The 120,082-nt window shown below is 35.2% G+C and overlaps 9 protein-coding genes across 18 annotated transcripts; 6 read left to right on the top strand and 3 right to left on the bottom strand.

Annotated features, from left to right (window-relative positions):
* On the top strand, window positions 1,281-8,952 carry LOC109707159 (GTP-binding protein At2g22870). 2 transcript variants are annotated; one of them, XR_002215448.1, is made up of 6 exons: window positions 1,281-1,846; window positions 2,635-2,704; window positions 5,924-6,086; window positions 6,188-6,437; window positions 7,891-8,081; window positions 8,818-8,952. XR_002215448.1 is itself a non-coding variant. In XM_020228302.1 (5 exons), the coding sequence occupies exons 1-4, from the start codon at window positions 1,333-1,335 to the stop codon at window positions 6,404-6,406; spliced, it is 966 nt and encodes a 321-aa protein (XP_020083891.1). In that variant the 5' UTR covers window positions 1,281-1,332; the 3' UTR covers window positions 6,407-6,437; window positions 7,891-8,372. The 2 variants fall into 2 exon arrangements, 1 of the variants encoding a protein (XP_020083891.1); XM_020228302.1 differs by lacking the exon at window positions 8,818-8,952 and having other exon boundaries at window positions 7,891-8,372.
* LOC109707077 (lecithin-cholesterol acyltransferase-like 1) lies at window positions 8,591-11,347 on the bottom strand. The gene is made up of 2 exons (XM_020228188.1): window positions 10,898-11,347; window positions 8,591-9,656 (listed from the first exon to the last, which is right to left on the bottom strand). The coding sequence occupies exons 1-2, from the start codon at window positions 11,329-11,331 to the stop codon at window positions 8,750-8,752; spliced, it is 1,341 nt and encodes a 446-aa protein (XP_020083777.1). The 5' UTR covers window positions 11,332-11,347; the 3' UTR covers window positions 8,591-8,749.
* Window positions 14,037-14,486, top strand: LOC109713105. Its single transcript, XM_020237105.1, has one exon. It carries the CDS (start codon window positions 14,070-14,072, stop codon window positions 14,484-14,486), a length of 417 nt encoding a protein of 138 aa, XP_020092694.1. The 5' UTR covers window positions 14,037-14,069.
* Window positions 15,312-22,674, top strand: LOC109706892 (peptidyl-prolyl cis-trans isomerase FKBP62-like). Of its 3 annotated transcripts, none has more exons than XM_020227941.1 (14): window positions 15,312-15,626; window positions 15,696-15,782; window positions 17,276-17,530; window positions 17,647-17,727; window positions 18,098-18,178; window positions 18,954-19,148; window positions 19,558-19,644; window positions 20,046-20,221; window positions 20,296-20,421; window positions 20,501-20,647; window positions 20,732-20,859; window positions 20,968-21,088; window positions 21,938-22,018; window positions 22,415-22,674. In XM_020227941.1, exons 1-14 carry the CDS (start codon window positions 15,380-15,382, stop codon window positions 22,511-22,513), a joined length of 1,911 nt encoding a protein of 636 aa, XP_020083530.1. In that variant the 5' UTR covers window positions 15,312-15,379; the 3' UTR covers window positions 22,514-22,674. The 3 variants fall into 3 exon arrangements, with proteins under 3 accessions (XP_020083530.1, XP_020083595.1, XP_020083658.1); XM_020228006.1 differs by having other exon boundaries at window positions 15,314-15,626; window positions 20,299-20,421; window positions 22,415-22,658; XM_020228069.1 differs by lacking the exons at window positions 15,312-15,626; window positions 15,696-15,782; window positions 17,276-17,530 and having other exon boundaries at window positions 17,712-17,727; window positions 18,090-18,178; window positions 22,415-22,658.
* Window positions 33,561-41,737, top strand: LOC109707307 (serine carboxypeptidase-like 2). 2 transcript variants are annotated; one of them, XM_020228479.1, is made up of 14 exons: window positions 33,561-33,793; window positions 33,955-34,100; window positions 34,958-35,034; window positions 36,420-36,542; window positions 38,839-38,941; window positions 39,199-39,236; window positions 39,386-39,490; window positions 39,653-39,733; window positions 39,842-39,997; window positions 40,104-40,175; window positions 40,342-40,460; window positions 40,558-40,671; window positions 41,200-41,245; window positions 41,336-41,737. In XM_020228479.1, exons 1-14 carry the CDS (start codon window positions 33,648-33,650, stop codon window positions 41,417-41,419), a joined length of 1,410 nt encoding a protein of 469 aa, XP_020084068.1. In that variant the 5' UTR covers window positions 33,561-33,647; the 3' UTR covers window positions 41,420-41,737. The 2 variants fall into 2 exon arrangements, with proteins under 2 accessions (XP_020084068.1, XP_020084076.1); XM_020228487.1 differs by lacking the exons at window positions 41,200-41,245; window positions 41,336-41,737 and adding an exon at window positions 40,780-41,016.
* Window positions 42,264-66,701, bottom strand: LOC109711087 (calcium-transporting ATPase 3, endoplasmic reticulum-type). Its single transcript, XM_020233989.1, has 34 exons — window positions 66,533-66,701; window positions 66,343-66,393; window positions 66,169-66,202; window positions 65,872-65,889; window positions 64,289-64,425; window positions 61,545-61,619; window positions 60,328-60,373; window positions 60,119-60,178; window positions 59,942-60,022; window positions 59,437-59,522; window positions 57,284-57,385; window positions 57,002-57,055; window positions 56,511-56,612; window positions 55,611-55,669; window positions 54,597-54,741; window positions 52,970-53,077; window positions 52,570-52,722; window positions 52,366-52,470; window positions 51,687-51,883; window positions 50,197-50,308; window positions 49,909-50,007; window positions 49,676-49,821; window positions 48,498-48,555; window positions 47,616-47,708; window positions 46,957-47,007; window positions 46,697-46,828; window positions 45,962-46,063; window positions 45,053-45,107; window positions 44,876-44,961; window positions 44,425-44,573; window positions 43,870-43,975; window positions 43,300-43,353; window positions 42,844-42,892; window positions 42,264-42,582 (listed from the first exon to the last, which is right to left on the bottom strand). Exons 1-34 carry the CDS (start codon window positions 66,563-66,565, stop codon window positions 42,515-42,517), a joined length of 3,006 nt encoding a protein of 1,001 aa, XP_020089578.1. The 5' UTR covers window positions 66,566-66,701; the 3' UTR covers window positions 42,264-42,514.
* Window positions 68,611-74,142, top strand: LOC109717235. Its single transcript, XM_020242911.1, has 2 exons — window positions 68,611-69,649; window positions 73,279-74,142. Exons 1-2 carry the CDS (start codon window positions 69,140-69,142, stop codon window positions 73,918-73,920), a joined length of 1,152 nt encoding a protein of 383 aa, XP_020098500.1. The 5' UTR covers window positions 68,611-69,139; the 3' UTR covers window positions 73,921-74,142.
* Window positions 84,544-93,288, top strand: LOC109716634. Its single transcript, XM_020242173.1, has 17 exons — window positions 84,544-84,936; window positions 85,513-85,863; window positions 85,950-86,090; window positions 86,220-86,352; window positions 86,465-86,578; window positions 86,675-86,748; window positions 86,822-86,896; window positions 87,879-87,971; window positions 88,162-88,222; window positions 88,523-88,855; window positions 89,152-89,278; window positions 89,361-89,460; window positions 90,081-90,150; window positions 90,247-90,399; window positions 91,119-91,214; window positions 91,738-92,054; window positions 92,671-93,288. Exons 1-17 carry the CDS (start codon window positions 84,850-84,852, stop codon window positions 92,881-92,883), a joined length of 2,538 nt encoding a protein of 845 aa, XP_020097762.1. The 5' UTR covers window positions 84,544-84,849; the 3' UTR covers window positions 92,884-93,288.
* LOC109715330 (putative pentatricopeptide repeat-containing protein At1g19290) lies at window positions 93,735-101,170 on the bottom strand. Of its 6 annotated transcripts, XM_020240298.1 has the most exons (5): window positions 98,068-101,170; window positions 97,769-97,994; window positions 97,591-97,689; window positions 97,303-97,501; window positions 93,735-94,386 (listed from the first exon to the last, which is right to left on the bottom strand). In XM_020240298.1, exon 1 carries the CDS (start codon window positions 101,013-101,015, stop codon window positions 98,166-98,168), a length of 2,850 nt encoding a protein of 949 aa, XP_020095887.1. In that variant the 5' UTR covers window positions 101,016-101,170; the 3' UTR covers window positions 93,735-94,386; window positions 97,303-97,501; window positions 97,591-97,689; window positions 97,769-97,994; window positions 98,068-98,165. The 6 variants fall into 6 exon arrangements, with proteins under 6 accessions (XP_020095887.1, XP_020095911.1, XP_020095920.1 ...); XM_020240322.1 differs by having other exon boundaries at window positions 97,825-101,170; XM_020240331.1 differs by having other exon boundaries at window positions 97,591-97,694; window positions 97,825-101,170.

Genomic DNA, 120,082 nt, shown 5'->3' on the forward strand with positions numbered 1-120,082 from the left:
TAACGGTTCTCTAACGATAATAAATCATATGGACATATTTGAAAACATTAGAACTTTTGCGGAGACAACATATAAAAGTTGAAGTTTGTAGGAATAAATTTGTCATTCACTATATTTGTAGGAATCTTTATGAAATTAACCCCCAAAAAAAAAGAATGGGGAAGCACAAGAAGGTCGTGGCTTTATATTTGTCATTTACTATATTTGTAGAAATCTTTATGAAATTAATCAAAAAAAAAAAGAATGGGAGAAGCACAAGAAGGTAGAGAAAGCCACATGACTAAATACCACAAATTATGGTCCTCTTTCTATCATAAACTGTGATATCATTTTTCTCAAACCAAAATACCCACCATAAGATCATTAACTTAACACAATTCCTATTTTCCCTTTAAAAGTTTGAGTATCTTCTATAAGGCCCTACTAATTTTATTGTTCGGAGTGAATTATGAATTACTCATTATAAAAAAAAGGATTGCTGTATTGCACGCGTAATTTGAGAATAAATGAATTGTTTTATCTATCTCTACTTCTCATATAAATAAAATTTATTGCTGATCTGCAAATTATTATCTTTTCAACATGTTACTGATTATACAGACTATTTTTTCCAGCAATCGAACAAAAATCTTTATCTTAATTGAAATTTTTAATTTTTAGATTTGTGGTACGATAATATCTCTAAGACTTCCTGCAACCAAAAACTCGTAACTTTAGACCATCCCATTTAATTATGTCCTAAGTCGAAATGATTCGAATTTAAAATTTTATAAAATTTAAATTTTATAGTTCCGATTATATTTAAAAGTTACAATCATTGGTTTGAAAATTTCAACGTCTGAAACATCGCGCAGATATAAATACGTCTGGTTACTTCGATGTATTATAGCACCTTGTCAATTGGTTACATTTTGGGAAAACTTTAAATACCACCCGTGTGATTTCACATTTTCTCACTTTAGTACTCTATAATTTAAAGTGTATTAATTTAGTGCTTTGTGTTTTCATTTTTTATTTTTTTATTATCAATTCCACTAATTTTTTTCGTTAAATCAGTGATAAAGTTAAAACTAAAAGGTACTAAAGTGAATATTCGATAAATCTAGATTGATATCTGAAGTTTTTTATATATAATTTAATAAAATATTAACGAAAAAGCTGACGAAAGGATAAAAATAAAATAACATGATACTAATTTGATACAGTTTAAATCATAAAATATTAAAGTTAGAAAATGCAAATTTTTTTCTCACCCAACCTTAAATCCCCCTTTGTTTCTTTCTCTCTCTCTCTCTCTCTCTCTCTCCCCTTCTCTCTCTCACCACAGCCACTATGCTAATGCTTCGTTCTCGCTTCAATCTCCAAACCCTAGCACCACTCCTCACCTCTCCCCGACCCTCCCCCTCCTCCTCTCTCCCCTTCCTCCTCCACCGCCGCCGCCGCCGCAACCTCTCCTTCTCCGCCCTCCGCCCCGACCCTTCCGCCCCCTACGCAGCAGCAGCAGCAGCAGCAGCAGCAACAGCAGCAGCGCCACCCAAATCGAAGGGGCCGCCGCCGCCGGCGGGGGTGGTGAGGACGGCGCTCTTCGTGCCCCCGGGGGTGCCGCGCGACGCGGGCGCGGCGGAGATGGTGGTGCTCCCGGGGTCGAACATCGTGGTGGGGCCGTACGCGGGCGACGCGCGGATCCGCGAGGTGGAGTTCGCGAAGAGCAGTCCCCGCGCCCGCGACTGCCCGAGGGACGATCGCCCCGAGTTCGCCGTCATCGGCCGCTCCAACGTCGGCAAATCCTCTCTCATCAACGCCCTCGTCCGCAAGAAGGACGTCGCCCTCACCTCCAAGAAGCCCGGTTGATCTCTCTCTCTCTCTCTCTCTCTCTCTCTCTCTCTCTCTCGAAACTCTAATCTCTACCCTCTTTCAGAATTGTTGCAGTATTAGCTAAATTATGAGTTAAAAAAAGGTATTGAGAGACCCTATCAACTGTAGGCTATTTTGACCCTGCAAAATGAATTCTTTCTTAATTCGAGTCATTTTAATAAGTAAAGTTCAATTTGACATTCAGTCAGAAAGGGCGTCAGAACAGTTGAATTTGACAGAATAATCGTCGTGTTTAACCAAATCTCCAATGTTATTGATGGAAATAACTTAATTTGAGAGATTCAGAAATCGAGAGGGGGTCAAGCAAACGAAAAGGAGATGAAGGGTTTGTGAGTTCCTATACATTTTTACCTAAGTTTTGCGATGTTGTCTTACTGAGCTTGGTTTTTTGTACGATATCTCTGATTGTTCGGTTAGGCACGTGTATGTTCATAAGCAATCAAGATTATGATTCTAGCATAATTTGTTAATTTAATGCACAATTTTGGTTCATCATTCACAACGGTTAACTTTTTTCATATATCTTTTGAAATTTGACTGAAATCAAATGCAGGGTGATATTGCAAAAGCTTAAGTACTATTAGGACTATCAAATGTAAATAAAAATTTAGGGACCAAAATCACAATAAGTCAAATGTTTACTTTAGGGACTTCTTAGTTCTTATTACACACTAGAAACAATGTCTGCAAATATTACTGAAGTTTATTCTACTTTTGCTACCTTCAATTACATTTTCTTCTATGCTATTTTGGAAACAGGGAAAACACAACTTATAAATCATTTTTTGATCAACAAAAGTTGGTACATTGTGGATCTGCCGGGTTACGGGTACGTTTTACTCTCAAACATCTTACATGCATATCAACTGTTTGTTAAATGGTTTCTTGAACGTTTATTTCTTAAGCTTATACTTGTTGATAATAGCTGATTATGAAATTCAAGGGCTACAGAAACTTACACAGTTACACTTAAATTGAAGAGGAACAGTTGGTGGAGCTATATCTGGTTATAAGGATTTCAACAGTAATAACTCTTTTGTTTTGATGTTTATTTGGAAAGGAACATAGGAGAGTTATGTGTAAGTTTAGGTTGGTTAACTGTCATGTTTGAACACTTCATACAGTTAGGGTAGTGAAAATTATGTGGATGACTGGTGGTGAAATCCAAGCATATTGAATTATTGGTTGACCTTAAGCATTCAAACATAGAGTCAAAAATAATGATGTAAATAATTGATATTAGATTTAAATAAATCTGCGTACTTGAAATTGATCTCATATGAAGGAAAATTAAGGACTATAATAAGCTAGCTATAGATTTAGATAATGTAGGTTCTTGTATTAATAGTGTATTTTGCGCAACATTCTTGTTCAAGATGACTATCACTTAGGCTATGTTCTATTCGGGGATTAGCTTTTTGGGTTTTTTTTTAAAATTCTTTATTTTATTTTGTTATTTTATTTTATTTTTTGCTTCTGGGATATTCCACTATTCTGGAGTAAGCAAGAGTAAGGACGACATATGCTCGGTTGTTATTTGCTTATTCTTGGGGAATATGCATATAAGCATTTGGATGCTTTTGCCTGGAGTAATGAGAAAGTCGGTGAATGAAAATATATAGTGTCAAAACTAATTCTCTATGAAAATCTGTTTAAACTGCTGCAGCAATCGGCATTCACAAATTCTTCGGGGTTAGTGATAACTTAATAAAAAACAAAGGTTGATAAAAGGAACTTTCGAACTATTGGCCATTTTGGAAATTGGTCCCTCAACTTTATTTTTTTAGGCTAAATTACAATTATAAAATCATTTGCACTTTAGCTCCCTCGATATTAGTAACCTAATAGAAAACTCTCCTTAATAGTTGCGCAGTTATGGCTTAACCTTCTTCCATTAGTTTTATTATCCAAAAAACATAATAAAGTCTTAAGACATAAGTTCAAATACCAATATTTGACACACCCTTCAACTTTTGATTTATTTAATTTGAGTTATTTTAGTTCAGAATTTTATTTGATTATGATGGTTTTATTGGCTGTATATTGTTAATATTGTTGATTATTAACATAACTATTGTTTTTTGCAAAAAAGTGATCAAAATCGTTAATTTAAACATAATCACACTTCAATTTAACAAAATATTTAATTTAACCAACTAAAAACCCTCAAATTTTAAAAAAAATTCAAAATTTGTGGAAATGCCAAATGAGGAATCATTTCAAATTAGTGTATAATTGANGAGATTTTTTTTTTACCTTTTGCTAATCTTTAGTTGTTAAATCCGTATTTAGCAATTGAGAACTAATCAGTTTATGGTATTAATAATGTGTGGAAATGCCAAATGAGGAATCATTTCAAATTAGTGTATAATTGAGGGTGTCTTTGTATATATTTCACCGGCAGCTCACAAACATAAATACTTCATTTCCACACATTATTAATACCATAAACTGATTAGTTCTCAATTGCTAAATACGGATTTAACAACTAAAGATTAGCAAAAGGTAAAAAAAAAATCTCGTACATTACTATCCATGAAGCATTGACAACTACGAACTCAGTGAGGAAGGGAGGAGGGGAAGAATATGGTTCTCACAATGTGCTTGTTTTTTTTAATAGTACAAGCTCTGCTATTGTTATAAAATCTGGTACAAAGCCTGGGATAATGTTGTTCCAGTGGGGAGATGGAACAAGCCATCCCCAGTTATCCTCGGATAGGAGATTTTGATCAGAACAAATTATTTTTGATGAAAAATTTAGGGATAATTTGGGGATACTTTTGTTATTTTTGATGGAATAATGGGGATAATTTTTGTTATCCCCCATTTATACCTCAATTAAACAATACCTTGTGTTATTTTGGAGTTTACTGTACATATAAGTTCAACAAATGGATTTCTTAATTTGCGTAAATATTATACTATAGATTTTGTAAGGCATGTTCTTAAAAGTTTTGAGTTGCTTTGCTGTTTTTACCCGAAACTCCTAGCTTGTAGGTATAGAATATGCATGAGTTCTTCTTCTAGATTTTGCACAAGAACTCTGATTCATGCGAGACAATCATAGCTTATCAAGACCAAGTTTAATATACATATAAATCTAATTAACGGGCTTTATTATATCTAATTATTATACAGCATAATTTCAAAGATTGATGTTGCTCTACTATCTTTACTGGATTGCACAACATTATATATGTTAAATGAGATAAGTACTTGCTTGTAAATGTTGGGTAGAGCTTCAGCATTTGATAATATCAATCATGTAGCGTACTCAATGTGCTTGTTTGTAGAGCTTGGGTTCTAATTGGTGGACACTAAATCTTTTTTGAAAAACTTATGCAGCAAAGCCTAGATACCATGTTGTTGGCAAGTTTGTTGAAAAATTATTAAGCAATTGTGGGTTATTACGTTCAACTGTTGATATTGTTTGGCCTTGAGATTAGATATAAAACGATAAAATGATGGTACTAACGGTTGAGCATGGATTCAATCCTTTAGCTGATTTACTAATTGGTACTTTAATACTTAGGAGACAAGATATTGAATTTGAAAAGTGGCAAATTTGTAGGATTTTAAGGTGAAGAAAAACTGCTAAGAAGAACTTCATGCCGACACAGAATGGCATGAAATATTCTGCCACTTCCGTTTTTTCTAACTCTTACTGTAAGTCTCAAGTCCTGTTGCCTGATAATACATGACTGTTTTGAGAAAAGCTTCTCTTCTAAAGCAAAGGTTCATGGCCTTGATTCGGAGTTCAGTAGCTGTGGTGATTCTTTTCCTTCAAAAGTTCTTATGTTTGTTTCATATCTCTACTGACATGATAGGAGGGACATCAGCTCAAAATTGTTAGTTGTCCTTTTAGACAAATTGTTGATGATGTACTTCTCAGCAGGCTTGGCATTTGTTATTAATAATCAGAGAAACACAACATAGATGTCCTTTGAAATGGTTTCACAAAAAAATTCTCTGGGCGTTGCAACCTTTTCCAATCATGTATCATATTCTATCCTCGTAATAAACTGTTAGCTTTATTCCCTGAATATAGGTTTGCAAATGCTCCTGAATCGGCTCGAATGGACTGGTCTTCATTTACAAAGGGTTACTTTCTAAACCGCAACACTCTAGTTGGTGTTCTCCTTCTCGTTGACGCCAGTGTTCCACCCCAGCAAATCGACCTCGATTGTGCTAATTGGCTTGGTCGTAACAACGTACGACCTAAAATTCTACTTCTCTACCTTCTACCTGCTGCAATTAACATTTAATTATTTACTAATTTCCCCTTATCTTCTCTTGAATTGAGTGGTTTTAGATTGGGTTGACTTTTGTTTTCACGAAGTGTGACAAAGTCAAGAGTGCCAAAGGCAGACGACCGGACGAGAACATCAAACATTTCCAGGATTTGATAAGTAAATATTATAAGGATCCTCCCCCGTGGATTATGACCAGTAGTGTCACGGGATTAGGGCGAGATGAGTTACTTCTCCATATGTCGCAGTTAAGGAACTACTGGGATAACGAAGCAGCTTAAAAAGCTACATATATCGCCAAAGTTTTGTTAGGTTTGTATCTCTAGACTATCATCTTTGTTGTATATAAAGTTTTCCAGGTATGAAGTTGCATAAAATATTTGTTTCTTCTATTGAGATGCATTATTATACTAGTCGACAACTCATTGAACGTCATACTTGATATGTATTTCTCAACATTTGGTCTTACATTTGTATATTTGCTTTGTGAAATGGCAGTAAAAGGTGCATAATTACGAGCTTTCAGGAAAATTTGAGATTACATATAAGGACACTAAGGAAGCAGAAAAAACATAGAGCTCAGAGGCTTACACCCCCAGTTACACAACCGCCTCGAGAAACATTTTATGTGTGACACACTTGAACCAATCTAAGCAACCAAGTTCCACCCACTAACATAGCAACCCATTGTTTGGCACCATTGAGCAAATTAATTGGATTTCTGAAATAGAGCCAAATCTCGTGATTTAAGATTGGATTTAGTGGGAATAATTTTTGACTCAAAATATCCCTTCTTCAAATAGATATCTTTACTTTTTAACTCTTATAATAATGTTTGATTTGAAAATAGGTGTTTTGAAATGATTTTTTATCTGTCTAAACAATTTTCTGTCAAGTCTCTGTCAAAACAATAAAAATAAATGAAATTCACTTCAAACCCTGATTTATTCTGATAACATATATTTATTTGAGAAAAATTAATTATGTAGATATTTATTTCAGCAAAGTTAATTAAATTATGTGTGTTTTTGACTCCAAACAGAGTGTAAAGTGTAAACTAATATCTTGATCGCCTCTTTTTGTTTCTTTTTTGCACAAGATAAAATATGCCCCTTTTACTCTTTCTCTTGGTGCAAAACTGTCCTTCACCTGCCTATGGCTGTGAAAATTATTAAGGAAATTAGTTTCAAATTACTAGAATTGTTACTATTTTATGTTCTTTTAATTATGTAATTATCTGCGGTTCCCTATGGTAATTGCCGATTACATATGTTCCCTGAAAACAACTTGCTAGAAATAAATTAAGTATTAGATAGTTGTCACTTTCAGCGAACCCATCGAAGAACTCATAGCAGGAAGAAATAGTTTAAAATTTCTAGGTTACATACACCATCTTCCTGGTGTTCTCTACAGAAGCAAACCCAATAGCTAGAAAATCTTCCTATCTTTACATCTTTTCCTTGTAGATTAATGTTATCTACCTTTTGATTCTCTTCTTCACCGTTTTATCCGCCATTAACTGATGCCTGAATCTTATACTCCAATTAGTTCGATATTTGAAAACGATGGAAAGCTCTTTTGGATATATAACAACTGCTGGGCTGGTATGGACAACTTGAGCATGTTGGGGTGGTGATTTAAACATATGATCATACCCCTCATCTATACTGAATTCTACGAGCTGAATATGTCCTTCCAATTTCCAGCTACACATTGATTGCTCTTCACTACATCTTCTCTCCTTAAAACTATCTGCTGTTCACAGGTTGTTTGAGCCTCGTGGAGATCTAAAATCTCTCCTTCTACCGAGAAAAATCCATCGATGAACATGACCGAGAAAAATCCATCGATGAAACGGGCCTTATCTAATCCAACTAATACGCGATGTGAATCGCACGTCATCGATATGTCGCTTCCGAGTGCAATTGAGATCCTCTTTGGTTTCAATTTGTAGAGGTGAGCATGGGTTTGATGGTGTCTGTTTACTAGGCCTAGCAATATCCATGTTCAAGGAAGAAATGTGTATGCTGATGGTTTAGCCATTGTTCAATCTGTTTTCAATTCAGGGAAGAATCCTTCTATGTTTGTATCTGATAAATTATATTATGTACGAAATAACCGTTGTTCTCTAAATGCTAAAGTCGGTAGTTGTGAGCAAATGATGTCCTTTAATAGGATATGTAAACTTCTTCAGGTGCTCCAGCGTTGTTCAGTATAGTTTTCGCTTTACAATTCTGTTGTTTAAAAGCTTGCACTTTCGCTTTATTTTTATTTTACTACGAAAATTTGTCGGTAAAAAAACCGTAGTAAAGCAAATTGGAGCAGTAATGTGTAAACTATAGTATTGTAAGGTGATTACCACAACAATAAAGGTGGCTCTTCATTCTGATTCGGAATTTGTAACCGTAATATCGATATCATTTGATTTTTCTTAATTTTTCTTATTTGACTTTGCTACTACTTTCTTATGCAAGTAAATTTGTCGCACGGTGGATTATCGACTAATTCGTGTAGTACATAATCTTTTTTGGGTCTGTATTACAAATATTAACTACATAAACAACAAAAATTAAATGCTAAGTAGGTTTTTGTGTGTGTGTGTGTGTGTGTGTGTGTGTGTGTGTTTATCTTACAAGCTGTTTTCTCTCTGAGTTTATGCCATTAATAACCCCTATAATCTCCTTAATTGCAGCGCCATTTTTCAAAATCCCCGTGTGCGAGATCCCCCGGAGCCTGATCACATTCAGGGACTGGTTCGCCGAGCCCGACCACTCCGACTCGAGCGCCAGCAGGCTCACGGCATTCACCGTCCCGTCGCCGTCCCCGTACGCCACCTCCGGCCGCTCGTCGAACCCCCCGGTCCTGTAGAACAGCTTCTCCGGCGTGTCGACTCCGGTCCCGACAACGCACGTGACCGGCACGCCCGGCTCCTCCAGTTTCTCCGTGAGCGGCTTGACCCGGTTCGTGTACGGCCCTACCCCCTCCCGAAACCCGATGTCCTCCAAGAAACTCGGCATTTCGAATGCCGAGTAGCTCTTATTGATATGCGCGGCATGCACGATCGGCTCGGCCCCGAAGTGCTTCGGAGCCGGCAGGAGCCAGAGGTTGCTCTCGGAGCTCCGCTGCTCGGCGCGGACGAGCAGCGGGTCGACGAGCGGCAAGCCGAGGGCGTTCCCCGAGGCGAAGGTGAGCATCTGCTCCGCCGTGCCGGCCCACGGCGTGGAGAGCGACACGAGGTGCGCGACGAACCGCCGGCGCCACGACGGCGGGCTGCGGATGAGGAGCTGGAGCGCGAAGAGGCCGCCGAGGCTGTGCGCGACGAGGATCGCGGGGCGGCCGCCGTTCGCGGCCGCGGCAGACTCGATCAGCTCCTTGAGGTCGGAGAGGTACTGCGCGCCAACCTGCGAGGGGTGGCCGGCGGCGGCGAGGCCGTAGCGGAAGTCGTAGGGTGCGCCGAAGAGGCTGTTGCTCTCCTTGTAGCCGATCTGCTCCAGGGAGCTCACCAGAGTGGCCATGTACTCAGTCAGGTGCCTGAACAAACAACAAGCTCAGTGTTTGTGCTGAGTTAATTTCGCAGAACATGCACAGAACTTATCTGAATTACAGACCATTTGATTTGAGTCGGCGATACTATAATCTCAAAACTTGAATATGCCGCTTACCTTTATAAACTTAATAAATATATTTTATATAAGGCTAAATTATAGAAATTTTTTTTATAAATATTTCATTTGTTTACTTTTCTTTTCTGACTTTTAAAAACTTATATTTTACTCTTTTAATATTTTAAGTTGTTGTATTAGTATTCCTCCATCAGAATTTCATCACTACGTTGTCTATTATTTATAATTTATACTTAAATTATTTTTTAAAATGAAAGAAATATATTAAAATTTTATTTTTTTATAGAAGAATTAAGAGTAATTTGATTATTTTGTTTTCTTCGTTAACGTTAAAATATAGATCTTTGATAATTAGGAAATTAAAGTGAAAAAAAAAAGAATATATAAAAAGTTTTTCTATATTTTAGCCATTTATTAAAATAATTAATTAGTTTAGATTTTGGATTTGGATATGTCAAAGAGGATTAAATTAAGGAAAGATAAAACCGCACAATAATGTGAATCAATTTTGAAATGATTAATTTAACTTTTCATAATTATTTTAATTTTACAATCCAATCTTTCAACTTCTTTAGTTTTCATTAATCAGCCATATTTTAACTTCAAAAATTTAAACTAATTATTTATTTTAATAAATTTATAATTGCGAGAATTATATAAAATATACTTCACTAAATCTATAAAATTCAATCGATGTATTCAAATATTAAAGTCAAAAATTTAGATAGTAATAAAATTAAAATTTTAAAATATTGAGTATTTGTCTTATCAAAATGTTCTGCCGTTCAGATAAATTAGTGTACACTTTTACGAGCGACCTAGAAGACTACATTAATAATAGGCCAATTTGTATAAAAAATTTACAAATTTTGAGTTTTTATAAAACTGGCCGTCTTTTTCGATTTTACTGATTCGGTCCGAATTTTTAATAAATTGACTAAAATATCTCTTATACCTTACAGGACCACAATTAAATTCTAGAAAGCCATTATCATCCTAACTTTATAATAATAAAAACTCAATATTAAAAAAAATAAAAAACTAAAAAACTATTAATAATATTTCAGCCCAATTCTATTTATAGTACAGCAGCTTTAACTCGGCGCTGCCGCAGAAATTAAATTAGGAAAGAGAGGTTTGTTTAATTACTTGAGGTGGGGGTCGAGGTATCGGATCCCTCGAGCGGATCCGAAGTAGGGGACGCGGGTGTCCACCCCGGGCGCGTTGCGGTAGTCGTCGATCTGCGGGTCGTAGCGGAGCGTCATCCGCTCCGCGAAGCACCGCGTCAGCCCCCGCAGCACCACCGCCGCGGGGTCGAACCACAGCCGAAACCACCACCCCCCATTCTTATTCAGCCGGCAGACGAGGCTCGACGGCTCGTACTCGCTCGTCAGCCGCGCCTCCAGCTGGTTCCCGCCGTTCCCCGGTATCAGCACCACCGGATGGAGGACGAGCCGCCGCTGCCCCCGCCGCCCCTCCTCTGCGCCGGCGGCGGAGGAGAGGGGCGGGTGGAGAGGAAGCGCCATCATGAGTATGAGTAGGAGTAGGAGGAGGTGATAGAATAATGGATATTGGGGCTTCATTTTTCAATTATTTTATTCTTATTTTACCTTAGTTTCCTATGATATATATATATATATATATATATATATATATAATCCAGCTGGAATACTTTTAGAAGCATCAATCCCTTGCTGCTTCTAAATTTCTAGTCCTTAGATATACTCCTTAAATACTAACAGACTTTGGATGATGAAACACTATTTCACCTACCACCATCTATCACCGTCATCTCAACTCTACATCTCTCCATCCAATGACTAAAAACTCAAAAGCACCACTCATTTGGTGCTTTTGAGAGCATTCTAGCTCAACTCGATATATATATATATATATATATATATATATATATATATAGAGGTTAATTGCATATAGGCTTCTGCAAATATAGTGAATTACAAATATATTTCTATAAAGTTCAGCTTTTAATATACTGTTTCTGTAAAAGTCCTGATATTTTCAAATATGTTCCTATCATTAAAATTCATTAGAAAATTTTAGTTAATCATTGGTTAAATGCTGAATTTTGGTTAGTTTTTTATTTTTGATATTTTTATCCCTCTTTGTGGCTTTTGGAGGAGCATATTTATGATGACAAAATTGAAAATATAAATAGTTATCTAACGGTAACAAATCAGAATAATATATTTGAAAAGGTAAACTTCAAATATCACCCATGTGGTTTCACACTTTTTCACTTTAGTACCTTGTTGTTTAAAGTGTATCAAGTTAGTATCTTGTAGTTTCATTTTTTTTCTTTTCGTCAGCTCTTCGTTAATATTTCGTTAAATTATATACAAAAAACTTCAGATACTCAATCTAGGTTTATCGAATATTCACTTTAATATCTTTAGTTTTAACTTTATAACTAATTTAACAAAAAAAAAATTAGTGAAATATATAATAAAAAAAATAAAATAAAATCACATAGTACTAAATTGATACACTTTAAACCATAAGGCACTAAAGTGAGAAAGTATGAAACCATAAAAATGATATTTAAAGTTTTTTCTATTTGAAAATATTAGAATTTTTGTAAGGACAATATGTGAAAGAAGACGAGTCGAGTTTTGCTCTGTATCAAACAACTCATCACGTGGATTGAATTTTATAGAAATATATTTATAATTTACTATATTTGCAGGAATTTATATGAATTTTATTTTTTTCTTCTCTCATTAGACTATATCTCTCTATCTATCCCATCCAATTTATTTATTTATTTATTTAAAGAATGGGAAATATTCTTGGTTTGGATTAATGGGGAAGTGGGGGATTAGGTGGATTGTGTGGCGGATAAGGTTGATGACTTGGATCATTTGTGGCCGTGATTGCTGTAGAAATAGTGGAATAATACAAACTGAAAGTGAAAAATTGGGTAAATTTTAAATAATTTATGAAAATTAATAAATACATGTAGAATCAGGGCATGTTTGTTCTGATGGAAGTCGGAGTCGAAGCGTTCAGACCGAAACCAGTCAAATTCGCTAGGCTGTAGTTCTTTTCTAACTAAACACATCCTCACCGACCATTTTGCACTTCTGGATAGCATTGGATCCAATTCACTGGTCTAAAATATTTAAGGCTAATATTTTAATATTAGAGTGCTTGGTCTTTATATATCCAATCTCAATATTTAAGGATAATTTTGTTCCAATTAATTTTTAAATGCATAATAATTGCTATGTAAATGCATTTTAATGAATCTTGTGACTCAGCTATAGTACTAATCTCCACTCAATGAACACGTAGTTTTATATATTGGCCTTTTCTACGTACGAATATTAGTAGACCAGTTCTAAATTCGACTATTAAATTAAATGCGAAAATTAAAGCACAGGAGTTTGAATTGGCCCAGTCTAAAAGGGGCAAATATTATTGTTTGCGCCTGGTGTGTAACTACAGCTCATATAAATATCATATTATTTGCAAAGCCTATGAAAATATACTTATAAAAAATATATATTTTTAGACTTTTAAGATGCAGTAGATCATAGTTATATGGTTACATTTTAAATTTATGATATTTTACATTGAATATTAGTTGTGGTGTACGTTGCATATGAATACACCGGGTGCGCGCAAATAGGCCACTACCTAACGCATCCACCCTTATTGGGAGGGGTAAATTGCAACTTGGTCCCTATACTTTTTTAATTTTAGTTCCTACGTTTTAACATGCAAAATAACTCTTTAAATCCTACTCGTGGAACAGAACGATTATTTCATAACAAAAGCCAAAAAGTTAAAAGTGCAATACGTGTCGGAATTTAGGGGTTAAATGTAAAAATACGGAGACCAATTTGCGATATCAGAATAGTGCATGGACTATAAGCAAATGTTCAACTCTATTAGAAATAGTCCACTCTGACTAAGTACTCCTCACATGATCCCACGCTTGAAAATTCACGCACACACACACACTATATATATATATATATACACATGCATCATCTCTAATACAAATCCCAAACCCCTCTCCACAACCCTCTATAAAGCTCTATTCTCCATAGAGTTTCTCCTAATTTCTCTTTGCTTTAAATATCGTGCAAAGATATATACCCATATATATATATATATATATATATTGGGGGTCTTTTGCTTCTATACCCTTCTAAATCCGGAATCTCATTTATAAACCCTAGAGTTTTTGAAATATTTGGAGGAATTTTTAAGAATCTGTGAGAATATATTAGATATTTTTGAAGTTTTGAAGAATATATCGGATATTATTCCTACTATTTCTATTACGAGTAAGAGTATGAGGGCAATTGACATTCTTAGGCAATGTATAAGGGCCCCAATTAGGGCCTTGGGCCGGGCTTGCGACTTCTACGTAAGGAGCATGACCGGGTGCGCGGGTCGGGTGCCACACGGGCCGATCTTCGGCATGTCGGGCGTGGTTTTCTCGCCGATGCCCGGCGGCCGCAACCACGGGTTCTACCGGTCGGTGGTGGTCGACGACGACGACGACGGCGACTATTACTACAAGCAACTTATTTGGGCCGCATCGAACCGGAGTTTGGGCCCCGGCCCGGCCCAACCCATCGGCCGGGGCACGGCGCCGATGGAGAGGATCGACGAGGATGAGGCTTGTGAGTTCGCGGGCGACGCAGATTCAGGTTTGGGTCCGCAGAGTCGGCATCGCCCCGTTGTGGCCCTAAGAGGCCCAAGTTGATTCATTTGTGCTTGGATTTGTTACATTTTTTTTTTATTATTATTTTTCTTTGGGATTTTGCTAAAAATGAAGTTGTAAAGCAAATTTGTGAAGGTTGATTTTATTTATTTATTTTTTTTGTTCTTTATTTTGTGCTTAAATAATTATAATTTTTTGTGCCCTATATTTTGAAATGTATGGATCCACGTGTCACTCTCATAATGCATCTATGGTGGTTAAAATAAGTATTTTGCTATAATGTAGTAGGTATTAATGACTAGTTACTCAAATTATGAAATGTATTATATTATATTCCCCATAATCATAAGAAGATTATACATTTAGAAAATAAAAATAAAAAATAAAAATTATACATAATACCTACTACATTTATTGACCTAGTTATATTTACAAAAAAATAATTAATGTTATTAAATTTAATAAAATCACTAAAAAATTGATAAAGACACATAAACTAATTTAATTGACTAAATATTAACATATTGCTAAATATAAAAATGATGAGATATTTTAATTATTAGCGTATCATCAATTACAACACTGTTACACTATTTTTTACTTTGGCTAATTAATTGAGTTGAGTTGTACGATTTGATGATAATAATTTTAAAAATTCGAGACGAATACTAGAGGAAATAAATTACAATTTGAGGACCACATATCACCCGCGTCATAGTTTAAGGACCAAACAAGCAATTTACCCATTCCAAAAGAAGTAAGAAGGAAATTTTTAATCAAAAAAAAATTGAGGGGCACTAATTTCAAAAGAAGTATAGTTTAGGGGGGCTATTTACATTTTCCCCTTCTACAGTTGAAGGGAAAAAGAGTAGCGCTTCTCCGCGAAGCTAAAATCCGATCGGAGCAGAGCCCCCACCGCTCCGCCGCGTCCCCGCATGGCGCGCTCGTCGCGGCTCCTCTTCTCCTCCGCCTCCGCGGCGCGCGCCGCCGCCGCCGCCGACGATGACGACGACGGCTCCGGCGACGGAGCGTCCGACGACGAGGAGCCGGGCGAGGTGATCGAGTCGGCGCCGCCGCTCCGCGTGGGGGAGGAGAGATCGCTCGGCGTCGGCGGCCTCAGGAAGAAGCTCCTCAGGCGCGGCCGCGGTTGGGAGACCCCCGTCCTCGGCGACGAGGTCACAGGTTGGTTTTAATCCCCGTTTCCATCTTAAATTTGAGGTTTTGTGATGTGGGTTCGTGGCAAAATCGCAGTTCACTACGTGGGCATGTTGCTCGATGGGACAAAGTTCGATTCCACCAGGGATCGGGGGGAGCCTCTCACTTTTAAGCTCGGCCACGGTGAGAATCTCATCTCTCCTGTTGGTTTTGATGTGGCTATTTGTCGTGTAATCCTCTTTGAGACACTTATACAAACAGTTTGACGGCATGGTGAGTTACACGATTGAAGTGTGTGTGTGTGTGTCTATTTGTAATATAATCCTCTTTGCGGCATTTATACAAACAGTTTGATGGCATGGTGCATTATGTGATTGAAGCTGAGTGTGCACTTTGGTTTTGACTGAAAACTAGATAGTGATTGTAGGATTGAGTATGAGAGCATGCTACAATTGAAGCATGGGATTTTTGTGGTGTTAAAATCTGAGCTGAATTTAGCAATGCCGGTGAATGTCTCTATTTAAAACTTGGATATGATCTTCGTCTTTTTGTTATTATTATGTATTGCTCTAATATCTTATATAGATTTTTTTGTTCCAAGTTAGTTTGTTTAGTGACTTAGTTTATTATAGCTAGCTTATATGGTTACAGACATGGGAAATAGGATACCACTTGACTTGGACATGGTGCCTCGCCAATTTAAGAAAATGGTTAAGGCATGGACACGTAAAGGACACAGCCAATAAGTATCATAAATTTGAGAAAGCATTATTATTACTGATCCCTCACTGATGGCCATGTGAGGAATGAGTAACAGGATAATGGCACGCGATGGATGCATGATGGACACGTTTGTGAAGTGTCCGTCTGGTCAACACAGGAACAGCTCAGACACTATAACATTTGTGAAGAGTTCGTGTTTCTTACATTTATGAGTTCCTTTCCTTGTAGAAGAACTATTTCCCAAACGAGAAACTATTATCTTTCTCTACATGGTGTTTTCTTCCTTCTACTCATCTAGGCCTTTGTTAGGGTTCCTCTCTGTGCTCCTTTTCTTCAAGCAAATTATGTAAGTTAAGACCTTTGTCAGGGTTTCTTCCGTATCTCCTCTTTTTTCCTTTGTTCCATTGTGTTATTTTAAGCCTTTATTGAATGAGATGCCAATGGGCTTTCTCACAGCAAAGCAAGGAAATAAAAGAGAAATAACTATCAAATTTATGTCCTTACTTTCTTTTACAACTAAAGTTTATTTTGTTAACTAAACTCGGGTTAGGTGACTATTAAAGGTGCAAACCTGTGTAGTTGTTCTTGCATTTACTTTTTTAGTTTTTCTACTTACCCTCAAAGGTTCTGCTCATGCATCGACTCTCGTGATAGCAAAGACTCTATTGGGCTTCTGTTATAAACAGAATGAAAGTAAATTCAAGTAGAAAGTAAATTTATGAAAACTTGGCTACAAGTAATAGTAAATTCAAGCAGAAAGCAATTGACATTTTTGAACCAGGCAAAGTTACTAAAAGAAACCAGTAATCTAACAGACCTCCTGTTTTGTTTTACGCAAATGTATTTCTGTTAGTCTTTTAAATTATCAATTCATTTTATTTATTCTTAGGCTTTGATCATGGCAATTTAGATAAGTTAATATACATATTTTTGTGTCACTGGTGAATAATCAGGAGGGTTGGTTTCTGGGTTGGAACAAGGGATAACTACAATGAACAAACGGGAACTAGCACTGTTCACATTGCCTTCTTCTTTGGGTTATGGAGAGAGTGGAGCTCAAGGCGTTCCTCCTGGTGCTGATATTCAATTTGAGGTGGAACTTATATCTTGGATTGCAGTGGTGGATATCTGTAAGGATGGTGGAATAGTCAAGAAAATTCTCTCAAGTGGGGATGATACGCAAACAAGGGATCTCGACGAAGTTACAGGTGTCGAATAGTTCATTGACTGTTTATTATATTTCCCTTTTTCTTTTTTCTACATGATGGTATTTATAAATTTGTTGCTATTGGATTGGTTATTATGGTTCGTATTGGTAATGCAGTCAAGTACCGAGTTATGCTACAGGATGGTTCAGTTGTTGCAAAATCACCGGAAGTAGGATTAGAGCTTTACATTAATGAAGGTATACTTATTCAGGCCTTTCTTTTTGTTCCTCAAAGGCTTATTGCTTGTTTGTCTTGGCTAAAGCTTCTGCATAAGTACTGTATATGTAAAGCGCTTCGAACAAACACTAACTGCTTCTCATTGGTATTCTCCTAAGAGCTTCATGCTGCAGTAGAACCAGAAGCTTCTTTTTGGGGCTCAATAGCTCATTTCAGCTTCCCTCAAATAGCAAAAACGACCCAAAATTCATTTGCCAAACCCTTAGCTACCACTTATCACAGAAGAGAAGTTTTTTGAGAAGCTAGGCTAACAGGAAGTTATTAAGATAAAATGAAAAGCTCTGAGTGCTTCTGCTATATTGAGCTGAGACTTTGCTTTTAGCTTTGCAGGGCTTTTGTGTCCAGCATTGCCAAAGGTCCTAAAGACAATGAGAAGAGGAGAGAGGGCCGTTGTAACTGTTCAACCACAATGTAAGACTCATTATGGAACCAACTTCTAATACTTTTGACTTTCTGGCTTTTTTATTCGTTATTATCCATGCCAACCTAAGAGTTTGTTCTGTATGTTAATTCAAATTATTACCCAATTTTGTAGTTTGCACTTGATTTTTTTTTTTTTTTTACTTAGCTCAACTAGCCAGCAACTTAGATTAGATTTTGGCTCTTGCACATGTGATATACTTTTGAGGCTTTACGGTCAGAATCTTCAGAATTCATATGTTCATGTTGGTTTGCTCACATACTTTTAAAGCATTGTCATCTTATTTATCAACAAAAAGTGCATTCACAAATCGCAACATAAAATTTTTAAACAAGAATAACAAAATTGTCTTCCTCTGGTCAATGTCTACCAGTAGGAAGGAAGAAATAAGAAGATCACATCAATAAACAGACTAATGGTCAGAATGGTATAAGCTCCAATCTTTAGCATCTCTCGATATCTAGACCAAAGCTTGCAGTAAAATTGAATGTCAATATTTATCTGGAAAATGAAACATCTCTCCATGTTCTAAATTTAGCAGATATAATTATAATGAGGTTGTTAGATTTAATAGGAGGTTTCTTATCAATTTCAAGTGCTAAAGTGATTGTAGAAAGCCACTTTGATGGGCATTTACTTATGAATTTTCATTTTTGAGTTATGAAATGTTTCTTCAAATTATTTACTCTAATGCATTTTGCCGTAATTGCTCTTCAGAAATTTTGAAATTCTGGATAATTACTTTTGCTCCATGTCATAGTGCAGATGCATTTGGAGAGCAGGGTAGAGATGCTGAAGATGGATTTCCATCTATTCCTCCAAACGCCATACTGAATATTGATATAGAACTAGTTTCTTTAAAGCCTGTAGTTGATGTTACTGGTGACATGAAGGTCATTAAAAAGATACTGAGGGCAGGTGAAGGGACTCGTAGACCACGTGATGGGGAGACTGTTCAAAGTAAGTATAACCATATTCTTCTTAGGTAAAAAAAAAGTAAAGAACAAGTAGTGCAGATCCCTGTAAGTCGATGTAGGTTCATTAAATTCTTGTTTTTTGATCAAACCCTCATAAATATACTCCTATTTTCTTTTGATTTGTGTTCCAAAATGGATTTGCCATGAGGATCATGGCACGTCGGCAATTAGAACACGTTCCATTAACCTTGTTGCACTAAAATTACCCACTATTTTACTAGCAAATCCACTGTAGTAGTTGGTAAGTCTTCAAATTTAGAAATAGAGTTAAGAGCTTTGATATAAAAACTTTTTAGGAACTAATAGAAGCACTTTTATATATTTCAAGTAATCTTTTTAACAACAAGTACTCATCTAAACTCCTTAACCCAAATATCAAAAATTTTCTGCAGTTAGATGCATTGGCATGCTGGAGGATGGCACTGTCTTTGAGAAGCTTGGCTTCGACGGAGGACTTTTTGAATTCATTCTAGATGAAGGTCAGCTTCTGATATCTACGCACATTAGATCCTTATTAGAAATCTTATTATTTGTCAATATTTTATTTTAGATATATGTAGGGATATGCTATTGCAAAATTATCTATTAACGCATGTGACACGTCCCTGTGAAATCTTATTTTCTTGCACACATACCCTAGTACTTATAAAAATTCCCTCCTTGACGACTTTTTTGAGTTTTTCTAATTCAGACCTAGCTTGATAGTAAACACTATTCATATAATATTACTAGCTCAACTCTCTCTCTCTCTCTCTCTCTCTCTCTCTCTATATATATATATATATATTTATTGGGAGGGATGTATGTAAATAGATGATTTAATGGGGATGTATAAGTAAAAGCAATTTTTAAATTACCGGCAAATGTGTATGTTAAACAGAACAGGTAACAGCCGGATTAGATAGAGCTGTGGCTACAATGTTGAAGGGCGAACTTTCTCAAGTAACTGTGGAGCCAGAGTATGCATTTGGAAACAATGAAATTAAGCGCGATAATATAACTATTCCTGGTTGCACGACATTAATGTATGAAGTGGAGCTTGTAGACTTTACAAAGGTCACACCTCAATCCACTGTTTATGCATTTACTTATCCAATATTTGTTCAATTAGTGACTATTGGATTAAACAACAGGAGAAAGAATTACAGGAGATGAGTGCCAGTGAAAAGATAGAAGCTGCGGAGAAAACAAAGAATTCAGGGAATGAACTGTATAAAAGCGGCAAGTTTCATCGAGCTGCAAAAAAGTACGATAAGGTACTAAGTTTAAGTAAGAGTAACATAGTGGATCAATATTCTTTCTTGAAAGCGATGAAAGTGATGCCATTATTCTCAGGCCATTAACTATATTAATGATGACGAGCCCTTTGAACATGGTGAGGAAAAGGTAGTTAAAACCCTGAGAACTTCGTGCTGGTTGAACCATGCAGCATGCTGCCTTAAATTACGAGAATTTCAGGAGACAATCGGGTTATGCTCAAAGGTAAGCTAGCGGTGGAGCCCAATGGTTATATTTCTAACGAAAAATGGAAAAAATCAATAGTGGAAACAATTTATATACATGCAGGTACTATATATTGAGTCGTGCAATGTGAAGGCCTTATATAGACGAGCACAAGCGTATATTGAATATTCGGATTTGGACTTAGCTAAGCTGGATATTCAGAAAGCGCTTGAAATTGACCCGCACAATAGGTGAGGAGAAGAGAGATGAGAATCATTCTTGCCATGTGCCTTTTTTTTCTTTTTTTTTTGGGTATTAATGCTTCAGCTTAGATTAGTTATTTAATGCCCAATTTTCAGGGAGGTGAAAGCATTACAGAGTACTCTGAGAAAGCTTCAGGTTGAGAGCAATAAGAGAGATGCTAAGCTCTATGCAAACATGTTTGAGCGAATGAGTAAGGATGCGGATGTTGCTCTGAAGGTACTAGATTGTACGAAGGTTTTTAATGATCATGCTCAAATTCCAAAAAGTGTAAAAACTTACAGACAACTATAACACTTTTCGAAATGGCAGCCCAAACTTCAAAAACTTTGATTTCAGTACCTAACATTTCATTGTCTTTTATTAAAGTACCTCTCCATCAAAACTTACTGGTGGTTGTAACTGTTTGGACAAAATATTCAACTACTTGCTGATGTTCGTAACTGTTTTGGCAGAACACTCAGTTACTTGATGAGTATATATGACTTTTTTCTGAGAAACTATTTAGTTTTGATACCACCCGACGGAGAGTTACTGAAATATAAAATAATGAAATTTTAGGTAATAAAATTGAAATGAAATGCACAATAGCTCAGGAAATGTTTATAATTATAGGGTGTTGCATACGCATGCGTAAGTGCTACATATGACCTTAGTATTGCATGATGTTCCAATCTGCCTCCTATGGTGTAATTTACACACAAGTAAATTTAGGCATGACCTGTCTATGATAGCATCAACATGGTATATGTTAGCTTTGAAGAGAAATGTTCATTTTCCTTATTTTGTAATTCAAATATTTTTCTTTAACTAAGATTACTTGTAACGTCGACATGATCTCAAGACCTACTGATATATTTGAATAGCTCTTTAGAAGTTCTACATCTCTTCTTTTTCTTCTTGATTCTTATCCATTTCCTTCTTATTTTGCATGTTATGCTACATTTTCCTTCAATAAAATTGCAAATTGGCTCAAGCATATTGATCAAATTGAAAATATGCTGACTAACAAACTTGAAGCTGCTTCAGTTCATTTGCTAAGGCTTTGCTACATTTTACCTCTTGCAGAAACTCAAGGTCGAAAAGGCACACAGCGACGACGAAAGCGATGATGCTTCAGTTCACGCAATGATCATAGAGCACCCAAAAGTAACTTTATATTGCATTTTATTCCTTTTTGTTAAGAATCAACTATACAGTTATACTACTATGTGACTTGTTAAATTAAGTGAAACAGTCGTTTATCTCTAAAAGCTTTTAAGTTACTTGAGATATGTGTTTTTAATATTTATATTCAACACTCCCTATCACGTCTAGGCTCAAGTCTCTTTTATAGGCCAAAAACACGAGCTCGAATTAAATGAAATGAAATTAATAACACTAAGAGTCTGGTGGAACTCAAACTCAGAATTTTCTGCTCTAATACTATATTAAATTAAGTGAAACAACAGTTTATCTCTAAAATCTTAAGAAATTAGAGAACAATGTTTTTATTATTTGTATTCAACGCGACTAACAAAAGGCTTCTCAAATGCATCTTTGTAGAGAAATGAGGCCGAGAAAGCACAAGAAGAGGTTAGAGGAGACACAGAGCATCAAGCAATGGAAGCAGAGCCTTCTTTGGCTAATGCAACTGTTACCTGAATCAGGATTGTAGTATATAAAATTATATGTGAAATTTGGATGCAAAGTATGCTTTGGATATATATTTTTTTCTTTTTCTTTTTTTTTCAGTTTGTCCAAGTTAATAGCGAAAAAACTCAACATATGCATCATAAACTAATCTAAATTATTCCATTTTATTCTGATGTTTTTTTTTTTTTTAATGGCCTTTCCCAACATTTACTTTTGAGAAGCTGGGTGACTACTCTAATAAGAGGTTCCAGATGAGGAGAAAAATGATTGAGACTGAAAACTTCTGCGTGCAGAAAACATCTAGGGCTTTTGTTAATGGCTTACATTAATATGCAGGTCATAATCATGGAATCAGTGTTTTCTCAAATTCCTCAGGAAGATCTCTCTTTTCAGTCTCCATTGTCCTCTTTTGAAAGCTCTGCTGTTGCCTTCCTGATTCATAAGCCGCTCTTTGCCGATTCATTTACGTAATTGGCTAAGGGCTTGCTTGTTGGTACTTGATATCTTCCATATTTTTATCTATGCTCGTCTCTAAAGAAATGAAAGTATCTATTATTCGTTGTGCGAGAAAAAGTTTCTTCGGCTTCTTTGTGAAACAACCGTTATACTCTAAGGCCCCGTTTGGATCGCGGGATAAGCGGGGATAACGAAAGTTATCCCCGCTATTCCGCCAAACGGGGTGAAATTTGGCCGGGATATTTTATCCCGGTCAAACCTTGCTATTCTCGGTTATCCCGGAATAGCAAGGGATTTGCTATTCCACCATTTTGGTGGAATAGTGCTATTCCAATGCTTAATTTCAAACTTAATTAAACTTATAAATTGAATTAAACTAAATTATATAAATATAATATGTTATATATTATAATACATTATTTTTATTATAAAATTATTAATTGTACTATATTAATACATATTATTTATATTTAAATATTATAATAAATTCTTTTTATTAAATTTAAATTTAAGTAGAATTTTTAAAAAATTTATAAATTTATTATAATAAATTATTTTTATTAATTGTTCCCACCACTATTCTTATTTTAAAATTTTAAAAATTAAAAATTTAAATTTTTAAAATTTATAATTTATAATCTCAAAATTAAAGTTTAAAATTTAAATTTTAAATTTTAAATTTTAAATTTAAATTTTGATATTTTAAATTTTTGAAATTTAAAATTTGATATTTTATATTTTTTTAAATTTAAATATGATCTTAAATTTAAAGTTTGAAATTTAAAATTTAAAATTTTGAATTTTAAATTTGAGATTTTAAATTTCAAAGTTAAAATTTTAAATTTAGAAATATAAATTTAAAAATTTAAAAATTCAAATTCAAATATAATAAGTGGATAATATCATTATTTTTTATTTACAAAACCTATTATCTTTCTTATTCCATCTTACCTAACCAAACGCTATTTTTTTTATTCCAGGAATAACTCAATTTTCATCCAAACGCAAAATTGATCTAATCCTCGCTTATACCTCAATTTATACCTATCCCTGGAATAGCCACTTTTTTCTTATCCCCGAACCAAACGATACCTAATAGCTTTAAGTTCTTTGAGAACGGTGTTTATACAATTTTATATTTAAGTTTAGTTTGGTATTGAGCTCTATCAGACGCTGTTAGATAAAATGTAGTTATGAAAAAAATATATAGGGATATGTTTCTGCGTTCTCAAGTAGGACAGTAAAAAATATATCATAACCGACTCATCGCAATATGCGGAACACAATATTACGTACGGAAACAAATAGGGTATTTTTCCATCATACTTTCTCACCGCACTTGAAGCCTTAACATTCTCCCTCACGTTTAGGTTCGAGATTTTTTGTAAGGTCCATAATGTGAACTTGAATTAAACGGGAGGAAATTAATTTTGCTAGAGGTCTAGCATGACTTAAAACACAGGACCTCATATTCTGAGACCATGTGAAACAATCACTGCACTCTAAAGTTTAAGCCGTTAAAGAATGGTGTTTATATAATTTTATATTTAACATTCTTCGAATTCTTTGTTTCGCCTTTACGGTTACACGATTACGGTGTATAATATTTTGAAAGCTTTTATATTTTCCATAGAAGATATTTCTATAATTAATCGTCATGCAACTCAAGTTGAGAAATTGTAAGAAGTGTCGTCGGTACAATCGAGGGATTTTTTTTTTTTTTTTTAACCGGGTAAAACAATTAATATACAACTGCACAAGCACACACAACACGACAAGAGTGATGGATGACGTCATCACAGACGCCTCCGCTGGAGAGAGACTCTTCCTTTTATTTCGTCGCAGCACAGCTTAATTTTGTCGCACCCTCTCTCGCCCTCGCGAGAAGGGAAGGAAAAACTACTATCATTGCTTACGTAGTTCACAACAATTAATAACCCTTTCATGACTAGAGATGCAAACGGATCCGGATTGGTGGAGCTCCCGTCCGGATCCGTCCCGACAGGAGCAGTAAATGGGAAAAAATAAGCGAATTCGGAGCAGAAAACGGGGCAAGTTTTACGATCCGAGACTGATTCGGGGCAGGAAACGAAAAAAATTTTGACTTGCTCCGAATATCATTTGTATTTTTAAAAAATATTTCTAAAAAATATTATATTTACAAAAAAAGTTCAAAGTACAAATAAGTTATTACTCTCATTTCTAATATATTTGAAACATTTGAATTTTGTTTTGAATTGTGATTCATATTTTTAATTTTTACAATTAATATTATTAAATTATATATATAATATTATTAAAAATTATTTAATTTATATTTTACAAAATATTAATAATATTTTAATTTTATAAAAAATATTAGTTGGCGGGGCGGATTCGAGGCGCCGGCGGGAGGCGGGTTATGAGGCGGGGCGGGNGTTTGCATCCCTAATCATGACGTGCTTGTTTTTTTTTTTTTCGAAAAAAAATATTTATTTATTGCTAATTTGTTGTTTACATGTGTTGTTGGCATCATAATTTACAGCAAATTAGATACAACTAGCAATGTATCTGTGCTTTGCAGCGGATGCGATTTTTAAATTCATAATTATTATATTATATATCATACGTTGTGTAAAGTCACTTAATAAGAGTCAAATTGATAAAAGTACTAATTTTTATATATATCTCTTATTTGGACAGAGAGAAGAGAACAATATTTAAGTAAAAGTTAAAATCAGAGAGAGAGAGAGCGCACTTTCAAACTTTTAAATATAGTATATTTTACTCATAATTTAAAAAAATAAAAACTAAAGATCTTTAAAAATGTGTAATTACTAAATTAAAGTTTAAAATTATTTTAACTATTCATAACTTTTGTTTGGAGAAAGAAAGAAAAGAGAGCATTAAATTAAAAATTAAATTGAGAGAGAGGGAGAAAAGCAGCATGTACATTTCTTTGCGAGAGAGAAAAGAGAAGAAAAAAATATAAATATTAAATCAAATAAAAATTAAGTACGAGAGAGTGCACACTCTGTAAAAGAGATAAAGTATATATATGAGGAAAACACTGTATCACATTAAAAAATTATATCCTTAATAGACCCAATCAAAATAGAACAAATTCATCTCCATTGCCAATTCATGATGTATTAGATTCGGTTTACAATATTATGCATGATACTTCTAAAAGTCAATTATAAACAATTTAAAAATTAAGATTTAATTTATTGATTATATATAGTAATATATAGATATTTTTTTTTGGAAAAAACTTCAAATACTACTTTTTTATTTTAGTAGTCTATGGTTTAAAGTATATCAATTTAGTATCCGTGGTTTTATTTTTCTCTTTTTATTACCTACTTCACTAATTTTTTTCATTAAATCAGTGACAAAGTCAAAACTAAAATGTATTAAAGTGAACATTCGATAAACTTAGGTGGGGTATCTGAAATTTTTTATATATAATTTAATAAAATTTTAACGGAGGAGCTAACGAAAAGAGAAAAATAAAATCATAGGGTATTAAATTGATACATTTTAAACCACATGATACTAAAATAAGAAAGTGCGAAACCACAGGAGTCATATTTAAAGTTTATCCTTTTTTTGAGAGAAAGTAGCATGATTTTACTTTTTTAGAAATAAATTTGTGTATACTAAAAATAAATTTGTTAAAAAAAAATTTAAAAAAAAGTTATATTACTTGGCTTGAAAATGAATTTTATTTGAACTAAAGTTCAGATAAAAATTTTGATTTTGCCGTTGTTGGCTCGATAGAAATTCGATAGGTTTGAAACTGTAATTATCTTACAATTTATTTTACTACAAATTTTGACACTAATACATAAGCCGATGAAAAAAATTACAGCAGTTAATTTTTTTTTTTTATTTCCTTTCTCCTTTTCTTCGGCACTACTCAGAGCAAAATCAATTATAACGTTTTAGAAAAGCACGGATATGAGCGAATATAATTTACTGCAAACCAAATAACGATAACGGACATTAACGACCGAAAACAATTTTAAACTCCCTCCACTTTCGATGAAATAAACATGTTTCTGAATTTATCAAATAGTTCAATAGGCGCTCTTTCAAGGGGTTTTTTTTTTTAAAAAAAAATGTAAAATCTTAAACAACTATATATGTATACAGCATCCAATCAAAATCCGCCGCGTAGCTTGGGCGCATGAAGTTCCTACATCCGGGATTGCATAGGATGCATATATAAACTACACGCCTGTTTCTTGTCGTTTAATTGCATGCATGGTCGTAGATTTCTCCGAAAGATAGCGATGGAAACTTTTTTTTTTTCCTTTTTTTTTTTTTTAAGTAGCTTCGTGATTATCATAACCTTAAACCAATGAAAGAAGATAATATATTATATATAGAGAGAGAGAGAGCGAGAGAGGGGCTAAAATACAAAAAAAAAAAAAATACTTTTTCTCCTGATTTTTAAAAATTTATATCTTACCCTTTAAAATATCAACTTAATGCATTAATTTATTCCCCTCAGTCACAAGTTATATTATTAATTATTTCGTTCATTATTTATAATTTATACCAAAAATACCCTATGACAAAAATATATTACAATTTTTTTTTTTATAAAATAAGTAAGAATAATTTGGTCATTTCGTCTTTCCATTAACACTGTAATCTCCTGAAATTATTTCTGAAATTAATGTAAAGGAGCAAAAATATATATAGATTTTTGAAAGTGAGGGAAAAAATGTAAAGTGCATATTTATAGAAAAATTTTCTGTACTTTAGTCATAGCAGGCCATAGGATGTTGTTTGTCCATGCATGCAATTTATAATTTAGAAGTAATTAATTCCATCAGTATGCATAAAAAGTAGAATAAAGATATTAGAATTGATAAATAACTTTATATGTATAATTAAAAAGATATTTATCCAAGGCTTATATAATAATGTATTGCTCAAAGAGTTGATCTAATGATAGAAAACTTGATAGCATTAGGTGTTAATTTGGTGCTATCGATAGCATTGTAGCCAGACTTTATATATAGAACTAGGCTAGAATACTATTAATAGCAAGTCATTGGTGCTATTAAATTTTCGGCCCTTTAATAAAACAATGTGCGGTTAGGATGATAGTGATTCCCTATGGTTTAGTAGGTGGTTGGTTGAATAGTATGATCTAATGGGTAAAAATAGTCAAAGGGTTGATCTAACGGCAGAAAATTTGATAGCACCAAGTGCTTGGTGCTATCGATAGTATTGTAGCCGGATTCTATATATAGAAATAGACTAGAATACTATTAATAGCACCAAAGTCATTGGTATATTAAATTTTCAGTCCTTTAATAAAGCGATGTGTGGTTAGGATGATAGTGGTCCCCTAGGGTTGAGTGGGTGATTGGTTGAATAGTAGGATCTAACGGATAAAAATGGTCAAATGGTTGATTTAATGGCAGAAAATTTGATAACACCAAATGTTTGGTGCTATCAATAGCATTGTATAGCGGGACTCTATGCATATATATATATATTAGAATTCTTTAGTTTAAACTTTTATTTCGGTTCCAGATATGAGCAGTATTTGAGGAAAAAAATTGAAAATTTAGTTACAACTGGTGCTATATTAGAGAGATAGGTAGCACGCTACCCACTTCGTTTATTTTATTTAAAAATAAACTTAGCTGGAAATATGAATCAACTAGGATTCGAACTTTGTGTTTTAATTTCAAGACTTAAAATTAAAACACGAAGTTTTCATTAAATAAAATAAACTTAGCTGGAAATGTGAATCAACTAGGATTCGAACTTTGTGTTTTAATTTCGAGACTTAAAATTAAAACACAAAGTTTTCATTTAAGTCTTTGTGCTTCTGCTACAAAGAGGACTCGTTTAGAAGTTTTTTTTTATCAATAAGTGCTTTTTATAATAGTTTTGTTCAAACAATACTTCATCAAATAGCACTATATAATCTAAAACCTAAAGCTAGGCGAAACAGATAATTAGTACCTACCAAAAGATTCAAACTTACATACCTATAATAGGAGAAATAGTTATTAGGAAAAATTTCTTCAATACCCTTCCAAGTAGTTCTAATTTCATGAATACCCTTCAAAATTTTAAAATTTCATATTTGCCCTCCAAAAGTATGGAAAAATTTCAAAAATACCCTCACTGCTAGCAATATGTTATATTAGCTTCAAATACCAATTTTACCCTCTATTTTAATTTAATCACCACTCTCACAATTTTTTTTTTGAATATATGGAGACCCCCTCAATTACTACCCATTGTGAAATACCCTCCTAAATTTAACTTTTTAATTAAAGTCTTCTTAAATTTTATTTTCTTAAATTGAATGATTTTTTATTAATAAATTAGAGATTTTATCTAATCCATTAATGATTCAAACAAATTTAATAATTTTAATAACCTCGTAGTATATAAAATTAAATAAGTTTCTGTTCAAAAAAGAAAATTAATAAAAACTTCAAGGATTCACTTAAATGACCTATAGTTGATAGTTTTAGTATAAATATCAAAAATAAGTGAAAAAACTTTGATTTTTAAACAAAAAATAAGGGTAAAATGGTCATTTCATATTTTGAAATAAAATAAAAAAATGCTATGTTGACGAAAGTTAGCAAAAAATTATCGGTGAGGGTATTTATGAAAGAAATATTGTATGTAGATCTAGGGGTATTTGTGAAATTTTAAAAATTCAAAGGGTATTTATGATATTTCATAACTTTGTGAGGGTACAAATGAAATTAACCCTACCAAAAGATTCAAACTTACATACCTATAGTAGGAGAAATAGTTATTTTATGTAAAGCATTTGTTAAACAAAAAAAATTGAAAAGTCTACTACTGCAGAATAAAGCAGAAATAATCTTGTTTTGATGCTCAAAAACAAAGTTTTAATTTGATCCTTCTACTCTCTTTTCTTATATAATACCTCTTATAATTCGATTCAATCAGCACTTTCTTAAATAGTATACTAAAAAATATGAAATAATCGTTATACTTTAAAAACTTAAAACTAGTAGATAATGGTGTTTTTATATTTTTATATTTAACACTCTCCATTATGTCAGTTCAAAATATGGATTTGAATTAAATATGAGAAAATTACTTATGTTAGAAATCTGACGTGACTCGAACTCAAAACATTCTATGCTGATACCATATTAAAGAATATGAAACGATTTATTATACTCTAAAGCCTTAAACCAGTAAAAAAAAAAAAGATACTTTTATATTTTTATATTAATCAGAGTTGAGACACAGATGTTAGCACATCTTGTCAAAAGTTTGGCAGCAGTACTAGTGCAGTGTCCCCACCCTAACTAGATAGGTTAATTTATCATCCAAACATATATAGATAACAAATAAATTGAGTTTCTATCTATATATATTCTAGAATGTTGTGTTTGTTTACTAATTACTTGACATGTCCAAATTGACTAGCTAGCAAAAGTGACATGTCCAATTTGACTAAAGCCATCTTTTGCTCTTAATTTGTTCAAATCTCTTATGCTCCGTTTGGATTATGAAAATATTATATTACATGCAGTAAAAAAAAACAATAAAAAAATATTGTATATATATATGATATTACGTTGCGTATATTGTAATAAGTCAGTTACAGTATATTTTTTTCGATCCCATAAAAAAATAAAATATATATATATTTTATATGCTTTTGTCTTAATTCTATTTTGACTAATCACATTAGATAGTCCATGATATAAAACATACCCTTAAATTTTTTTTTTCTTCATTGTTATGTGTGAGAAGGGTCAAGAGAAAGGTGACAAATTTTTCCAATGGGCTCTTTGAATTTTTATGAGGAGTTGATTTCTTTTCATCTCATTATCACTTTGCCCCAATTTTCTTACTATTTTCTCTAGAATACTACTGTTGGTTTGAACTAGTTATCATTGATAAATATTATTTTATTATCATACAACAAATATATGTTATATATAAGTAAAAACAGTTGGTTTCTGATTTTCTTTTTTTTTTATTTTTTTGACCTTTCAATGATGTTAAATTTAAAACGACAAATATAGGCCTCATTTGGTATTGTTGCTATTTTTTTTTTTTTATTTAGTAGCAAATTTTATATGAGTGAAGGAACCAAAAAATTGACTCTAGCTGTATATACGAAATTAAGCTAGAATACTATTAACAGCACCAAGTCATTAGTGCTATTAAATTTTGGCTTTTGGATGAAGCGATGTGCGATTAGGATGACAGTGACCTCTTAGGGTTGAGTAGTTGGTTGGTTGAATAGTATGATTTAACGGATGAAAATGGTCAAAGGGATAGCTCTAACGATTGAAAACTCATAAGTACAAAAGAATTTATACTCATAAAAGTATAGTAGCCGGACTCTATATATACACTACAACGGAATTAGGTTATAGGGACACATGTTTGGAACACTTTTATGTAAGTGTCTCATTTATGCCAAAACTTTAAAAAAAAAAATCTGCTAATGCCTAAGTATAAAGCCCAATCCAACTAAAAATAAAAGATTACTCTACTCAATCAACCCCACCCAGCTCATTCGGCCCGATTACAAACAGAAAAGAAAAAAAAAATCGATCATCATCTCCCATTCTCCTCTCTCACTCAATCCACTGAAATTCTAGACGAAGAGCCCTTCCCTCTCCTTATCCTCCGCCACCGCAGCCAACGAGGTAGAGTTTCGGCAGTTGTTAAATACTTAAATAAGTATTAGTAAATTAGCAGCACTCTTTTTAGGTTATACCGACACTCTTTAACTGTCATTATATACCTAGTGACCCCACATATAGCAACACTTTTTTAAAATGTCGGTAATTTAGCCAGCAGCACTTTTTTTGACATGTACTGACATTTAAAAGTGTCGTTATAGACCGTTTTTGTTGTAGTGATAGATTAAGACTTTTATACTCTTATGAGTATAGACCCTTTTGTACTATTAGATTTTTGTACTTATATGTAGTGAGAGAAACCATAGTACTATTGATAGTTAAAAAAAAAAAATAGTATTTACTATCTACCATTTACTCCTTGCATTCATAATATTACTACTACCAGATAGTTAAATCTAATTCAAAATATAAAAAATAGATAGCTAACATTATTTCGCTGCAATCAATAGAATTCTTTTCACGTATACTGGCTATATATATATATATAGAGAGAGAGAGAGAGAGTAAAGCTATTATACTATTGAAAGTATAAAGGATATGGTGCTTTCAACTTTTTGACCTTTAGATCAACCCTTTTAATTATTTTTAAACTTTGGATTAATACTTACCCTGTAGGGACCACTCAATCCTAAGGGTACTACGTACTCAATCTTAAAGGGGACTGCAATCATCTCAACCGTACAATTCTTAATCCAGAGATCAAAAAGTTGAAAGCACCGTATTCTCTATACTTCTTATAGCACAGTAACTCTACACTAATATTATATATATTAATACATATATATATTATATAATATATACTATACTATATATGATTATATTGATATATGAGCCGAGAATACTTTTAAAGTGACTCAAAGTGAGGTGGTATGCCGTTGCGAGGTGGTGCTTTTGAGTTTTAACATTGGATGGGGAGTTTAGGTTGAGATAATGTGGTAGGTGGTGAATAGTGGATATGTATTTGATCTAAGGGATATTAATAATTAAGGAGTAGATCTAAGGCTAGAACTGGAAGATCTTAAGGCGGTTCGGGTGCTTCTAAAAGTATTCTAGCTCAATTATCATATATTATATATATATATATATATATATATATATATATATATATATATATATATATATATAGAGCTACTATACTCTTATGAGTATAGAGCCCTTCGTCCTTAAAAGTTATTTTTTATGATGGAACTTCCGAATCGACGATTGCGTTAAATATGATCTAAAGTATTTAAAATTTCTAAAAAGTAAATTTCATAATTTTGCGAAACTATAATAAAGTCAATCAAGCGGGCATAAAATGAACGGTCAAAATCCAACGACATTCTAAAAATAGATGATCGGAATCTTCAATTTAAGATTGGAATTATTTATCTTTATATAGATAGTGAAAAGAATTTTCTATCAAAAATTTCACTGATTCTTTTACACCGTTAAACTAACAAGTATTCAATACCGGCCGTTAAAAATTGTCAATTTTGAAATCTTTTTATTGTAATGTAAATGATGTCGAAAAATTATAAAATTTAATTTCTAAAAATTTTAAATATTTTAGATAACGTTTAACAGTATAAATCGTCGATTCGGAAATCCTATCATCAAAAATAATTTATGAATATGAAAGCGATCGTGCCGATAAGAACATATATGCTTGTCATAATATGCGAAATGAATCCTACAAGAGGGCCGGAACTGGACAAATAAATGCTTAATATAAATTAATTGGATTTTTGTTTCCTCTTTCTTGTTCTTTCTTTTTTTTTTTTGTCTTTTTGATGTTTCCTTTTTAGTTTATATCCCCCACTATAAACCACATATTAATTGGTGACCACATATTATTATTACTCTTTCTCTCTCTCTCTCTCCCTCTCTCCATTAACACTTCTCCTACATATATATACATGTATACATGCTTCATCTCTTTCATTAAGAAAAAAAAAAAAAAACATACTCTTTTGTTTATTAAGAACCCAAAAGAGAGAGAGAGAGAGAGAGAGAGAGAGAGGGGTTCATCATCGATCATGGCACAATCCAAAGAAGCCAAAAACCATCCTCTTCTCCTTCTCTCTCTACTCTTCATATTTAATATCTCTCCATGTTTCTCTCTCAACAACATCACAAACCTCCCTGGCTTTGATGGGCCTCTCCCCTTCTACTTTGAAACTGGGTATATATATATCTAATGAACTACTTAGTTGCATGCATGCATGCATGCATGCGTGCGTGCGTGCGTGCGTGGGTGCATGGTTTGTATAAATATGTATAGTAATGATAATAAAAATTATTACTGTTATGATTAATTGTGTGTTAATTGCATGTGTTATGTAGGTACGTGGAGGTGGATGAGGTGAAGGGGGTGGAGCTGTTCTACTATTTCATAAAGTCCGAGGGGTTTCCCGCAAAAGATCCACTCCTCCTTTGGCTCACTGGTGGGCCGGGGTGCTCTGCTTTCTCCGGCTTGGTCTTTGAGATTGGTGAGATTTATCATCTTTTTATTTTTTTATTCTTATTATTATTACTATTTTTTTTAACTATTTTTTAAGTTTTTCAAATTTTTTTTCTCCTTTTTTTGTGTGTGGATGGACCTGGAACTTAATTTGAATGCGATCGCTAATAAACGCATACGCTTGGGCTTGAACTTTTCGACCTTATATATATATATATATATATATGGAACGTATAATAAGGAATTAGATGTTAATTATTGCCTTTTTTTAATAGAGAATTAAGTAATTTTCAAAGTTTTTTTTTTGTGGGGAAAAATTTAGAAAACTCATTAATTTTTTTTCTTATAATTTGAGTTTTTTAAAAAAATTATAAAATTCGGGGTATGTCGGACCGTGTCAGGCAAAATCGATCCAGCTATAAAAAAAAAAAGAAAGACCCAGCACGGCACAGCCTAGGCCGAAATTGTTCAGCATGCGAAGTTAATCCGACAGGAAAAGGGGGCCCAGCCCGGCTCGGTTCGTGCTTCGCTGAAATCAACTACTACTTGATTAATAAAGATAAAAAAAGAAACAAAAGTTTATAAACCAAATAAAAAGCACATTGAAATTAGACTTAGTTTGGTATTGAGATCCTGACACTATTAGATAAAATAGAGTTTAGATAAAAATATATAAGGGTATGCTTTTGGGTTCTCCAGTGGGACCACAGAAAAAAATATGGTAACCGACTCATCGTCATATACATAACGCAATATTATATACGAAAACAAACATGATATTTTTTCATCATACTTTTTTATCATATATAACGTAATCTCTTCGCAATCCCAAACAAAGCCTAAGTAACAAGTATATTTATGGAGCTAATCAATTTGTGATTGCAGGTCCTTTGCAATTTGATGTTGCAGGCTACACAGAGGGCCTTCCATCTTTGGTCTACAACCCACTCTCTTGGACTAAGGCACTTCAACTCTCTCTCTCTCTCTCTCTCTCTCTCTCTCTCTCTCTCTCTCTCATTTAAAATTGGTTTGCAAATTTTAGCGCGTGTTAACGTGGTGCTATAGAAATCTTTATATTATTACGTATCAGGGCGTGGGCAATCGACCTCGCCTGTTCGCGGCGTGCAGCTCGTGTCGGCTCGACAGGTCGGCCCTCAAGTCGATAATGGTTCGTTAAATAAATAAGCGAACACGAGGTGAATTTTCAGCTAGCTTTTAATAATGCCGGCTGGGTCAGCTCACTCGTATTCGACTTGTTAACAGCCTTGAAATGATAGGGTACTACTATAATATGATATATATAGAGGAGGTATAGTATAGAGTAGTATATATATACAGGTATATGTAGGGTATCGTATATAAATAATTGGTTTTTAGCTTAATCTAAATATAAAGCCTAACTCAATTATAAAAAAAAGTCATTTATATATAAAATTTCAACTATTAGATCAAAGTCAAATAGATAAGATTTCATAAATTTATTTTCTATACTTATCCTTCATAATTTTTTTAACTTGTTGTCACGAGCCAGCTCGTATTTGCCTTGTATTCGGCTCGTTAATAAATGAGCCGAACACGAGCTGAATTTTTCAGCTTGATATTTTAATGAGCTAGCTCGTTTTTATGAAATGAGTCGAACACTAATGTGCCAGCAAATTTTAGTGGCATGTTTGAATTGTTTGCACAAACCAATTAAAAGCTTTTGCACCATATATATATATATATATACATAGAGTCCTGCTAAGATACTATCGATAGCACCAAGCATTTGATACTATCAAGTTTTCCGCCGTTAGATTTAACTATTTGACTATTTTTATCCATTAAATTATACTATTAAATCAATAACTCACTTAACCCTATGAGGTCCATATTATTCTAACCGTATATTTTTTTTCATTCAAGGGCCAAAAATCTGAAAGCATCAATAGCTTTGTACTATTGATAGTATTTCAACTTAGTTCTCTCTCTCTCTCTCTCTATATATATATATATCAACAATTTATAAAGGAAATATTCTGAGAGAGATCTACATGCAGCAGTTTAAAGTCTATTTGATTTTAAGGCACAAAATTAATGTTGTATCATATATTTGGTGTATGACAAATCAATCATATGCATTTAGATTAGGCCAGATATATATTTAGAACAGCTCTTTGTTTCAACCAAAAACGTGTGACGGAAAAAAGTATCAACTAATAAATATTCAAAGAAAGATGCTTGCAGAGAAAACTCTCTCATACAAATGCGAACTAACTTTAGTGTGTGCATAAAATATTAAAAGATTATTGGTTGATCGGCTTAAGCTTTTAGAGTAATCGGTTGTTTCGCATTGCATGTCTTGCAGGTCAGCAGCATCATCTTCCTTGATTCCCCAGTAGATGCAGGCTTCTCATACGCAAAAAAGCAGGCAGGCTACGTAGCAGGAGACCTCATAACTGCGCGCCAAATCCTCGTCTTTCTTAAAAAAGTAAAAAAAAAAAAAAAAAAAAAAAAAAGAGTTGAGCTAGAATACTATCGATAGCAAATAGGCTCTATTGTCATCTATTTGTTTTTTATGATAGAGCCTCCAAATCGACGATCTGCACCGTTGAACATGATCTATATCACTTGAAGTGTTTAGAAATCAAATTTCAAATCTTTTCGACATTATTTGCCTAATGATCAAAGGTTTCAAAATTTGTAATTTTAATGGTCGATATGAATCGTTTTCTCGTTTAACGGCGTAAGGATATCCAAAATTAATTACATTTTTGTTAGAAATTTATTTAAACTATTTAAAACAAGATCTATACTCTTGATCTTGATTACAAGACTCCTATCATCATTTTTTAAAGAATATTTATTTTCAGCCATTCATTTTTGTGTCCACTCGATGGATAAGAGAACAATATTGAAAATGTATGAAAGTTGATTTCTAAACACTTCAAGTAGTATAGATCATGTTTAACGGTACCGATCGTCGATTCGGAGGATCCATCATCGAAAACAAATGGGTGGCAACGGAGCCCATTTGCTATCAATGGTATTCTAGCTCAACTCTCTCTCTCTCTCTCTCTCTCTATATATATATATAGAGCAGGGCTGCTGTGCTCTCAGGAGCATGGGGGCCTCCGTGCTCCTGAGCCATTTTCGATGATGAAATATTCGAATCGACGATCGACTCCGTTAGACTTGATCTAGCGCATTTGAAGTTTCTTGAAAATAATTTTTGCGATTTTTTGATATTATTTACCTAGCGATTGAAAGGATTCAAAATCCATAATTTTTAATGGTTGATATTTGCCGTTTTCAAGTTTAACGGTGTAGAAGTATTCAAATCAGATGAAATTTTGATAGAAAATTTTTTATACTATCTACGACAAGATCAATATTTCTGATCGAAAATTTTAGTATTATATCACCACTTTTTATAGGATTTTTATTTTCAGCCGTTAAAAATTATTGATTTTGAATCCTTTCGATTGCTAGGTAAATAATATCAAAAAATCACAAAAATTATTTTCTAGAAACTTCAAATATGCTAGATCAAGTTTAACGGAGCCGATCGTTGATTCGAAAATTCCATCATCGAAAATGGCTCACAACAGCCTTGCTCTCTCTCTCTCTCTCTCTCTCTCTCTCNAATTAGTTTTGACGTTATAATAGGAGATACCACATTTGGAAAAATGTTATATATGAGAGATCTGCGTGAAAAAAATGTATGCAGAGCAGATGGATGGAACATAATATGCTAATTTAATTATGATTGTCGCTAATTTTCATTACTTTTTTTATTGTCTCCCTTATTTTTGGTGGGAAAAAGAAAAAAAAAATTTCTTTTTGCATATCTAAAAATTTAGTATAAATCTTATATCTTACTGTCCAAGAATTTAAACAACATATTCTGAGTCTTTAGTTAAAAAAAATTAAAAAAAAAGTGAAAAGACTAAGTACAGAGTAAAAAAAATGTAAGATTTATACCTATACTTTTGGCAAGTTCCTACGCCAAAATCAGTTAAACATCGCTACCAAAGCTTTTGGCTTTATTTGGTATTACAAGCTAGCATTTTTTTTATAGTTTATTTATAGTTTGATAGAATTTGTGATATTTTTTGGCAATAAATGAAAATTATGAACTATCCTTTTTTTCCCTTTTAAGGAATGCTTTTTTCTTTTTTTTTTGACATTAAGTCAGATTGCATTATAAATTAGTCACGACTATGAGTAGATTTTTTATTTCCCAGCATATCTAACCATGTAGAATTTTTTCATTACAAAAAAAAAAAAAAACAATCCTAATGTTTTTGCATCCTAATGTTTTGATATATCAAATTTCTCCCCAATTTTTATTTTCTCTCTTATTCTAACTACCCATCAAAATTAACAAGAGCCGCTATACTCTTATATATATATTTATCTTTTTCTCTCTATATCTCTATCTATATATATATATATATATATATAGTTGAGCTAGAATACTCTCAAAAGCACCAAGTGAGGGGTACTTTTGAGTTTTTAGCCATTGGATGGAGAGATATAATAATATTATACTAATCATAATATTATACTGATCTGATGTCACTGTCGCTGATTCATTAAGTAATCGAACCACTGGTCGAATCAGTAACACCTTAAACCTGCAGTTTGCTACATAATTCCACCTTTAAAATACATTGAAAGAGCTATGTAACTCTTCATTACTACACATTTATATTGAATCAAACAAAATTACTACAATGGCTATATTGAAAAACTTTTTTCCTTTTTTTTTTTTGGTCCTGCAGTGGTTGAGTGATCACCCGGAGTTCATCTCCAATCCCCTCTACATCGGCGGCGATTCGTATTCCGGCATCACCGTGCCCGTGGCTTCGTCGGAAATCGTTAAAAGTAATTTCTTGTTACCCTTCAATTATTAGCCTATATGTACGTATTTTATGTATGTTACATTTGTTTAAGTAGAACATGTCAAAATTTTATAGCGTGTTATTTCTTAGAAAGGAAAAAAAGAAAACCATGGTAGCTACAATATGTTATGTGGTTTCTCCTAGATATTGTTTTATTTTACTATTCGCTGAATCATTTTGTTGCTAAATTGAACATATTTTGTTAATAAATTTAATTATATATTATATACCTTTTTACAGGTAATCATGCTAGTGATGGGCTGAAGCTTAATCTCAAGGTTAATGACTAATTAATCTCACAAAAAAAAAACAAATATTTGGGGCAAAATTCATAGTAAAACTTTTCAAATCTTGTTCTGGTATATATATATATATTGGGGACATAAGAGTTTATAGATTTTTGGATTTTTTTTTGACATTTTTTCAGGGTTATCTAGTCGGCAACGGAGCGACCGATTATCTCAATTTCGATGGTAACTCAAAGGTTCCATTTGCTCATGGCATGGGGCTTATATCAGATGAAATGTATGAGGTAAAACAATATCAAATACTTAAAAAAGTTTTTGTAGTGCCAAGTTAAATGTTTATGTATTAGCCAAGTGCTTAGTTGGAACATTAATTACTTATTCTTAATCTAATCAATCTTATTCTTTGAGTTGTTTTATAAACTTTGTTCTCTTGTTCCGAATTTTAGGCCGCGAAGAACACTTGTGGAGGGCAATACTTACTTCCACCTAATCCCGAATGCGCGAAAAATGTTGAAACTATCAATGAGGTGAGAGAGAAGTTTCAACATCAATTGTTAGCTATCCTCAATTTGTAGCTAAAACAAATTCTCTTTGTGTGTGTGTGTGTGTGTATGTATTTATGTTTGAATCTGCAGTGTTTGCAAGGCATAAATGTAGTCCACATTTTGGAGCCACTTTGCGGTTTCGCGAGCCCGAAGCGCGATGTAATTTCCGCAGATAGAAAGAAGCCAATAGGGTACAATGAGGAAGAGTTCTCACTACTGAAACTGGGCCTTCCGGTGGAGTGTAGAGTAATGCTGCTTCTGCAAACTGATCATTTCTGTACCAGTTATCACATAAAATATCATTTTTATGACGGAAAAGACAATGAAATTTCGATCCGAATTCCTCTCGCAGGATTCTGGATACCGACTCTCGTATGTGTGGGCGGACGACGGTGCTGTAAGAGAGGCTCTCGGCATTCGTAAGGTACACAACAAGCACTAAAATTTGATAACAAAAATGATGAATGTGAGTTGTTGTTGTTGTTGTTGTTGTTTTTGTTGTATTCAGTGCAGATTCTTTGTTTCTTTAGTTCAGAAAATGATTGTTTCAGCATTATCTGATGCAAAAGTTTGAATGGTGTGCTATGCAGGGATCAATAGGTTCCTGGATGAGATGTAACTATTCCCAAAACTACGCGAACGATTTCACGAGTGTTATCGAACTCCATCGGAATCTTACTGCTCAAGGATACCAAGCTCTCATATACAGGTTCGATCATTTTCGCTGTCGGTACAAATCTTCATTCATGTCATCTTATGCTGGCTTTTTCTCTGTTTCTTTGACATGAGACATTGCGTTGACGCAGCGGTGATCACGACATGGATATGCCGTTCGTGGGCACAGAAGCGTGGGTAAGATCTCTCGGTTTCCCCATTGTTGATGACTGGCGGTCTTGGTGGGTTGATGGACAAGTTGCGGGGTAAAGCTCCAAACTGAATTTAATCTTCTCCCGTGTAAATCAGGCTTTATTGGTAGAATTAGAGCTTCTGCAAAAATGTTGTTTTGAGTTAGAGCTTTTTTGGCCAAGGTTATGCAAAATCACTTGCTTTCTAAGGCCAAATCCCATCAAAGAATCCAATCAAGAGCAGCTACATGCCCGGCAAATTTACACGGCAAATACTAACTTCGCCCTCAAAAGTGTAAACAAAACCTAAAATAAGGGCTGTAATTTAGAATACCCTCTACAACTTTCTGCTTAAGCAAAAGTAAGAGCTTTATATTGGAGCTTCTGATCCTGGATTCTAGAAGCTTGTTTTTGCTTCTCGCCTTCTCTGACTGTAAAAACTCAAGATTTTTATCTACAGACACCAATCTACTATTTCTCGAAATACAGAAGTTGTTCCGAAAGCCAAGCTGGACAAACGCTTAGGTTTCAACCTAGGAAAACAAGAAAATATTAGGATTACACTTTTCACTCTGATGACATTTTACTTCTGGTTTCTCTCAGGTACACAAGGACTTACTCCAACAACTTCACATTTGCCACTGTAAAAGTAAGTACTAGTGATAATCAAAATAGAAGGAAGATAATAACACCAAGCAAAGAGTGATTTTTTTGTTTTCTGTGTTCATCTTTGATACAGGGTGCAGGACACACAGCTCCAGAATACAAGCCAAAGGAGTGCCTAGCAATGGTCCAAAGGTGGTTTTCCAGTCTCCCTCTCTGATGTCGGCGGAGACGATGGCCGCAGAAGCGCCATTTACAAACCTGGATGTAGAAACTTATACACAGCCTGGATGTACACAGCTAGAAATGAGAATATGATACCACTAAATTTTACATTTGAGTTGGGTGTGAGCACCAACCAATTGAATGCTACACTTTTGCAGGTTCAGATAGAAATAAGTTCCTGTATCTATACAGTTTCAGGAAGCAGAAAAGAAAAATAACCATTACGGCAGCAGTTGGATAACTTATGCTTTTTACTTTATCAAAAAGTTAAAAAAGTTGGCTGATGAGTTCAGAAACTTGAGATCAGCATTGAGTTTAGATATTGTTTGGTATTGTTAACAACAAAACTTTTTTTTTTTCCAACAGATATTGTTTCAGATGAAAGGATGGTGCATTGCTCACAACCTCTGCATCTCCTTTGGTTCATTTGGCAACAAAATCAAAATGAAAAATTAGTTACTTATTGTTACCAGTTTTTAAGATGGCATTGCACATCCCATCGCAAACTATCTAACAATGACATCACAAATAACCGACCGTCCCTAGAGCAAGGGGCAAAGGACTCGATGGTTGGTACCCGAGGCCCCAAATTCGAATTCTAGTTGATTCACATTTCCAGCTAAGTTTATTTCTAAATAAAATAAACGAAGCGGGTAGCGTGCTACCTATCTCTCAAAAAAACAAAAAAAAAAAATGACACCACAAATAAATCTATATGTTGGCACATCCTATTGACACAAGGTTTGTGTTCAGAAACAGATAAAACAAAGGCAACAATAATGAATGAAAAGAACATTTTTTTTAAATAGGGGCCAAATATTTCAAATGAAAATTTTTCGAAAGAGAGAAATAATTATCAATAGTTAACAACTTACAAATAAATATATTTTTTCTTGCAGTCAAAGGACACAAAAAAAAAGGCCTAAAGTATAATAATGAGCAACCAAAAAACACCTTCAGTGCAGTATAATTGACTATACAGTATATATGCTACAACAGACGCTGTGTGAAGCAGGGTATGAGAAAGCACTTTTATCATTCTCATTCTCTACAACTGCAAAGGAAACAACAGTTTAAACCCCGCGATAATCTACTTGTCATGAGCTTCATTCTTAGGAAGTATGTCGTGCCTCCTTAATCTGAAATGAAGCCTTCTACCTGCAGAAAGAAAGGAAAAAAAAAAAAAAAAAGACTGATTCAATCAGCATTCTGTAATGAAAAGCTCCAGTAATTATATTTTTGTTTGATTGATTATAGAAAGTTGTATGTTGAGTTGAAGATGAAATTTTTGAAAAAAATAAGTTTTTAGTTTGGGACGAAAAAGAACCGATAGGAGAGCTTACAATGTAAAAGAATGTGCATTTATTGAGCGAAGACTATCAAGGAACTTATGAAAGTAAATTTTCAGAAAGAACATACCTCGAGAATTTCTTGAGAAGAATTTCAATATCTCATCGATTATTATTACCTACAATATGTCCGCATTATGATAAACAAGTGGTTATGAACAACAAAATTGAAAGGAAAAGTACACACGTTATCTTTGACGAGCTTTTAGAAGAATGCAAGAAAACTAAGACCTAAACTAAAATCATTTCCATATCAGCTAACTATCATATCTGTGACAGCATTTTTCGTGTCTGCCAGGATAGAAAAGTTAGCTTTTTCGAAATTGACTAGTAAGTATAGTTTGGTCAGGTCTAGACCAGTGGGTTAACATCTTTTGCATTTTCATGTGTTAATTTTAGAATTTAATAATAAATTTAATATCCACCATTGTGCAGTAATAGCTATTAATATTGCCGCCAGGATTGCTCCTGATATAACTTACGAGTAGGGCATTAAATCAAAGTCTAATGAGAGAGAAATACTAACCGGAAAAGAGAGATAGAGAACAATCCTCCATTCAGCCCAGGTTAATGGTGTCACCTACAAGACAATGATTATTACTTCGGATTGGAATATTCTATAAATATCTCTTAACGCCAAATAGTTGTCTAAAGGACAGCTGCAGAAAAAGACGGAGGGTAACTTAACACTTTTGGTTCTCAACTACAAGATGGATGACACCTTGGCCCTCAAACTCTAATTTGTAGATATTTCTAGCTTGGACTTACTAGATTGTTGCAATCGAGTCCGACAATCCAATTTAGTTGGTTGGATACTAATGTGCCGCTAATGTGGCAGTAATGTGGCATTTTAGCCATTGTCACGTCATAGGCCACAACACAGCAACATCATAGCTACATAAGTAACACATCACCATTTAGTACACCAACTTGTATTGTGGGACTTATTGCATCATCAAGTTAAAAATTGCAACAAATTAAAGCCTAAGGTCCAAATTGTCACGTGACTCAATAGTTTGATGATCAAAAGTGTAATTTAGCCAAATAAAAAATGTTAATATAACTCATGAACTAACACAGTTTGAAGGGTACTTACTGAGAAAAGAATTGATAAAGGTTCAATATACAAGATCAATACATGGAGAAGCATGGTGAGAATTATTGATCCAACAAGCCATAGGTTACTCCATGGAGGAATTACACTGAAAATTAAATCATATAGCAAATTGTCACTTACAGTTCATGGATTTAGTGCATATATGGATGAGATTAGGATATTTGCATGAATTTACTGTAATCAAAACAGAATAGTTAGTTCAGGAAGGTTGATGCTTTCTATGAAACCATGGAAGCATGAGATCAATTCAAGAAATGTATAATGGAGGATGTACGAACCAATCATATAGTGCTTACATGATCATTCTTTAAGAAATTAAACTGGAAAAAGCCAAAAGAGTTTTTCTAAACAGTAGCAATCCACCGCACAAACAGAAAAAGCATAAAGAGTTTTTTTTTTCCTCAATAGCTGCACCCACTGATCAATTGATAGTAGAAAGAACTATGATAAAAGCACTCACTGCGTCCAAATTTATTCATAAGAGTGTATTTGAAATGCAAGCAAGTGCAAGGGAGATATAGATTGATTACTTACAGGAGAGATTGATTCTCACTCAGGTTATTTAAAGCATTAAACATCTCAACAACAACAAGCACGGTCATCGACACAGTTGAGGGATGACGATCATCAAATATACTGCATGGATATGGAGTTTGTCTTGTTGAACAGGAATCAAAGTTTACCTGACATTCCATAAAATTCAAAAAAAGGGTAAAATTTTCCTACAAGATCAGTTAAAACTAAAAATTATACAAGAAGCCAACATTAAATTGAAAATTAAACAAAGATTTCAGTGAATCTGCCAAAACAAAAAAAAAAAAAGAAAAAAAAAAAAAAGAAGGTTAAGCCATAAAAGTTGAAACCAAGCAGTAAATGAGCTAAATGGCATTGTTACTCAACTATCAGACAGAGTTGTCCTAATTACAAATTTGTCGTTGTCTTTGTTATTGACAGCATGTGAATAAACCAGAGGGGCACAATTTACCAGTTCATTATACGGCAATTTGGGACCATCATCAGAATAAACAAACCACCAAACAAACCCCGCAATAGTAGCAAGGCCAACATAAGCTGTACAATTGTACAAATCAGTGACTAAGTGATATTTAAGAGGAAATGAAATAACTACTAACATCTAAAAGTACACAACACGAGAACGTACCTCCTATAACCAAATACCGGAAAAAAAGCCATCCAGTAACTACAGCTTCATTAACCTGCATAAGTAGTTAGAACACTTAAGAGCAACAAATGAAGTAGTTTCTCCAGAACTAAATGTCAATGTTATATCTCCTCAAAGATATTGATCCCAAGTTCACGAATATGGAGAACATTTTATAAGCATACAACCTTTTGAATGAAGCCTATAGACTAGACCACTGGGAAGATACTCGAGTACTAAAAATTTAATATAAGCCAGCGCAGCTTTTTATGACATAATAATCTTCGAGGAAAAGAGGCTTAAGGTCAAGTGATAAATGATTGCTTGATTTGGATTTGCCAAATTTCTCTTTGACATCATGCTTCTCCAATTTCAAAGTCAAACACTCGATTATTTTGCTTGGATAACTTGTAGTCACTCAACAATATCAAGTCCATGCTATTCAGTACTTTTATTTTCATTCTTTCATTCCGCTCCTTTACAATTTATATTATGAAGTTCATGCCAGTGCTTAGCTAAGAACAAAGGGTCACCACCTGAAAAAAAACCATAATACTACATTGCAAACTCTGATATGGCATCAGGGTCCACAGAATCATAAACATAAAACTAGGCCATTCAGGGATTTAACAGACTCTTCTTGTGTTTGAAATGTTTTAACGTTCGAACTATCACAATAATCTATCAGTTAATCACGTTGAGAAACGAGCAAGAGGTGAGAAGTTTGTTAATTCACACAACTGCTTGGATTTTGGACTTTAAATAGTAACTCGGCAAATCAAAAGTCATCATGCACCAGACTGATGCAGTTCAGCTTCAAAGTAATTGGCAACTGAAAACACTAAAGAAGGTTTTCATATGCTCAATGTAGAAACATTACATTTTTTGTTCAAATCCATTAATCAATACCTTACGAGGCTTAGCTGCCATCACATTGCAATCAGGCTTGTTAAAACCAATAGCAGTTGCAGGCAAACCATCAGTAACTAAATTCACCCAGAGGAGCTGGACCTGCAATTACATCAAATATAAGTAAAAGTGATTCTCGCACAATGCTAAGAACTAATCTGTCTAACTAAACTAATTATACTCAGATGCTTTAGACAGGAAGATGAGAAGATGTCTCAGAGACCATTTTTCATTAGAGATGATAAGGATGTAACATTCCATAACACTTCTAAGAGAATAAAGAATTTCTTTTTTATAGCAAGGGCCAAGTTTGCCCTGGCTGGAGCTTTGGTGTTCAGTGGAGCTTCTCAAAGAAGCACTAACAGCTTGTTCATTAAAATGTATCCCAAGAGTTTTCTGTTGCAGCAGAAGAAGAAGGCTCAACTTGGAGATCCTCTTTGGAGGTCCAGATGCTCATTTCAGCTTCAGGCCATAGAAAACAGCTAAACACACGAGAACTTCTTTAGAAATACTACAGGATGAAATAATTGGATATAAGGGTTTTTCCTTGGTGATGAAGCTAGCGATAGGGACATAAATGAAACTGTTGGCTAGCGATAGGGGCATAAATGAAACTGTTGCTGAAGAAAGAGAGCAGTAAAGAGAAAATTATGCAAGTTGCTCAGACATATGATTACAGCTAGAAAAGAGAAACTAGAAATTGAAAAAGAAAATTAGAAATGTTTAAGAGCTTACAGGTATTAGCGTGTCAGGCATCCCAAGCACTGCTGCCACAAAAATACAAACTACTTCTCCAATATTCGACGATATCATATAGCGGATAAACTGCTTAGTATTATTATATATAGCTCTTCCCTCGGCAACAGCCTATAGTCAAATGGTAGCCAGTCGCCACAAAAAAGTTCAGAAGAGACATATTTCACAAGATCAAATGGTAGCTAGTATCTAAGTTTGATAAAAGGCAGCCATTCAGAGATCGGAAAAAAGCAGCTTACAGCAACAATTGAAGCGAAGTTGTCGTCAGCCAAAACCATATCCGAAGCACTCTAGAAATTTAGAAGAAAACTGATTATTATGTTCAATAGGAGGCATTGTCTATTACATCCTCACAAACCCAAGACCCAATTGAAAGCATACACCAAAGGTAAAGGACTAAATGCAGAAAACACCCCTGGCAATAGCCCCCTCAATATTTGGACAATTACTAGTGAAGACTTAAAAATGATATTTCCACCATAATGGGGTGCAATGGGCATTTCAGATCCTATTTTAAAAGTACCTAACAGTTCCTAAACAAAACATGTAAGAGAGGGTAAGTGCTAAAGGCTAAACACTTAAGAGGCCTAATTATAGATTTTTGCATTTCATGAAGGAAAAAGTACAAATGGCACTATTTTCAGGGCAGTTTTCTGCAATTTAACCTATAAAATAGAGAATGAATTAAGTGGAACCAGAATCTAAAATAAAAATAGTTTCCATAACATGAAATCACATTCACATTTGAGATGTATAACGAGACTAATGATCTACTTAATATTACTACAAAGTAATGCCAAATAACAAGATAAAGTTTATCAATCTACATTGTCTATAGGTGAGTACTGAACAAGAAGCAACAAACTGAACTAGACATGCTAATATGAAGCATACATACCTTAGCAACTGCAGTTCCAGATCCCATTGCTATTCCTATGTCTGCTTTCTTCAGTGCAGGTGCATCATTGACACCATCACCAGTCATTGCAACCTTTTACATGAAGAGCATATACGTCATTATCTAACAACCAGTCTCATAGAAAGCACTAAGAGCTCAACGGCTGCATAACTTTTTTAAAAATAGTAGAAACATTGGCAGCGCAGAGAAATAGTAAAAATTGCATTGATAGCCCCTATTCTCTTGGCTTTATTTAATTGCATCGATACTTCCTAAACTCTTTGCTAATTTCCGCTTGTCCTAAGCCTTTTAATTAACCAGTCCCCAAACCTATGTGTTTCATTAGAATCCTCCCAATCAACTTCTATTAGTGGGACTGACTGGAAAACCAACGCTGCAACCAATCCTGTGACAATGCGAAATTGAGAGTCCTCTTTCAACATTGAAGAGTAAAACTAGAAGCAAAATAGTCTGTTTGAGGCTCATTCTCAAATTTCGAGAAAGGTCTAAAGGATACAAGTGGCAAGCAGTCAGTCACACTAGAGAAGAGTTGACAAGATGGACAATAACGAAACATTTACGTAAGTTGGGGGAATATAATGCATAAATAAAGATCAAGAACTAAAGTGAGACTTCACAATGAGTTCAGACACCAGTATGTTATTTAACCATGGAAACAGATTGGTTATTCAGAGTTAAAGAAATCCAAATTTTGAGATCTGAAGTTCAAAGTACGTCTAATTATTCATTCTAAACAGGCAACTAACAAAAAAAGCTCTCATCCCAAAATATTCCAATCAGCTTAATGAAAATATTTCTAGAGAACCAATTAGTCTGCAGATGCATCAATGCAAGCGATAAACCCAACTCAAAGAGGCTTACCACTTCATTTTGATTTTGCAAAGCTTCGACCAGCATCTTCTTGTGGGAAGGTTCAACCCTGTCATCCAATTATATCATCTTGAGCAAGAACAATTTTATGTGAAGGTTTCTGAAGTTACCCAAAAAAAATTTAAAAAAAAACATGTAATTGATTCCACTTGATAAACTATGCAGCTGAAGATAAACCATATATGACGACTGAACTCGCAGAACAAAAAAATAACCCACTAGCAAAGGATAGAAAATGCTTGGCAGATCATTTCTATGATCATTTCTATGTACAGTTCTGATATTTTTAGAAACAACATTACAAGGTGAAGGTCCAATATCAAGCAGTTCTTATGAAAGCCAAAAAAACAAGAGGAAAGCACATGAATGAACAAAAAATAGAGGAAGTCTTTGGTATAAGAATGTACATTTGATAGATTCCATACTGCTGTGTAGGGAAAACAGGACTGAACTGAAATTTTCAGCTTTCAAATATTTGGAACTGAATAAACAGAATAACACTCAAAAACAATCCAATGCAAACTGAAATATTTAGATTCCATTCGATCAGTTCAACCAATTTGGACCTATTCATTGTAAGGCTTGCTGCCAAAAATTCTGATGGATTTTAACAGTTAAATTTTCATACTTATGGCCATATTTGAGTATAATATTCATTAGATTGGTATTCAACAGCTATTATTATGGCTAATAGTTTTATATATAGCAACACTATTGTTCACGATATTGGTAAAGCTTAGAATCTAGTAAAAATGAAAACACGGATTCACTTTATTCCATTTATTTTTATTCACTATGGTGCTTTCCCAAACCTAATAGTTGAATCTTACTTTTGACTTTCCTCGCAAGAAAAAATGCTTCAACTTTACCAAACCAATTCTCACTGGTTCATTTTAGCAATTAGGTTGATTAAATAATGATTACTTCATCCCAAATCAATTTCAGTAATTGCTTATGAGGTTATTTGAAAAGCACAACAACCTGAACAAAGAAGAGAACTTAATTACTGATTCCAAGAATAACCATAAACTTAAGATATGATAGACAATTAGTGAACTTTTCAGAAAAGAAAGAACAAATGATATTTTGGAGGTTACGATGGTATAAAGACATCGTATTTCGAAAAAAGATGAAGAGTTTGGCACATATGCATGAAATGTTTATGCTACCTGGTAAACAGTTCCATCCTTTGCAATGCAATTGTCCGTTGCATAGGTGGAAGTTGTTCAAACTCAGAAGCTGTGTAAGAATACCCAGTAAAATCATCTAAGTGCTCGAAAGCACCAATCTGTCGACATAGAGATTCTGCAGTAGACTACTATAACACTAAATTAGTATTTTCCAGTAGAAAATTAGTATTACAATGCTAATAAATAATAAGGAAGATTAAGGAGTCAGTAACCTTGTTATCCCCAGTGACAACAATAACACGTATTCCAGCAGCCATACATGACAGCATAGCATTCCGCACTTCCTCCCTCGGAGGATCAAGCATACCAACCTACAGAAATTTATTTATCACAAAAGAAAAAAAAAATGTTGGAGAACTTCATCAATAGAACTTAATCAATCATAATGAAAGAAAGTTATTAAAAGATAAAAAGATGTCAAGGAAAATTAAAGTGGGGGGCAAAAACTATTCAAAGGGTGAGCACAGATACACGTGAGTGGCATAAGATAGGAAGCATACCAATCCAATGAACGTAAGATTTGATTCATCTTCATAGGAAAGAGTTTGCTGACCCGTTGGCATCCGCTTTAGTGCTAATGCCAAACATCTTAGGGTGTCTTTTCCAGCAAAACTGGACATAAAATGGCATTTATCAAATTACAAAATAAGAAAATTTAACATATGATTGTGACACGTGTAGACAGCTATGAAAAGTAGAAAAATAAGCAATATACTCAAGAGAACAAATTAAAATTTCACTTCAAGATGACTTTAGCTCAATTTAAATCTTTGCATCCTCTTATTTTTCCGGATCTTGTGCTTTTGCTTCCCAGGTGATATTTTCTAGGGTATAGTCATTCACAATTCAAACTGGCAAGGAAGAGGTGAATATACGAACTTGTTAGTGATGACTTCTTAAACCTTCATGGTTTTAGCTTTAGAGCTCTGCCAACACCTTTGAAACCACAAGCATCTTACTATAAGTAACTATCTACGTAAAATAAGAGTTCTACACGAATCCTCACAAGAGGAATTTAACCGTAGAGAACACATGATTTTAGGTCTTTCCCAGACATTTGCTAAAACTAGAACATAAGAGTCGATATTGTGCATATATTGATTGTTTACACATTTCAAACTCTTTTAAGTGTCAAGATGCAGACTCGTCATGAAAGTGATGAAAGCATGACCTTAGGAAAGAGAGAGTGTATGACACCTTATCCAGAAGCCCATTTTGTACAGGTCAATAGGTGGGAATTATGTATATACTATATAACCACAAGGTAGGTCTTGAAGCTTTTATAAGAACCAATGCCAAATCTCAGAAGTTTTGATATTTTAGCATTATGAATCAAGAAAAGATGATAATAGAAACAGCCCAACAGAAGATGTCTTCAGAGCAAAAACCATAAATAACCAAGCTAAGCTCTAAAATTTTGCATTAAGGTAAAATGTTACTTATGATATTGAGACCTTATTCACACTAACTAGTTAAAATTAGAAATGAGAGATTTCCACCACAAGTCCATTAAACTGAACCTTTCAATTAAAGAATTCTGTATCCAGGTTACATCAGAAAAATTAATGGATTTCAAGTCAACGACCCTCAATAATATAACGTGGGGCACAACCAGCATATTTACAAAAAAATAAAGAGATTCCAGAAAGTACAAGATACAAAGAATACCAACAATGGATAGTAATACTAGTCTCATGGGACCCGTAGCAAACCAGTGCACTAAGATACAGGAGAGAAAATACAGAAATTTTATAAAAAAAGTCTATAAAAAGTGTTAGGGACAAAAATGAACTACAGGACCATAAAAAACCTAACCTAAAATCAGAATAACAGAAAAAATAAGATCCAACTAAAAGCAACATAAAACAAGGCAATCTACTGTCAAACTAAACTAACAAAGCATAAACAGAAATGTCTAAGGTCTTCGAAAAGGAAATTACAGAATTTAAAATGCTATATTTGTGTATGAAAAAGCAGATGATAAGCATACCTTTGGAATCTAGCTTCTAACTCATTACGGATATCGGTAGTTAATGGTACAGAAGAACCATCATCATTGCACAGGATATGCGAGCACCTTATTATTATGCTTTCTGGAGCACCTTTTGAGAACATAATTTCTTGCTGCTTTCTACTACAAAGGACACTCATCATTTTGCGGTCACGGGAAAACTCCAAAACAGAAATCTGTTGAAAAAATATAAAAAAAGATAACAGATGAGTGATTTTTGTTAAAAGAAAATTACGTTCCACAAAAAGTAATGAGAAAAACAACATATTTAGAAGAACTTGTCAGCAACATGTACAAGGATGACCACTAATGACTTGCAACTTGCAAGTTTGCAGCTAATATATTTCATCTCATGTTTATCTAAAAGACGGCCAGTTTTGAGAAACCTCGGTTAAAACAAAAACGACAAAAGGCAGCTGTGAAGCTATTTATCACAATAACTACAAGAGATTTAACCGACAGAGATTAATGAACTAATTTTAAGATAGTTCGGCCTCTTTGTGAAACCTTTAACTAGACAAAATAATAATAGTTTAAAGCATATGTGTAACTTAGCAGCTAAAAAACAGCGCCATGCAAGATGCTCAAAGAATAAGTTAAATATGATAACTAAGCGCTAAATATATTTTGGAATCCAATGTCACGATATAAAAATAACCTTTTTGAACTGATGCTCCCAATAATGGTTGCAATATGCCGCGCGTTCATGCTTACTTAACATGTTTAGAGCCGAAGGCATAGAATCAAAACCAGGAAGCCCAACCTGATAAAAAAAAAGATTATTGAAATATCTGAGCTCAATAATTCTAAGTGAAATGGTACAGATTGCAATAAGAGTTGATCATCTCGTTTGTCAACTTACCTTTTCCACCAGAACACGTAAAGCAACTTCAGTAGACTCCCCAATCTTTTCATAAGCTTTCTTATCAGGATTGTATTGTAGTGTGGACTCATTACAAAGAGCTGAACACATTGCTATGTGAAGAAGGCACGGAAATTGGGCAGGAAATTCGAGCTGCGAAATGCCAAAATATTTTTTTAAATAAAATTAAAAATAGCATAGCTTAGGAAAACACAGCTTCACATTCTTGAACGGAATTGGTCAGAAATAACAGGGTAATAACTATTTAACGACTTACGACTCATCAGTGTTTCAAAGCAAACAGGACAACATCTTACCCCAAAGAAAAAAAGCTAACATGATGGAAAAAACTGCATTTACATCCGGATTATTTAAAAAAGCAACATTATTAATTGATTACCTGCATTCCTGTAGCATCAAATATAAGTCCCTCGGGAGAAAACGTAGTTCCAGTAACAGAGTACTCATCAGTGATTGGACTTCGATGCACAGATCGGACGACACAGACCTAGAAAATCTAAGAAAGTTATTTGTCACAAGCCACGAATGGGATCAGACACTTTATAAAAGTATTCGATATTGTAATTACCAATTAACTTGTAATGTTAACCAGATAACAGCAATTATATAAACTTATTGTAAGAGGACATAACACAGACCAGACAAGGTTTAAAAATTCAATGGACACAGAGCAGCTAAGGTTCAACATTTCAACAAGGCTTTAAATATAATAAGACTAATACATCAAGAGAGATTCAAAAATTTCTTGAAACATTAAGTACCTCACACTGCATGAACATGCATTTAATGCGTACGGCTATTGGAATGAAATACCTTTGCCTCACAGTTCCTCATATTCATATTATCAAAACATAACTATACTTTCAAAGCACGTGACCCAAAAGAAAAAGGGAACAAACCATGGTTGAGAAGACTTTGAATGACTTCTCATGAACCTATTACATTTTGGATCAAGAATATTTTGACAAAGAGTAATGCTATACTTACAAAAAAATTGTACAACGTTTTACAAATTTGCTTATGTGGCCCTATTTAATTGGTAAAAGAATATCATTCACGAGGTGATTGTTGTAATTCACAAGGCAAAGAATAAAATCTAACCACTAAATCTTAAATTTTGTAAATTGTTGTAGAAGTTGTTTGTAAGAATAGTATTTTCCTTTGACAAAGCACATCAATGATAACTTTTAAGACCACTGATTTTGAATCTTCATAGGGTATTAGCTTATAGCCTTTTGTTGATTAATGATGCTTCCATGTTAGTTAATCACCTGGGTCAATTGATTCTTCGATTTTGCTCCACACTTTTATGACTTCACAAGAACCTGCTAATCTTGGACCAAGAAAATTTTGACGATGCACGGCAATGCTTAATCTTAAGATCACTTGATTTTGAATCTTCATACTCTTTATAGCTTTATGTTGCTTAATGAACCTTCTATATTAATTAATCTTCGGTGAGATTTTCTTTTTATATCAATAACTCCCTCGAATTTTCATTAGAGTATTCTGGTTGAACTTTTAATGCTTCCTATGAAAAATAATCACACATTGATACTTTTTTCCTGCTACATTAATAATCTGTTTCACAAATGATGTGACACAGACTAGGTAAAAAGGGTCCTCCACTACATGCCAACTTATGAATGTATCAACCACATAGAACTAAGATAACAGAGTATAATAAATTAGTAAATTTAACAAATTTTCATCTACAATAATGTCATTATGGAAATCTCACAATAGGTGGGAAGAAACAAAAATTGCTAACACAGGATGAAGTGACTGCATTGCAAGGAAAAGAAAGAAAGTAAACAATCAAAATTTCAAAATTGAAAACACATATTTTGGAGCTACAGGAATATATTTAAAATTCACAAAAGATGATAATGAAGTTTCAAACGGAATTAAATTTCATGCTACAGAATCTGCTTTGGCACGATAAGGATAAAAGAAAATATATCAGCAAAACTTAACCTATACAACATCCAAAATAAAGTATTCACCTTTGACACGGACATCATGTTTGTTGTAAGAGTACCGGTCTTGTCGCTACAAATAACCGTTGTGCATCCTAAAGTCTCGACTGAAGGTAAAGACCTTACAATAGCATTTAGGCGAGCCATTCTCTTCGTACCCAGTGCCAGGCACCTAATCAAAAACCAAATAAATCATAGTTAGGTAAAGTAAAATGTATGTGTAATGAAACTGTCATACAAGCATAATGAGATCAAAAGAGTACAATTAGCTTAATAAACCTACTCCCAAACTGTTAATCTCTTGATTTAGTATAATGTAATCTTGAAGTTTGCTGGCCTAGAGAAAACACAAAGAATTTGAAATAATTGCTATAAATGTTTTAAACATTCATTCTAGGGTGAAAAATGAGGTTTTGGCACCTCAGTATCAAACTCTCACATGATCCCTTCAGGACATCAAAAAGAAATAACAGGTAGAACTCCCCCAGGAAGAATCTAGGTTCCCATAGCAGTTGTTAAAAGATCAAAATCTAACTGGTTTTCGGCCATCAGTCATTATGAAGTGAATTATTGCCGCTACATTACAAGGAATAACACTACTAGATGCCCTTGATGTGTGGATTCAACTTGAAAGAATCCTAAGAGGTGATTCTGGCTTACATGAATGCTTTTATATACACATTCAATGAGAATCGCCAAATCAATAATTATCTATAATGAAGCTCCAGTTTTATCATTGAAAGATAAGAAAGAACAAAGTTGATGCCGAGATTCCTCACCTGCATATAAGAGACCAAATTACTAATTTCCTATTTCATCAGCTTTCAAACAGAAAGGGTTTTTGGTTGCATAATAAGAGAAAGAACCCTATATAAACAGGAGGTTCTACCTTAAATTAAATGAAATGATTTGTACATTATGTGTTAGATAAATAATCATCACAATTATACTCATTACAATTACCAACATCTATCCCCAAAATTCACTTAAATTATTTTTTCTTGAAACTTCAGTACAGCATGTTTTGACAAGAGGACTCACGTAGTCACAACAGCCGGAAGCCCTTCAGGAATGGCAGCAACTGCAAGAGCAACGGCTATCTAAAAGACAGGAAACAGTTTAAGTAACTAACAGGCACAAACACAGTCAGAAGAAGGGAAAGGGGGAAGAAAGGTGCATTATTCGAAAGAAATTAGCAAACAGTTTGTAAAAGAGAAAAACCCAAAATTCACAAATGAACAAAACAAGAAGCATCAAATAATTACAAAATAATGCACAATCAACTATGCAGATTATATAACTAAAAAACAAAAAAATCCAACACTTGAAATTTTCCCTTTCTCATAGAATCTACTATCGCCACAGCATAAACATCCTACGAGGCATTATTAAATAACAGAATATGTAGACAATATAGGTTACTGAATAAGTAGCTTGCAATGAAGTTTTTCCTTTGTCGCCGGTTAGCTACATTACAACAATAATTACTATCTATTAACTTCCGAGGCTGAGAGAAGGGAAACAGAAAACAAAGAAAGTTTCCATGTCAGGACCATCAAAGGACCAAGTACTGCACAGCATATTCTGTGCACAACAACATTAGGCTGTACTCTTTTATCCAAAGTGTTACAACGTTAATACTAGTATAAATCCACATGAAATGCACTACAACTAATTGTATGATATTCCAGTTGACAACCCAATATGACAGATCAGCTATTCAGAATGTAGCACAACCTAACAACAATAAAGAGCTTCTTGAAAAAGGAATTTTTCATACTTGCATTCTTATGTACTGCATCAATAAAAAAAAAGCCTAAGATGAAGTTACATATTTATCGAATTAAACATAATACATGATAGTTCCAAGGAAATGTACATCACTCTCATTAGTATAACAATAGTAGTATGGAAATGGTAGCAAAAACGATGAAAAAACACCTTGAAGTAATGAATAGCACCCCTCAAATATCCACCATGAGAAGGATCGTGGAAATGGCCAATATTTACAACCCAAACAAGAATACAAATCCCTGCAATGATCTGACAAAGCGTATGTCAGCTTTTCATTAGCCTTCAATGACAATTAGGATTATGACACATTAATATTAAGAAATATTCACACTACTTCGGTATAAACACCTGCAATTTGAATGGGCACATTTAAACACCCATGTCCAAAGAGCAATTTATATAAAAACATGAAATATAGCACTTTGATTTCCCAGATTACTATCCAGAGGTGCATGATAACAAACTAGAGGCAGTTGAGTTCTCATGTAAGGTGGTCTTGACTCTTGAACAATTATTCAGTTCCTCGGTGCACTTTTGGCAACTGTGATTTTTCACATACTAGCACTTAAATGATAAAAAAACGTAGTATAGTAGTTTAAGTGATAATTGATAAATGACAAAGAATCATAGGAAGCTACCTTCGCCAAAAAAGTACCAAATTCATCAAGTTTCTTCTTTAAAGGTGTTGCCTCCTGCATAATCGTAAGAATATTATCAGCAGAAAGAATCGTTACTATCAAGTATCAACATATATAACAATGCTGTGAGCATGCATACTGCAGAACCTTTAAAATTAAATGACAAGATGATACTCGAAAATATACAAGAATAGAACTAGAAAAGAAATACCAAGCAACAAAAATCACAAAATCTGACAATTAAAACAAAGAGGCAAACTTAAGAGAACAGACGGTTCTTACATCTTCCGTTCTTAACATTGCATCTCGAATGCTTCCCATTGCAGTATTCGAGCCCACACCAACAACAATGGCTCTAGCCCGACCAGCTACAACCACAGTACCCTGGATAATAAAAGTTTCATATCGTCACCGTATAAGATGAAACAATCCAAAAGAAATGATTTGGGAGCTAAAGCACAAATGCATCTGAAAACTAGATAATAATTTTTTTTATGTGAAAGTAATGAATAGATAATTTGTGTTTCAGATAAAAGATAAAATGCACTTTTTTCTGCCAAGTGAACCATAAGTTGTATTTTCTGATATAGCAACTTGACAAAGAGTAGGAAAGGAAAAAGAAACATGTATCACAGTGTCCTATAAATTCTCCTCTAATTTTTTTTTGCTTATTTCCCACCAACTTAAAAGGACTAAAAGCATGTTAAAAATGAACGAAGCTCTTTGCAGCAAAAATAAGGTTCGTTCATTGCCAAACCTTACTTCTTTCCAGTCCTACATAGGAGAATTCATGAATTGAAGAAAACCTGTATCTTTCTCACTAACTTGTATCCCAGCCATTAAATGTGCTTTCTCTGAGTCATATGAACTTTTGCTTGTGAACAATCATTTCTGTAAAGAAGTTAGGCTAAATCCCACAGATCATTAAAATAATAACTAGACTTCTCACAAACAATAGTCTTTCTACTTTACTGTAAATTTTTATTGGCTTCAGGTTTTCCTTTTCAACTGGCTTGCCTCTATGTTATTTTACTTAAAAAGTAATATCCATAAAATCCATAAAACAAAAGATAATGCAAATAAAATATTTCTATAAGCAATCATGAAAACCAACAAAACAGAGAAGAACATAAAAGTACAAGTTTAAGAGTCTTCTAAGCATTCAGAGTGAACAGGAAATAATAGGTTATGATTTTAGTAAACAATGCTCACAGTTCATGTCTTGTCCCTAGGGGTGGAAACGAGCCGAGCTCGAGCGAGCTTATGTCGGCTCAAATTCGGCTTGAAATTAATTTCGAGCCTAAATCTAGGCTCAAGCTCGGCTTGAAATTAATTCGAGCCGAGCTCGAGCGAGCCTAATTTTGGTCGAGCGAGCTCGAGCTCTAAACGAGCCGATTGAAATTCTCGACATTATATAATCAATAGTTTAATTTTTTATAGAACATTACGTACCAATTTGATGCAACATGTCCAATAGTTCAAAATACAAAATAATTGCAAGAAATATGAGCTAGGGTGACTGCCTGACCGGTGAGGGTCAAAGAGAGAGAGAGAAGAGAGAGGAGAAAAAAATAGGAATTGTAAAATTTGAATGTTATCATGTTTAGGTTATGTACAAAAGTGAAAGTCTGAAAGAGAGAGTGTGTTATGTAAATTTAGAATTGGGTTCAATTGCACCGGTTGTACTTGTTGGGTTTATTTTATGGCCAACAATAATAGCCAATTAATTAAAGCCTATATATAATTAAAATACATTATATATATATATATATATATAGTATATATATATAGTAGGGCTACTGTGCTATTAGGAGCACAGCAGTCCTTGTGCTCTAAGTTCTTAACCGCCCATCAAATTTGATGGGTGGTTAGAGTGAAAGAGAGAAGAGAAATTGAGAGAAATTGAGTTTCTCAATTTCTCTTCTCTTTGAATTTCCTTCAATTTCTCTTCGCTCTTTCACCCCTAACCATCAATCAAATTTTGATGGACGGTTAAGAACTTAGGAGCACAAGGTTTGCTGTGCTCCTAATAGCACAATAGCCCTACTATATATATATATATATATATATATACTAATTATGTATATACTATATAGTACTATATATATATATATATATTCGAGCTTTTCGAGCTTTTCGAGCCTAATTCGAACGAGCCGAGTAATACTCAAGCTCGGCTTGAAATGAATTTCGAGCCTTTTATTTTGTTCAAGCTCGGCTCATTTAATTTCGAGTCGAGCTCGAGCGAGCCGAATATCGAGCCGAACACGAGTCGAACGCGAGCCGGCTCGCTCGTTTGCCAGCCCTACTTGTCCCTTTAAGAGATAAATTTCCAATGTAACATATTTTCATAATTGCACTGTATGTAATAGATGAACAAGTGAAAACGATCACTAAGAATCCTAAAATAAAAGATGTCAAAGTAATAATCTTACTGAAAAAAGAATATTCGTCTTATCCTGATAGACCGCATTGGTTGCTGAAGTTGATTTGAGCTCTTTTGCTACAGAGCAGCTCTCACCTAATTAAGAAAAGGTCAAAACTCTTAAGAATAAGCAACTTCATAGAACTCATCAGATAAGTTAGAAAAAACATTGAATAATGAGAAAAAGAGCTGTGAAAGCCAGAAACAGCTGATCCTCTGCATGATCCTTTTCACTAAGTCTGGTTGCATAGAACCATCAACATCTCTGAAAAAGTAGGATGAAAACTGGTGGAAACCAAAGGGACTCACATGGTATACAGGTTTTTCAACAAATATTAATATTTATATATCGATTTACTACCCTTTTAGATAGGAAGTACATTAAAAAGTGAATGGAGACTAGATTGGCAGTTCAGCTATTTATGGAACTAGGACAACTTTTCTATAAATAAAAGCAGTTATGGATGAGGACACAAAATTCAGTAGCACAAAAGTTAAAGGAAAACACCGCATACCAGTAAGAATTGCCTGGTCAACACGTAGTTGGTTACTTAGCATTTCGACCATTCTCATGTCAGCTGGGACCTTGCAACCAACTAATCAAAAGAAAAAAGAAGAATTTATAAGTACAGGACAGACTCTTACTATCCATCCCTAAAATTTGTCATCTCTCTTTGTGCAGTGTATCATACCCCCAACTTCTACAATATCTCCAGGGACAAGCTCCGTGGCAGGAAGTATAGAAAAGCAACCTGCAAAGATTATTAGATCTAAAGTCAAACATTATTCAATGATTTTCCTAGAAAATAGGTATGTTGAAAACTTCATATAAAGGAACATGTGCATAATAATCGACAGCATGATTAAATTATGAAGATTCGACCACTGCAACTTATATTACCATTTCGTAGCACAGTTGCAACATCAGCTTGGTATGCCCGCAACTCCTAGAAAAGTTATTAATCCAAAAAACATGATATATAGCCAGTAAAGATTGAGAAAATTAGTAATGAGAACTAGGAAGGAAAAAAAAAAAAAGAAACTTAAAGTCCGCGAGATTGATGCACTTAGCACACGCTAACAGTAGCAGATAGCGCATAAGCCTGTGAGCAAAAACATGATATATCCAATTTAACAGATCTATATTGAGAAGGAGAAGATTCAAATGTGTGCACATAAGCGATGAACTCAATATAAGTAAAACAACAAGATATTTCAAGTATCAGATACAAAGAATTAGAAAAAGAGAGAAAAATGTTGAGATGGTAATGATTATAGACAAGCTTTTAAACAGGCCAAAAGAAGTCTATAAGCAAGGTGGCATCTGTGCGAAAATGTTCATTTAACATTACATTACACATAATTATTCAGCATCTGACCCTCCAATATGCATAGTATAGGCACAATTGATAAGGACTAGTAGATGCCAAAGACCTTGAATCTCTTTCAGAATCTGCAGTACTGAAAGGACAATATTTGTGTTTTATCACTTCTTCAAGCAAAATTGTTCATGTCTTCTCCTCCACCCTATTGCCATCACGAATTCCCTCCCATATTGAGCACCACACTTTTGAACTCCCTGTTTAGATATTGTGAGACAAGGGTTCATTTGGCTCTTTTGTTAACATTTGCCTCATCGATGAAATCAACTCCTCTTAAAAAGTAATCTGTAGTTTTTGCGATTCTTTCATCTGAAGAAACTTTCAGGGGGATGCCCGTGTTTGCATGAGCTGGTGAGCTAAAACTTCGATCAATGCCCATCAGCCTACTTGCCTTATGTTAATGTTAAGCATCCTCTCTCATGAGATTTTCCCTTCTTTCACGATATGTCAAGCCTCTCTTCACCATCAATGTAACGTCCTTTCATGATACTACTCCTAAATTGTTGACAAATTTTGCAGCGTCTTCTACCTCCTAAGACAGTGTATTTCCAATTTTGACGCCAGAAACATCTCTACATCTATACTACAAGGAGGAATCACACCCAAGGACATACTTCAAAAGTTGCATATGCGGTATTTGAAAAAAAATTAATGCCCGATACAGGAAACAAGATATACATTGACAGAATAAAATGTAGAGCATTATATAATGAACTAATAATGGTACTTCAGTTACCTGAAGTGCTTTTTCAGCATTTGTTTCAGTTATTACACCTACTGCTGCATTGGCTGCCAGTATCAAAAAGATGACCTGAAATGTTTCAGAGCTTTTTGAAAACATGATACAGTAGAAACATGTAGTCATTAGCAGTAGAGAAGATAAACTAGATAACAAGCAAATCAATAACTAATGACAATCTACAACTAATAACTATACACTAAAGTACGTGGATTTCAGGGTTTCTGAGCGAGCCACGTCTACAACTAAGTTGTGAGCCGATGGGAGCTTGCAACATGTCCAATGAAATTTTGCACGCACCCTGTGCACTGTAGACCTACTCTTTAATATGCATAAAAGATAAATTTCAGTAGTACAATAAAGTATTTAAATATTATATATTACATGTATTAATATTAGGCTAAATTACAGAAAACTACCCTGTAAATACTTGCATTTTCACTTTCCCTCCATGACATTCAAAAACCTACATTTTGCCCCCGTAAAATTTTAGAAATATTTTCAGGGGGGTACAGCATTAATGGAGAGGGCAAAATAACCAAATTACACTTCTTCTATAAGAAAAAAAAATAATTTTTTAATATATTTCTATCATTTTGAAGGGCATTTTCGATATAAATTATAAAAAATGGACGGAATAGTTTTGGAACCCTGACGGAGGGGGGCTAAATACGACAACTTAAAATGTTGAGTGGGTAAAATATAGGTTTTTGAAAATTACGGAGGGAAAGTGAAAAAACGGGTATTTAAGGGGATTTTCCATAATTTAGCCTTAATATTATATATTTTAAATTACTAATTACTAGATATTCCTTCCTTTGCAAGCAAATTGCTTGGACGGTCCACGAATGATATGATGGACTAAGTTCAACCAATAATCACCCTCATCCCAACAAAGGGTAGTGGAGGTAAGAGAGAACATGTTGTTTGGGCCTAATGCACCACCTCATCTTAGACCATTTTAACCTTCTTTACTTTATTGATTTCAATTTCGAATCTTAACCATCCATTTATCTGAAGCATTTAACGATTACATTTTTAAACAGGTGAATATTAAAAAAAATAAAATGACTAGAGATAAGGTCTATGTTCTACAAGTGATGTCGTGGACCGGGTCCAGATAATTGTAATATCGAGATTCTCAAGTTATAAAAAGTGAAGACCCCCTCAACTATTCCACAGTTTGAACTAGATCCCTCAACTTTAACTTATTTTAATTTAAAATTTTAATATATTTCTAGCAAATAAAACTCGAACAAATATGATAGAGAAATTAAATTTAATTTTTAATGAAAATAGCTAAAAAACTTCGGTTTTAAAAAATTAAAAATTAAGAAGGTGTTAATCAAAGAGTTCAAGTTGAGGGGTAATTTCAAAGTTACCTATAGTTTAGTTGGTTTCCATATATTTTTATTTTTAAAAATAAAAAGCTATTTTGATAGCTGTAATTTATAGTATTTAAATAATTATACATTATTAGTTCACTCCGCAAAATCTAAAAATTAATAATATACAAAGAACGCATGATTTATAAATTTTCTTTTATAAAAAAAGTCTAAAATTATAATTTTTGATAAGTAGTTTTTCTATTATAAGAAACAGGGAGGTAGGGCGGATGAAAGAAGGATAGTTTACAAATCGGATGCTAATTTAATAAAATACCGTAATCATGTATGGTGGGATAATAAAATACTGTAATCATGTGTGGTAGAATAGAAGAAAGTAGAAGAGTATTTTGATCGTTTAGTACTCCTGAATTGTACATGTAAAATTTACATTTTTTTTCATAGACTAAAAATCGTTAGATGCAATCTTGAGTAAATAATACTTTATATTAATTTGTTTAAATAGATTTTCAATTATTTGCCTTTATCTATTCTTATTTTCTTTTACTTTTCCACTTGAAGATGAATCAAGGTCAAACAAGTAGAGAAAATAGACTAAAAAGAAAACAGATTATTGAGGAAAAGCAGTGCAGACAAGAATTAAATAAAAGATATGCATTACTCAAAAGGTAAAAAAGGATTATAACTGATATTTGATCAATTAATAATTTTAAAATTATAACAAAATAATATATTTTTACATGATTAAGCAAAGGAATTTTAAATCTTCAAACTATCCATCTCGACAAAACTTGAAAAAACAAAAATTGGACCATAAGAACCAAGTTGTAAAAGGGACAAACAACATAAGTTACCCAACTCGAGGTGAAAACAGTATCTCATGTACTGAGAAAATTATATGTACAGTGCAACAAGGTATAATTTAATACTAGAAAGTTAAATTATTCTACGATAGTTTCAAACTATTTATTAAAGAATGTATTTTCCTTTCTTCTTAGAAAATGGCGACGAAATTAAAGATAATTACTTACAACATAATGAACGTTCCCAACCTGTTAATACTGTGCAGAGCTATGCTTCAGGTGTGTACTAAATTAATCTTATAAAAATTACATGTTTGTTTATACATTCGTTTTGTACTATTATAAGTTTATTCATGAATTTTATTAAATTTGTTTAGGTCATAAAGATGAAGTACTTGATTTAGGCACACCAGCATATGCGTGTGAATATTGTGGTGCTTACTTCTGGTATAGATAAATATAGCAGAATCAGTTCTTCAAAATTTGTTACTTTTAGCGGAACGAAGAAGATGATCCATGCATGCAAATCAAGCACTAGCAAAAACCATTAAAATACGGTCATTAAGCAATTAGATGGAGATAAGTAACTTACAGATGGTTCCAAAAATGCTGTTAAGCCTGTTTCGCCATTTATAAGAGCCAAAAGAAATGAAACAACGGCAGCTGCAATTAATATTTTGACAAGCAAATCATCAAACTGCTTCAGAATTAGCTTCCAAAAAGGGGTACCTGCAAAAATAAATGTCAACAATAACTACTATTAAGATCTTTGTCGTATAAAGATCAACAGCATAAAAGTGTTAGCTCGAAGATTAAGTGTTAAGACACCCTAAAACAAAATGATGCCACAACTTTGACAAGAAAAGGTTGCCAAACATATAAAACTTCAATAATGAATGAACAAGGCATAGTGTTACATAAGAACGACGTACTAATTGACAATTTCCTTAGGAAGACACTGTGTTTAGATCGGTAGAACATTCCATTAAGTAACACAAAAATGCTTTCCGGCAGCAAATAAACAAGAAAAAAAACATGCAAGAGCAGGGCTCTATGTCTCAATTTCATTGTGATCAGCTCCCTGAATCCTTTTCTACTATGCAATTCTATTTCGCACATTTCTTCAAGCTAAAGGCACGGTGATCTTTTCATGTCTGTTCCTTCTCTTCATTTGATGGGATCTTTCATTCAACCAAATATCCAATGATGTTCTCCTTAAGTGCTTGACAGACATATCAAAACCTTTTGAACAATTTCCAGTAATTTAATCTTCAAGCCGTAACTTCCATCTAAATATTCTGAAGTCAAGAGCCCTTGCTCTGTATGCACGTTTTTTTTGTAATAATCAAAGTTCTAAAAATAAAGCACATATAATCAATAGATGTCCTTAAAAATTCTCTATGCTTTATAAGAAGCATAATACAGCCAAGTTATGTACTTCTACTTTTCTTTTAGTAATAACAAAATTATTAATCAAAGCACTTTATTACTTTTCTCTCATTTTATTCTGATAACTATTTACAGTGTACATCTATTCTAATCTAGTATATATATTTTACATAATTAAAAACAGAAGCTAGCAACCAACACATGGCCTAACTTTGAGCACATATTAAGTTCATAACAGCTACGCGAAGAAGAGAAAGAAAAAAAATTATTGGTACTTCTAATAAGCCAATCGTAAATCAAAGATAATATTGTCAGAAAACAAATCTAAAGAAGCAGGGAATAATGGTTACTGGTTCATCTCAAGCATTAGCTCCATAAAACCTACATAATGATTAAACCAGATTAAAAAAAAAGTATCATCTGATTGCATAGGCAGCATGCCAGTTTCACAGGAGAACCATATGCGAATTCAAATTGTGATGCCCTGCTGAAAATTTTGCAAAAGGTGTCGGCACTATATTCTACGGAAAATGCATTAGGTTTACAAAAGTGGCAGTTTATCATGGCAGTGACTCAAAGAAAAAAAAATTAAATAAGAAAAAACAGAGATGTTATGACTTGCTATATTTAGAGAGACTAAAACATAGTCAGTCATACACGCAGTAAACTACTTGAAACTCTCAGGCAACAAAACATACAGCAATATTTGATGAGTTTTTATGATACTATATACTTTTTCACATTAGAGAAAAGAAAAAAAAAATCAAGAATAAGAATAGAACTTACTTCCTTCTTGGGGTAGCACTGCAGATCGTGCAACACATGCAAAAATGAAACAATCAAGAGTCATCAATATCAAATATCAGAATATAAATAATAAACTGAAAAGGAAAAGGCTAAGTTCAGCAATTGAAATTTCAGTAATAACATAGAAGCAAAAAGTCAACCACATTATATTCCTTACGGCCATCAATTTTTTATCATAATAACAAAATATAAACACATTATCCCTTACGGCCATCAATATTTTATCATAATAACAAAATTAATTCGCTAAAAAAGTAGTAATAATAAGACGCATACCATTCCTTCCATACATCCTTGCATTTTCGGCCACCTACGCATCACAAAAAAAAAAAAACAAAAAACAAAATTAAAACCAAAATTTGAAAACAACCCCAGTTCATATAGAATCAAATCATGCACTGCAAAAAAGAAAAAAGGAAAAATTGAAAACCACCCCCACGCGATCGATACCTGCGTATCCGAGAGGCCCTTGGTCGGATCTACACCGAATGCTTCAAGCACCTAATCACAAGATCAAACAAAAGAAGCGTTTTTTAGACACGATAGCTCTCTCGATCCAATTGATCAAGCACAGAAGCGTTCTTTTAAACCCCCGCACTGCACGGATCACGAAGGCGAGTCGGAGGAGATTAGGGTTTACCTCGGCGACGGATTTGGCGTAGGCGTTCTCCATGGGCGAACAACCGAAGAGCTCGATCTCGCGCCCTTGACGCGAGATCTAGAGAGAGAGAGAGAGAGAGAGAGAGAGAGAGAGATGGGTGGGGTTGTCGTGTGGAGGCGAAGTGAGTGCAGGGGCTCGCCAGATCGAATCGGATCGTAGGGTTTTGAGGGGTACAAAAAAAAAAGGTGGGGGACGAGCGAGTAACGGTAACGGTAACGGTAACGGTCGTGAAATGTAACGGTGGAAAGCAGGCTCATTTAACGGAATGGAAACGTGATGTGATGTTAATTGAATTTTTGGAAAAAACTTCAAATTCCACCGCGTAATTTCGCACTTTCTCACTTTAGTATTCTACAGTTTAAAATGTATCAATCTAATACCTATAGTTTTTTTTTATTTTTTATTATCTCCTATATTAATTTTTTTTGATAAATCAGTGATAAAATTAAAACTAAAATGTACTAAAATAAATATTTGATAAACTTAGGTAGGATATCTTAAGTTTTTTGTATATAATTTAACAAAATGTTAACGAAGGAGCTGACGAAAAAAAAAAAAAAATACCACAGGACTAAACTAATACATTTTAAATTACATAATACTAAAATAACAGAGTGTAAAACAATAGGGTGGTATTTGAAATTTATCCTTGATTTTTATATTCTCTCTATTTTTTTAACCATCAGTTCAACATGTTAACGAAATGTTAACGAAGGAGCTGACGAAAAAAAAAAAAAAAAAAAAAACCACCGGACTAAACTAATACATTTTAAATTACATAATACTAAAATAACAGAGTGTAAACCTATAGGGTGGTATTTGAAATTTATCCTTGATTTTTTATATTCTCTCTATTTTTTTAACCATCAGTTCAACATGGTCCAGAGATTTCTCAGTCTCATGGAATCTTTGCTCATTCTATTTTCACCCCCCATGAGAAAAAAAAAATTCCTAAACCCGGACCACCACATCAGCCAAATATTAGCTCATACTTCTCACTCCACGGAGTCCTACAAAATTTTCAAAAAAATAAAAAGATCCAGAACACAACTCCTGTAATTTCGAAATTACGAAAGTTTTCGTATTTATAAGTTATTTTCAATAATAGGATATCCGATGCAACGATCGACACTACTGTTAGGCATAATCTAAGCAAGTGAAATTATCTAAAAAGCAAATTTCATAATTTTTCGACATCATTTATCAAGTGATCAAAAGATCTCGAAATGACTATTTTTAACGGTCGATGTGGCATGTTTTAAGTTCAACGGCGTAAATTAATCCAAATTACATGAAACTTTAATAGAAAATTCTACTTAACATCAATAGCAACACCAATACTTCTAATTTGAAATTTGAGTATTTTATCACTATTATTTATTAAATTTTTATTTTTAGCCGTTCATATTGAGGCAGCTCGTTCACTAGGCGAATGGAGTTAAAAAAAAAATTATGAGATTTGATTTCTAGGTAGTTTCAATAGTGTAGATTATGTTTAACAGAACTGATCGCTGAATCAGATGTTTGGTCTCCGTATTCTTGAAAGCATAGGAGGCTCAAAGACTCCGTATTCTATTTCCAAATATGTGAGGATATAAAAAGAAGGAAAAATTTTAAATACCACCCATGTGGTTTCATACTTTCTCACTTTAGTACTCTCTGGTTTAAAATGTATCAATTTAGTGTCTTGTAATTTTATTTTTATCTTTTTATTATCAATTTCACTAATTTTTTTCGTTAAATCAGTGTCAAAGTTAAAACTAAAAGGTACTGAAGTGAATATTCAATAAATTTAAGTAGGGTATATGAAGTATTTTGCATATAATTTAATAAAATATTAACGGAAAATCTAATGAAAAGATAAAAATAAAATCACATGACACTAACTTGGTACATTTTAAATCACATGATATTAAAATGAGAAAATGTGAAACCAAAGTGGCGGTATTCGAAGTTTACCCCAAAAAAAATTACTGGTTCACAGTGGACCACGGTCCACGGAATCCTCACCCGAGATCGATCTCTCTCTCTCTCTCTCTCTCTCTCTCTGTATCCGCTTCCCCTTCGCGTGATTCCATTCTCCAGCACCTCTCAATCTCTCTCTCTCTCTCTCTCTCTCTTCATAGATCTCAGCCTCCCACGAGGCCAAAACGCCCGATTCGATCGAAAAAGCACCTTAATTTGATCCTGTATAAGGTAAATTTCACTTCCCACTATGCGATTTTGGACTAGGAGAAGCGAATCGGCTCTGAATCGACCGTGCTCTGTGTTTTCCGATTAAAATGAGTGGATTCTCCCACTGGGTTCGCTTAGAATCCCACTAAAAGATGATATCTAGGATTTAATCGGCGTTGTGCGGTGCCAAATGAGTGAATTGTAGTACCCGGATGATCAATTCTCTTTTAAAGATGCGATTTTGGACCGGAATGATCGAGTTTGTTGAGTGATTTCTCCGAATTCGAAGTGCCCATAAGGCGAAACCCTTGATTGTAGGCCGTTTTATGTGTTTTTGATGGAGAGATAGCTTCGAATCGAAGTGCCCATAAGGAAACATTGGGTTTTTGGGCGATTTTTTGTGTTGTAAAGATGAATTCTAGGGTTTCTTCTATGGAGGATGTGAAGGATTCGATTCAGAGGTCGCAGCCGAGGGTGTTCAAGTTGGTGCTTTTGAAGTTTTTCCTTGTATTCCTTGTTCTGGGTGTTGGTTTCTCCCTCTTTAGCATGTACATGGCCCGGCATATCGGGGTGCGAGACATAGTATTGCAAGCTCAATCCACATTCAAGCCGTGCTTCGAGGAGCAGGGTAGCCTCGACCGGTGGATCAGGCCGCCGTCGACCTTGATGCACTCGATGAGCGACGAGGAGCTCTTGTGGCGGGCGTCGTTCGTGCCGCTCGTGAAAAAGTATCCTTTCGAGAGGATTCCTAAGATTGCCTTCATGTTCTTGACGAGAGGGCCGTTGCCGCTCTCGCCGTTGTGGGAGAAGTTCTTCAAAGGGCATGAAGGGCTTTACTCGATTTATATCCACGCTCTTCCTTCTTACGAGGCCAACTTCACTTCCGATTCGGTTTTCTACAAAAGGCAGATTCCCAGTAAGGTATCTTTTTTGGCTTTTTTTTAAAGTTTGCATTTAGGCTGTTTTGATTCTTTGAATAAGTATGATGTGCATAGCTGATCTTAGTTCGATGCGTAATATTTTGTTTAGCATCAGTACCATAGGATATTGAAGCATCTTTTTGGAGCATGCTACTTTTTTTTTCTCTCTTAGCGCGATGTTAAGTGGAGCCGTTTTAATTGTAACAATAAACCTTTCATCTTTTCACATCTTAATCATTGCAACAGGCCACCAGGTTAGTGTCTTTTCATATCTATATATCCTACCTAGATGCCATACATTGTTATCATTAGGAAATATTTGCTGCCGTAGGCTTTGTTTTTGCAAATAGATGGCCACATTCTTCCATAATTCTGTTGCGTCTCTTTTTTGTGACAGTCAGCTTGGTTGTTTCAAGATGTGAGCTTAAAAATTATGTGCCTGCAAGTGGTATTATTGATGTTCTAGGTTGCTCCTTTCTAGATTTATACGATGCTCATAGGTTTTCCATTTCGTTTATAGGATGCTCATAGGTTTTCTACTTCAACTTCGCATTTCATGCATCTTCTTGGTCTTGCAGATAATGACACTTCTTTTAATTCACTGCTCGCCTCTTCTCCAAAGATGCAAAGGAAACTTTAGCCCTCGACCTCATTTAGACCCTGTTTGTTTGCATAAATATCTTGTTTGATATATCCATACGATTTACTTAAGAAGCATATAGTATTTGACATGTGAGGAGTGTGATCAAATATCTAGAATGAACATCATATTTGGCCTTGAAAGTCATTTTTTAGTAATAGGATAAATCACCTTTTAGGTAAAATATACTATCCTACCAAATCATGAATGTCATGATCTTTCAATGAGCAAAAATCATAATAAAAGCTTCCAATCAGGCAAGAAAATTTTCATTAGTAAGGTTCAAGACACTAAAGAATGATAGGGACACTAAAGAATGATAGGATATTTCGTCATTAAATTATATCAGGGAGCCCAAATAGGGTCTGATAATTAGCTTTACATGAGATGGAAATCATATGAGATTTTGTTGTTTTTGGCTAGGGCATGCCAGGTAGATCAGAAATAAGATTAAAAGTCACTACAGCACACTCAGTTTTACAAAGAACATTGGATCGCTTATTTTTTAAGTTTGCATCGGGTCATGGGTCGAGCAACCTCTGGTGGTTGAAGAGGTCTTTTCATCTCTAATGGTGATTCCACCGTAGTAGCTTATAATAATGCTTCATATGATGCGGATACACTTCATAGTTTTTAAATTTGTAGTATATCAAGGATTGGGGGGACTGTGGCAGCTTATTCAAGAAATCATCGTCTCCCCAAGGAATAATTTTAGGGATATTATCTGAGTTGTGCTTTGTGGAATAGGCAATGCTCGTCGGCTTGTTAGGATGGTATATTGTGTACAAATTATATCTGTATAAAGTGTTCACCATGACATCATCTTAAACAGTTTATGAGTGTTTCTAAAGGTGCTTGTGTCCTTCTTAGCTTGCAAGGCGAGCATGTAAGGTTTGTTAGGCTCTATCACTAAAATAGTTTAGCGCTATTTTTGTGCTTTAAGGAAGAAGAGTTGGGAGAGGTGAAATAGATAGAAGAGAAGTTGGATATTCTATAATCTCAACAAAATTGATTATGCCAAACATGGATGAGTTCGGAGGATGACGTCTTGAAAAAAGACAATCAAATATATTTTTACTGGATTCTCATTATGTGCTATTCATCTAAGAATCTAGACTAAAAGCTTTCCATGTTTGTCACATTTTTTAAAGTGCTATTTCATCTTGTTAGAGTCAAAATATTCAGTAGAATATGCTCTTGGATTTTCCCTTAAACAATCTTGTTGTGCTGTGTCATCTTGTTCCAGTCAGAACATTCATCATAATATGCTCTTTTGGATGCCCCAAAGACAAGTGCTTAAAGAAGGCCAACAAGTATACAAATTAATCCTCTAGTCCACTCTTCCCTCATTAGCCATTTTCCATGTAGGCCCCATCATAAGCACTCATAAATCAACTGCTAAACAACAAGCACAATTAAGCATCTCTTCCTTTTGAAATAACAGCTTGAATTTGGATAATCTGGCTTATTTTCAAAGCAGAAGCAGCTTGTCTTGAGCTAACTATGACAACTGTGCCACAACCCCAAAAGTGGAGTAATAGGTCAATTTATTAATGTTTTAAAACATGCTTATAATATTCATCACAGAGCAGATAATTGGCACATAGATTCTTCTATTGGCTTTTCTATTAGAATTCTGAAGGCTGTATTGTTTCCAAATGTGTATCTCTTGAAGTTTGATTGGATTTATGGAGTTCGGAGATCGGATCAACAAATTTGGATGAGATTGTGCGGAAAAGCTGTTAAAATGTAAAGACAATGAGGCAGTTTATTTAGCAATCGTAGGATCTAGCAGACAGTGACTTTCCGACCTCAGTTTTTATAGTAGTAATGCATTGGAATTTCGGCATTTTGGCTTATAATTACTTTTCAGCCGAAGCTGATCCTGGTGTTGGGACAAAAATGAGCTATATTTTCAACTTAACCTGACAAGACCTTAAGATAGTGCAGACCTGTAGCGAGCTTAATCACGTTCCTATGTCAGAATTGATTTGACCCTGTCGGATTTGGTTGGAGGATTTCCCCTGAGCGCGAATCTACTTCATGAATTGCACATACTGCTGAAACTTTCCGTGTTATGTAAAGAACATTGATTCTCATTTTATCTGATTTCCGTCTGTTAAAGTACAACAGATCCTCACTCTGCATTCGATGCCTGCGCTATCTTTGATCTCTTTATTCGAGATTGACAGCCGTTCTTTCTGCTCTGTACTCCTTTCTAATATAGTTAAATTCCTAACAAACTATGGCCAGCCCATTTTCTATGAAAACCCATATCTAACTTTTATTGCACGATTGTTAGCGACCCTTGGATTGGTTGAATCATGTAGTGCTTTAAGTATTTGACATTTCTGTTGTTGTAATTCGGTTTGCGTGCGCAAACATGAAATGGTCCAACTGAACAGATTTTGCCGCCGTCGTATCATTTGATATTTTCTAAATACTCGACTATTTAGAGATAAGAGTTTTATACGAGTAATATTCTTCACTGCGGGATTAAAGGAAACGAGAAAAAAATGTAGCAAGTTGAAAAGGATTAAATAGTCATCAAGGGATTGGGGTTCGTCAAAGAAGAGTTCATAGTACTGACACAGCAGGAGCGAGCTTTATTATTACTATCTCTTTAGCTTCTGTGCTTTATATCCAATTCTATGCTGTGCAGTAGACTCTCTCTGTATACCTTTGTTTTGAGCTTCTGTTTCGATACATGAGGTCACAGGACCGATTCGTATGTTGTACTTTCTATCTGCTTCAGTATTCCAACTTCCTACTAAAAACCTATTTAAGCCTATTTACTGCTTATTAGACCTTAGGAGATCTCAGATTCACTGGCAATTTTGTAAGAGTGTTGCTCCAGCATATACGCAACTAGACTTACCTAAAATGCGAGTTTATTTGCTTTGCGGATTTGGCACTGGAAAGCAAAATGTTACTCTCGATTATCTTCTTTGTTTGACCTTATAGTTTTGTTTTCCAAATCAAATCTTCAGGTATCTGAGTGGGGCGAGATGAGCATGTGTGATGCCGAGCGGCGCTTGCTCGCCAACGCACTGCTCGACCTCTCCAACGAGTGGTTCGTCCTCCTTTCTGAATCGTGCATCCCTCTCTACAGCTTCAACGTCACCTACAAATACTTATCCAAGTCCGTCCACAGTTTCATGAGCATAATCGACGACCCCGGCCCTTACGGTAGGGGCCGCTACAACGAAAACATGTTGCCTGAAGTCAACATCTCGCAATGGCGAAAGGGGTCTCAGTGGTTCGAAGTCAGCCGAAAGCTTGCGGTCTCTATAGTCAAAGACACCGTTTACTACCCGAAGTTCAAAAAATTCTGCCGTCCGCATTGTTATGTGGACGAGCATTACTTCCCCACTATGCTCGCCATCGAATCTCCGCATCTGTTGGCAAATAGGAGTGTCACTTGGGTGGATTGGTCAAGAGGCGGCGCCCATCCGGCTACATTTGGGAGGTTCGACATCAGTGAGGCGTTTTTAAGGAGGATTCTCGAGGGGCACACTTGTTCGTACAATAATCGCAATTCGACGATTTGTTTTCTCTTTGTGAGGAAGATTGCTCCGAGCGCTTTGGAGCCCTTGTTAGAGTTAGCGCCGAAATTGCTCGGCTTTGGCTAGACAATGAGAATTTTTGCTAGATTCTTGGGATTTTCTTCTTCTTTTTTTTTTTTGATGATGCGTTTTACGGAGATCTCCTCGATCTTTAGTAGATTTATGTAGTGATGGAATTGACACGCATATTTTTATATTTTTCATTAGTGTTACACTTGAACCACTTTTTTTTGTATAGTAAATTGCCAGATATAAATTTCACTGAATACAGCTCTAGTTGATTTCTATGGATTCTATGTTTTTTTTTTTTTTCTTTTGGTATTGATTTAAGGCCTGTTTGGCTCATCTAGAGCATGCGTACAAAATGTTGTTCGAATAAAACTATTTGAAGAATCTGTAGTAACTAATGTTTCAGTTGTGAGCATAAAGGGGCCGTTTGATTAGATGTAATTTTAAATGCAGTATTGTTGGAGATGCTTATAGTTGGAAATGCAGTAGCCACAATTACATGCACTTTGCTCGGTTGGATGTAATAGAAAGTGTTGTAATTATAAATAATCTCTGATTACATGTTGCTGCAACTTCATCCCTTCATTAAGTAGGTCTGGGCCCATCTTCATATTGGACCAACCTAGAATGGTATGGGACCATTATTGTCCTTTTTAAACGGAAAAAAAAGAAGCCCAAACCCATTTGAGCTTTACTATGATTTGAGATTGAGTTTGTTACCCCAATCTAGTAAGAAACAAATCAACAAATATGGTAGCGTTTGGTTCGGGTATAAGCAAAAACTAGCTATTACAGGAATATGTACAAGTATGAAGATAAGAAAAATAGCGTTTGAATGAAAATTGAGTTGTTTCCGGAGATAAGAAAAATAGCATTTGGATAGATAATATGGAATAAGAAAAATAGTGGATAATTACGTATAGAAAATGAAGATGTTGATTATTTTAGATAACCGAGAATTACTATTTTCGGATAAAAAATTTGTATTTGGGTATAAAGGGGATAAGGAATTATCCCTCCCCTTATCGGAGTTATCCCTCTCCTTATTCTCAATCCAAGTACTGCCATTTAGACATAAAATAAAGAGATTTAAAATTTATTCGAATACTATATTATTCGAAAGAATATATAATAGAGTTCACCATTGAACTTAAGAATTTGAAATATATGGTACATAAATAAATTTCTGTCCTTTTTGAAGTTCAGATGATGATCTCAAATTGCGCTAAAAGTGTACTCTTTCTCTTCTTCCTTTGCTTCTTTTTTTTTTTTTCTTTATTCGTACGACATTTGGTTGCGCAAACCGATGGAGACATCCCAAGTCTCAGTATGTTCAAGTCAAATTGAGCCTAATTTTGAAAACCCCAGTTTGGTGCAGTGGAAATTAATGCTTTCGCTGTAAATTCAAAGCTTGATGTGAAATGGATCCGTGGTGGTGGAGCTCCCGTCCTGATTCGCTTCGAATGCAGCGATAAGTGGTGAGATCAAAAAAAAAAAAAAGAGAATCATCTCAAATCAATCCCGATCCGTAAAAAAGATGGATCGTCCAAAAATCCACCAGAAATCCGCTCCAGCACCATCCTGCTTCGAACATCCAGAATTCGCTCTGACCTGCCAAAAACATGGGGCAAGGGGTGCGAGACTCCTCCGGTCTCTATATCCGCCCTGTTTGCATCGCTGATCTTAACTATTTTTTTCTACTCCGAACAAATAGTTTGCTACAACTCCCCTCCCTATTTCAAAAAATCTTGCCCATCAAACCTTTCTAAATGTATATATAAATATAAATAAAAAATAAATATATTATTTTCTTTTTCCAAGCTGAAGGGTTACCAAAAGCATTGAAAAATATTCATAATTTATTATATTATTTTAGTGGGGTTAGGTTGGATGTTGTTGCACCTTACCTCTTGGTGTACTTGATATATTTACAAAAAAAGGTTTCTAATTATGGCCATCTCTCAAAATATTTATATTTTAACAATAGGGTTCACAATATTAGTAATAGGGGTAGTAATTGTTTTTGGCTAAAATATAAAAAAATTTTCTGTAAATATTCCCTTTTCACTTTTTCTTCTCGGACTTTTTAAAAAAATCTATATTTTATCCATTCAAAATTTTAAGTTGATGCATTAAGCCTCCCTACGTTAGGATTCTGTTATTATTCCGAACATTTTTTATAATTTATACTGAGAATGTTCTTTAAAAATGATATAAATATATTAAAAAGTTATTTTTTATATACCATAAGTATGAACAATTTGATCATATTGCCATTTCTATTAGCATCATATCCCCTGAAAATATTTTCAAAATTTTAAGGAGGCAAAATGCAGGTTTTTGAAAGTAAGAGGTATTAATAGAGGAGTTTTCTATATTTTAGACGAACTTTTTTTGATAATTTGTAGATAATTATTGTATTTACATTAACTTAATATTAGAGGGCACGTTTTGAACCTATGGTTAACATTTTCTTAGTGGTAATTAATAAGGACAAGAAATTAATGGGTAATTGTTTGGAAGGGTTAGTAGACTAATTTTGATAGAAGTAATGAATCTGATATGTTAATATCAAATCAATTCTGTTAATAGCACCGTCGTTACGTTGTATCATATAAAAACGAAGCAAATTATATGTGATATATATATATATATATAGAGAGAGAGAGAGAGAGAGAGAGAGAGAGAGAGAGAGAGAGAGAGAGCAGGGCTGCTGTGCTCTCAGGAGCACGGAGCCGTTTTCAATGATGGAATTTCCGAATCGACGATCGGCTTCGTTAGACTTGATCTGGCGTATTTGAAGATTTTAGAAAATAATTTTTGCGATTTTTTGATATCATTTACCTAGTGATCGATGGATTCAAAATCAATAATTTTTAATGGTTGATATCTGCCGTTTTCAAGTTTAACGATATAGAAGTATTCAAATCGGATGAAATTTTGATGCAAAATTTTTTATACTATCTATAACAAGATCAATATTTCTGATCGAAAATTTTAGTGCTATATTACCACTTTTTATAAAATTTTTATTTTCAACTGTTAAAAATTATTGATTTTGAATCCTGTCAATTGCTAGGTAAATGATATCGAAAAATCGCAAAAATTATTTTCTAGAAACTTCAAATACGCTAGATCAAGTTTAACGGAGCCGATCGTTGATTCGGAAACTCCATCATCGAAAACAGCTCAGGAGCACAGAGACCTCCGTGCTCCTTAGAGCACAGCAGCCCTGCTCTATATATATATATATATATATATATAGTATATATATATATATATATATATATATATATATATATATATAAGACGTAGAATTAAAGAATGAAAAGGAAATATCTATAGACTAAATAACAAATAAAAGTAGAATTTATTTGCAACAAAATAAAAAGGAGACATGAATAATAACTACACAAAACAAAATTCATGAATCTATTTGTCAACAAGAGCCTTAGAAATGAAGCAGAAAATGATGGATAGTAACGCTTGTCATTTTCGCAAACAAAAGTTAGGCCAAATGTTATTTTTGTGAAGCCTCATTAATTGCAGGAATTAATTAAAAGAATATTATTTCTTCTCTTTTAAGCTAAATTTTTTATGGACTTAATAATGATCGCTAATATGTAGCTAGATAGGTGTTGCATTCATTATTGGGATCTCTGTTATTACATTCGACAACTCATACCAATGTCTCTGATACAAGGATTAAAATACTCATCGGTACGGGCTGTATTCACCATGTCGTATCGTATTAGCAAGATATCGGCATAATACAGCTCTCGTATCGATGGCACAATTCAAAACCCTTTCTTCTTGAAATTAGTAAGTAGTTTTTTTAATAAAGTTCAAAAAATTTGATAAAAATGTATAATAAATAATTGACATATTTTGTTGCTAAAGAAAATAAATATTTCATGCCATTACGTGTCAGTATAAATATATTTTTTATGACCGACACGCATCGGTACGGTCTGACACATACTGTGTCGGCAAGTTTCGGGTACGATCCCATGCCACAACACTTAAATCCTTACTTTGATAAATTAGACACGTTTTTATTTAAGCGCATTTTTTTTCTACTGATGAATTTCACTTCGATCTTAAAATAGTGTTACTGATAACTTCTATAAAAGAATATCAATATGTGTTTTTAATTAGTGTGTGAAAATAATGACTCTATATTTGCAAAAGTCATAAAGATAAAAAAATACAAAACTCATAACATTTCCAAAAGTGTGTGTGTGTGTGTGTGTGTATATATATATATATATAACAATTTTGATGAAGTTTATCTAAGTTCCAATTATTTAGGAGTAAATATGTACTGAGACCCTCTCAACTATAGGTTGTTATTTTTAAAAAGATTATGAGTTATTGTGAAATAGACACCTCAACTTATTTTAAAAGAATTTATATAAATATTGTCAAGTATCAAAAATTATTCTAGTCAATTACATTATAAAAATTTAGTAAATTAACAAGATTATTATTAACTGTTAATATAGTTCACTTTGTGAAAAAAAAATGGATAGTAAAATAGACAAAATAATCATTAAACAAAACAAATTACTGATGTAATTTGCTAGCAAATATAATTAATGTGAATTACAATCTTAAAAGTTAAAGAGACATTGATACAAACAATTAAAGTTAGGGTTTCAATTCCAAATGGCCTATTGGTAGGGGTGATCACCACACATTTTTTACCATTATTTGATTTTAAAATTTTACATGTTAGGGTTTGGACCTAACTATGTTTAGATTTTTTTTTTTTTTTTTTTTTTCAAACACTATAGTTGAGTCACATCTAACATAGTTTATTTCCTACTTTCTATATATTATCTTAATATGTGTCATTAGTTGACCAAATGGCCCTATACAAATGTGAGGAAATAAAAAATAACTATAAAATATTATTAGTAAGATCCCAATTAGATTTGTTCAACTACAAGGTTCATAATCCAACTAAAACATGTATATATTATTAGATAGGAAATGGATGCTAACATGTGGAAGCAAAGGAAACAACTCCATTGGGAGAATGAGTAAGAAAAGGACTTAGAAAGATTACAAGATTAGCATATCTAGTGTAACACAATTTTACTTGTTTGTGTTAGAAGCTTGGTATATGGAAGCAATTAAATACCAAACCCTAGCTACCATGTCAAAGAAAACTCCCTTGTTGTCCCTCTTCTTTGACATTCAAATGCTCTAATTGTGTGTCATCAAGGAATTTTTCATAAACTTTGCTCCTCGTATTGCTCGTATCTATGTAATTAATAACCAGAATAATATGTTATACATAGATTTATTTTTTCGGGAAAGGTTGATATGGAAGCACACACGAAGCTCTTATTACGAGTAAGCTCTCTATCAGATGAGTATTCTTCGATGCATCTTTCTCTGCTGCTAATTTTTACTTCGCGTAAATTTTAGAGTACTTTAGAATAAGATTTAGTTGTAAGAGATAGAGATGCGCCTCAAAAGACACATAGCCCCTTTTTTTTTAAAAAAAAAAACTTTACAAGCATGTTAAAAACCAAATTTTACTTACTATGTCAAGGAAATCTCCTTGTCTCTATTTTAAATTTTCTCTTAATGTCCTTGAGGTGGTTTTGAGAAATTTGTGTCTCATGTTGCTCATATTTACACAAATAACCAAGTTTCAATATTTTAATGAATTGACTTTTTATTGTGGGTAAACAAGCTAGTTTGTAAGAGATTGATTACTCTCTCAATTGAGCCTAATCTTATTTGAAATAAATTAGAATGGATCTGGAAAGCTTATTTCTGTTGCATATAAAAATATAAAAATATAGTCTATAAATGTTTAAGATTTTGGAGAAAAACGATTCTTTCACATTACTTTATCATGGTGTCAAAATATGATGTTCTAAATTTGAGTCTCATCAGATTCCTAACTTTTATATAATTTACTCCTACTTAATTCAAGTCCTCAGCAATAAAAAAGTATTGAACTCGGAACTGCACTATTCTCTAGAAGCGTATGCCAAACATTGAAAATTAGATCTCAAAATTTAGATGATTTTTCACTAAACCTACTTCATGACTATTTGCCCATGATTCTCCTTCTGTTTCTACTTTTAGTTGCAACTATCTATAATAAAGTTTTTCGAGAAATAAAAAAAAAATTATAAAATTTTTATTATAGTGAAATGCTAAAATAATATATTTCTGCTTAGAATAACACAAAACGAAAAAAAGTTTAGTACTTTGGCTTTCATTTATAGCAGCCAAAAGTTATTATATAGAGATTGTAAGTAATTATTTATGTTAATTCAAACATATTTATTAAAATAATATTGCCACCAAAACTTTAATATGACCAATAAACCCAATAATATATTATAAAGAAAAGAATATCATGTTACTTTTGAACCAAATAGTTAGTCATGAAAATATCAATATTAACAATTATTCGCATAATATTAAACATAAATATTTGCAAACTATAATATTTATGTAAGAGAAGCTTAGTGTCATAAGCAACTATTTTATTTAGGTAAAAATGTATAGAACTTATCTCAACTTCAAAAAAACCCCCCTGTGGTTTCGTAGTTTCTCACTTTGCCCCCCTATGGTTTAAAATGTATCAATTTGCACCCCTGTGGTTTCTTTTTTCTCTCTTTCTTATCAATTTCATTAGTTTTTTTTTCTTAAATCAATGATAAAGTTAAAATTAAAGGGTACTAAAGTGAATATTTGATAAATCTAGATGGATATCTGAAGTTTTTTGTATATAATTTAAAGAAAATTAACGAAAAAGCTACCGAAAAGATAAAAACGAAACCACTGGGGGGCAATTTGATACATTTTAAACCGCAGGGGGGGGTAAAGTGAGAAACTACGAAACCACAAGGGGATTTTTTGAAGTTTTCCCTTAGAACTTATCTCAACTAATATTTATATTGATTTGATAATCTAACCTTTAAAAATTTTGATTTTACTAACTAAACTTTTAATTTATTTAATTTGAACTAGTTAACGACTTCGTAACTTCAAAATATGAATATGTCATTTGTTTTTACGAATTTAATTAGCATATTTTATGTAATTTTTGAAAATCATAAGTTTATTAAAATAAACAACTACCTTAAATTTTGTGAAAGAAGAGTTAGTAAATGACTTAATTAATCAAACAAATTAAAAGATTGAATACTAAAATTAAAATTTAAGGAATTGAAGGTCCAATCAAAATAGTCTACAGTTCTGAAAAGTTCTATACATTTTTAGCTTTTATTTACTCTCACCTTGTCCACTTTTTTTTGTTTTGTTTTTGTTTTTGTTAACTTTTGGAGAAAACTATAAGAAGAGCAAGTCACAAGAAATAAATATTTAAAAGCATGCAATTAAGTATTTGCTCAAATTCAATATAATTCTTTTGTTGTGGCCTCATCTTTTTCTAAGTGCTCATCCCAAACTCATTCCATCATACAACAAATCAATAAAGTAATCACAAAGCCTCATTAAATAATCTTAAACTTTTATAAGTCAAAGGAATTAAAGAAATAAATAAAGTGACTTTAGTGGGATTGGGTGGTTGGGTGTCTCAATGTACAATATCTCTATGCTTCAATTTAATTCACCCAACTATTTTCTTAACTTTTTAAATTTTGTTTTTGCTTCAAGGAGTGGAGAATTAAATTAGTGCTCAAAAATATTTGTTAGGGTTCATATGAATTTCATACAAATGCAGGGATTGTTTTTGCCCCCTTTAGAGGTGGAATTAATGAAGCACACCTACTCTTTTTTGACTTAAATTATTCTAATTTTTTTTTCTTGTGAAGTTTAAATGTGGAAGCTTTAGATTAAATGTTTTATTTTCTAGATTGTAAGCTCATTACTGCTAAACGTTCTCAACTTTATAAATATTTTTTACAACAAATATATAAATTATACAATAGAAAAATTATTTCGGAATCTGAGCCGAATAAACACATCATCTGAACAGCCACAATTATAGCGCACAAAATTGTGATTGTTGAATGGTTTTTGGATTCAAATCGTAGTTACAGAGACTCCGAGGTGCGGATAAATGTGACCAAACTAAATGCACTTCTAAATAGCTTAATATCTAGCCCAATCATTAGTAGGATTAATTAACTATAATTTTTAAACTTCTATTATAATTTCACTATAATTGTCCCAATCACTAGTAGCTAGGACTACCTATTTAATCCCTACAATAATATTTTTCAATTTTATTATTATTTTTTTAATTCACTCAACATAAGGAAGATAACTTGTTCTAGTATCTATTCCTGCCGATGCAATCCTATAATTCCCTAAATTATCGCAAATTGTTAAATCATAAATTCCTGTGTGCTGAAAAATTATCTTTCTCTGTCGCTTATAAAAAGAGAATATATTTGCTTTTATAAAACCAAGCCCTTTCATATCCCACAAATATTATTTTACATAATCTTTTCTAAATGGATCATAATCTCATATATTGATTCTTTGAATAAAAGCAAAATATTTCACCAATTAAATTTTGATCTATCCATTTATGGGGCCAATAACTTTTCTTCTGGTCAAAGTAGAATCTTAGGTTAGTCAAAATCCAACGGTCATGTAATTAATCCCTCAATTTCTTACTTTTTTTTAATTTTAGTACCCGTACTTTAAAGTGTATTAATTTAATATCCTATAATTTTATTTTTCTTCTTTTATTGTTTCCTCCACTAATTTTTTTTCTTTAAATCAGTGACAAAGTTAAAACTAAAAGGGACTAAAGTGAATATTCGATAAACCTAGGTGAGATATCTGAAGTTTTATGTATATAATAATTAACGAAATATTAACGGAGGAGCTGACAAAAAGAGAAAAAGTGAAATCATAGGGTACTAAATTGATACATTTTAAACCACAGGGTACTAAAGTGAGAAAATGCGAAACTATATGAGTGGTATTTGAAGTTTACCCTTTAATTTATCATCTACTAAATATAATATATATAATATAATATAATGTATATAATAATAATATACATTTTTTGAATATTAATTACACATATTATTATAATTTAAAATATGTGCTAAATTTTTTTTTGTCCTATATATTATTAACCAATTTCTGGTAATAAGCTAAAGCTGTTGCAAGAAATAAGCTGAGACAAAGTATTCAAACTTTGTGTAAGTTATTATTATCGGATCTTTTGTGTTATTGGAAACCAAACCCGATAAAAAATCCAAACCCAAATCCAAATTTAAAAATATTTTTTTGACTAAATTTTTAAATTTCAAGTATCTTAGTTTTGTTGACTAAATTTGTAAAAGCTTGATTTGTGTCATAAAAAATTATAATCAGTGCGTCTGTATTTTTTATTTTCAATTTCAATCGCATAATTCTAAAATAAAAACGAACGTACAATTTGTTTAGCACATAAGTTTTAAAAAGTAAATAGTATAATTAAAATTTTTAAAAATTAGATATTTATTTTTTAAATTGTGGAAAGTTCATGCTATTACAAATTTAAAAATGTAATACTCTATTAATTAATTAAGAAACTTTACGTGCACCAGGTGCACAGTAGACCACACTTCGCAAACTAACACTGCAGAGTTCGAAAAAGATTCGTTAGATGCGTACTAAAGCGTGGTGTACGGATACACACGGTGCACGGAATAATATCTGCACCTTTGCACAGCTGCGGTAGCAAAATCGTAAATCAGACCGTAGATGAGGGCGTTTAATACGATAATAAAAGGGTAAAAAGCAGGGCTTTCTTTGCATTTGGCCCCCTCAAAAACTTTATTTTCACAAATAGCACCACTAATTTTATAATTATAATTTTGATCCTATTCCCGCCACGCAGGCGACACGTCAGCGTCAGGCAAGGAGGAGATGTGAAATAAGTTGAACAGAGTGAATGTTTCACCGTGTCTAGTATATTATTGGTCAATATATTCACTAAATACGGAGAATCAGATACGGTGAATGAATTACCATATTTAACTTATTTCACATCCTTCTTCTCTGTCGCGTGGTGCTGACGTAGCACCTGCGTATCGGGAATAGGGTCAAAATTATAATTATAAATTAGTAGGGTTATTTGTGAAAAAAAAGTTTGTTTAGGAGCAAATGCAAAAAAAAGCCCCACAAAAAAAATTAGGGATACAAAAACCCCCATGGTTTCGCACTTTCTCACTTTAGTACCATGTGATTTGAAGTGTATCACCTTGCCGTGATTACCCTGTGATTTGAAACGTTGCACTTTGCTGTTAAGTAAATTAATATTTACTTTGAAGTGTTTCAATTTGTCCCCCTATGCTTTTGTTTTTTCCTTTTTATTATCAATTTTTTAATTTTTTTTCTTAAATACAAAGTTAAAATTAAAGGTACTAAAGTAAATATTCGATAAATCTAGGTCGGTATATGAAGTTTTTTGTATATATTTTAATGAAATATTAGGAAAAAAGCGACCGAAAAGATAAACACAAAATTACAGGGGGTAAGTTGATACACTTCAAATCACATGGTACTAAAATGAGAAAGTGCGAAATCACAGGGGTTTTTGTATCCCTAATTTTTTTTGTGGGGCTTTTTGTTGAAGTTTTCCCAAAAAATTAAAAAGATTTATTTTTTATTTTTTTTTATTTTTTATTTTTTATTTAATCGTCGCTCTCAGAGAAAATGTCTCATGTACACTCCATTAAGGACTAAATAAAACCCAACACACTGCTCTCTCCCCAAAATCTCCCCTAATCCCCACCATTGCTCGGCTCCGATCTCCACATCGAGCTCGAAGAGGAGGAGGGGGAGGGCGAGGGGGACCGCCTCTGCGATTCGCGGCGCCGATCCCTTTCGCGCGATCCAATTTGAGTGGGTTTTGGCATGGGTTTGGGGCGGCGGAGGAGGGCGTGAGGAGGGGAGGAGGTGGGGAGAGGAGGGAGATGAGGAGAGGCGGGGAGGAGCCCGTGGTGGCGTGAATGGAAGCGGGGGTGAGGGTTTTGGGGCGCATTCATGGAGGCGAAGCCCTCGCTCGCGTGCGGGGTCGGGTTCGGGGCCGCATTGGCGAGCTGGGTTCGGCGTTCGCTGGTGGTGATCGAGGTAAGGGGGAAAGAAAGAGAGGCTTTTGCGTTTTTGATCCGTGGGGCTTTCAGGGTTTCGCTTGTTCTAGGGTTTCTTTCGGGGGTTTTTGGTCAAAAAAAGGGACCGAATTGGTCGGAACTGCGTCAGTTTGAAGGGATTTGGGCTTCTTCTAGGGTTTTGGGTGGAAAAATATTATGCCATTGTGGTTTGTGCTTCAATTTGCGCTCGCGTATGCTACGAAGTTGGGTTTTGTTTTTATGCGATTCTTAGGTAGTTTTGACTTTGCATTTTTGTGGATTATTCTTGTTTCCTTCCGATGTCCTCTGACTTCGCCTTAGCATCGTTTAAATGTGATTTATTTGGTCATTTTACGATCCTTTTAATCAATATGCTTTATCATAGTTTACGAAAATCATGTTTAAGGAGAGCTTTGAGAGAGATCTAGCAATCTGTTCCATCCATTTCATTCTAGAGATGCAATTTAGGGGAAATTGTAGTCCAATTCAAACATGATATTTCTCCTCTCTTATGATTAATCTGAAAAGTTTGCAAATCTTATGTTCCTGATTTTCGTCTCCCTTTTTTTCTTCTTAGATTGCATTGCTTCTAGTATGGATCGTAGGAACTTGTGTGGAATCCGAAGAGTATAAGCCATTGCATTCGCAGAGCCCTGAAATAGTAGGAGACAAGGAAGCTTATCTCACTCACTCCTGCATTCATGATGAAATACTCCATCAAAGGCGGCGGCCTGGTCGTAAGGAATACTCCGTAACTCCTCAAGTGTACGAGGAGTCGTATTTATCCCAAATTAGAAAAGGAAGATCTTTACTTGAAGCATCATCATCGCAATCTGATGCAAAACAGCCCATTAGAATATATCTTAACTACGACGCTGTTGGCCACTCTCATGATCGAGACTGCCAAAATGTTGGAGATATCGTCAAGGTGCTTGTTTGGCATTTTGGGCATATCTTTCTTCGTGATTATTTGTCATATTGCTCAGTTATGATTGATATGTGCTGTCATTTCAGCTTGGTGAGCCTTCGGCAAATTCATTAGCTGGAACCCCTGTTTGTAATCCCCATGGTGATCCACCAGTTTTTGGAGATTGCTGGTATAATTGTACCCTAGAAGACATATCGGGAGCTGATAAAAAGCAACGGCTCCGCAAGGTTTCAATTCTTGTTGCTATTACTAGTTATTGGCAAGAAAGCATTTGCATAGATAAGGCTAATTTATTCTCTGTGATTTGATGTTGACTGTTAATTCGTTGCGGGGGGGAAAAAAATTCCTTGGAGCAGGCACTGGGGCAAACAGCAGAATGGTTCAAAAGAGCATTAGCTGTCGAACCTGTCAAGGGGAACTTGCGGCTAAGTGGGTATTCTGCATGTGGACAAGATGGAGGGGTTCAACTTCCCCATGAATATGTTGAAGGTAGAGCTGCTGTATTTAGTAAATGTTGGATTAGCTTCTTACAATACTCTTCCTACCATTTATTTTCTGCTCTTTTCTTTGTTCATTATACAAACTTGCTGACCATACGCAGATGGTGTTGCTGGTGCGGATCTAGTTCTTTTTGTAACCACTAGGCCAACCACTGGAAACACTCTTGCATGGGCAGTGGCATGCGAACGCGATCAATGGGGCCGTGCAATTGCAGGTTTCTTGTCTTTTTCTGTTTTTTAACTTGTCTACTGTTTTCCCCCCCATCTATTTAATGTATCTCAGAGTAATCATATCTGCAAATTTTCTTCAGGGCACGTGAATGTTGCCCCTCGCCATTTGACAGCAGAAGCTGAAACATTACTTTCAGCTACATTGATACATGAGGTTAGTAAAATGGCTCGCAAATTAGCATCTGTTAAATGACAAGTTTCATAATTGAGAAAGTCTTGGTTTGCAGGTCATGCATGTTCTGGGCTTTGATCCTCATGCTTTTGCACATTTTCGTGATGAAAGGAAAAGAAGGCGTAGCCAGGTGGTCCCTTCGGCTCGTGATTTTGGTCATTATGTTCATTCCTGTTGCTAGTTTTAGTGATACATGGTTTTGAAATAACTATATACTATGTTTTACTCTTCCATTCACAAGATTAATTAGTATTTGGGGGCAGATTTGGATAAATTCTGACCAACAAGTACTTTTTTGTCAATGCATCACGAGATTCATCTAACCTTTAATGCTAACAATTTTTGTTTAATTACTAAAAGAGTATTTAGCTAATCTATTAAGCCTTGTAAAATTTGTTAAGATTCTTTTTACTAAACTGAAGACTGCATCTCCTAGTGCTCTGCAAATTTGGAAAATTTGTAGGAATTGATCCTTGTCAGTTGGTAAATTGGGTTACATACACCAGTGAACTATGTCCTTAAATTCCAACAAAATGATGATCATTATCCAAGTATGAAAATTGAATTGATCAAATAAGGGCCGTGATTCTAGGATGTTATCAATTGATGTAGAATGTAATTATACAATGGGCAAAAAAGGTTGCCATCAGTTATATTATTGCTGGACTTGAAAGTCTATTTTAGAGTTGCCATTTGAATTACTCAGCCAATACAAAGGCACAAAAAACCAGGTGGGGACTGGGGAGCACAAGGATGTCGGCCTAACATTGTTTCTAGGCCCACTTTGTGATGGAGACGTCAGTTCCTCTTCTTTGATTTCTTTATAAGTAGCTATGTTTTGTGAAATTTCTTGCTGCCAAGTTCTGGGTCCCAATCTTTGAGTATTGACACTGAGCGCATGAATTTGATTATATTTGTGTATCAAAAGAAATTGAAACGAATTGGTAAATTTTCAAGTGAGAATGCTGTCTATTAGTAAGTACTAGTGATGCCAGTATTGTTACATCCTGCACAAAACCATAGTGTTTAGCATTTGGCATCGGATGAAAATCCTAGCTCAGAACCATTTACATTTTGATCCTTTTCTCTAAATGTATACCTGTACTTTTCAGGTCACTGTACAAGCTATGGATGAAAAGCTTGGTCGAATGATAACCCGTGTTGTCCTTCCCCGTGTTGTCATGTACTCAAGACATCACTATGGAGTAAGATGTTGAAATAAGTTATATTGAAATTTAAACCATGTGAAAAGCTTTCTTGTTTTTATTAGTACATTACTGTTACCATCTTCAAATTCCAGGACTAGTATTGTTAAGATGGCCAGGGACTTGCGCTATGATATAACCTCATTTGCTATTCTTATTCTTCTTATTAATATTATGTTTCATGTGTCAGGCTTTTTCTGAAAATTTCACTGGGCTGGAGTTAGAAGATGGAGGCGGCAGGGGAACTTCAGGTATTTGCTTCTTCATGCGGCAATTGCATATCTAATTCTTAGATGTAGCCCTTTGGCAACCCATGACTTTCATAGGTGCCATCTAACAGTTGAAATATTATATGAAAAGCAATCATAATGCCCCTGGAAGTATCACAAATTCTCTTGAAAATGTGCTTGTAATTTTCTCATGTGCTCTAAAAATGTCACTTATGAAAGATTGTGTATTTTATAGGATCATCTTTGATATTTGTAAGTATTGAGGACTAAGGTTGAAATGAGCTCCTTTTTTCTAATTATTGGCAAATTCTGCATGCATAGGTTCACACTGGGAGAAAAGGCTTTTAATGAATGAGATCATGACTGGGTCAGTGGACCCAAGATCAGTTGTATCCAAAATGACCTTGGCTTTATTAGAGGATAGTGGATGGTACCAGGCTAACTACAGCATGGCTGATCGCCTAGATTGGGGTCGGAATCAGGGAACGGAGTTTGTTACGTCTCCATGTAGTCTTTGGAAGGGAGCATACCATTGTAACACGACTCAGTTTTCTGGGTGTACATATAACAGGGAGGCTGAAGGGTACTGCCCCATAGTAAGCTATAGTGGAGACTTGCCCAAATGGGCTCAGTATTTTCCTCAGCCAAATAAAGGTATGCATTCTTTTTCCCCCCTCTTGTGGAATACTACTCTCATAGATGAACATCTGTTCACTCTGATTCGTTTTAAAACCAATAAAATTGTGAAGACCTTGAGTTTAGAAACCTACTTTTCCCTCCTAGTAATTTTTTCTAATATTGACCTTTTCCCCTTTTAGCTTACAACGTGAAATTATCATTCTTATCAGTTGCTTATAAAATTTGACTTCCAATGCTTGCTATATAGCTAGTACCTTTGAAATCCACCTCTATCATGCTGATGTAATTTTTAACTTTTGTAATAAATTCAGGCGGACAATCCTCGTTGGCTGACTATTGCACGTATTTTGTTGCTTATTCTGATGGTTCGTGCACTGATGTGAATAGTGCAAGAGCGCCAGACAGAATGCTGGGCGAACTACGAGGAAGCAACTCAAGGTGAGATCAACTAGTGGAGTATAAACTCAACAAATATCTTTTTCTGGTATTTTATTATTCATGAGAGTTACCTTATATTCAGGTGTATGACTTCATCCTTGGTACGGACTGGATTTGTTAGAGGATCTTTGACTCAGGGAAATGGCTGCTACCAACATCGGTGCACGAACAACTCTTTGGAGGTAGAACTATTATTTTAGTATGCTGTTGTGATTTCATTGCTATTCGAAGTCCTTTTTCGTGCACTTCGTAATTTTTTTTTTTATGGTAAAAACATACAGACTATCTAAACCATAGAATATTCACACTATTTAAACTATAACATATTTTGAAATGGGTACCTGAAATTTAAGAATTTGATTTCAGTAATGAACTTCCATTAGTTTTTATTTCAGTACATCTCCAGCACTATGCATTCTTACCCTATAACTAAACCATGATTTTGATAAATCTTAACATAGAGGTACTAAAATATTAAATAATATTAGGCTAGGTACTGAATGAAAATTCAAAGTTTAGGTACACATTTGGGAATGTGCTATAGAAGAGGTAGCGTCTGTAAAATTGTACCTTTTTCTGAAATTTAATATGTTAGGTGCTACAATATCCCATAATGTGCTAAACTTTTTGAGTTATAACTCCATGATGGTTGGTCATTTAGATTTTGACATTCTAGATATAATGAATTATTTGTCCTGTCTCTTGCACTGTGTTTGTCAGCTTCTGGTATTGGAGAATGTTCTTTTTTTTGTTACTTGGGTCCCACCCATGCGCCTAAAAGCTCATGTCCCTTGTTATTTAGGTTGCTGTGGATGGAATCTGGAAAACATGCCCTGATGCAGGTGGTCCCATTCAATTTCCAGGATTCAATGGTAAGTTCTTTTCCTTCTCTCTTTATTCAAGTTGAAATGTGAACTAGAAGTAAAAGCCATCTTTTATTGATAAAATGCTTCGTTTTGATACTGTAGGTGAGCTGATTTGCCCAGCCTATCATGAGTTATGTAGCACTGCCGTTGTGGCCGTGAATGGCCGGTGCCCTAGCTCTTGTAGCTTTAACGGTGATTGCATTGATGCAAAATGTCACTGCTTTCCTGGGTTCCATGGCCGTGACTGTGGCCAGAGTATGTTCGTGACTGAACTCTTTTATTTATTTAACTTAATCAGCGATATCAACAATTACTATCAATAGAGCAGGTACAATGCACCTTGTTTACTCTCTTCTGTGAAATACTGAATAGTATTTGCATTCATTGTAACTGCTTTCTCATTAATAATTTTCACTTCGGTAAGTTCACTACCCATTTGGGACTATAAATCCTTTCTTCAGGCTTTAATTACTCTCTTTTTTTCATTATTTTTTGGAGTGTTACTTAAAGAAGATTATTGTGTAGTGAAATTTTTATTGTTGTATCTGCCCCTCACTTTTTTTAATTGTTTCTGCCCTTCCCTTGTGTACGCTTGGAGTTGTGAAAATTAAAGAAAGTTCACTTACCTCTGGGTGGTTGGTGTCACATGTTTAGTATTTATTTGGCTTCTATAGTTTATTGCACATGTTGTACTCTGTGGACAATTTCGGCGCAAGTGGTTGAAGGACAATTTCTGCAGGAATATATATATATATATATTTTCAATATTCGTTAGTTGTCCTGTTATACCAGGATAGCTGAACCAGAAATTAATTGGGTTATTTCTCTATTTAGATCGTGAAGAGAGCTTAAATATTGTTGGCGATATTGACGACTCACGAGAAAATTGATTAGATAAACTTAGCTGTAAACATCAAATGTGCTGTGACTTTTACATGTACATATTTACCGTACTAAATTTGCATTATCTCCAGGATCCTGCCCAGATAACTGCAATGGACATGGCACCTGCCAAGCTAATGGGATCTGTGAGTGTACAAGTGGCTGGACCGGAATCGACTGCTCTACAGGTTAGACTTGTCGGATATGTACGGTGCAGATTTGCGTGCATATTTTTATCCGCACGGCCACCTGTGTAATCCACTATGCTTTAGAGTTTAGAGTTGTGTGAGTTTGAGCTCCAAAGGCTCCTGCACCAATCTCTAGGCACCCTGGGGTGCTCGTCTTAAAAATGTCTGGAGTGACTCTGGTGGGAAGTCAAATGAGCTTCTTGGCTCCCCAAAGCATAAGCTCGAATGCGAAGCTTCTGCTCTGGCTGTGGTTGGAGCAGCTGTTGGGGAAGTTTTATTGGAAAATCTGTCTCAATCCAATCGGAACAAGCAATGTGCCCCTCTAAAGTCTTGTATTTTCTTTTGTTTCACTATTTGTCTTAATCAAGTATGTTTGGCCTCACTCCAAATTGGGAGTTACTTCTGCTTTCCACCACACCAGAAGCTCTAGACTTTTGAGCGACTGCTGCCGGCAGAAGCAGAAGCTAGGCCAAACAAGAATTACATGTGAATGAATAATTAAACAATTCCTTTGAACATGCAGCTATTTGCGACGAGCAGTGTAGCTTGCATGGTGGGGTCTGCGACAACGGCGTGTGCGAGTTCCGTTGCTCAGACTATGCTGGCTACACCTGCCAAAACAGCTCATCCCTCCTCCCGAGCTTCTCAATTTGCGGCGATGTGTTGGCTAGGGACGGGGAGGGGCAGCACTGCGTCCCAAGTGAGCCAAGCATCCTGCAGCAGCTTGAGGCTGCAGTCGTAGTGCCTAATTACAATCGCCTGATGCCGGCCGGACGCAGCTTCCTTAACATCCTTGATAACGGCTACTGTGCGGCAGCCGCGAAGCGGCTGGCGTGCTGGGTATGTGCTCCTTTTCTCGATCAGCTGTTTTCCACTGATAGCATAGAATATTATTTCTTAGAAATATTCACCTAGACCGCTCCAAGATTATCTCATGCATGCCCTTCAAAAACTTGATTCGCAAAAGGGAAAAAAGCCCCAGAACCACTTGAACTTTGCGCCCCCTTTTTTAATCCACTACCTGAACTTTAAAATGTTGAAATTTACCACTTTAATTTTGAGTCAGGTGCAATCTGCACCACGATCCGCCGTTTTGCCAATCTATCTAAATTTTACCGCCTGAACAGAAGAATTGAATGAAAAAAAGGTAACATTGCAGCAGAAACTTAAAGAATAGGAACTCAATTGTAACGATAAAAGGTTGGGGATCACATGGCCAAGTATGATATCACTGTGAGCATACCCTACCTGGAATGGATAACCACTGTACTACGTCTTAGGTGCAATTTTTCCAATTTGATTCTATATTCCTCTATGATATGCATATATTCAATTAAACTTGACAAATTCTTCGACTGGGAAACTGAATAGAGAAAAGCCATCCTGGTTGTGTTCTTTTACTGCAACATCCTGGGTTAAGTTTGATCTTCAATTTGTACAACACTTACTGTTGCAGATTTCGATTCAGAGATGCGATAAAGATGGAGACAACCGGCTCCGCGTGTGCCACTCCGCGTGCCGGTCGTACAACGCGGCGTGCAGGGCATCCCTCGATTGCTCGGACCTCACTCTTTTCAGCAGCGAGGAGGAAGGGGAAGAGCAGTGCACGGGCTACGACGAGATCAAGCCGTGGTGGTTGCGAAGATTCAGTAACTTCTACTTGCAATAGCTCTTGTAGTGTGTTTCTGCTGGAAAAAAAAAAAAAAAAAGTTATGTAAATTATGATCGTTATGGACACTTTCTTTCTCTCTCATTTTTCTAGGGTTTAAAATGTAGGATATAGCCGCGCATTTATTCTGCGTGCCGAAAGTTAGGGTGTGCTTTCGCCTGGGCATCTAAAGAGAGATGTCTGGGGAGTATGTAATGTTAATTTTTGTTCTTTTTTTTGTTCTCTTTTTTTTGTTCTTTTTTTTTTCCTAGTTTCCAGCCCAACCAAAAGAAGGAAAAAGGGGGCTTAGTTTCATAACAGGTTGAGAAACAATTTGGGGTTTGACAAAAACAGTGCGGAATGAGTTATTGTTGTTCTTATGTTGTGCTTTGAAAAGAGAAGGAAAAAAAAATATAGGTAAAAAAATTGATCTCCTTTTGTTTGTCACACGCTGCCACAATTTATGTTTCAGTAGTTAAAGATCCTTTAACTTTTTTTTATGATACTTAGCCCATAATCATTCAACTTATATAGTTTGTACCTGCATTTTGTTACAATTCCACCTTTTCATTGAAGATCTCTCATACTGGATTGAAATGTGTCCACGTTCTAATCATCATATGAGATAACCCAATACCCAAAATTGCTCATGTGAGAGTAATACGGTGGTTTGTGGAGGTATTTTTGTTCAATTTAAAGAATTGGATTGAAAAGGGGATACTGTTGATGTCGGAAAAGATTAGGGATCCAATTATTATAACAAAACGTGGTTGAGGACCCACTGAAATGATTTTAATTTTTCCTATTTTGCCGAGAAGAATCGGTTATTTTATTTAGAAACAAAGAACTTTCCTAAGGGACCAAAAGTGCCAACATTCCAAAACAACCTACTCTTTCTTGTACATGTTTAAATAATGTATTTGAATGGAACAGGAGTTTCACAGGATGCACCCTACTAGGATATTAGTATGCAACCCTAGATATGCAGAAGAGAAATGCTATCCCCAACCCCCACAAATCCCTACCTCTATATCCATGCCTGAGATGTTTGAATAGCACTTGAATGTTGACAAAACTCTACTTTGCCGGCTTCTGCGAGCCGAATCGGCTCGTCAAATCCGCAGAGCATAGCACAACCCAATATGAAAGCAACGCCGAGTGCTATTCCACAGTTGAATAGAGGAAAAAGGCGCATCCCTGTAGAATGCGTCATATGCAGAATTTCCTGTTCTCCGACCATTATTACATGATGGGGATGACAGTCTTCACTCTTAATTTACAACAAACTTCGCGACAAGTCATCGCGCCACAATATCTCTCGAAAGAAGCCAACAGGCGCATACGCCTACAACAGCACGTTGGATTCTCTGGCACGAATAGCTCTGCGACGACGTCGACCTCTCTTCGTCTTCTTCCGGGAAATAGCTGACTTGTGCGTACATGATCATGTTTTGGAGATCAAGCTCTTCATCGGATGGTCGAGAAGGGTATTCTCTGTTGTTGCTCGTAGCCATCGCATCGAGCCTAAGGAGGTGAAATTATTTCAATCAGTGCCGTAAAAGAAAAACAACCACACCCTTCAGAAGCAAAAAAAAAAAAGAAAAAAGAAAAAAAAGAACTGAGAATTAGACTGGATCTATCAGTAAGTTAACCCAGAATGGCATTAACTATTCTTTCATCTCAAATCGTTGTCGCAACAAGCTAACAAACTTATTTTGTCATGCTTGCTCGGTCTAAAACCCAATCATTTCAACGTATGCCAGACGCAGGTGTTAGTCCATTCATCCGGCTAAAATGCAAGGGCATAATCAAAGGGAGGTGTTTAATGTTTCCTAGCGAATGCCCGTATGTTGTAATAGGAAAAGAAAAAAAAAAGAAGAAATATTCCAACTGTCGGAGTAACTATCTTGACTGACAAGGTCACCGCATCAACAAATAAGCGACGAGCAGGACAATTACGTCTAAACCACAATTCACATCCATATATCCCCACAAACAATTTTCAAATATTCAAATATAAGAGAGAAATAAAAAATCAACAAGTACACTTTCTGCTATCTATCGTAATCTACTTTAACTGCATAAACACCAGCTAGTAACTAAGCACACAACAACATTACAAAAAACTTTCCTTAACTTCTAAAATAATAACTTTAAAAACTATACAATGATGCATAGCGACAACATGGAAGTATTAGATAGAACCAACAAAAGAATTTGCCCTAATGTGACAAATCTACCCAATTATATAAGTTGAGTTCTGATGAATCAGGAAGAAGTCACGAGTCACAAAGACGGGAAAAAGACATACCAAATGCCAACAGCATCGAGTTCAATAAAAGAAAGAGACGCCATGGAGAGAGATAGTCGCACAAGAAATAGCCAGAAATACCATAAAAGCAAAAGTTCATGACAATAAACAGGAAAAGATCCATTTTTCCACAACAGTTATTCAGTTAAAGCCAAGGAAGGAAACGAAGGACCTTTGAATCTAGATAGAAATACCAACATGCAGCATAGTAGCATTATTGGATAAAACAAAGGGAAATGCACTTTCCAACATTAATACTAAAGAAACTCATTATTGAGAGAGAGGAAAACCATCCAAGAATTGGAGGGGAGGGTATGTCGGCTCCAACCTATGTATCATATGAGAGCGAAATTACAGAATCGGCCCGACCATACCGGGAAATACAGCCTAGACGATCAACCCAAAGAAGCAAAACACTACTCACCATAAGTACAATTCTAGCTATTGAAGGTTCGAAGTTGTCTTCAGGGACGCGAGCCCAGTAGAGTAAGTCCACTGCTGCAAATTCTTTGACTAACATCAAAACAAAACTTCAGAACTCGACCAGTTCGACCAAACATAGGTACTAAGCAAGTTAGCCAAATTCCAGAGCTCTACTTATGCCGATCCAAACACCTAAGTAAAGACCATATTACACATAAAATTTGACCACAGATGACAGTACTCTCCTTTTGCTCCATTTGTTAAAACTCAAAATTTATTATCAGTTATCAAGATAGAATCTGTGCACCTGGGGTTTCAGACCAGCTCGCTAATACTCATATAAAATAATAGAAATCACGATTACCAATATCATGAACATATCAAGATTAAAGGAGAATGGAAGGTGAACAAAATTGTACATGGATTCTAGGAGTCACTCCTCTAGTAGCCTTCCTCTAGAAGTCTAAAAGCACTATATCGAACAATATGTTTATCGATCTATGAGGAAAAAATACCAAACATGCTAGAAGCAAAGCAATAAATCAGTTTGTAATTATTTTTTTTAATCAAACTAATATTTAAACAAACAACCAATAGTCTATTACTGAAGTACTGAATTTCAACAGTACATACTCATTATAGAAGTCCATATATTGAGAAGAAATCCGCGAGTTGTAACGAGATTGGACAGTTAAATGACTAGACAAATTCAACGTTCATAAGCTTAGGTCAGCCTGGTGCCCGCCACAAGAGGGAGCACCATGGAAGCCCAGATATTGTGTGGGTTCACTCGTTTTAGTATGACTGATGGAGATGGTCCTGAATAAAATTAATTGGTTGCTAGCTAAGGTAATATTTTTGCCTGAAAGCTTTCAAGTCCATCCTAGAAAATTGCTCAGTTGCTTAAAACAGGAACGATGCTGCTTATAATAAGGAAAAGCTAGCTTCTGTGAATTGTCAAAGGGGCAATTTAGCCCCACTTCTACCTTCGCTTTCATCACCAGCAGCCTCTACTCTAATAGAACGTTTGGCAAATAAAAAGAATCTAGAGTTTCTGCTGCAGCATGAAACAAAAATGACAAAGTGAGCCTCAAATGTTGAAGCTCAAATTTGGTGCCTTTAACAACAGTAAAAGAAGCTATTCTGCGTAAAACCATATAGTGCTTCTTCTAACAACACTACTCAAACAACACTTTATGAGACAACACTATACCCTACCAAGGCTACCCACCAGCAAAGACTAAACAGACCATGAGAAGGGCAACTCACTACCCAACGCTACCACCAGTAGGGGCTGTGTGGAGGGCCGAACGTAGTTTACCCCATATTCACAGCACCTATTTCTGCAATTCGCTTCTCTAATACATGGACCACCCCGGAGAAAACTTAACTGCATCTCTATGGTCTGCTCTCAGCTTCTATGGCTTTTCTCATTCTCTTCACTATTTCAGCTTCTATTTCAGCTTTTATGACTTGTATGATTTTATTAACCATTAAATGACTATTTCACAGATGATATTAATCAAACAATTATGAATGAAGAAACAGTTTAAAACAGCATATCAAGAGTGCCCTAAAAACAATATCTATATGAAAATAAATCCAACTTCTTTGTTGTTTCCCCAGTGACAGTGGAGCATTATTCAATGTGAAATATTTATATGTACGGAAAAAGAACACTAAATGTAACAGCAAGTTGCCCATACCTCAACAAACTTGAATAGATCCCATTATTTCTCGGATTTGCCGACCCTTCATCACTTAGTTACCATAGAGAAACATCAAGGTAAATTTCACAACTGGAGTGCACCCCAAATAGCTAATCATTATGGACTGTCTTGTCATATGCAGCTCCATGTATGATGAAAACCGAGTTACTTCCTAGATAGTAAATTTTGCATGTATCTGTCCAACAGTAATGGTATATAAGGGATATAAATTTCTCATTAAAGATCACATGCTCATAAATGGATATCAATTAGATGATAATGTACCTTGAGAGTTGCGGGGAGCGTAAAAAAAAAGGAAGAACCACCTTAAAGACGTAACTGGCATATGACACATCTTCTTCAACGAAATGAATTAGGCATCTCCTGTACTGTCAAAGACATAGTAAGCAACAAGCCCAACAAACTAGAAGTCGAGACAAGCATTTAACAATGAAAATACTACCTTTCCTCTAGAATACCATCAAGGTAAGGAAGCCACTTTCAAGTGTTAAATTCTACCTGCTTGTTCACAGCCCATCAGTTCCACCACTACTGCTTAGGGCCACGTTGGTGTTCAGTGGAACGGTGCATTTTCTGCTCTCTGTTCAACATTGGCAGTTCAATGTGATTTTCTCTGTTCCACGCTGATTATTTCTCTGTAACTTCTTCAATACCTTCATGTATGTACACTGCACATGGACACGTCGCTCGGCACAGTATAACCAAATGAAGCTTAATTAAAGATAAAATGAAAGAACATGCCGCAGCAGTCGTGGGATGGGTTTACACTGTACTGCAGTTTTGTAACTTAGATGCACAAAGCACTTGACTCGGAACATGTCCCTTTCTGTGTAACTGTCTCAACATGCGTCAGTACACCCAGCCACTTGGTATGAGTCATGTTGGACTTGCTTTTTAGCTGCAGGTTCTGCCTGGTATATATTACCTTTGAAAGGAAATGCCGGGAAAAGTCCGCGAATATGCATCTCTTCATAAAGCTTTGAAACCTGTTTCAGGTTCCCACATCTGATGTAACCTTGAATCAATGTCCAATACGTCACATAATTAGGGTCTATACGACTTTCGATCATTTGATCTAGAAGCTTGATGGATTCTTCCATATCCCCTTGACTACATAGACCATTGATCAGTGTAGAATAGGTAATAACATTCGGATCAATTCCATCCTCTATCATTTTTTGCTTTAACTTGAAGGCCCCAGTGGTATCACCAGATTTGCAGTATCCATCAATCAATGTATTATACGTAACAACATTAGGACCCACACCCTTCAAACGCAGCTTACCGAAAAGATTAAGTGCCCTACTTAGGTTACCGGACTTGCAAAGACCATTAATTAGGGAATTATAAGTTACAATATTCGGAACAAGGCCTATTCTCTGCATCTCATCCCTTAACTCAAAAGCCTCGTCTACATAGCCTGAAGCTGAATAGCCATGAATAAGAGTCGAGTAAGTAAAATTGTCAGGTACAAAGCCTCTGTTTAACAGTTCTCTGAAAAATCTTTGTGCATCCGCAACCTTCCCAGACTTGCATAGACCACATATCACAATATTCCACATAATGTTTGTTGGTTCAAGATTTACACTTGCAGCTCCATTAAAGACTACTGCAAGTTTATCCATATTGATCTCGTTAGTGTTGCAATCAAAAGGCTTAGCAATAATTTGGTAATCTTGAAGCATGCTAATATCTACCATTTTCTGCAACATCAAATTTGCCTCATCAATCTTGCCCTCCCTGTAGAGAGCACTTATTAGGCTACCACATATAAATATATTCGGAGTTAAACCTTCCTCAGTCATTTCGAAATAAAACTCTAATGCATTTGCTACATTTCCTTCTTTACACCAACCGGCAATTAGAGTTCCATAAGTTACAATATTGGGAGCCAATCTCTTCACACGCATTTCAGATAGAAGATCATCGACCTTACTGCACATCTTAGATTTGAACAATCCCGTAATCAATGAATTGAACATTTCAATTGAAGGAGAAAACCCTAATTTTTCCATCTCATCCCGAATTTTTGAAGCACCGAGAATATCGCCTATTCTACAGTAACCATCGATTAGTGTCCTATAAGATAAGCTATCGGGAGAACTTCCCCATTCTCGCATCTTGGTAATAACCTCTTCCGCTTCTGCCATCCTCTCGATCTTACATAACCCATTGATAACTGTATTAAAAGTGACTACGCTCTTCGTAAAGCCCCTGACTAAGATTTCGCTCCAAAGCTTCAAAGCTTGTTCAGGTCTACCTGCCTTAAAGAGGCCATCCATTAAGGTGCTGCAGCTAATTTCATTAGGCGCCACACCCCGTTTCAACATCAAACACCACAGTTTAAGGGCATCATCAACAGAACCCATCGAGCAAAAACCCTTGAAAAGCGTATTATAGGTTAGAACCGTCGGTTCAATCCCCTTGTTTAACATTCTGTCACAAATCTCAAATGCTTTGATCATGTGACCCTCTCGGCAATATCCATTTATGAGCGCATTATAGCTGTAAGAATCTGGCGTTAAATGTGCATCTTCCATATCTTTTGCTGTCTTCTCAGCTTCTATCATTTTCCCCAGTTTGCAATACCCATTGATCATGGCATTATAAACAAACACATTCGCCTTCAGTCCGGTGCTTAACATTTCACCCCTGATCCGGATTGCGTCGTCCATTCTTCCCAATTGGCAATAAGCGTTTATGAGAGCACCATAAGCTACTTCATCGATCACCACACCAGGAACCTCCTTCATATCCGTAAGGACTCTCTCGGCTTCCTCAACCTTCCCTTCTTTGCAATATCCCTTAATCAACAGAGTATAAGAAACAACATTCGGCGAGATCCCTTTGTTGTTAATAGAGTTGAAAATGTTCACTGCTGCTTCCGTCTGACCCAAACTGCAATACCCATTAATCAACGAATGGTACGCCACGAGATTCACCTCAAAACCCTTCCTTTCCATTTCCGACATAAATTCCACAGCCTTTTCTACCTTCCCATCACTACAATAAGCATCAACCACTATAGAAACCGTGAAGGCATCGGGTAGAATCCCGGCCCTACCCATCTGCTCATACACATGAATCGCCACACCGCTCTCGCCGCACTTAACCAAACAGCTTAAAAGACTATTGCATGAGCGCAAACTAGGCTTCAATCCACATTTGGGCATATTATCAAACACGTAGAGGGCATGTTTTCGGAACCCGGATTCAGCGTAGACCTTGAGGAGCATGTCGAACACCATGGGCGAGAAAGAGAACTCCCTGTAAACGCTAAGCAGCTCATTGAAGAGGAAGGTTACCGGCGACCTCGCGGCGCCGGAGATCCGCACCGAGTCCCGTATGTACGCCCTCGCGTCGTGGAAGAGGCGGCCGCGGGAGAGGATATGGACGAGCTTACAGTGGGATTGGAGATTGGGTCGAAAGTAGGGTTGGGCGGAGGCAATCTCGAAGAAACGGAGGGAGGCGCCAGGGTCGAGGCGGAGGCGGCCGAGGACGGCGGCGAGGAGCTCGTCGGAGAAGTCGAGGGGGAGCTTCTCCACGGCGTGGAAGCGCTCTAGGGTTAGGATGCGGCAGAGGCGGTCGAGGAGCTCCGAGGAGGGGATGCGGCGGGGGCGGCGGAGGGAGGGGGATGCGTGGAGGGAGCGGCGGAGGAGGAGGGGACAGGAGAAGCATCGAAGGGGCATCTACGGTTTCGAGGTGGTCGGGGGCTCGCCGGAGAAATCTAGGGTTCCGGCGATGGGCGGAGGAGGAGGAGAAGGGAGAGCTCCATCACTATCGACGAAGGTTTCGACCTCGCGCCGTTGCATAGTTGTGTAAAGGTTAATTTTCACGGAGCCCCATCAACTCTACCGAATATAAAAAAGCTCTTCACTTGTACTTTTTTTAATGTTTTAAAAATTGGGGTTCAAATAGCGACCCTAAAATGGTCGATATTAGCGCGACATCATAAAATATTTAATTATTATTTTTTATTTTATTATATAAAAATATGCATAAATTAATATTCTAGTATCTTACTTAATTATAAAATACTGACATATACACAAAATTAAGTATAAATATATTTTCAAGTTTTCTGCCGTTAGATCCCCTTTGATTATTTTTATCCATTAAATTATACTATTCAATTAACCACCCATTCAACCTTGGGGGACCACTATCATCTTAACCGCANTCGTGCCGAACGTCGTGCTCACCTCCGTTGGGGTCAACGATGCCCTGGTTTGCGAATTTGACGCAATGTAAGCGCTGTGCGCGCTGTTTCGCTGAGGTTCGCGTCGGGTGTGCGTTTGCCACAAGGGTTGGCAGTGCTCCGAAAGGTGAGCACGGCCTCCGGCACGTCGAAACCTATCAGTGGGTATCTTGGCTCGGCAGTTTGACCTCTGGTTTGCGTAGTTGGACCGTAAAGCACCGAAATCGCATGAAATAATGCGATTTCAGGTAATCGGGAGGGCTTTTATGTATGTTGGGTTGTTGCGGCTGCTGTTGGCAGCATGGATGAGCTGTGGTTGACCTCTGGACTGATTGTCCAAGGCCCCGGACCTTTGCGATGATTGAAAAATGCTCTTCCGGTGCGTTTGTCGGCAAAATCCGCCGACGGAACGCGGTTTTAATTCGGAATCCTTCCGACGGTGCCTCGTGAGCATTTGTTGAATCGCTTAGCCTTGTTGGCTGGTCACTCGCGTCATTTTGTGGGTTGGACACTAACCCGGTGGACCTTCCTTAGGTCCGGTTGACGTTCTTTTGCAGTCAGGAGACAGGTGCAGCATTTGTACAGGTGGGTACTTCGATCCGAAGTCGGTACAGTGGTGCACGCTCGGTGATATGTCTTCTATCCCTGTTCTCTGGTTGCTACTATCGTATTGTCTATTGAGCTTGCATCCCAGTTGATTTTATTATACTCTACTTGTATGTTTCCATGCTTAGTATCATGTGTAGGAGTAGAGTAGTTTATCCATATGTGATTCCAGTGACCTGAGTGGTCGGTTCTCGTACTTCGTTTCGGTGACCTGATTGGTCAGTTCTCGCTTTCCGTTCGATGACCCTTGAGGTCGATATACCCTAAAGGGTGGGATTGTCGGCTAACGCCGACGGATGATTATAGTCTACTCAGTTCCACTGTTTGGTATGTTTGCGACCTAGTCGGTCAGCTTCGTGAGTTCCGTCATTGATGACCTTTGAGGTCGGTGTACCCTGAGGGGTAGGATTGTCGGCTGGTGCTGACGGTAGTTCTGGACTATATCGATACACTCTTGTGACCATCGGTCGGTTCTTGCGTTCGTACATTAGTTGACATTGAGCAGTATTTACATACTATCTTTATTTACTCTGCCTGGNATATATATATATATATATATATATATATATATATATATATATATATATATATATATAACACTTCGGAGAAAGATTAACTCTGGTCAACTCGGTTCTCACCAACCTACCTTTATTCTATTTATCCATCTTTAGAGCACCACAATGGGTCCTGCACCGGATAGAAGCCTTACGAAGAGCATTCTTCTAGAGAGGGTGCTCTAAAGTTTCTGGAGGTGCATGCCTTGTCAATTGGAAATTTATTTGCGAAAAGAGGGCGGATTAGGGATCTTAGACATGGAATCTATGAACGTGGCACTTCTCTCCAAATGGTGGTGGCGCTTCTTTAATGAACCTCATCTGTCTTGGTGCAATCTCATCAAAACCCTCTACTACGTCAGACGCAGGCCGCTACACGAAGGTCGAGCCTTCGCTCCACACTCACAATGGTGGAAAAGTGTAGTACGCTGTCGTGAGGTTTTCAAGCGCAGTATAACCTACGGCTGGGTAACGGAAGAAACATCAGAATCTGGACTGATATCTGGATTGGTGAAGCCCACTTGAGCACCTTGTTCCCAAACATGTTCGCCTATATCAACAACAAGAATGCCAGAATCTCAGTGCTGGAGTGCTAGCGGTTGGAGATGGCGCTTCATCTGTCAGGGCTTCTCGGCGTCAACTTCGGGGGAAAGGCGTAGACAGATAAATCAATTCAAAGATTTGCTCACTACTGGCACCCCACAAAACTTACCCGACACACCAAACTGGAGGTGGACTATGCATCAACGGTTCACTTTGAAATCCCTCTACAACTTCCTTACCGACTCTGAACTCAGGGACTCATCTACTAATCTAATCTGGCATTTGAAAACACCGCTCAAAATTAAAACCTTTATTTGGTTGCTACTTCGGAAAAGGCTACCCACTACTGACAGATTGTTGACTCGCAGAATGAGGGTGGATCAACACTGTGTTCTATGCGCTTCCCCCACAGAAAACTACGGTCACCTATTCTCCAACTGTGTTTTCACTCGTTACCTTCTACTTACCACTGAGGGGCAGTTTTCGCTGATCAATGCCCCAGGGGACGTCCGAGAACTATAGACCCAAACTGGCAACTCATCGCCGCTTCAAGATCAAGCGGCTTAACCTGCCTAGCTGGAATCTGGTGGATCGTGTGGACGGAAAGGAATAACACCATCTTTTGCGCTAAACCACCCAACGTCCTTCATTCTGCCGCAAGGCTGAAAGTTTTGTTGGCTGACTGGTCTGAGTATCTTTAACCATCGGTGTTCCATCTTTCGTGCTTCTTTTCTTTCTTGTTGATTTTTTTTTCCTTTTTCTGTTCCTCTTTTTCTTCTCCGGAAGCCCTAACTGCTTCCAACGCTTAGTTCACTTTCACTTGATGAATGAAGCGGGTAGCTTGCTACCTTTTCTCAAAAAAATTATTTGGTTAAGTTGAAGGTTGCTTGAACTGAGTTAGATAGGAAATAATTTTTGTTTGAAATGGTTTTGTAAATTATTTGACAAATTTTTATGATGTTGAATAAAAAATTTTTACTAAATTTTATTTTTTAAAATTAAAGTTTGAATTAAATTATAACTTTAAATTGAATTAAAATTTTAAATTTAAATTTTAAAAGTTAAGATCAAAAATTACATTTCCATATTTTAATTTAAAATATAAATTAAAATACGAAAATTTAAAATTTAATTTTTACGTCTAAATTTAAATTTTTAATTTCAATATATAATCTAAATTCGAAGTTTAAAATTAAAATTTCAACATATAAAATTTTAATTTAAAAATTGAAATGTTAAAATTTAAAACTAAGATTTAAAGTATATAAATTAAATTTAAAAATTAAGAAATTAAAAATTTAAAAGTAGATTTTTTAATATTTATAGTGTATCGAAGCATTCGTAACTAAAATATTTTTCTATTTCACTCTTAAGCATATATGTAAACATACGTCATCCATTATCCTAAAGGAAGCCTTTGTAGTTTATTGAAGATTTTATTGAGAAATTAAAATATACATAGCAGGAAGCTATAGCCTCTGATCAACTATAGGCAATTTTAAATGTATAGATCTGTCGTTCCACCATTCTTTCTATTTTGATGCCCTTAAAACTTTGGCGTATTCAATCTTAAATATTTTTGACTACATTCTTAGCTAATGAAATTGCGAATATTACTAAATTAACTAATGGCCAAAAATTGTTTTGTTAACTAATCACCAAACCAAATTTAGAAAAATAACAAAATTAACAAGTCAAGGTTAAAAATAAGTTAGTCTGATGGTCTATTTAAGTACGGCCAAATAGTTGAGAGTTTTGAATTTTGCTTGACGAATGCTGACGAAAGGCCAATCTTTGATAATAAAACGACTTATGGTAGAGATTAGATTAATTGTCATAAACATAGTTCTTTGCTTTCCTGACTTTCTTTCACTTCCAAAAGGTGCTACAATTTTATCGACTGCGGTGAAACACACCAAAAGTATAAAACAATGCTTAAATGAGATCTTAATTAAATCAAAAATAAACACAGCAATATTTTTGAGAAAGAAGGTAGCAAGCTACCTGCTTCATTCATTAAATAAAAATGAACTGAGCGTACAACTTATGGAGAAAGCAGTTTAGGTCCTCCAAAAAAACATACAAAGGAAGGTTAGGGGAAAAAACAAAAAAAAAAAAGACGAGACAGTAAAGAAGAGGTGCGAGGGGGAAGACGGACTAGCGTCCGTCTTTTACCAGCAGCGCAGTCCTAGTTGCTTGTCAAGAGGTGACACGTTCTAGTGACCGTTAGCGGTAGACCGGAATTCTCTAGAAAACGAGGTTGTGTTTCTATCCCCTCCAGACCTACCCACCATATTGCGCAAGAAGGGTCAGGCCTTTAGATCTTAACGATTCAACAGAAATGTCGGAGATTCTATCCCAGAGATTCCGAACCGCGCGGTGGTTGTCAACCAAGGTGCGATCAAATCCGTCCACATGTAATAGGATCTGACCAAATACACGAGTACAGAAAAGATGAACGCGGCTTCCGTAGAACAACACAGAATACACAAGTGTTGTACAACGAGCATCGCCCGATTTGGCAGGTCTGTCGCGATGTGTAATCTTCTCCCAGAGCAAAATAGCACAGATGAAAGATTTTAAATTTTGACAGAAATTTTCAATTCTCCAAATGCGTGGGCTGTGCAGGTTTGCTGTCGATCAAGTGAATGAACTGGTAAAGGGAATGAATGTAAATGTTTTGTTGGCGGTCCTTCGCCATTTGCATTAGTTCCGGCTGTCGCTAGTGGAGTGGTGGAGAAGGACGGCAAAAGGGGTCTTTAAGCCATCATACAGTTGTGTACGGTTTCAGCAAAATGGACGCCACAAAAACCAAACGGCAAATAATACCGCACATCGCATCCATCTGCATTCTAAGCACTGAAAATAAGAGACATCGCCCCTTGTTTGAGATCTTCGTAAAAAATATCCCGGGAATAGAGGTGCGAAGGGGGTTTCCCAATCCAAATAATCGGGCCACATCAGTAATAACGCGAGATTGATCATATAAAAGAGAGAATCAAAATTTGAGTCACCCCGAATTGACTTCGTTTTCGGACACGCGACAAATTTGCCGTATACAAGGAATTTTTCCCTGTAACAAGCGAATAGCTTAGTTGTACGCTGTAACATGACAAACCAACAAACTATTAGTAACGAGAGCTGCTATACTGAAAACACACACACACACACACACACACACACACCAACACAGCACCACACACATGAAATATATAATATAGTATATACAAATACATATACATATATATATATATATATATATAATTACATATACATATATATATATATAATATATTACATATACTATATATAATATATATATAGAATATAATATATAATATTATTATTATAATATATATATAGTATTATATACAATATATTATAATAAAAACTCGAGGGTGTAAGTATATAACACATACAAAAACTACTACTACACCGCTCCCGCGAGTAACTCAGACATCACCATTAACAAAATACCTAAAACTACCTGGGAGGGTACTCCTTTAGCTCTGCAACTCCGTTCAGGAAGGGCCCTCTAACTCGCAACATCGCTTTCCACGATCATGCTATCCAGCAATAGCAGCATCGCACAGAAGAAGCTCCAAAAAAGGGTCAACAACTAGGGTGTGAAACTACTGCAAAAAAAATAATCCCAGTGGTACCGCTACCGGACCTCACGGCTCGAACCCACTAAATCTATAGAAGGGTATGCTCATAGGATGTAAAGGAAATGGAGAAATCTATATTATATGCCAACTATAACTATCATTTACCGAATCACATAAACTTATCTGTAAAAAAAAATCAATCTCTGACCCAATCTCACTAAGGAATTGAACACACACCGTCCGCGCTGCGTCGAAGCCATAACTAATCAAATACCACTCCACTGCTGGAATAGTTAGTGAGAGCCGAGTTCAATCAGGACACACGACCGAACAGCAAACCGCACAAAGCCCCGACCTACCCGAGGCACTCGATGGCTACCCAATGGAGTATGCAAGCGTGTCTTTGCCGACTCGAATCATGGCTTTCACAGGCATAAGTCAAAGCAAATGGTCTAACTGGTCTAACAACCAAAACTTCCAGTGGCCGACTCGAAATCTGATGAGCAAAAATAGGCAAATGTTCTACGTACGTCCAACCGCGACTGGCCACCCGACATGCCGGAAACAAGTCATAACACTACTGTATAAAAAAACTCGTGCAGCCCAGCAACGACGTAAATTCATTCTAGCACTAATTCGATATCCAGCCGCTATCAAACTGGCGATTAACAAACAAACCACAGCTCGCTAAACTAAATCAGTATAATCGACAAATGTACAATATGAGTTTCTCTGCTAAGTCAAGTTCAAGTCAACATGTAATAATTTATCTAAACATTCTAACTTCAAATTCAAATTCATTTAACGGACAGATGCAAACTGCGAATTGAAAGGGCAACTAAATGATGAAATATATCGAAACTAAAATTACATGCTGTCAATAACAAGGCTTAGGAGGAACATCCGACGATTTCGGATAAACATTTAATCCAGCCTCAAAAGTAAATTCTATGACACGGAGAATGTCACTTAGGAGAAGAATCACGCCCCCGCACGTCACTCGGCCGCTCCAACGGCACACACTACGCACGTAGGCTCAAATCGGCTCTCGCTGGAAATCAACCGTCGATCCGAAACTCCACCTCGAGGCCTTCACCGTGCCTCCACCTTCAATCTAGAGAGAGAGAGGAATTAATTAAGCAGCCACATCTCCCGTCAGGTGAGTAATTACGAGGAGAGTGTGGTGTGGTATAACACATTCAACGATAAAAAAAAGAAACCATTTTTTTTATACCCTCTCATCCAACTCCATTAACAGCTGAGATCCGGACCCGATTGTTTTAGCCGGTACTTTCTTTGAGTGGCGCCTCTCAGCGCCCAAGCTCGCAACACAGGGTAGCCGGTACCCGAAGCCCGATACCGACCGTACCCAACACTGAAAAATACAACTTTGCAGATGCCATGTTTAAAAAAACTCTAGCTTTGCATCGCACTGAGTCCGGTTTTTGCACACTATTTCGCCTCAAAACGACTATCGACTTGTCGCGACACTCCCTAAATTCGACAAACCTCAAGATGCCTGAAATCTCGCTGCACACCCAAAACTAGGGTTACACATTTGTAATTTCCAAATTTGAATTCAAATACTATAATATATATATTAATATATATATAATATAATATAGTTCGGCTTTGAGGCTGTCAATGCCCCCCAAGCAAGCTTGTGCGTGTAAATTTTTTACCGTTAAAAGTCTAGCCATTTGATCCATTTTAATTCGTTAGATTACACATTCAACCAAACATCCATTGAACGCCTAGGGGGCCCACATCATGCTAACCGCACATCTCTTAATCCCAAGGGCCAAAACTTACAAGCATCCCAATGACATTGTACATTAAAAGTATAGAGCTCAATTATATAATATATAGTATACTATATAGATATAATTATATATATAATATATATAATGTATAGTATATATAATATATAAATGTATATATATATGTGGTTGATATTGGAATTAAGAGTTGTTTCAGTTGTGAATCGGCGACCAAATCGGCGACAAATAATAAAAGCTAGACTTCGATGCCGCGCCAGTTCCTGCTGAAGCGCGCGGCAAACGATCAGTTCGAATATACCGATGGACCTGATCTTCAGGAATCACGAAATGTCCCTGAGGGTTAGAAATCGGGCAAAAACGAAAAACTTGAAGAAAACCGAAAATATTTTATTTCGTATTTCTGACGGTCAATCAAATGTCGAGTGCGTAGCCAAAATTGCACGCGCTGGCGAGGGCTGGACTATAAATAATATGCTTTGAGAAGGTTTTGCTGCCAATGATATCTGTAAAAATGTGGCAGCTAGGGTTTTCCATGATCTTTTCTGCCCAAGGTCCACCAATACCCTAGCCATCGCATCATCCTCTACCCTGCCCGTGGGCGCACTGCCCCAGCCGTTCGGCAGAAGCACCTCCTCCGCCGAAAAACCACCGATCTCCCTCCTCAATCTCTCCCAAGACCTACACTACCCTCTCAATTCCGATGAGCTCTGGAAGCATCTAACATCTGGGGATGCATTATGCCTCGGCCCGAGACGCGCACCTCTGACGCCGCCACCGCTGGCGTCGCCATCCCCGGCAGCGCCGCCGGCCCGCTGGTGCAACTGCGTGAGCCTGGGTCACTATCGGCGCGAGTTCGTTAAGCTCGAGATTGCGTGCAGTAGCTGGCCCTAAGCGGCCCACCTCGTCCTTTATCTAGCCGCCGCGACCTCGTTTTCCGCGTGCATACCTCGCATCTCCAGTGCACACCGCGCTGGCTCGCCGTTTGCGTGACGGACCATAAAATAAGCCTAGAAATCACATAAAATAATAGGAATTCATGGAAATCGGGAGATGCTTTTATACAAATGTGTTGGTTGTGGTCGCTGTTGGCAGCGTGTCGGCTGTGATGGGTGACCCTCTGACTGTTGTCGCAAGGCCCCAAGCCTTTCCAGAAAATTAATTGTTAGATTTTCAAGTAACGTTATTTCGGGCGAAATCGTCCGCCGCGAACGCGTTTTTCAGTATTTTCGATTCCTTCCGACGGTGCATACTGGACTATTGTTATTATTGAGCCTTGCTGGGCGGTCACTACGCCTGCATCATTTCGAGGGTTCGAAAATGAAATGGGAACGACAGGTTGATTCCGGTGTCGGAAATTGACACTTTACTGGGAATTCCGGATCGGAAGATATCTACGATAATCGCTTCGATAGAAGGCGATGTTTCGTGTCATGTCACTTTGTAACAATCGTGATTAGGGGCAATGGTGACTCGTAGTTGAGTTCGCAGTTTTCGGGAGAACATGGTTCGTGGTCCCGGCGGAATCCGGTTGACGGTTTTCCGAGACTTTCCGCGGTGTTCAGCAATATCGATTTTAGAAAACCGATTTCTGTAGGTTCATTGGTGGGGAGTGTGGGTTATTAAAGTAGTAATACTATGTTGTGGGTCTAGATTCTAACATGCGGTTGGACCTTGTAGTTCAGTTGTTCTTCTCCGCAGTCGAGAGCCATTCCATATTTAGCAGGTGGGTACTTTCGATCGCGAAAGTCGTACAGGTGCAGCTCGTGATATCTTCTTACCCTTAGCTGTTCCTATTATTACTCCATATGCATATATTATATTTGATTAGCAACTACACTATGTTTCTTGTTGCTCCTAACTTAGTTATCTGCATATTCTTATCATGTTAAGAAGTAGAGCAGTTTTGTGATATCTGTGACCTGGTTGATACCGATCTCGTTATTTCCGTTACGCTGCCATGGAGTCGGTTTTTTTGTTTTTTTTTTTTTTTTTTTTTTTTTGTTATTTTTTTTTTGTTGGTCTTTTTTGGGGGTACTTGGTCTTTTTTTTTTTTTGTGCGTTTTTGCTGGTGGCATTGTTAACTGCATTTACTTGTGACCTACTTGTCAGTCGACTATATAGTGACCTGTACGGTCGGCTACCGCCCTGAGGGGCTGATCTGTTGCTGGTTGCCGACCGGTTGGTTATGACATATCAGCATCGATCGTCGCGAGACTCGTACGCATTTCAAAACGACACCAGTGTCTGATCCACCCGCAAGAGGTATATTCTTTTTTCGGAAAAGTGGTTCGGTTGCGACCCAGTGAGACCAGGCGACCTAGCTGTCATATGGCAGGTAGAGTGCAGTGGCATAGGGCCTGAGGTTGCGGAACAATAGAGCAGTTTCGAGGATTGGGTATACTTTGGACTTGTCGTCTGGTTGACGCATACATTTAGTAGCAGTAGTTTTGCATTATACTTTTCTTGTCATTATATCATAATTGCTCGTAAAGGTCCCACTTACCCTACTTTGTGTTTATCCTTTCTCTGTTGTGAGTAAACCCTCGCCTTTCGTCGGCGTTGGTACCGGCACTGGAGGGAGACATTTTACATTCTCAACCCCCGCACACGCCCATTACATGGGGTGACGAAGTCGTAGGTCCTAGTGGGACGGATCGTGAGGAGCGAGTCTAAGGCGACAGCGATAGAGCCACCGTCACTCGTTGTCTGTTATTTCTCTACCTGCTTATTTAAATAAATACTTAGAAATGTTTTATGGTTCAGTTACTAATTACATGATATTCATTCTAAGTTTATAAATGTAATAATGGGAAACGAGATTTCTCGGCAAATAATGAAAATGATTTCTACCCCTCGTAGTAAGCGTTTTTTAAAAAAGAAAAATATTCTGTGGAAACAAGTTTTTAAAAGATTTCTCGTGGTTTTCTTAATTTATATTTCAAATACAAGTTTCGCGGGTAGGAAACATTTAACTAATAGTAATGAGTTTTACGATTAAAACTTGAATGTTAAATTCTGTGTGATGGTAAATGATGTACGGAGTATCTAACGATCATGTTGTTATTTAAGTTATAGGTTTGTATTCGTTGGACATCTGTTACTTTGCGACGTCGTGCAAAACAGAAGCTCTGTTCGGGTGAACAGTAACTCCCTGTAATTTTGTGGCGGATACTGGCATCCCGAATCAAGGTTTTCAAAAAAAAAAATTTAACAACTTCTGCATCTGTTATGAACTAGAGACGCCGAAGGGACGTGACATGATAAATATGTCATATCACCATAGCTGCGTAGGTTTAACTCCACAGGGTGAATTATCCTCGGCGCAACTGACCACACCTTCCCACCATAGCGAGTAGGGTACAAAGCTTCGGCGCTCATGCGTGGCCTTCTCTGACAGGGCTGCATATAGCGAGAGCTAATTAATTACACCACAGCAGGTATGCCATGTAAAAGAGCGCTAACCTCACCATTTGGTTAAGAGGGCTAGCTGCATGGAATGTCCATTACTTCTGATCCCTAACATCCTATCTCTTTACTTTTACACAAAGATTTCCATTTGACCGAGGCATGTGCCACACAGCAATTTTGGAGGCACCCTGTCTAAAAGAAGGCCGTCTCAGTGGCTTACAATCTGATGCAGTACCGCACTGCGGACGCTTTGAAATGAGAAAAGAATACGGCAAGGTTTAGAAATACACGAGTATGACGAGGTAAGTCTTCCCCCCAAAAGGAGAGAAGTTTAGCTATTCCATCCTTTCAATTCTCTCCTCCTATAACGAGCGATGACCAAACCCAATCCTCACTTAGCGAATTAGTTTGTTGTGGAGGCGAGAAGTGTTCAGGTAGTGAAAGGTAGATTGCCGACTTTGCATCCTAAGAATGCTAGCTAGTTCTTTCTGACTATTGGCGTGAATTGCGACCCGAATGTAATGTAAAATGCGAAGAGTTGTGTCCTTATTGATCTTAGACTGAGAGGCCCACTCGAAAATATTCCCAAACAAATAGCAGGTTGTATAAAAACATTTTTTAGGCTCGCAGAAGAAAATTGTGTTGTTCAGCGTATTGGAAATAACAGTCCGTATTGACAGTCTACGGATGGTCCAATTCCGCAACAGCAGGTGTTGCCCCTCGCAGCTGATCAGTCAGCCCTGGCAGACAGTTGCTACAATAGGAAGAGTAAATGAGAGAGGTCTCCCGGCTGAGCCCCTTCCTTACTTTCATCCACTTAGTCGGGGTGTCCATTCACTTAGGATTGACTACTTTGGCGTTGCAGATGCATTGTTCAATTCAAGCCCAACCACTTATCATTGATCCTCAAGCCATTGTACGGTATCTTTATTATAAGAAAGACCATCTGACACACTAGTTAGTGATTAAAGATTAAGGGATTTGTGATTTTTAAAGCCTTTGTACTATTCTGTAAATTAACTCCTACAGAAACATTGGGATAATTAATCTTTTATATCAAATATATTGATCGTTCAACCTGAGACTATTGGGTCAGAGTACTTATTAACTTGAGAGAAGATAGTGATGGTTTTTTTATATTTTATTTTATATTTTTTAAAGAATCAACGAGTGGAGTGTTAGAGTTCTATATATGATGTACTCACGACAGAACTATATGATGATATACCTATTAATATAGTTTTCAGTTTAGATCATACTAATAACAACCAAACCATAAATCACACATTGTAGACAATAAGTACATTTCACAAACATTAGTTTGGAAGATGAAGAAAAACAATATAATAAAGGACTTCAGATTCGTTAATTTTTTATGGCATTGATCACCATCAGATAAACTAACACATTTTTCTCACACACACACACACTGCATCAAAGATGTATTACTTGTTCTATTTTTTGCCTGAAACAAATGGATAGACAGTAGTAGACTTCAAGCACTCAAATAATCTTATTTATTACATAACTTTGCATTCAAAAGATTATACTGTCTACTTTTGTCCCAGATGATAGAACAAAGTATTAGACCTCAAGCAACTCAATAGCAATGGCTGTCACGAACAACACACGAGAGGTGTTTTCAAGATAGTAGAGTATATGAACACCGTCTATGTCCTTGTATACACCATTTCGCTCATCGATTAAATTATCAACTCTTTCAATCAGAGGTAATCGGAACATCAGTTGCTTCAGGCAACGCTCGTTGTTCTTTTTCAACATCTTCTAAAATTATGAAGCGAATTTTGCAATGGTACTTCTTGTTGATTTTGTGTTCTTTCATGTAGGTCTCCAACGTAGAGAGACAATCTCCTTCTCTGTTCACGCTGGAGAAAGAAAGAATAAGGCGATCATTATGAACTAACGAAATAATTTGAAACTAACACTATGAAATATAACCAAAGGATGATAGGAGACAGACTAAGATGATAAGGGCTTGTTTGGCTTCCTTCTAAACTAGATTGTTTTGAGTAATTATATGAAAATGGCATGTATTAATTGCTTGTATATAGTTTAGTACAGTTAAGAAGTAAAATACTTTAAAGGCCCGTTTGGTTGGCGGTATCAGAGCAAGGATAACTTCGTTATCGGCCCGCTAATTCCGCCGATGAAAAAATTTACTGGATATAATTTTATCCGGTCAAATTTTGGCCTATTCTCCGTGCTATTTCGAAATAGCTTGATTATATGCCACTATTTTGAATGGAATAGTACTATTCAATATTAGTCAAACTTTAATTAAAATTATAAATATAAAATAAACTGAAATTATATACAATATAATATATTATATATTAGAATATAGTATTTTTTATTTATAAAATGTAGTGTATTGTACTATATTAATCACATAGTATTTATATTTAAATATAAATATTATCTATAAATTTTTTAATAAATTCAAATATTTAAATATTATAAATATTATTTTTATTTAAATTTAATTTAAGTAGAATTTTTAAATTATAAATTTATTAATAATAAAAAATATAAATTTATTAAAAATATTTTCTTATGTATACAAATTATAAATTTATTATAATAAATTATTTTTAATAATTGTTCCACCCCAATTCTTATTTCAAAAATTTAAAATTTAAAATTTAAAATTATTTTAAAATTTTTAAAATTTAAAATTGATATTTATATTTTTTCAATATTTAAATTTGATTAAATTAAAGTTGAAATTTAAAATTTAAAATTTAAAATTGAATTTTAATTTGAAAATTTGAAATGTTTAAAATTTTTACTTCAAATTTTAAATTTTAAAAGTAAATATTTTAAATTTTTTTATAAAAATATATATATTAAAAATTTAAATTTATAATAAATAGAAAGGGTAATATACTTTTTTTTATTATAACTACTCAATTTAATTCTATTCTATCTTTATTAAACTAAACCGCTATTATTCTACTGTTAGTGAAATCAACTACAACAAAACGGCTCTAGTAGCAAACACTTTTAAATATCGATACAGGATCAATAAAAAAGTGTTGCTGCTAAATTACCGACACTTTTAAAAAAGTGTTGCCTATATGTAGGGTCGCTAAGTTATAGGTGATAGTTAAAAAGTGCGGTATAGATCTAATAAAAAGTGGCGTAATTTACCAACATTTATTTAAGTATTATAGCAACGTCCGAAATCTACTTCGTTGGCACTGCGGGGAGGAGGACGAGAGAAGGGATTCTTCGTTTAGGAATTCATGTATTGAGTGACGTGAGAAGAGCCGATGTAATTGCAATTTTTCTTTTCTTTTTTTTTCTTTTCTTTTGTAACGCGACGAAATAGGACTTGGGTGACGGTGGTTGAATAGAATAATTTTATTTTTTGTTGGATTGTGCTTTTTAATTTAGGCTCAGTTAGTAAAATTTTTTTGTAAAAAGTTTTTGGCAAAATAGGCATTAACACAAAAATGTTCCAAATATGTATTCTTATAATCTAATTCTATTGTAGTGAATAACCCAATTTCATACCAAACGCTAAAAATTGACATAATTCCCGCCTATACATTAATTTATATCTATTTCAGGAATAGCCGCTTTTGCTTACTCCATCAAATGATACAAAATAAAAGCTTGCAGCATTAGAGACAAGAAGTGCATTTTGCCTGCTAACACAGCCAGAAGCTTCCAGAAGGAATTTGCTTGTCAACAAGCCTATGGAGACATCACATTTGTAATTGAAAAGTATATTTCATCAATATGTAGAAAACCTATTAAATTTTAGAGATCAACGCGCATATGTGTTGTGTGTGTGAGAGAGGGAATTACCTCAAATGATGATATCGTTCATTGCGAGTCGAGAAAGAATGGCTGAATCTTTAACTACTTAGGCATACTAGTACCGGCACTCAAAATGGCCTCCCTCGTTGCGATAATTATCCATGCGACAAAGGAGCACAGATTAGCGCTGGATACGTGAGGAAACCTGAATTGCAAACGTTCTCAAAAGTGGCAAGCGAATCAATGCGCATAACGCATTAGGTCTCCTTCAGATAAGCTGAAGCTAATTTTTATACTGCAACAGCAAATAACCTTTCAGTAAGTTTAATTTTCTAGTATCACAACAAAAATATATATAGAGAAGAGTAGCGCTATCACTGCTTCCGAAAATATAAGAAGATTTGTAAACTATCTTACTTTTTGGCATTTGGGTCAGAATTATAAAGATGAATGATAGTAGTCCCACTTGAGAATGAATAATTATTCTAAGAACTAAAAATGGTCAAAGAAATTGATCCAAACCAAAAGGGTTAAAAATTATTAGAAACAATAGTACATAAGTGTGCTTCTGGAAGTTTTATAGTGCGGACTATATATGATTTTTAATAGGAGCAAGGGCTGCTCGTGCTGCTCAGGAGCACGGAGGCTCGTACTCCTGGAGCCGTTGTCGAATGCATGGAGTTTCCGAATCGGGATCGGCTCCGTTAAAGTCTTGATCTAGCATATTTGAATGTTTCTAAAAATAATTTTTGCTATTTTTCAATATCATTTTTAACGCTTAGCAGGACGATAAGAATCAAATCAATTAATTTTTAACAGCTGAAAATAAAAATTCTATAAAAAGGTGTGATATAGCAACTAAATTTTCGTACAGAAACATGATCTTATTGTAGATAGTATACAGAATTTTGTTATCAAAATTATCATCTGATTTTGAATACTTTACACTGTTAAACTTGAAACGCAGATATCAAACATTAAAATATTTATGGATTTTGATCTTTTTGATCACTAGGATATATTATAAAAAAAGCACAAAAATTAATTTCTTAGAAACTTCAAATGCGCTAGAATCAAGTCTAATGGAGCCAATCGTCTATTCGAAAATTACAGTCATCAAGAAATCAGCTCAGAGGCCACGGAGGACTCAGTTCTCCTGAAGAGCACAGCAGCCCTACTCTGTAATATATATTATATATATAATATGTATATATATAGTATATAATATATATATCCGGCTTACTATACTATCGATTTGTATCAAGGGCACTTGATACTTAATTGAGTTTTCTACTGTTAGATCTATTTCCCTCTGATCATTTTCACTACCGTTAGATATACTATTAAACCAACCACTCGCACTCACCTAGGGGACCACTATCAATTTAACCGGTGGCGCACTATCATCGCCTAACGCACATCTTTCTCCAACGGTCGAAAACTCAATATACCAAAAGGGCTTGGTACTATAGATAGTATTAAGTAGCCTAATTATATATATAGTATATATATTATATAAGAAGAAGAGAGAAGAGAGAAGACGAGAGAGAGAGAGTCCCGGCTATGATGTCATCTAAAAGCACCAAACTCTTAGTGCTTGTAAAACTTCCGCCGTTAGAGTCTAGTTTTTTTGACTTTATTTTTATTCGTTAAATCATACTATTCAACCAACCATGCACTAAAATCAACGTCTAGGAGACCACACATTATTAAACCACATCTCTAATTAATGGGCCGAAAAACCTATAAGACTAATGACTTGGATTTTTAGTGCGCGGTAGTCGGCTGTAAAAATCACAAGCACTTGTGCTTGTAAAATTTTTACGCGTTAGATTTACGCTCTTGATCATTTTTACTCGTTAGATTAACTATAAAATCCAATGACCCACATCAATCCTAGGGGGCTACCAACATCATCTGATACCTACATTCCCTTAACTTAAGGGCCGAAAACTTACAAGCACCAATAACTTAATATTTTTAAAAGCATAATGTAGGACTCAATTATATTATACTATATATAATATATATAATAATATAGTATATATATATATTATAATATTATATATACTATAAATATTATAATTATATATTAATTATATATTATATGAGTCCGCTACTAATGCTATCGAATAGCATCCAAAGCATCTGTGCTATCAAGTTTTCTAACCGTTAATTATAGCCCTTTAATTATTTTACCATTAGATTATACTATTCAATCGCGAACTATCCTTAACCCTAGGAGGGTCCTCACGTCATCCTATCCCGCACATTTCTTAATCCAAGGCTAAAAAAACTAATAGCACCAGCTAGCTTTTGTGCTATTGATAGTAATTCACCATCTGCTAATTCTCTATATATATATTAATATAGATAGATATATATATATATATATATATATATATATATATATATATATAGAGAGAGAGAGAGAGAGAGAGAGAGAGAGAGAGAGAATTGAGCTTCCATACTTTTAAAAGTACTAAGTCATTGGTGCTTGTAGGTTTTGACCATTAAATTAAGAGATGCGCGGTTAGAATGATAGTGGTCCCCTTAGGGTTGAGTGGATAGTTGGTTTATTTGTATGATCTAACACAAATGGAAATGAGCAAAATAATAGATCTAACAGCGGAAAACTTACAAGCACCAAATGCCTGGTGCTTTTAAAAGCAACATAGCCGGACTCTCTCTTTTTATATATACAGAACTAGGTTACTATACAATTAATAGCACCAAGTTATTGATGCTATTAGATTTTTGGCCCTTGGATTAAGGAATGTGCGGTTAGGATGATGATGGTCTTTTAGGATTTAGTGAGTGGTTGGTTGAATAGTATGATCTAATAAATGAAAATGGTCAAAAAGTGTAAGGACTGAGATTTTTGACAGTGCTACTAAACTCTCTGTTGATGATGTTTATGTGTGTAATTTAATTACATAAGCACTCGTCAAGTTTCGAAAATGAGCTAAAATGGAGAAGATACGCGATTTTTAGTTTTCACTTAAGTGAATAGTAACTCCGATTTTCCAGAGAAGCCACGGAGTAGAGTTGGCTTCTGGTGCGTATCGGACTCCGTTCATATCAGTCCAATAGCTCGTTTCGACCGGTTCAGCTGTTCTGAAATTAGTGGAGCTGATGGATTTTGAGTTTGACGCACGGATTTCGAGAAAATCCAAAAATACATGTTTTATATGTATTTGTGTGTGTGTTTCCTTCTATTGGAAGAAGGTTGGATTTTGTTGTGAATCCGTGGTCGATCGAGATGAATCGAAAGTNATATATATATATATATATATATATATATATATATATATTACTAAGCTTTTATTTTTTATTAAAAATCCTTCTAGGTGTATAGACTGTAGCCACTGATGTTACCATTGTTACCCCCTTCTCAAGGCGTTATCCATCTATACCTATCGATTATTTCTTATGGAGTTTGCCATGTGGCAATTCCTCCTTCATCCCCCCTCTCTCACACTCTGATGCTTCGCCTCCCCACTTTATCTCTACTCGATGCTTCGTCTTCCCGCCTACCTACTTCTAATTAATGTATTCACATGATTCATTTTCATCTAAACAAATTATTTAAAAAAAGAGTAAAATAAGATCTCTTTGTACTCTTTTTTATCATATATTTTTTTTCTTTTTGTATTTTCTTGGTGCACAAGAAGGGTTCAATTTTTATATTTCTCTTAATCTCTTTTTCTATTTTTTAAATTGTGTGGGGATTGAAATTAGGGTTCCGAGGATTGCAGCGGCACGGCGAGGTGAAGTGCGATGGATTTGGAGTCGATAAGGGGGAAAAAGCGATAGGTGTGGGGGATCCGTACGACATTAAGATGGCCATGATTAAGGAGAAGCTCGACGTTGACAATGGCAGTGGAGGCGACGCGGAGAACAGAAATCACCTGTCCGATCTCGACAGGGCGATGAAGGTGCGTATGGAGTAGTAAGGGCGATGAAGGTGTGTATATATGGAGTAGTAACTCTGTTACAAGTTCTTTCATTATTGTTATGTATAATTAATTTACTGCTGTAAATTTTGCTATATTTGTACTTATCTGTTTTATATTTTTTATTTGTATCCATTAATGTTTCATGACAAGTCAAAAAAATTTTAAAATTTTAATTTTGTCAATCTTTTATATTCTATAGCATCCGCAATGCGCGAGTAACTTCACTGTTCTAGCATTATTTTAGTTCTAGCACATTTAATCTGTCCAAAATGTTATACCCAGGTTTAGAAATTTTAGTACTATTATACCCTAT

This window comes from Ananas comosus, linkage group 1 (genome assembly GCF_001540865.1).
Source record: "Ananas comosus cultivar F153 linkage group 1, ASM154086v1, whole genome shotgun sequence".
In the NCBI taxonomy this organism is placed as follows: domain Eukaryota; kingdom Viridiplantae; phylum Streptophyta; class Magnoliopsida; order Poales; family Bromeliaceae; genus Ananas; species Ananas comosus.

Coding starts and splice junctions, on each gene's coding strand:
- LOC109707159 (XM_020228302.1), top strand. CDS start 1,333: ATGCTAATGCTTCGTTCTCGCTTCAATCTCCAAACCCTAGCACCACTC. Junction 2,705..5,923: donor GTGGATCTGCCGGGTTACGG/GTACGTTTTACT, acceptor CCCTGAATATAG/GTTTGCAAATGCTCCTGAAT. Junction 6,087..6,187: donor ATTGGCTTGGTCGTAACAAC/GTACGACCTAAA, acceptor GAGTGGTTTTAG/ATTGGGTTGACTTTTGTTTT.
- LOC109707077 (XM_020228188.1), bottom strand. CDS start 11,331: ATGAAGCCCCAATATCCATTATTCTATCACCTCCTCCTACTCCTACTC. Junction 9,657..10,897: donor TACCTCGACCCCCACCTCAA/GTAATTAAACAA, acceptor TTGTTTGTTCAG/GCACCTGACTGAGTACATGG.
- LOC109713105 (XM_020237105.1), top strand. CDS start 14,070: ATGAGGGCAATTGACATTCTTAGGCAATGTATAAGGGCCCCAATTAGG.
- LOC109706892 (XM_020227941.1), top strand. CDS start 15,380: ATGGCGCGCTCGTCGCGGCTCCTCTTCTCCTCCGCCTCCGCGGCGCGC. Junction 15,783..17,275: donor CACTTTTAAGCTCGGCCACG/GTGAGAATCTCA, acceptor GTGAATAATCAG/GAGGGTTGGTTTCTGGGTTG. Junction 17,728..18,097: donor AGAGCTTTACATTAATGAAG/GTATACTTATTC, acceptor TTAGCTTTGCAG/GGCTTTTGTGTCCAGCATTG.
- LOC109707307 (XM_020228479.1), top strand. CDS start 33,648: ATGGCACAATCCAAAGAAGCCAAAAACCATCCTCTTCTCCTTCTCTCT. Junction 39,237..39,385: donor GGCTGAAGCTTAATCTCAAG/GTTAATGACTAA, acceptor ACATTTTTTCAG/GGTTATCTAGTCGGCAACGG. Junction 39,734..39,841: donor ATGTTGAAACTATCAATGAG/GTGAGAGAGAAG, acceptor TTGAATCTGCAG/TGTTTGCAAGGCATAAATGT.
- LOC109711087 (XM_020233989.1), bottom strand. CDS start 66,565: ATGGAGAACGCCTACGCCAAATCCGTCGCCGAG. Junction 55,670..56,510: donor GTGCTATTCATTACTTCAAG/GTGTTTTTTCAT, acceptor CCTGTCTTTTAG/ATAGCCGTTGCTCTTGCAGT. Junction 46,829..46,956: donor ACTTCGCTTCAATTGTTGCT/GTAAGCTGCTTT, acceptor ATTTGACTATAG/GCTGTTGCCGAGGGAAGAGC.
- LOC109717235 (XM_020242911.1), top strand. CDS start 69,140: ATGAATTCTAGGGTTTCTTCTATGGAGGATGTGAAGGATTCGATTCAG. Junction 69,650..73,278: donor AAAGGCAGATTCCCAGTAAG/GTATCTTTTTTG, acceptor TCAAATCTTCAG/GTATCTGAGTGGGGCGAGAT.
- LOC109716634 (XM_020242173.1), top strand. CDS start 84,850: ATGGAGGCGAAGCCCTCGCTCGCGTGCGGGGTCGGGTTCGGGGCCGCA. Junction 86,579..86,674: donor ATGGGGCCGTGCAATTGCAG/GTTTCTTGTCTT, acceptor AATTTTCTTCAG/GGCACGTGAATGTTGCCCCT. Junction 92,055..92,670: donor CGAAGCGGCTGGCGTGCTGG/GTATGTGCTCCT, acceptor TTACTGTTGCAG/ATTTCGATTCAGAGATGCGA.
- LOC109715330 (XM_020240298.1), bottom strand. CDS start 101,015: ATGCCCCTTCGATGCTTCTCCTGTCCCCTCCTCCTCCGCCGCTCCCTC.